This window comes from Vipera berus (genome assembly GCF_964194415.1).
Source record: "Vipera berus genome assembly, chromosome: 7".
NCBI lineage: Eukaryota > Metazoa > Chordata > Lepidosauria > Squamata > Viperidae > Vipera > Vipera berus.
In genome coordinates this window covers 61,849,738-61,993,916 of record NC_138209.1, presented here as the reverse complement: position 1 = coordinate 61,993,916, position 144,179 = coordinate 61,849,738, and the positions used below count along the sequence as shown (strand labels likewise).

The window sequence follows — 144,179 nt, the reverse complement described above, 5'->3', positions numbered from 1 at the left end:
GGATATAAATGGGATTTAAAAAAAAGATACCAAACATTTTATTTTGTATTATTTTACATTTCCAAATGTTTCAAATGCTATGCATTGCCCATTATAGACTAGCTCTGTGCTGCTTTAAAATCCCTCTAGTATTACATCTAAACATTTGTTAGGAAATTAAAAGTCACAAGAGCACTAAAAATATAAAAGCAGGAGGAAGGCTAGAGTTCCTATCTATTGTGTGCTAATGCTCTATTTTAATATCAGTACTACAAGACTCAGCAGAAGCCAATTGTTCTCTATGGCACCTCTGGTCCTGGAGCAGGAAAGATAATCTCTTGAGTGTAAATGTACGCTGTTTATTCTGTTTTTATTGCTATCTCAGACCATAAAAGCCTAAATAATGCTGATCAATAAAGCCCAAATGAATCCTTCCATCTTTCTGGGTCATCCTGCTCAATGATTCTGCAAGTTCAGTTTGTTACTTAGGTGTTAAACTGTCCATGTTATTATTTATTAAACAAATGAGTGTGGATGTAATTACAAATATGGTTTGCATTACGTAATGGAATGTATTTTTAATTCAAAATCCAAATATTCTCAAGTTCGTGCACATGTCTATTAATGTATTCCAATAGTATACACCTTTCCTAATGCACACATTGTACAAGAATTGTTTATTTAGTAAGTATATATTGCTGACTAATCCCAAGATTCTAAACAGCTTTGAAATACTATATAATATAAACAATAATATAACTTATCAATTCAAATTTCACAATTTTAAATGGCATTGATAAAAGGATATTTTACATTCAGTCCTAGACTATATAAAACCCAGACTACTAATTCTAGTATCAGTTCATGTAATATTAATAATATAGACCTATCATATAAAAAGTAAAATGTGATAATTAAGTTCATTAGCTTAACATGCAGTTAATGAAGTTTTCTTCTCAGTGCCCTGGTATACTCCTTCCAATATTTCACAAATGGAATTAGAATTTGGCATGGTTGGAGGGTAGAGTTAAAGAAACATGACCTGGCAGACATAATATAGCAAGACACACCAAGGAAGAAATAAAGGACTTGAGAGCACAGGTTCAACATGGCAGAAACAAGTGAGGCATGGGATACAAGACACAAGATACATGTTCTTTTATCTTAAAATTATTTATAGGATGGCTGGCAGCTTCAGGGACCCTCGATTTAGAGCTAGATAAAAATTATTACACAACCTTAGTAAACCAAAAAGTCTGGGACTTTAGGGTCAGAATTCACGATCTCATCTTTCAAAACAAAAAGAAGTGACTGGTACATGGATTAAAATAGCTAATTAACTGACTTAATTTTGGATCCGGTTAGGTTTGCTATTCCTAGAACTATTGCTGTCCCAGGAAAAGTTCAAAAACTGCAGGGCTAGATTAAAACCAGTCTAAAAGGACAGAACCTGAATGGTTAAAGTGCTGAATTAGGATTGGGGAGGCCTACAATAAACTCACTCTTAGCCACAAAAGCACGCAGGGTGATTTTGGAGATTTCTCTCTCTGATGTTATGGAGAAACATACCCCACACTCCTAGACCTACTGTGGAAAAGTGGTATATAAATGGAATATATAAATCAGATATAACAAATGAAATAATAATACAATGCCAAAGGCTGAAGAAGTTATCTTGCCAGCTAAAGCAGAAAAGAACCCCCCCCCCAACAAGTATTGCTTTTCCTCTCTGACAGGAAAGACACAATAATAATAAATGACATAAGATAATAACAAATTACTATCCTGCCTAAGGCAAACACCTTATTTCGCCTCATGCTTCAGTTGATCTAATCCTGAGTACAATGCCACTGTCAAGCAACAGCTTTATATTTTGTTTCCAGATAACACAGAAGAAATGAAGAGTACTGGTGGAGTTGCCTAGCAACAAACTACAGCTCTTCATTTCTCTCTCTGTTTTCTCCTCAAAGAAATCATTATTTGATGAAATTCCAGTGAGAAGCATCTGCTCGGAATATGCAATAGCTCAGTTTAGCATATTTCTCAAAGCATTGGCTTGATCTGTGTTGCTACTAATTATACATATCATGCATTAATATATTTCAGTTTAAATTTCTTTTCTATTTATATACATGTACATCATATATGTTATTTTCTATTGATACATATTTATATGAGTGAATATGATGAGGTAGTGTGTATCTATAGCTATATATAAAATCAAATGTTTCAATAATATAAATTTACATACATGAAACTGAAATATTATTTTTGCAAATTATTAACTATACCCAAGGACAAACAATACTATTTATTTCTCTAACATTTAATACACTGATTATAAATCTTAATGAGATTATGATGACACATGATGGGATTTTTTATGGAGTGGTATTTAGTAAATATGAAATAGCTAGCATAACAATTGGGTTATTTTAATATTTGATCTTGATTGTAATATTTGCCTTCAAAAACAACTGAGGAAGGAAAAGTTATGTAAATCTTCAGTATGTTTTCCCCTATAAGGTAACATTCATGGTGAATTTTAATGCAAAATCTTTTAATGTTTCCCTGTTTCCTATTAACAGATTTGTCAACTTCTATTTTTCATTTATAAATGGATTTTCATTCATTTATAGCAAACTGAATGGTTGAAAATTGATCAATAATTGTCACTTGGATTTTGAGATTTGTGATCCTGTATACACCATATATGATAAGTGATTGTTCGATTTAAGTTTACTGCATCTAAATACAATTATAGAGTAGTCTTTCTTAAATTATTTAGTGTGGGACAATAATGTTCCTCAACAACATGTAAGTATTTACAAAGTGGTCCCCAGTGCAGTCCATTATCTAATTATTATTTCTACATTCAGAAATAAAGAAAGGTTGGCTTCAATAACAATCCAGACATTTGCTGTGGCCGCAAGAGGTTAAGCAATGCCTTCCTTTAGCAGTAGAAGGAGAAAAAGAGAGAAACAGGGAGGGAGGAGCAGGGATTTCTGAAGTTAGAAAAACTTGTCTTGTGTTATATAGAAAAAGAATCATTTGAATCATTGCCACTTTCTCAGCAAACTTACAACTATTTTGATAGCTTATTGGAGAAAGAAATTAATAGCAAAGAAACATCATGATGTAATTCTTCTACCATCTTCTTATGGAAATTGGTACAGATGGTGGTGTTCCAATCTGTGTGTTGGAAACAAAGCACTTCTCCATAAAATATTGGTATTTTGTTACGGGTGGTAATGATATATCTGCATGTAAACTGGAATAAAAAGGGTAACATCTTTATTAATTTAGAAAGTATTTCTGGTATTAATTTTAAAAATATGAACAGATAAACTCAAATTAAAATAGAAATATGTCCACTTTGGGAGTCTGTTGAAAGTAAGAAATAATCCAAGGAACTTTATTGCAGATGTTCAAGTAGTAATGTACACATTTCTCCTATTGTTTCCCTTCTGTGTAAGCACAGCATAGATTTCATGTGATATTGTTTACTCCTACAGATGTAGTTATTATGTAAAATCAGTGATATTTAAATTAATGGTTTCTATTATGCATAGTGAAATGACAAAGGATGGAGTCAATAAGTTGCTTTGATGCATATAGGAAAGTTTCACATCAAACATGGATATTGCAAATAAGAATAACAATAATAGTAGTTATATTATTTGGCAATCAATTCTATTTTCACAGGCAGCTATTGTGTAACAGATTTACTATCCCGCTTAGTTAATCGCATCAGTAACTGCATTTGCTCATTATGATATTTTTTTTCTGGACCCATCTGATTTATTGAAGAATACATAGTTAAGTAGGCATTCACCAAAGCGCCAGAGGGCAGGACAAGAAACAATGGTTGGAAGCTGATCAAAAAGAGAAGCAACCTGGAATTAAGGAGAAACTTCCTGACAGTAAGGACAATAAACCAGTGGAACAGCTTGAGTTCAGAAATCGTGGGCTCTCTATCACTGGAGATTTTTAAGAAGAGGCTAGACATTCACTTGTCTGAGAGATGGTACAGGTTCTCCTGTGTGAGCAGGGGGCTGGACTAGAAGACCTTCAAGGTCCTTCCAGCTCTATTCTATTCTCAAATGTATGGATTTAGCCTTTGTTTGAAGTTGGAAATTTAACCATTAAATGTTAAAACATTTTGCATTGTCTCTTGATTATTATTTTTAAACCAGTGCCTTACCAATTTTGTTACTTCTTCTAATGAAACCTATGTCCGAAGAAATAAAACAATATTTTTTTTCCCTTTGTACTGCTGTGTTTCAAAGGCTTCATCATTTTTATTTAGATGTGTCTTTGCATTATGGTAGATTTTGTATTTGGTAGATACTATCAAATAGTATTTGTTTTTGAATTATAACTATGTTTTATATTTATTACTTATAAGTAAATATCTGGCTAAATATAAGCAATAAGAAAACAACAAAATGCTAATTTTAATTGAATTTGAATTAGTTTTAGATTGCTAATATAAGAAACATAACATTTCAGCCTAATCAGCATCAAGTTTTGAGACAAGCCAGCTGAAATACAAAACCCCTTGTCACTTATGCACTGGTAGAAGTGTAAAACAAGCAGAGCCGGCAATTAAGTGGACAAACTCCAGAACAGGTGTGCTTCTCTCCTTGGTTAGTTTCCATTCATTATATCTTATCTTGCCTTTTGGTGGTTTAGAAAATAGTTTGACCTCCTCATCTTTGTAGGATCCCCTTAAATATTGGAACACTGCTATAATGTCTCCACTACTCCTTCTTTTCATTAGACTAGACATATTCAATTCCTGTAAATGTTCTTCATATATTTTATCCTCCAACTCCCTAACGATTCTTGTTGCTCTTTTCTGCACTCTTTCCAGAGTCTCAACATCTTTTTTATATTGCACTGGTTGCAGTGTGATATTACTAAAGCTTTGAAACAACAACACTGTCAAAAACTTACGGTAATATATAACACACCAATGCAAAATTATTTCCTTTGAAAAGTTGAATGATTCATAATGAAATAAATATTGGGAAATAATCAAGTCTTTGTTAGGAAAGATACAAGATAAAATAATAGATATTGCACTCAAAACAGATACAAACAGAGCCAGAAATTTAGTGAAAAGGCTAGATATACCTAATTAATAATATTGGCAGTTGTTTTTTGGCAATTGACAGCACAGAAATTAGCGCTTAATAAGAACACATTCTGAGAAAAATGAAATACTGCAAGAAGAAACTATTTTCTTGACAAAGTTTTCGGTGAAATTAAGCAATTTCCAATGCTATCAACCCATCATATCATGGTGATGATAGTGCTATGCTATGGATCATAATAAATTCTAAAATACTGCAACCTCTAAAAATAAAATAAAAAATATTCAATAACGTGATCACATTACCATAGTGACCTGTGACAATTGTAAAATAAAGTAATTTTAAAGTGTTAATTCACCTCAATATTGCAGAAAATATAAGGGGTAATTAAAAACTATCCAAACAAATTGTATTCTGTAAGAATAAAAGATGTTAGCTAGCCAGTTTGATTTACTTTGGATGAACTGTTGTTAATGTTTTTCTAAGGACTAATGGAGGAGGCCAATGATCTGCAGGCTTTTATAGGAGAAAGAAGCTGCATCTACATTAGACACATTGCAAAAGACAAGATTACTTCATCCCTCAGCCTTCACAGATCATACTAAGCAGCATGCTCAGATGGATAAAGCAGCACAGACCTGCCAAGGTGTCTGAGATTAGCCAGAAGTGCCAGGAGCCAAGTATAAGCACTGCCCTACCACCTCCTAGGTCTTCGGTGTCAAACTCAATCGCATCACATGATGTATTGTGACTATCATGATGTTTTTTGCCTTTGTGGAGCCAGGGTAGGCATGGCCTGTGTGTGATGCATCTGGCCTATGGGCCACCAGTTTGACACTCCTGTCTAGCTACTAGACAAACAAACAAGAAAAGGAATTTTTTAGGAAATTGTTTCTGACCACACAGACCCTATTGCACTCATCTCCCACTCCTTAGCTTATCTTAACCAGGAAATAAAGCAGTCTGGGTAATATCCAGAGCCTTTTTTCTCATAGAACGCTCAGAATGGAGTTCCGGCACCTTTTTGGGATGGAACCTTGTAGGGTAGGCAAGGCAGGTTGTGTGACATGTGGGAGTTCCGGCACCTTTTTCTTTTACAAAAAAAGCACTGGTAATATCTGTGGGAAGTTTTAATCCCCCTTTCACATTTTATACAGAACCATGCTAGTTCTCGGTTGTTTATGCATTTATTTGGTAATATATTCTTTTTGTTCATTTCTTAATATTGTTGTCACATTCCAAACTACTTGTCTGCAGTCTTCTCCATCAGTTCATGATAAATTGATTCCTGATTGTTTCTATATAATTCCTGAAAGTTAATACTCAGGCTTTAAAAAAAGCTGAGTTATGTTGCTTAATTTGAGAAAGGCACAGGGAGTATTTCAGGGGAAAAAATGCTAGCTAGACTCCTAAATAAAGGACTGACAGCTCATCCCTGACAAAGCTCAGAAATAATCATCCTTAGTACTATGTTGCTATCAGGTGATATAACAATTCAATAAAAATAGTTCAGGACCCAGCTGAGAATAATTTACCGGTCCACTGATAAAACTATAATGTTCAACTTACCAGATCACAGATTATTACAACTTCCTATGACAGTGCAGTACTCCTGTAATACTGCTTAATGTTGCATATTCCCTGTATATTTAATTTGGTAACACAGCAAAGGAAGAGGCTTATTTATTCTAATTGAATGGAATGGATTACAAAATAGTAGAAGTTATAAAAGTTATAAAAATTCCTTGTATATTTAATTAGGTAACACAGCAAAGGAAGAGGCTGATTAATTCTTACTGAGTGGAATGGATTATAAAATACTAGAAGTTATAAAAGTTATAAAAAATTAAAAACTAATGTATATATAAAAACAAGAATCTAAAAGAAGAGATAGGAGTATTGGATGAGTGTAGGGTACATAAAAAGTTAGTAACTGAAAGACTATATCAAGTTACAAAGTACTCTAATACATCAAACTCATTTTAGAATTTTGATTGCTATTCCACAGAATCTAACACCATTCTATGTTGCAACAGGGTTGGTATGTGAAAGCAATAGTGTAGCATAAAATTTTTCTATGCACCCTGTTATTTATGTAATAATTGTGAAATGTAAATACATTTGCAGTACAGGCACTAGACAACAACATGCTCCTTTGTTCTGTATCTCCAAAGCTACAAGGCCATTGTCTCTTTGAGTAAAGAATCTTCTTGTATTAACCTTAAAGGACAGCTAAGGACAGGATATGACACTGTGCCAGTGTACAAGTTCTACTGTGTTTAAGTACTTTTAGTTATTTTTTAAAAAAATATGTTTTATTTGGGGTTTTTTACATATCATCATCAATATTTGGTAAACAGTGAGTTGTCTAGGTTTGTATTTACAAATAATCAATAACAGTTAGTTTCTATAATTCCATACTCCACCTAGTAGCCTTCCATGATTTTCTCTTCTTCCAATAATATTCTCTTTTATCAATCTTAAATTAGTACATTTCTTGATAGTTTTAGAACAGGGCTTTTCAACCTTTTCACCCATTGTACCACTTTTAGGATATGGCAACATCCGAGTACCACCAGTCGCCTAGTGTCAAAAATGTGATGACCAAAAAAAAAAAGGAAAAAAATGATGAAGTACAGGTAGTCCTCGACTTACAACAGTTCGCTTAGTGACTGTTTGAAGTTACAATGGCACTGAAAAAAGTGCCCCCCCAAGTCACAGCCGAGCAAGACACCTGCCTGCCCACCCAGTGGCGCTCTTCTTGTCCAAGGTTTTCATTGTTGTGAGCATTTCTGTTGAGGATTGGCAGCGGGGGTGGGGTGGGGTGGTGTTTGATTTTTATTTCCCCCATCTGCTGGGTGGTTGCAGCAGGTTTTGGTCACTTCACATGACCCTAGGACACTGTGACCGTCATAAATATGAATCAGTTGCCAAGCATCTGAATGTAAATCACAAGAACCTGGGGATGCTGCAATATTCCAGCTGATCGGCACTTCTTCTGGGCTCAGCAGAAGCACCAGGATCAGCGCTGAGCTCCAGCTGGAGCCTGGCGCTGATCCTGGCGCTTCCACTGAGCCCTGACAGCCCTGCAGCTCCAGCTGTCTCTCGCTCAGGCTTGTGCGGTGCTGCCACCAGTTCAGCTCATTCCCCTCCCCCGCTACCACTTCTCTAGGATGGTCACGTACCACCTGCCAGGTGCCAATGTACCACAGGTGGTACCCATGCCACTGGTTGAAAAGCCCTGTTTTAGAAGATAACAAATAAATATCCACAAATATCCTCCACCTCATTATTAAGCTTCTTTTCTAATCACCTCATCATAGATCCTGTTTTTAGAGTCCTCATTTAAATTTATTTTCCCCTCAATATTCAGAAGAAAACATTTTTACCTGTTAAAATTTTCTTAAAGTTAATTACACTTATATATTGAAGTCTTTTTCCTCATTTGAACCATCCCAACACTTACATTTTTCGTATCTTGAAACAGAAAGAACAAAGGACAGAAATAATATATTGTCTAAAAAAACCCATATCCCTCTTAAACTAGGATACGTTAATAAACAATGTTTCATTTTTAAAGCATATTCAAGTCCTCAAAATCCATTATATTTATATTTAGTACATTTCCCTCATATAAATCATCCCAAACATTTTTGTATTTTTCATATCATAACCAAAAAACACTGTATTGCTTAAGGAGCCTATCCCTCCTAAGCTAAGATTCATTTGTATTCAGAATTTTATTTCTTTAACTGTATTCAAACAAGTGCTTAGTCTTTACGTATTCCATCAAACAAGTCCTGTCATCTAATTTCTTAATAATGGCTTTAGCCCTTTTTTTTTTGCCAAACATTTTTCCTAATCAGTATGTTCCATTGAACCCCGAGATCTTCCCATAGTTTTGTACATGTTGTTGTCAGCACAAAAGATAAGTCAATTAGAGTGTTTTTGTGGGAATATTCCTCAGAGATCTTTTTTTTCTTTCTTAGTTTCTCCCATCACCTATCTTGACATATAGGTTATCTTCTCCATGTCCAGTATTTCTGGACATTTTTCTCCATCTGGATTACATCACAGTTCCTTCCAATATTAAATTCCACCTCTAAGCTTCTTTCCACTAGTTTATGTTCAATTATCTGCTTTATTTGATCTCTCTCTCTCTTTTTGTTTTCTGATCATTTATTTGTTGTGACGTTAAATTGAGAATGTATTTATTTAAGTTTTCAAATTATTTTTAATTTCTTCATGGTTTGAAATTAATGTCATTTGTATTTGTTGTAACATAACATACATTTCCTCCTGGGAACTATTTATTTTTTCTTGATATGTTCTTTCTGCAGACCTCTGATGCTCCATAATGAGCAAAAATCAAAGTTTTTCTTTCTCTGCCAACCACTTTAAAGTCACAGTTTCAAAAGTATTTATAATCCAGGAAGGTCAATTTTTTTCTAAATTTTATAGTTCTTGTTTTGTAGATAGTCCACAATGTTTTCTTTTCTTTTATTGCAGCTGTTCTTTGTTTAATTAAAGCTTTGAAGATCACAATAAGTTTTTTCTGGGCTGTATATTTAGAGCAGTATTTTCATCTACCACTAGATGTCAGCATCAGCTCATTTTTTCAGTTTTCAAAACAAATAATTACCATTTATTTCCATCAATAATCTTTTGCCAGGAGAACCATAACATAATCCATCAATTTCACACTTTCCAAGTTTAAGTCTTATATTGATTTCATTTCTGTATAATTCTATTCCCCATAAATTTAATTTGTCGCTTCCATTTAGAGGAGGGTGAAGCAGAAATCCCCCCCCCACTTTCAGAGGATTTTTACTTCTGGGTTGTTGTTTTTTTCAGGAAATCAATCAGGTAGAAGAGAGAGAATCAATATTCTTATCCAGTTCAATCATGCTGTTTACGATCACACTTAATTTAGTATTTTTTGGCTTTGGCTGCATGCAGCTTGGGCTAGAGTCATGAATGACACTAGCCTTTCTTCTGCTGGTTTCTGGAGAACTTTTCCTGGATGTCCGGATTGACCACCATCTTTCCACAACCAGAGGGCTTCTCTCCTTTGCCACCTCTTCAGGGTGGCTTTTGGCCCATTTAGGGTCCTCAAATAGAGAGAAATCAGCCATAGGGTGCAGAGCTCCTCGATCCCTCGGCTGTTGCACTAACTGTGCAAAACTGGAAGCCTCTGTGTTTAGGTACTTTTAATTTAGTAAGATATGGAATGAGAAAGACTGTTGGATTAATCAGCAAAAACATTTGGTGTCCTGGCTAGATTCAGCTGACACTCTGTGTCTGCTACATATCATTTGGCATGATCATACTCCATGCTGAGCAAAAGACCAGGAGAGAAGCCTAAGGATGAGATTTCAAGTGCCCCTACCTGTTTCTCGATAGTTAGTTCTCGTTTTACAATTATAATTGAGCCCAAATTATGATCATAAATCATTGCAGCAACAGGTGGCTCATCATGTGACTGTGCTTGATTTTATGACCTTTTATTGTGGTGATTGTTAAGTAAATGTGGCAGTAATTAAGTGACCTCTGTGGTGCTTAAATAAATCTGTTTTATACAATGGATGTTTATTTGCCAAAAATCAGAAATTCAGGCCAAAAGCCATTTAAAAAAACATTAAAAATCAGAGTCAAGTAACCTTGGGAAACTACAAATAGCCATAAAGCTTAGGCAGTTGCCAAGCTCCCAAAATGCAATAATGTAACCGAAGGGGGCTTGCAAGACCATTATATGTTTTAAATTGGGCTGTAAATACCTTTTGGAAAGTCCATCATAACTTTGATTGGTTGCTAAGCAACAATTTATAAGTCAAGAACTACCTGTAGTTACTAGTGCGATGTCAAGGGGAAAGAAAGATAATCTAAGCCATTAGTTGGTTATGACAATTCACAAAGCCTATTTCTTAACAGAATAACATAGTGGGAAGGGACCTTGGAGGACTTCTAACCAAGGCTCAAGCAAAAAACCCTATACCATTTCAGAGAAATGGCTGCCCAATCCCTTCTTAAAAGCCTCCTGTAATGGAGCACCCACAACCTCTGAAGGTAAACCATTCTACTGGTTAATTGTTCTCACTTTCAGGAAATTTCTCCTTAGTTTAGGTTGCTTTTCTCTTTGATTAGTTTCCATCCACTGCTTTTGTCTTGCTTTCTGGTGCTTTGTAAAATAGGTTGACCCCCCCTTTCTTTGCGACAGCTCCTCAAATATTGGAACGTTGCTATCATGTCACCCCTAGTCCTTCTTTTCACTAGACTAGAGATATCCAATTGCTGCAACCATTCTTCATATATTTTAGCTTCCAGCCCCCTAAGGATCTTTGTTGCTCTTCTCTGTACTCTTTTCCGAAGTCTCAACATCTTTTTTATATTGTGGTGACCAAGACTGGATGCAGTATTCCAAGTGTGGTCATACCAAGGCATTATAAAGTGGTACTGACACTTCATGTGATCTTGATTCTATCCCTCTGTTAATGCAGCCTAGGATAGCATTGGCTTTTTTTTGAGGCTGCAGCACACTGTGCCTCATATTTAAATGATTGTCTACTAGGGTTCCAATATCCTCTTGCAGTTAATGTTATTGAGTCAGGTTTCATCAATATGTACCTGTATATTTGTTTTTTCTTAACTGAGTGTAAAAATCTTACTTTTCTTTCCATTAAATTTCATTTTGGTAGAAAGGACCCAGTGTTCAAGTCTGTCAAGATCCATATGGATCTTGAGCATTGCTTCTGGGGTGTTGGCTATTTCTGCCAGCTTGGTGTTGTTTGCAAATTTGATGAGTTCTCCTTCTATTCCCTCAACTAAATCATTTTATGAAGATGCTGAAGAGTACTGAGCCTAAGATAGAACCTGGGATATCCCATTCTTTACTTCCCTCCATGTAAATATATTTCCATTAAGCACTGTACCTTGAATGCAGTTTGTCAGCCAGTTACAAATCCATATGTTGGTGATGCTGTCTATCCCACATTTTTTCTAGCTTACCAAGAAGTAGGTTGTGGTCTACTTTGTCAAATCCAAGTATACTTGTCAACAGCATTCACTGGTCCATTAATTTAGTCACTTTGTTAAAGAATGAAATAAGATTTGTTTGGCATGATCTGTTTTGACAACCCATATTGGCTTCTGTTATAGCTTGGCTTCCTACTAGGTGTTCACAGATCTGTTGTTTGATTATCTTTTCCAGGATGTTCCCAGGTATTGATGTCAGACTGATTGGTCTGTAGCTTCCTGGATCTATTTTCTCTCTTTTTTGAAGCTGGAAACCACATCAGCTCTTTTCCAGCTTTATGAGAGTTCCCAGTGCTCTATCTAAGATATGGTTCAATGGTTACGAGATCATATCTGCCAGCTCCTTCAGAACTCTGGTATGTAATCCAACAGGTTCTAGTGATCTGAACTTGTTTAGTTGCAAGGTGGCATTAGAAACACAGGGATTTGAAGACCTCTTAAAAATTTGATTGTACAGGCTCTAATGGTGCAGAATTGGAAAAGAGGTCCAGCTGAGTACCACAGAGAAATTATATTATTGGCTTGGCTTCAAGTAATTTGAAAGCTGCAGTGATATAATGTTCGCCTATTATGACTGAAAGTGGTTCAGTGATATCACCTTGATTATTGCTATTCTTGTAATGAGTATAGTTATCATGATTATACAGTCATGAAAAGTAAGAAAACTTCATAATCTATGGTAAATAAATTAGCCATTATTTAATCATCAACATCATCAGGTTTGCTGGTAGTTTATACCAGCTAAATCTTTGAAGAACAGTCTAATGAGCACAATTTTACCGTATTTATCGAAAGGAAAGTTGGTTCTGAATTAACATGATTAAAAGAAAGAACAGACAGAAAACAATGATACAAACAGTCAGAAATTAAGTGCAATTCCCAACTTCTCCATCTAAACCATCTAAATTGCTAATTCCAACAGTCTCCAATTCCAAACTTACTTCTCTTTTTCAAGAAACCATATTTCAAAAAAAGTCTGTGATAGCTCAAAGTAAATGTATAACAATTGAATTAAGAACTATTGGTTAAAATTGCATTTAAAAATCTGATTTATCTCTTTCTCCCTATCCTAATTTCTCTATATTTATTACAACACTTACTTACTCATACACAGAAACACATGTGCTCCTTCCAGAAAAAACAATAAAAAGAAAAATGAATATGGAGACTGAGTAAGAAGGAAGTGGAATTACACTTGAAAGAGAAACATGAGGGGTATTAAACTGAATGAAAAAAAGAAAAAGTGAAGGGGTAATTCAATGCTATCAGACCTGGGCAGAAAAAACAGGATGACCAAAAATAGTAGCAATTACATTTTTCCACATCTCTACTAATACATGCATACACTGAATGTGATGCTGCTAATATGATCCCTCATATTTTACTAAGCATGGCAGGGCTTTTTCCCAGATTGCAACCAAAATAATCACATATTGAATCTTCATTTCTTATTTTTTAACCATGTATACATGGTCTCATGTGGTCATGAAGCCTGCCCTTCTTATTTCACAAGAATATTTTTATATATTATAATAGTTTTTTATGTTTCTGCAAACTGACAGTATCATTTTTTCCTTTTATATCATGCATTTGAATTACCATCTCTTATCCAAAACTAGAACCTGCAGTACATTTTACAGCAACCAGCTTTACATTTGCTACAGTTTCTGTTCTTTGTTTCAACAGAATGGATCATTCTGAATGTAGGGTCACCAAATTTGAATGGCAAAGATCAGATGGCCATTAGATGACACCAATGCTTTCTCATTCTTTTTGTTGCATTGGGTGATAATCCAAATTAATCCCAGTGATGATCTGGGATAATGATAATGAAAATCCCAGTGAATGTCTAAAGTGACATAAAAACCAGCCAATTATGCAACTGAAGTTTTCAAGACTTAAACTGAGAATTACAATTTAATCTGCCAAGAGAACCAGCTCATTCTCATCAAACTATCGATCAAGCACACTTTTTTAGCCAAGAAAAGCTATAGTTGATGATTCAACTAGAGCAGGGGTCCCCAACCCCGGGTCTGTGGACTGGTACCGGGATGTAGCATACCAGCAACTGGTCCGCACAAACAAGCAAAGCCCCATCCGTGGGATGCAATCAGCACATAAAACCACATACCCTCCGGTCTGTGGAAAAACCTTTCTCCATGGAACTGGTCCCTGGTGCCCAAAGAGTTGGGGACCTCTGAACTAGAGGACCATGTTTTTTAAGGAAGACATATGGTCCTTTATCTAAGCAGTTCAGCACTTCTCTAGAGCTCCATAAAGAAAGAGAAACTTCTGCTTAGTCCATCAAAGAAGCAAGTCTCATGCTGGGTTCCTCAAATCCTCCAACATGTTTGGAGCCATACACAGATTCAATTATATTGGTAAATATTTCTAAATAATTATCTATGTTCGAGATTCTATAATAAATTATTCATACAGTATTATGCTTCATAAGATAATGGATGCTACTGAACCTAGATATTGCACCAGAGCCTTATCCATGCATACCACAAAATGCTGCAACCTGCTGTAGAAAATTGGAAGCAAGAAAAAGAAAAGTGTGAAGGTATACTGGATCTAGGCTTGTTTACTCAAAAGTAGAAAAGTGCCTAACATAGTCTAGCTCTACAAATCAGTGCAAGCTTGCCCAGACACAGGATAGATGTTTATTTATTTAAGAACTCTCCTGATTGTTTTATACTTCATTACTAACTCTCTGTGACAACCCAACCATATATACTGCATATCTTGCTTCAAGCTAAAGAAGAGAATTTGACCCTGTTTGTCATGTTTATTGTTTTATACTATTTTTTGTAGGTTGCCCAAGGTCATTTATTCTGAGACAGGCGGTCCTATGAATTTGACAAACAAACCAGTCTCTTTGGAAATCTTAACCGTCCCCTGGATTTAGCAACATAAATTATCTTGTCCTTGAATCTGGATTGCCAGTAAGGGTTTTGTATAAATGCAAATCTGTATTCCTAAAGTCTATGGCTTAATATGATGAGTTCACTACTATTTCTAATTGTCAGCCTTGAATTCGTGCTATTTGATTTGAGTACCATTAGCCAAGACATGCAACTTTGAACATCACCACCGAAGATGAACAATTCAAACTAACTAAGGTTTATTTATTTATTCAAAGTAAATAAGGTTTTACCTTTACAGTTCTATCTTATATTTCAGTTCTTCACCATGGGAAAATAATACTTAAATATTGCTACATAGACAAAATACTCTTGCCCATCCTACAAAAGAGCTCATTAATAGGTCACAAAGATTGGCCAGTCATTTGTGACTTCCATTGTATTATATTGCTTATATTTTCTCTGGAATCGTGCATTGGTTGGTTTCATTTTAATCCTTTTGTCCTGCCCAGTCTTTTTTTTTTTTGAGTATGCTCTTTAGCATACCACACAATTGCCCATCCTCGGTTTATGGGATAACAAAGATCTTTTAATCAGACTATTCTATTTAACATTTACAATAACCTATATGAAGGTGGAATCTAGGATAAGAGCCTGGAGGTTTGCAAATATTTTTCTTTTATTTCATTCCAAACGAGCTGTAAAGAAAGAACAAAGCAATCCAGGTTTCTCAATGACTTTTAAATATAATAACAAGCAATGAGTGGATAAAAAGGCAAAGAAATATAAAAGATAGCTAATATACAAAAAACCTGATACAGGAATAGATCTATGGCTTGTTCTGGGTGGGCTATATTCTTTCCGCACTTCCGTTATGTGCAGCTGTTTCAACTGAAACAACAGTTCTTCCTCCTGGAGAAGTCAGATGTGCTCATTATTATTCAGGTCTTTAATAATGGCTGTATCTTTTGATATAGATATAAATATGAAGCTGCCCTTAAAGGGTGAGGAACTACAGGTACTAATAAATGTGACTGCTAGGCTGCTTTCTGGAGTTCAGTATTTGAACTGAACACTGATTCTATTTTGGCTTTATTTCCACACTAACTTGAGATGGTTATTATCTATAAAGCTCTAAATAGCTTGGGACCAGAATATTTGAAGAACTTTTCTGTAGACTTACTAGCAAAGCTAGTAAGCTCCGTGGGAAGACTAGAAACATTACTTCAAAGCAAGGAGCTAATGAGAATTATATCACAGATGCCATACCAAAAATTTGAAACTAGATCACAGTACTGGAAATACTATAGAAATATGTAAATGAACTACTGGTTAAAGCAGTGCTTCTCAATCTCAGGAACTTTAAATGTGTGGACTTCAACTCCCAGAATTCTTCAGCCAGTGTGTTGCTGAGGTTGAGAACATTGTGTTAGATAATATCAAGAAATATATTAGAGAAAAAATAGAGAAAAACATAAGTCTGAACAGCATTATTGCTGTTTTTCTCAGAATCTTTTAGAATAGTTGGTGTTGTACAGTTAAACAAGATTTTAGTATGAGGTATAGCCTTACATGCCCCATTTTCGGAAATTTCCAGTTTTATAAGTTTGAGAAAGAACCAGCTGGTGAAGGGACAAATTGTAATTGGAAGCATTACATGTTACTGGCAGATCTAAAGAGTCCAAATACATGTAATTAAATGCCAGAAAAACATACGTAAAACAATATTTTAAAAAGTTTCAGCACATAACTTGTTCATTCCTTTCATGAGTTTGTTGCTTCCAAGGTTAAATTTGTAATAAAACATATTGCAATTCAGTGTCTAGCTCACAAGCTAACTTTATGTTGAATAATAGGATACATACCAAAGATAAGATACATACTAAAGCAATAAACTTTCTTGAAAGTAGATTAAAAAAATTTAAAATCTTCATTTGAAATAGAAATGACAACAAAAATATTTTTGGAAGGAATCAGTAATATATTGTAACATGTATATATGTATATATGTATGTATTTACATTTGAAATGCATGTGAGCATGACACTGAATTAACTATATGGATTATTTTTCAAACAGCAGCATTTCTTTCTGACTGACTTAGAATATTTGTCTAAAACATGGAATGAATTCTGTAACAAGTGGATTCAAAAGAATCTCATCACTGCCATTTTTATTGTGAAAAAAATGTAAAAATTCCTGGGAGAGGGGACTATGTATTATTCATTATGCCTCATTTAAAATGTCTGTATAATAATCAATGTGGATTTCTTGATGAAATAACATCATATAGCAATAGCAATAGGACTTAAACTTATATACCACTTCATTGTGCTTTGCAGCTCTCTCTAAGCGGTTTGTAGTCAGCGTAATGCCCCCCCTCCCAATATGGCTCCTCATTTTACCGACCTCAGAAGGATGGAAGGCTGAGTCAACCTTGAGCCGGTCAGAATCGAACTGCTGGCAGTTGGCAGAATTAGCCTGCAATACTGCATTCTAACCATTGGTATTACCATGGCTCTTATATGCATATATTTTGTTTTTTCTTCCTCTTATACAGTACAAAGTCATTATAATCCATACCTTCTGAACTACCATCAGCACTAAATTGGCAAAAACAAAGTTAACATGTCTGAGAACCAAAGCTTATGGGATTTTTTATTCTTGAATTTAAAAGCTGCTCTTTTTGCCTGGTGTCTACAATCATGCTCACATCAAATCAACACAAACTATTCTTATCAGGTATTTTCTGGTAGGCCTATTTATTAATGTTGGGAACAGCCAAATCTTGGGTCAAATCATAACTGCTTTGAAAACAGCCTTTCGTCTTTCAAATAACTGTTACATTTCCATATCTGTATATATTCAATGAAAACAACATTCAGTTGACTTGATTTCACAATATTTATTTTATTGGTCTTCTATTCTTATTAATAAGTGAATTAATAAATAAATAGAAGAAAACTTTGTTAAAAACAATAGAGGTAAATAAACACAATTTCTTTTGGAATCCACAGCACCAGGTTTTTAGAAGGTCTTGATTTTGATTATTGGATTATTGAATGTGTCATTAATCAGACCTAAGTGTTTGGGATTTGCAGATATTCTCAGAAGAAGGTTCAGGAAGTTTTTACACTGAAATGTGTGTGGTGGATTGTCAGCAGTGGAGCTAGTAACATTCCTGCCCCTCAATCTCTCTTGTGGTAACTCATTAACTAAGAAAGCCAAGATAATTTGGTTAAAATTAGAAGGGTCCACAAGGGGATTTGTACATTACATTTCCTTCTTCTCTTAATATGAAAACTAATAATACAAATCTTTTAAAGTTGAAAGACTAGCCAGTAAATTTCTGCTTGTAATATAGCCATTTTATAGTATTCATGACATTTGGAAATGTGATTTGTTTCTTCTTATAGAATTTATTTGCCAAATCATCAGAATGGGAAAAGACACCCTTAGAATATGCTTAACTGAATATCATACATTGAATTAAACTTGATTAGAAGCATTCAGGCCCATATTTCATCTTTCCTGAAGGCATGGAAATGTTCTTCTTGACATGGGCATGGCTTCAGATTGAATGTCAAAAAGCTACTTTGGAGTACAGATCAGAACAAATGTAGATTCTTTTTCAAATTGAATTTAAGTTTTGTATCATCCTAAAACATAATCCTGGAGACATACATTTAAGCATGTTGAAAGCAAAAGTGATTAGAAGCTACATTAGAAGCTACATATTGTATGTTCCAGGAGCACATCAAAATAACGAGAGCAGATAAAAGTACTTTTTGAAGGAAATTTTAGTTAGCACTCATGAACTAATAAGATAATCTGCTATTTTCATCACAAATAGAACAACTGCTAATGAGCTGTCTGATGGGATGCACTCTACCCTTTTTTAACATCTCAGATGCTACATTCAAATTTGCTTACAAAAAAGCTGTATTCCTGATTATACTAAGCATTCTCCTGAAATACCATTTTAATACAGTTCAATAAAATGAATGAGTGACAATAAAATAACATAATTGTCAAATGCTACCTGAGACATCTCTCGTGGTGATGGACACTGTACATTCAGCACAGGCTTGCATTTTAAGGAAAGTGTAAGATATGTGAATCAGCAGTTGACACTTAGGAACTCCTTTTTCCAATGGTTAGCCACACAGACAGATATTTAGACTGGATTTGGCATTTTTGTTCACTGATAGTCTCCCTCCCAAGGACCTAGGGTAGGCAGATATTCTTTAATAATATTAAAAGTATCACCGCAGGATAAGTTATTACTAGTAACGCTGCCTTTTGCGATTGACTGCTGGTGATTTCACCCCTGCCATGGTGTTTAGGTAGTGCTCCACATGATTTGGAATTGCATCCAAGGTGCCTATTACTATTGGTATTATATTTGCTTTCTTTTGTCACAGTCTTTCTATTTCTATTTGCAGGTTGTATTTTGCAGTTCTTTCTCTTCTATCCTGCTTTCTCCAGGTAGTGGCACATAAATTACCTGGAGAAGTTTCTTTTGTCTTTTGTGGTGGTTTTTTGTCTTTTTTATCAACAATCATTAACTCTGAGCGGTTGTGTGGCAGATGCTGTACAGATGCAGTTCTGTACAGTATGTATTTAGTCTGAAGTTTGGCCTTGTGAAGCTAGAATTAGCCCCTCTGTCTCTTTCTTCAATTTTCCTGCTTCTAGCTATTGCCAGGTCTGCTTTGCCTGCTATTTTTTTAAAATGCAATACTTTGCCTAGCCACGTCTCTTTTCTATTTTTCATTTGGTCTGTCTTATAGGCCAGTTCAGTCTCTTTGCTATTTAGTAAATCTTCATAATGTACTAGCTTCAGTGCATCTATTTTACCCTCCTGCAGCTATTCTTCTAATGCCTCTTTTTCTTCTTCAGCTGTGCGGTGTATTTGCAACATTTCAGAACCATTTTATTTTCTTTGGTAAATAGAGTCTGTCAACATCATTGTGTGGATGAAGGGCATGATTCATTCTCATTATTTTTCTGAACTTTCTAACCAGGGCTTCTACTTCAGCTTGAGTCCTGCTCACCATTACAGCTGCATAATTAACAAAACTATTTTTCCCCTGTTGATCGTAAAGGTGACACATTTGTCCAGTTCAAACTCCATTGCAATATCTTGGTTGTATAAACGGAGAGTTGAGAAACAATTTTGTTTCAGATGGTGTTTTTCTATACAACTTCAGATTGTCCATATAAAAGAGGTGCAATAGTTGGCAGATGTTTTTCATGTTGGATAGCCATGGCCTGAACTTGTTCAATATTATTGACAGGAATCAGTGCAAACACAAACAGTAGTGGTGATAGTGAATCTCATTAGAACAGGGGTGTCAAACTTGTCATCCGGAATCCACGCCCACCCCATTGCCGGCAATGGCAAAACTGTCTCGATACGTTGCGCGACATCATATGATATCGCGAGTTAGACATGTCTGCCTTAGAAGATTCCTGTCTTGATATTAACGTCTCCTAATCTATCACCATTGACCAGCAACCATGTCTTCCATTGTGCCACCAGTTTTTGTACAACACGTGTGTTGTTTCTACTGACTCCTGTTATTTCTGGCACTTATCCAATCATGACAGGGAATCAATGCCTTCTTGTAATCAATCCAATCTACATTCAAGCTGGTTTTATTTGTTTGTTTATTAGATTTATTGGCTGCCCCCTTTGCCTCAAGATAACTCTATACGTTCTTGCAGTTTTTCAAAATCATCTTATAAATTAGGGGCTGATATTTGTTTCTCGTCTGTTTGGGCAATTTCCCTTTTGGTCAGGGGGAAAAAATTTGTTTACAACTAGATGCTGTTGGACTGCATCAGTTATTACATCAATAAGCAATTTAAAATTTATTCATAATCAGGTAATTGGCCTGTAGTTGCCCGGTGCTTTCTTTCTTTCTTTCAAAGCTGAGATGACATTTAAAAAGATGTCAGCTGATGTCCAAACCAATTCCAGCTGAATGATAGGAAAAACCTCCTAAAAGTAACAGCAGTTTACAGGAGGTGGCTAGCTCCTTCCTGTTTGCAGGAATATGAGTGGCTGCCAGCTTTGGTTGGACTCTTCCAACTTCATTATTCTAACACACATTTTTATAATTAAAATGCTAAGAATTTATCATGCAAGTATCATTTCCAAGTAGTTTAATCCTTACACTGAAAATACAGCCACAAATCTCCTTTAAAAGGACCTTATTCTTCTAAGGTTCTGTTCTGTTGTTTGTTTTGTATCCATGATGGAAGAAGTGAAACACATTCCGGACCATGATTGATGAGATTTATTCCATGAAAATGTGTTGCTTAAATGAAATGGAATAAATTAAATAATTGATCATTTTAATGGGAAAACAAAGCAGAATATACAGAAATGTGCTTTTAAAATATCATCTAGAAGTGATATGGAAGCCTTTAAAAGTTCAGTTATCAGCAAAATGCAAAGTTTCAATTAGGAATACACTTTTATTAATATTACACTTTATTGGTATCTTAATAAAATATTATCACTTGCTCAGGAAATGGTTTTACTGATATTTTTGTAGTATTCAAAAAACATCTGGATACAATATGGCACATTTATAAATGTTTTGTCAGCACTACTTGACAAACCATTCTTAACTTACAACATCAAGGGAAACTCAAGGTCTTAGTCAAACAAGTACACCATTATGCAAGTGAAATTTGATCAGCTATTAAAATGAAACATAAATGACCATCACTTAAAATATAATTGTAATTTTATTTTTTAATTACATGTATACTGTATGTATTGAATCCAAAGATATATAGCAGCCTAATGAGAATTAATTTAGTGAATATAGCAAAGATTCATTAGTCCTATTCACACATATTGAGTAGGTTGTCACCAATATAGTTAAATTTATTTGCTACGGAAAAATGAATTTCAAATAGTTTCTACGTGAAGAAGCCTAATGGTTTCTTTTACAATAAATCATTTGATATAGTATAATATCACACTGAAAGTCAAATAAATATGAGGAATGAAACAATGGAGAATGTACAGTATTTGCTATTTGTAGAGAAACATTGAAAAAGTTGTGTTTATCAAGTAAGAATATTGGTTTATATTATATTTTATTCTGATTATAGAAGATAATAAAATAACATAGGTTTCTCATATGCATCAAAGTCACTGTCTCATAAGTGATCATAGCACTTTTTATCCAATACTCATGGTGAATTACACATTCAATGCCTGTTCAAGCCACTAGCATCTGGATACATCACCGCTGCATTTTTTCCCCTTTTTATTAATGATCATATGGATGTTGCTTTTTTCAAACAAAAACAATGAACAATGACAAAACTATGGAATGGTTTGTGGAAACAGCTCTAGAGAAAAAACTTAAATACCGGCTGTAATAAAAATTGGAAATAATCTGGATTGAAATGTATACAGCATGGAAGAAGAAAGTGAACCAAATAAGGACTAGACTAAATGTGTAGTTATGCTTATAATGAGCTTTGCTTGGTATTATGGGAGTAGAACTTTAGGACTTGATATCATTATTTTCCTATACAACTCAGAGAATGTCTCCCTTGCTTAATTTTTGCAACGACAGGACAATAGCATTCAAAACGGGTTCTTATATATTTTTTATTTTACAAACTACTATGGCCCATAAATTAGGAGTCTGATAGAATTGTATCTGAGTAACAAATCTTATCAAAAGACATAAGCTTTCACAATCTGCAGCCCACTTAGTCAGCTCCATGGAGTGGCTAATCTGAAGCAGGATTTAAATCTGGATGGTGGGCGTGGGGGAAAGGGGAGACAGGGTGGCTATGAAGATACAGTTAAATGTGACTACAGGTAGTCCTCGACTTACAACAATTGAGCCCAAATTTTATTGTTAAGTGAAACATTTAAGTGAGTTTTGCCCCATTTTACGACCTTTCCTGTCCCCATTATGTGAATCACTGCAGTTGTTAAGTTAGTAACACAGGTTGTTAAATGAATCTGGCTTCCCCATTGACTTTGCTTGTCAGAAGGTCACAAAAGGGGATGGGGTGATCCCAGAACACTGCAATGGTCATAAATATGAGTAATGAAAACATCTGAATTTTGATCACGTGACCATGGGGATGCTGCAATGGTCATAAGTGTGAAAAATGGTCATAAGGCACTTTTCCAATGTTGTTGTAACTTTGAACAGTCACTACATGAACTGTTGTAAGTCAAAGACTACCTGTATATGTAAGACATATACAAGTATCATAATAATTAACATTTGTAATATGTTGAAAAAACAAACATTATATTTGTTGAGGCCTTCAGAGGTAGTTTGAAACCTATGCATGTAAGTTTAGCAATCTCTAGCAAAATTGTGGTGGTAACGATTCTTTTTTCCAGAAGGACTACTCTTTGAGATCGGTAGAAATATTTTAACCTATGAAGTGGAAATGATTACTTTATCCTTAATCCCTCTCCTTATTTCTTACCCTGATGTGTCCTGGGAGTAAAGTTACAGTATCCTCGGAATGGTGTTTCTTTAAAAGAGAGAGATAAAAATATTTTGCTCCCTTTATGTCTGCCCCAGTGGACACCAGAACACCCTGCAGAACACAGACCTCTTTACTCACATAAAAGTAGCAAAGGAATCAAGCACGGAGAGCTGCAAATAGCTGCTCTTGCCAGCCCAACGCACTCCGGATGCCTAGTGTTAATGAAGCTGATAATACAGCTTCCATATGCAATTGGCTGGATCAGAAATGGTTGTAGATGAATTCTGGGAACGATAATGCCACACATTTGAAGTGCACCAGATGGGGAAAGTTTGCTACACAGGCTTGCTTGGGAATGGTTTCCATTTAATTCACAATGGAGATGTATGTATGCAGTTACAGCACAATAGTCTGAAAGAACATATTCTGTAATGGAAAATGAAGGCAGTAATATCGCTGTTTGTCTGCGGTAATTTCTGAAAAGTGTCCCTTTGTGCTCTCTACTCTCCCAATTCTTGCTAATGTAGATATCTAAAAAAGGTCCACAGAGTCAAAATTTAGAATTAGGTAAGTATGTAGCAAAGTGATCCCTAATTAATATTTTGATCCCAACATAAGAAGAGACTAGACGTTCATCTGTCTGAGATGGTATAGATTCTCCTGCTTGAGCAGGGGGCTGGACTAGAAGACCTCTAAGGTCCCTTCCAATTCTATTCTATTCTATTCTATTCTATTCTATTCTATTCTATTCTATTCTATTCTATTCTATTCTATTCTATTCTATTTTTGCAGTATAAGCAAATTCAGCAAGTCTGCAGAATTGTCAGAAGTTGGTTGCAAGGAGTGGGGCTGAGGCCAGGGGGAGGCAAAAGCAATTTAGGAAGTTCCAGTAAAAGACAATCTGCTTTTATTAATTTATTTCTCAGAATGACACATGGAACAATAGTTCCTGAGGGACTCTGGAGGTAAGAAATTTGAATTTTAAAGGCCACATCACATAAACATGGCACATATAATTCATAAATGTCAAGCAAAAATGAATATATTTCAAAACATTCTGTTCCCTTAAAATTATAACTGCAGAAAGCATGGAACACATTCATGAGAAGAATACAAGTTTTCTGGCTGATTTCTTGACACCATTTGAATACTGGCATTTACATTTTCAATACGCTGTTAGGACATGTCTTAAAATATATCATCAAGCATATTTCAGATATATTATCTCTGTGTCTTTCTCTCCAGACGTGCACATACACATTTTGGGGAGGAGGGGAATTTGCATCTCTGCATCTGTTTCCATTGCTGAGGATGAGAGAGTGGGTGAACAAATTGCTGCTGCCCTTTTGTTGCTAGGTCCATACTGCCATCTGGTGGACATCTTCCTACAAGCACTCTTACAAAAGAGTTCTACCTATCACAATCCCCTGCACGTCTCTTTTGAAGTGAGGCCCACTAAGTTAAGTGGATCTGTCTAATATTGATATCTTTTGTAAAAGGTAACATTTAATACGATATGTATTTCTTAACTGCAGTATCAGATCAAATCAATTTTTATTAGTCAAAGACTAGAATAAATTACACTCTCTTATCATGAATTAAATTGTTAATAATGCATACTTCTACATAATCACATTAAATTATTTACTTTTCTCTTTTATCATTTACTTCTTAGTATGTAGTAATGACACGTATAAGCCAAAGAGAAAAATGTAAGTTTGTCAACTATCAGATCACTATTGTGTCACATTCACTGTTTTTTTAAAAATTATTTTATTTAAAATGTGTGCTTTAATTCTTTTGGCAATTTTTAACTGCATTAGCAGGCATAACATGAATTAAAGCAAGCGTTCATTTATATTGGAATAGTTTATATACTCAAATAATTATGCAATAATACTCCCTGGCTTTCTTTTCTAGAATATTTATTAACATCTATTACCATTTCTCACTTATCAAGGTATTTGTTGGATTAGGTCCATTACTCAAACAACATGTGAAAGACAAAGAACAATAGCAATTGGAAACCAATCTACTGGAGTACACCAGGTGAGGATAACCGATATATTTATAGCTTCAAGTCTGTCTCTTCTTCTTCTTGCTGCATTCCATATAACCTTCACTTTTCTTCCTTAATCACTGGTCACAGCTACATCCAGAACTAATGTATTTACCAGAAAGGATGAAAATCGTAAATTATTACCACCACTATTCCTGCCAAAAAACGTTAGACTGAAAAATCTTATATTCTCCCTGTGTATTTTTTGCATTTTAAAATTATGGGCGGAACATTGTAGCCTTCCTTTAAGGTGTATACACTCAGAAAAATATATGACATTTTGATTTCTCTATATTTTGTTTTTATTTGATGATTTTACTTGTTCACTTGTTTTCTGTTGCTTTAATTTGGACTATGAAAGGATACTACTAGCATAAGTTACTCGGTTATGAAACTGAGTTTCTTAGCAACTTTAGAAAACAGTTGTGGTTTATTTTGGCATATGTACTGTTTCATGCCTATCAATAATGGATTGCTACATATTTGAGACTGTTGCATATTTGAGCCAAAAATCAAATGTACATTTTATCTGATGCTTTTCAGTAATGGCACTGGCAGTTAAAAGTGCCGTGTAAGCAAGTTTTGCATGATCCAATGATCTGTCTTCAATAGAAAATTAAGTGGACACAGTGGTTAAGATGCCACTTCTCAGATTTGACTTGGGCAATTTTTGAGAGTGCTTTAGTAGTTGAAATGAATCAATCTCCCTTCTTATATGGTATATGATATGCTTGCGTGGAAAGCTCCAGTGGGCACTAATTAGGTACAGTACTATGCAAATGTATTCAGCCCCCACCCAAGTTTTCAACAATTTCTTTCTTGGGCTTACCTTGCTCATAACATTTAAGAATCTAAGGAAGGTGTTATTGTAATTATTTATTTTCTTTTGAAAGAAATTGTTAGATATATGCATTTATCTATCAACTACATATCTAGTTCAAGTGATTAATTGCTCCTATTTTTGTCATTATGCTACAGTGAATACCTAGAAAAATATTTTTTCATTCCTCTGTTGCCACACTGAGATATAAAAATTATAGTGAAGAGGCTGAGAATAAATTAATATACAAGAATCTTACTTTGCCTGAACTTTACCTCAGCATTTCAGTTATAGAGATTATTTAAATTAGCCAAATGATTTTACAAAGTTGAAGGAAATCACTAATTTGTACTAATTAATTTATATACAATTCTTTTTTAAAAAAATCCACATTAGTATACTAATGTTGTAACATATTTATAACATATCGTGTCATATGCATATTAGTAGCTTAGAAAGCAACTATACAATAAAAAACTGTTTTTTATAAAGAGAGGCTTCACAATGGTCTTCAGCAAGATATTAAAAGATAAATAAGCCATTTGACCCTATGATGTTAATATTAAAATATTACACACTTCACTTTGTGTTTCCTAACAAATCCAACTGGCCTGATCACTGACTAATATTAGTTATATTATGAAAATTCCAGAGAGTTATCAGTTAACTACATTTCAAATGTTAAAGGAATTTGAAGTACAGCCAACAAATGAGAAACCTGTTAAGGATGAAGGAACAAATCCATAATCTCATGACCTAGAGCAGCCCAAGCTGAAGATGGTAGTCCATGTAATATGCTTTAGTTTAATCAAGGAGTAATCATGTAGAACTGCACATTTTTTCCTATACTATTTGAAAGACAGCGATGGCAGAGGATGAAGCCATACATTGGGGACAGAACTGATTTTTCTTACAGTGGTTCAACTGAATCATATGCAAGCCTGTATCTCACTCCAAGTGTCCCACCTAAGCATTATTTGCCAATATATTTTATGTTACCATTTAGATTTATATCTTATTCCAGACTGGGGTATAAATGTATGAAGGAAACTCTCATTCAAATGAATTTGCACTCATTATGTGATATACTTGAAAGGAAGATCTTTGGATAGGTTCTGCCTATCAAGAGGTTAGGGAAGTGGGGGTTTGGGGCCAGTCCTCTTTGGTGGCTACCATTACCATGTAACAACTTCTTCCTGAGGCCTGGTCAGACCCCATTCTGGGCCTCTTTAAAAAACTTCTAAAAGCAACTCTTCCCCTGAGCACTCAAGGCTTAATTTTGATCACTGTGGTGTATTTTTTTTTCTTACAAAGTATGAATTGTTGAGCATGTTATAAAAGTTCTATGGAGTTTTTTTCAAAATGTTGTTGATTTTTTTAGTATGAAGATTTTTAAAAAATATGGGATAATATACAAATGATAATAATTTCTTCCAAGCCAAACTTATTTATTAAATGTATAGCTGTCCATTTTATACTTGTGGCTCTCATGTTAATTCACCATTTATCTAATATTTTCTCTTCCTTCTATCTCATTCACCATTTCCTCCCTTTCTTCATTATCAAATTTCAGTTGTTTGCATCTATATGACATGAAATGTCTTTTTCTTCTTATGTCTTTTTCTGGTTCAGTCATATAAAAGTGGTAAATTTTAAACTAATACATTTCTGTATAAAACATTTGATTATATAGTTAAATGTTTTAATTCTAATATTACAAAACTTAGACGTTAAAGAGATTCATCACCTCCATATAAAATATATTGTTTAATTGTGACTTTCTTATTTATCTTAAGTGTATAGTAATGTCTTATTTATAAGTATAGTAAATGAGTTAATTAGTATTCAGTTGTAGTGCTAGTTCATTATAATTTTGGTTTCAAAATACTGTGGTAGGTTAATTTAATTTGAATTGTTTTTTCACTCTCTGACTAGTTGTATTTTGTTTCTTTAAAAGTATTGTGTTTATTTTTATTTTAAAACTTTTATATTTCTCCATTTCCTGATCTTTCAAAGTATATACTTAATCATCCCTACTGATTCTAGTGGATTTATTAATTCTTTTGATCTTGACTGTGCCATACTTCCAAAAAGAGGTGGGTAAGGATCATTCCTTCCTAGAAACCATTTTTCTGCCTAAAAAGAGAGGAAAATAGATCAAGAAAATGTAGTCTGCATGTACCCAAAAGCCTTTGAGTTAAGTTCTATGCTTTTGAGGGCTATGCTTCTGAAATAAAGATAGATTTGAGACTTGAATCCTACCTGTAATAATGGGGTATTGCCAGTGGTGGGATTCAGCTGGTTCGCACCAGTTCAGCAGAACCATTAGCTAATTTTTTGTTGTCCAAACCCAGAATGGACTTCCGGAAGCGGCATCCACATAGAGAACTGATTGTTCACATGTTTGTTCACCATTTTGTCCAAGTGTTTTCTGGAAGACTAACATTCTCTCCTTCCCCCTTGATCTCACTCCTTTCTCATAAAGAATTCAGCGAAACCTTTAACATTATCAATTTTGAAATGTTGTGAAATTTCAATGGTAATATATTATGTAATAATTAATACAAGGAATGAAGATTGGTATTGCCTACATAAGCCTACTCCACAATAAAATAGGTTTAAGAGTAACTTGGGGATGTTTCTACTATGACAGCTATTACATTCAATATATTAATTTTCAATGCAGACAGCTTCATTTAACTATAATCTTTAACCTATGAATGTGTAGAATATGCTTTTTAATCCACGGAGCAGATTATGGTTTTAGTTAGCATTACAGTGTTAATGAATTTGAGCAATTAGCTTCCTGAGAAGGGACAAAATAACAAAGTATATTTCTAATAATTCTAGCTGGAAGTTATTTTTCTACTCAGGCCATCACGTGAAGAGTCAGTCTAGCCATCATTCTCTTACTATATAACTTTTAAGGTGTTGTACTGATATTCTACAAATCTGTAATGTGGGCTTTGTAGTCATTCAATTCCAGCCCAAAATTACTCTGTAAGATCAGGAATCAACACTTTCTTGACCATTGTATTCCACTGTATTATTCCAATAAACCTACGCTAAGTTTAACAATGTCCAATTCAGTGATGAACATCTTAAGAGATATTGTTAAACAATAAAGTGAAATAAAGGACACATTTTTTGTATGTAAATAATTAAGTGGAAAGAAAATGAAATAATTATAATGGTTTTTAGTTTGGTAGTAGCAGCCATAATTATTTGTTGTTCCATCATCCATCCCTTAAATAAATGTGTTTTTCAGTTAAGGATAAAAAAACCTGAAAGATGATGATGATGATGATGATGATGATGATAATAATAATAATAATAATAATAATAATAATAATAATAATAATAATAATAATAATAATAACAACAACAACAACAACAACAAAACAAAAACCTAAGCAATTTCAGGTTTGATTTTGCTCAGTATTATTTTTGTTATATGATCTTTCAATATCTACACTGTTTCCTTTGCTGAAACAACCTGGAAACGTATTATACATATAGGTGTGTGTGTGTGTGTGTGTGTGTGTGCCTGTGTGTATCCTTCTCTAGCTCAAAGTGGCATATACATCACTCTTCCCTACCATTTTTTACTCCCAACAAATCTGCAAGGTACACTGGAATAAAAGGGAGTGACCTGCTCAGTTATCCAGTGACCTTATGTGGAAGCCAATGAATTTGGACTACCTTGTACAAGAAGAGTATCAAGTTAAGGCCAAGCTGCAGAAGGAAGGCTTTGTCATATGTTTACTTTGGACATGCTAAAAATTCATTGAAGATATGCCAAACAAGACTGTGCTATTCTCCAGTTATCTTCATTCTAGCAGCATTACTATACAGGAAGAGACATTTCTATCCCAAATTCAGAACCTTAGTGCCTTCTATTCATTTCTTTCCTCCTCGAATCAAAAGACAGCTCCTTAAAGTGATGTGATTTATTGAAAAGAGACAGAGGCAGTATAATTCTAAAATGGAAAAATTGCAAAAAGGAAAATGGCTGTTCAGTATTTCTGCAGCTATTGCTTTTCAGAGCAATAATCCAGCTGCAGCTTTTTGGTTGCTTCCTCTAGCACTCCCTTGCCATGTATCTTTTTTTCCAAACCAAACAAACAAGATGTCAAAGGTTTGAAAGAATCATAGGAATAATTGTGTCTTTTAGCATACATACTACATGGAATCTTGCTCCTGATGCAGCCATCTCAAGGTATAGAGCAAGCTTGATATAAGTGATCTTCTGCCATGTGCAACCAGCCAGCCATCGATATATGATCCAGAAGGAATATCTCACAATTACTCTCATTTTATCCACTTCAACTTATACTGTATATGTCCCAATCATATGGCAAAATATATTTTTTCTCGACATCCACTTCTATACTCTATTCTACAGAACCAAGAACCAAGCATTTTGCCTGCTAAGGAAAGGTTGAGAGATGAAAATATGTTTATCCTTTTCTGTAGAAGGATAAAATGAATTGTGATAAACGAAGGTAAAAAAAAGTAATCAGATTTAAAGCTTCTACACATTCTATAAGAAAAAAATAAAACAAAACAAATAAATAAAAATCCAACCCCAAATAATCCCTTATGACAAGAGAAAAAGAGAAGAATTAATTTCAAGAGGCAAATATACCAGCATAGGTGGGGTGAATTTTAGAAACAAATAGAGAAAATCACAGTCCCCTCTCAGACAGGTGAGCCTCTGATGTTGAGAAGGGTGGGGTCCTTCCTAAACTGAAGCCAATATATATAAAACAGAAATAGAACCTGTAATATGTTTGGAAATCAACTGCCAGCATAAGCGGTACAATCCAGTTTGAAAGGTAAGGAATGGAGGATGGAGGGATCATAGTGAGAGGCAATCATAGCTGGAGGGATACTCCACAGTTTAGGCTCCTCAGCCCTCCGCCAAGTTTTCCCAAGATTATTTTGGGAGAGATAAATGCCAAAATCATTACCCTCATTCTTTGCATCATTCACCTAATCCACACAAAGGCTGTTGCTGCCCCCAATCCTACCAATCTAGGGAACGCAGAGTTTCACAAGAAGAGCTTGATTACTCACATGCATTGGTGACAGCAAAACTGTTGGCCACCTCCAGATTGTCAATGTGCGGTGACAGTCGGAATTCTGAAGTGGAAAACTGAACCATTCCTACACGAAATGCACTGTATTCCTGGTCTGCTCCCCTGGGGAAGAGACCTCCTGTTGGATGACAGACAAACATAAAAACAGAACAAGAGACACAGAGAGAGGGAACATCAGTGCTGCAGGCTGAGCTGTCAGAGTATCAGCCCTGTTGGGGGAAATAGCCTTGGAACCTGCCTCAGACTAGAATGGCTTCCAAGCTCACTAATTTTAAGGACAATCTGTCCTAACCTATTGGTCATACCATCCTGCTTTTTAGCAATTGTAAACCTTGACTAAGTTTGGTTGACAGGCTGGGGGTGGGGGGATGGGGAGGCAGGGGCCACTCTGAATATCCTTCACCATGTTAATGTCACTGATCCAGATTCTTTTTTTTTTTTGATCCACCCAAAGGATCTGGTTTCATGATTTCAGGGGGGAAATTATCTGTACAACTGGTTAGCAAAAGGCATTCCCTTTTAAAAGCCATTTGTGGAAATGAACAGTTTTTTAGTGGGAAAAGAGTACAGCTGGAAAGCAGTCATTTGAGTTGTGAAATAGGCTACTGGGAACTGGTCTCTAATGAAGGCACTCTTAGCATCCATTTCTTTCAGCAGAGAGGCTCAATCTAAGTTTACATGCTATGAACTGGGGTAGAATCAAATCTCCTTTAGAGGAAAAATAAAACAAAAAACAACCCCCCCCCACAAAACAACAACAGACTTTGGGGGATGAAGACAAAAGGTTTGCTCTCCAGATGAGACTCACCTATTTGTATGCCGTTTGAGAAGACCCCCCAGATGAATCCCCAAACCAAAAGAGCCAGGAAAAGAGAAATCTGCTGAATTTTTTGCATTGCCATGAAAAGTAGAGCATCCACCAAGCCAGAAATATTCCTCTGCTGCTGTTGCTGCCTCCTCCTCCTCCTCCTTTTCGTCCTCCTATTCCGCTACTACCGCCTCCTTCTTCCCTGACCGTTTCTCGCTCAGCAAATTAAGATCCTCTGCATATTGAGCAAGCAGCTGAATGAAGGACTGGAGCTGGAGAGGATCTCCCAGCAGAAGCAAAAGAATCTGGGTGGGAGCTTTGGCCCGCTGCTGCAGTGCTCTAGGGGCTAGCCCAAGGAAGAAAGAGGCGGCTTGAATGCAGTTTTTCAATGCTGCTGTTGTGGTCCCGATGCTTCGGTACATCCAGCTCCTTCGCAGGCTACCACACACATTCACCCCTTTCTGTCTCTCACACACACACACTCACGCGCGTACACACACATACACAGACACACACACACAGGCACGAACAGAGTCCGGGTAAGGCAAAGGAAGGAAAAGAAGCTAGGCGTGCGCGTACCCGCGAACGCGCCTCCGCCCCCTCTTGGCTCGCCCCGCGCAGGCCTGGAAGCGCGAGTCCAGGGCGCCTTTTCAAGAGGGGAGGGGTGGTTTCCTCTGCCGCACGGCTCTCCTTGATGAGGGGCTCGCCGTTTTCAGCACCGGGGACAGCGCCAACGAAGCCTCTGTTCGAGACCAACCCACTCCTCAGCCCGCCCCCTTATGCTGCAGTAAAGCACCCCCCCACACACACACACACACGGCAATTGTGATTACTTTGCCTCCCTCCCTGTCCATCTTATTACGAGAAGCATAACCTTTTGGTGTAAGAAAACATGATGTGGGCTGCACAAGCTGCAACTTAAGAAATTGCCTGGCTTTCGAAGCTCCTTCTTCCCCTCCCGTCCCCTACTCAAGGAGCATCTTGGAGGAGCAGCGGTCTTGCTACTTGCTTTGTACATGCTAATGCCCTTTTTAAAAATCCTGTGCGTTGGTGTGCTGGAGGAAGCGGGTTTTGAGGAGAAATGGAAAGGAGTAGCTCCCACCTACTGGGTTCTGCTTTCATGAAATTCTAACTAAGCCATCTTTCTGAAATGGCACACACCCACATCCGCAAATAGGAGATGCAGTTAAATATGGTTCTGAACCAGATCTTTGGAGTCTGCATTAATGTGAATGAAAATGCTGATAGGTTCACAAAGCATGCCACCATGTAGGATTGCACATATAAGAAATTAATTCCGTACCTTGACAGTACGTAATAGGGCACATTACCAGTTGCTATTTATGTGTCAAAAAGTTCATCAAAGTCCATAATAGAAAAAAGGTTATATTCCAGTCCAGAATTACTTATCATTATAATAATTGAGACCACTCATTCTTAAAGTGGAGTTAATTACCCCTAAAGGCATAATTTGAGCCTGTCTTGGAGGTAATGGAACAATTTGTAATTGCTTGTTTGAGAATTGAGGATCCAGTTTGGGACTGCTCGGCTTGTGTGAAACAACAGAGCAGGAGGGTGCATATGGGGGGGTATTTGTTTATTTATTATTAAATTATTTACTGATAAATTTGGGTTATGACATTATTTGAGACCAGAGAAAAAGATAATTGAATCAAACAGTGTAAGCAGCTCTGTTTTAGGGCAAGGAGAAGAATGCCTTTAACAGTAGCAATGTAATTTTAGCGTGTTTGAATTTTTTAGGGCAAATCCACAAACTGTATACTATTCCTGTTAAAAAGACTGGACAATAGTTTCGTATTCCTAAATACCAAATAAGATATCTTTGAATACCAATTTATTTATAGTCCCTTACTCTGTACCCTCTGAACTATGAATAATGAAGGATATCCTTTGAACTATGATAATGAAGGATATCCTTTGTTTTCCTTATTTTACAACATTTAGCTTCACTTTCCATTTTTTAAAATTAAAAATATAAGAAGTCCAACTTTTTGTTTCTCCTAATGTATTTGCTTCACCTCCTAATCTGACATTTTTATTTCAGATATTAATGGGGATTGGGAAGAATATCCACAATTTATTCTCAGATTTGAAGAAGAAGAATATGTGATTGTAAGAGTCACAGCATAGACATTTAACCCAGCAATCTTCCCACCTTCTCTTCAGGCTGTGGAGAGAGACCCTAATGGCTGTTCTTATGCTCAGTGTAGCCATCACAGTTATGAGTAAATTGTCCACTGTGCACTCATGTTATCTATGTGCAAGCAAGGTTCAATTTCAACGAAGCAAAAAAATAAAAAATAAACTTAGACTGCCTACAGTTGGCAAGAAGCCTGAATAAGTTTTTTTTCTGTCCCTGACCACCAAATGGAAGGATATAAACAAGACATAAACAAGCTTTTTATACTGTGAATCAGCCAGTTTTTGTCAACTACTATTATGTTAAAAGTATACAGATCAAAGACAAAGTACAATTGTTTTCTTATGTTTGGTTATTTCCATTTTCCTAATTATATCAAGATTAAGAAAAGAATTCCGTGTTAATGAAATCTCACACAGAATAGTAAATCTCACACACACATAGTATATATAAATCTGATGTACCGAACAACTGTTGCATATTGAATTTGGGTTCATGTAATAATGTAAATTAGATTATTGATTGGAATAATCAGGTTTAATTTCATAGACCATTTTTCAGCTTCTGGATACAATGGGCAAATGGACTTCCTTTTCATTGTAGTACACCTTCTAGATAACAAGGGTATATCTTAGAGATCTTTAATTATAAAGAATATTACAGAAGACATTTTTCAGTTATCTGTCATTTTACTGTCTCCTTCTCACAATTATAGCACTCTGAATTGAAGTTTTATGCCCAGCCATCCTTTTAACTATTTGATAAACAGATAATCAAGGCCAAAATAAATAGAAGCATCCATATTTATTCACAGATAAAAGCAAACCCAAGGTGACCGGTTTTAGCAGCAAAAGTGTTGTAAGTAAGGAGAACTAAATGTCTCAACTACACACAATCCTCATTTGCCCCAGTTTGGATCAAAAATGAAAAAGTTTATATTTTGAATGTAGACCTACTATAGATTTGCAGGCTCAAATCACATGAACTCTAGTTTTACTGTCCCAAATATAGGTATCCTTGACTTAAAACAGTTTATCTAGTGACCGTTCAAAGTTACAACAGCATTGAAAAAAGTGACTTATGACCATTTTCACAGTTACATCCTTTGTAGCATCCCCATGATCATACGATCAAAATTCAGATGTGTGGCAACTAGTTCATAGTTATGACCATTATTGTGTCCCAGGGTCTTGTGATCCCTTTTGTAACATTTTGACAAGCAAAGTCAATGGGGAAGCCAGATTCACTTAACAACTGAGTTAGTAACTTATCAACTGCAGTGATTCACTTAACAAATTTGGCAAGAGAGGTCATAAATGGGACAAAACCTTTTGGGGAAGAATAGATTCAATCAGAATAGACAACACTTTATTATATTCTCAAATGGTTTAATTTAGTTTAATTTTGATATAAGAATTAAAATGTTGTGAAGCAAGAATAAGTTTTTCTGCATCTTCTGCTGCATATCTTTTGTTCCAAACAATTTTTCCTTGGTCTATATATAAATACGAAAGACATATGTGAACATGGCGCCTTCATGATGTTTGTATTGACATGTTAGATAAATAGATGTATCACCTCCTGACAGTACTTGATTAATTAACATAGACAATCTCTGAAAAAGGATAGGAAAGGTGTGCCAATACACTTCAGAAGTATTTGCAAGCCAATTCTAACAACATGTGCTTTATTAAATCCATATTTCAACCAGCATGGTTACCCAGTTTTCTATGGTGGTATAATAATATGGATGTATTATCTTTCAAGTAATGTAACATCTTTTCTTTTTGCTAAGCTTAGTTTCAGATTCTTTGAAAGAGTTTAGGAAAAATATTCTAGGCAAAATTATGAAATTTTACTTACTATTTTTAAAATACCTCTCATCTGAAAGCTTTTAGGGCCTAAAAATCAAGGCAAACATTAGAAGCTTAAAAATAATATTGGTAGCCTTCTTTATAGCAGTGCCATTTTCTGGAATTATATTTGCCCATGAAACAAACACATTATAACTCTGTTGAAATTTAGGCACATGATAGCGTTCGTGTGAGAATTTATCCAGGTATTGCATTAATTAAAGGCCACTGATTGTGTTGTAGACATTGTAGGAAGAGAGCTATATTCATCTATGATGGCAAAAAATAAAGAATCTGGTAGCATCTTCCCAAAGAAAAGATTTTATTAAAAGGCACAAACTTTCATGAGCTCCAGTAATTTTCATCAGATACATGGAGTGGCCAAGCTCAGGTTTTAAGCTGGGATGAGGGAGGGGGGAAAGATGAAAGGGAAAGATAAATTAGTTATCCAGATCAGATTACATGTGAGATCCATTGCTGTGCAAGTACCTGATCAATTAACAATTGTAATGTGTTAAAAATCATTGTATGTGTTGATGCCTTCTGAGATTGACTTAAACTTTTTGCTGTATATGAGTTCAATAATTACTCACTTAATGGTGCTGTTAAAGTCCCACTTTTCTATTACAGTTACTTTGAGGTCTGCTGTGGAATGTCCTGGGATACTGAAATGTTCAGATGTTACTTGGTTGTTGCTTTGAGTCCTGATGTCAAAGTTGTATACATTAATTCTTTCGTACAACATTTTCCTGTTTTGTCCTATATTGAAACTACTGAAATATTGCTGACAGATCAAGCCATGTATAATATTAAAGGAAAGTCACATAAACAATGTGACTTCCCCTGGCTATCCCAGTTTAAATCCTACATCAGTTTATATGCACTTGATGAAATCAGCTGTAGCTACCATATTTCCCTGAAAATGACCTAACTGGAAAATAAGCCCTAGCATGGTTTTTCAGGATGCTCGTAATATAAGCCCCACCCAAAAAGAAGTCCCAGTTAAGATTGTCAGCCAGACAGATGCATTTAGTATGTCCATTGTAACACACAACAGACGTATTGAATATAAAGTAATAATATTAATATATAATTAAATATAAATAAATATTATTGACATTATTTGAATAAATGTAGATTGTTGTACATGAAAAAAATAAGGCATCAGCTGAAAATAAGCCCTTATGCGACTTTTGGAGCAAAAATTAATATAAGACCCAGGGTTATTTTCAGGGAAATACAGTAACTGAAGCTTATCGTTTTAATAATGTTTTTGATAATACTAGACTCCTGAATTAAGTTGAGAGTTATGTTGTATATTAAAAGTAAAGTTAATGATAAGGAATTTCTAAATGTATTTTAAGGACTTTTTTTATTATTTGTTATTTCTTTACCTACTGATATTGCCTGGATATATGGTACATGTTAGATAGCGTATGCAGAGTTTAATTAAATAAAACCATTAAAATATTTAAAATACAATGAAATGTAAGCAGAAGGAACAGTCTTGTCTACAGTGGGAATGCTGAACTTAAAGTCTTCCAATATATTCTTCTACTGCCAATTAAAGGAGAAGAGAAACAGTTATGCTTTCTCCCAATTTCAATCAAAAACAAGTTGTATAACATTGATAATACTGATTGCCAGATCACTTCCAAATACAATTTCATGTGCTGTTGTTAGCTAAAAAGGCCCCACGTGACTTGGTCCATGCAGAACTTAGATTCATCCTGTCCTTGAGATTCTGTAGGCCAAGGTTTGTGTTTCTTCCAAATTTCTGTCATATGAAAGCTCTACTTCTCTGGTTGTTCACTGCAATCACAGTGGCTTCTGTCTTGGTTGTTTTAGGAAGTTATTAAAAATAGGACTTTTTTTGCAGAGCTTATCAGCATCAGTGCCGACACCTCTTCTCTCCTATTTGGGCTTTCTTTGGCTTTGGATTTAATGGTCTCTTTTTATTTTTTATTTTTTTTAAAAAATGTGGTTTTTATTATCATACTGGGATGACCAAGAGGCAGAAAATTATGGCAGAATAAATAAATGAAAAGATCATGCTGTGAAAGCCCTGTTTTTGGTAGTTTCTGAAAAACGAAAATAACCCAGGGGTGACTGTTAACAAATGAACACTTAAACTATTTCTGCAGGCCTGTTAGGAGGCCCTCAGGAAAAAAATCAGGAATGTAGTCCAAATGTCCTTCGAAGTAGTTTTGAATTGTGTTGGATTATTTTAACTGTAATCATAGATAAAGTCTTTTGTTTTCTTTAAAGGTAAATAGCTTCATAATAGCATACTAAATAAAAGCAACAACATAAATAATAACATACAAACAACAAAGTGTTAGTCATAAGGAGCTAAGGAAATAGGTAATAGGAAAGATGAAAAGGATAATAGTAATGCAGCCTATTAGGTGGCTTGACATAAGACAGTAATGTGGGAATTAGTTGTTTAGCAGAGTGATGGCATGGGGGGGAGAAACTGTCCTTTTGTCTAGTTGTTTTGGCATGCAATGCTCTATAGCATTATCGTGAGGGAAGAACTTGAAACAGTTTATCTCTAGGATGTGAGTGAGGGCTCTGTAAATATTTTCACAGCCCTCTTTCTGGCTCATGTAGTATACAGGTCTTCAATGGAAGGCAGGCTGATTGCAATTGCTTTTTCTGCAGTCCTAACTATTTGTTTAAGTTTGTCTCTGTCTTGTTTGGTTGCTAAGCCAAACCAGACAGTTATAGAGATGCAAATGATAGACTCAATAATTCCTTTGTAAAACTATATCAGTAGCTCCTTGGGTAGTCTGAGCTTTCTGAGTTGGCGTAGGAAGAACATTCGTTGTTGTGTTTTTTTAATGATGTTTTTGATATTTGGTGTCCATTTTAAGTCCTGAGATATTATAGAATCTAGAAACTGGAAGGTCTCCACTGTTGATACTGTGTTGTCTAGTATTTTAAGAGGAATGTTAGGCTTCTCCTAAAATCTACTATATACAATTTTGTGTGTGTTCAGTTTTGAGTGTGTTTCTCTTTAAACAGAGTGAGAGGGAAGGAGAGAGGTGTGTGTGTGTGTGTGTGTGTGAGAGAGAGATGCATATTTTACATAAACTGAATGTTGGAAATGACATAATACAGTATTTGGTGATTCAATGAATAAAGCTTCACAGTCAAGTCTATCCCGACTTAGGAACTTAGGAAAGAAAGACCCTCGACTCCTTTGCTTTGAAGAGAAAGGTTCTTTTACTAAAGTCAAGTGGCTATAGCTAAAGTAAGTATTCTCAGTGTTATGTATTGGGCTTGTGGTACCACACCACGTGCGTTGCTGGAGAGCTAACGGTCCTGCAATTGGTCAGCCCAGGTGACAAGCGCGGGTTCAATCCTATTGGCTGCTTCCATAGGGCTAGGCTATATATTGTGGCTGGGTGCGGCCCAAGCTCAAGTACAGTTCCAGCGAGAATAAAGAATGAGTTTCTCTATACTCAGCCTTGTGTCTTCATTCCTGCTCACCAGAGCCCACGACTTAACACTCAGTATGCCTGCACAAAGGTTACAATTTTCCCTTTCCCCTGGCCTTCCCCCCTTGACCAGTCCATCAGTGTCCAATCATATTTGTTTCTGATGTTTTGAAAACAGCTTTGGGGTTTGGCACCTCTCAATATAGTTTCGCATTCCATTCTCAGGCTGTGTGTCCTTGGTGGCTGGTTTATGCAGGCCATCATTATGTTATATGTAGTTTCTGGGTGACTAGTTTATAGCCCAGTTAATAATCTCACTGGATAGCATTATAGTATTACATAGGATAGTCTAGGTTTGGATTGTTATTAGAACTATGATAACGTATGATAGTGATACAGTACATTGTGTTGATCTAATTGTAAACTGCAGTGTACACACACTAATTCAGTTCATTTAATTATAATAACATATTTCCAAAGTTTTTCTCAGTGGCATGACATCATAAATGTAGCACTTCAAACAATGTTTTGTTGTTGGTTTGTTGACTGTCTGCTCCCAGATTGCTGGAGAAAAATGTACATGGTTAAAAAATGTCAATGGTATGCTGATGGAAAGAGGTTAATTACAGATATTGGAACCACAAAGGAGCTAAAAATCTGTGTACTTGCAATTGTCAGTGTTAAGTAGTGGGCTCTTTGGTGCAGGAAGGAAGACACGAGGCTGAGTACAGGAAAACACATACTTTATTCTTGCTAGAACTGTACTGAAACTTGGCTGCAACCAGCCACAATACTGTATATAGTTTAGCCCCTAGGCGGCAGCCAATAGGTTGGAACCCACTCTTGCTGCCTGGGGCTAGCCAATTGCAGGACAGGAGACAGCTAATTTCAGTTGATTTCCCCTTTTCCCAAAGTATCTTTCTTTGCAAACATTAGATTAAAACCATTCTCATTATTTTGATAAACAATTAAGTATATAGTTTTTCCAATATTCCTATTTGTCATTTTAATTGCCTTATTGTAAATCCTGTTACCGTGCTTATTTCAGCTTATTTCTCCCCCCAAATTCTAAATATTCTTACTAGTGACAATTTTCTCAACAATTAACTACATTTACATTGGTGGATTTAATTCTATTTTTTCCATATAAACCCAGGAGAGGACTAATTTTAATTGTGATTAATCTTATTCCATATAGAGGAAGTTATCACAAAGAAGGTCCTTTTTATTGTCCCTACTAGATCAAGGGTGTCAAATTCAATTTATTGAGGGCAGCTGTCAATGGTCCAGTTGGCATTTCCAGAAAAAGAAACTCCTGGGACAAGATTTTACCAAGAGTATAATACTTTACTGAAAATTTACATTGGCACAGAAGAAGCAAAACCAGCTCTGATTTTGCCGCTCAAAAGCTTACTTAATTAAACAATAGATTCCCTCAACCCCACCCACAAGTTGTTCACATATCCAATAGTAATACTTCTTCTTGTTATGGGAAAAGTCCACTTCTCCATTGAGCACCTGCATTAGTGACCTTGGCATTCTTGCAAGCTCTCAAAGATGCCTCATTTGCCTAGTTACCACCTCTCCCATCTTTACTTTCCATTCCACAATCTTGTCAAGCTATAAACAAGGGAAAAAATGTAGGTGAAAGGGCAAATCAGTTTTGACAGCCACATCAGCATTATGGTTGCCTTCAAACGGCCACTTGCTGTCCTCTTCTCTCCCTCAGGCTTGCCCCATTGACATTTCTCCTATCTTCCTTATTACCTTCTCTCTCCCCTCACTCCTCCTTCCCACCAAAACCCCTCCTTTTATATCCTCTCCTCCCCTCCCCCCATGTGTTCACTCACTGCCTGGTTGGCATTTTCATGCAGCGCTCATTAGCTGGAGCTATGTGCACTGATGCTGGGGTCCCTGCCAAGCCCCTCCATTCCTGCAATTCCAGCTAATTCTTCCCCAGAAAACTGCATGTGGCTGCTGGCCACCCCCAAGGCCACCGGAAGCCCTGATAAACTGGAGCCATGTGCACTGATCCTGGGACCTCAGCAGAGCCCCAGCAACACTGCAGTTGCAGCTGACTCTCCCCCAGGCATCTCTGGTGCTGCTGCCACTTCAGCTCACATCCTCCCCCCCACTACATACTCAATTGTCTTCTCCTACTAGTCTTCTTGCAGGCCAGATCTAAACACATCATGGGCCAAATCTGGCCCATGGGCCTTAGTGTTTGACATGTCTGTACTAGATGTACTTTTCTGATGGAGCCTCCAATATACTCTGCCTTCCTGCTCTAGTGGACTGGGTAGGTATAACTGGAGAGAGGCAATTCTTCAAACAACCTGGCCCCAAGGCATGTAGGGCTTTAAAGTTAGTAAATTGGAATTGAATGGAAAAGAGGTAACATATGTGCAAACCTAGACTAAATATATTACATTGTTTATGTTGAGTGCTTGTGAAGATCTATTAGATTTGGCACAAATACTATTTATTTATGGCTGACAGATCTGGGCTGCAAACATATCTGTAACTATTAGATGGCAGCAAATAATTATTTTTTCCCCCATATTTATTTGATGCTATCCAGTAGTCATCCAGATTTTTGTGGTCCAAACCTGGATTATTAATATTCTACATATCCGTTTCTATGCCAAGAATCAATCAGCACTGCACTGTTCATAGCTGAACAAATAAGTAACTGAATTTTAAGACCTAGCAATTTTTAAACCAAATTTAGATTAAGTGCAGGGAAAGTTCCACAATATTGTAAATGTGAAGTAAGCACAATCAAGCCAGAACAAAGCCAAAGGTACAAGCAAACCCCAAAACCAGCGGTACAAGTACAGATTAGGCGAAACCTGGCTCAAAAACAGTATCTGTGAGAGGGACCTTGGAGTCCCAGTGGACGATCATTTAAACATGAGTTAGCAGTGTGCAGCAGCAGCCAAAAAAGCTAATACAATCCTTGATTGTATAAATAGAGGCATAGAAACAAAATCACATGAAGTATCAGTACCGCTTTATAAAGCCTTAGTACACCTTTTTTCATTTAGTATATAAAATATAAAATACAAATAAAAATAAAATACGGGATTAAGGGAGGGAAAAGGAAAGGGGAAGAGTACAAGGGAAAAGAAAAACAAGGTGTTGACTTCTGACTCTTTTTAGCACAGTACAAAGTAAAAACACTCTAGCCTCAACTTTTTATTTTTAGACATTATTATATAACTAGCCATTTCTATACCAGCAAATCTATCTAATCGACAAAACCAAATTCAAAAATACATATTTTTTTTCATCACAAGCACAAAATCCAGAAGTGGTATCCAAATGAAAAACATACCAAAGTATATTCTCCTCTTTAAATGGGATGATCAATTTAACCATTCCTGCTTTACCTTGCTGTGGAAATAGTATATGTTTCTATTTGCCCCTACTAATTGCAGTGTATGCCTCCCAGCATACACAAAGGACAGCACAGCAGGAGGCTGATGGTGCAGATCAGCAGAGGGGTTGGACAGCTCCGGGCGATGACTGCTCACTCAGGATAAGCCTATGACTTAAGCTGTTGACAGCCCCAGGCATGGTCAGCCTGGTGGGAAGCCAGGATCTACACCCATTGTCACCTGCACTGGCAGGAAGCCCAGGTTTAAACTGATTGGATGCCATCCACCTGGGCAGGTACAAATAGACGCCAGGCTTCCCTGTTTCCCCAGTTCGTTCTGTTCAGAATAAACTCATCTTTACCCCAGCTCTGTGTCCGTCTCTATGTGAAGCACGCGACCTTACACTGGCGACGAAGGTGGGATCCTGCTCCGGAAAATGCTAGCCGCGGACGAAACCCCATCGGCAGCTCAGGACCCGACGCAGGACGACCCCGACCGAGGTAATGGCACAACTGGGACAATACCCCATATTCAACAGCAACCGCCCTGAGGAGTGGGAGGCGTTCGTAGGTCAGCTCGAGTGCTACCTACGGGCGAATGGGGTCAAGAACGACCGACAGAGAGCGGCGGCGCTACTCTGCAGCTGTGGCACGGAGACGTATCAGCTGGCGGTCGGTCTGTGCGCGCCCGATGACATTCACGCCGTCGGGTACAGCGAGCTGATATCCAAGCTAACGGAACACTTTAAGCCTGAAACATCAGAGATAGCTTGGCGGTACCATTTTGAGAAACGGGACCAGCGTCCAGGCGAGACCGCGAAGCAGTACATGGCTGCCCTGCGACAAGCGGCAAGACTCTGCAACTTCGACAACCTCGAAGTCCGTCTGCGGGGTCGGATCGTCTGCGGGCTAAGGGACCGGAAGCTGTGGCAAAAGATGTTTGCCAAGCAGAAGCTGACCCTTTGGGACGTCCAGGAGGAGTTCTTAGCCTGGGACATAGCAGAGGAGTCCGACGCAAGGGAGAACGGGGCCATCCATCAGCTGTCCAGCCACGACGATGCAGAAGGGTGAGACTTCAAGGTAGACGCCATCCACCGCCAACAGCGATCGACCACCTACTTGCGGGACCGCGTGAAGGAGCAACGCCCAGCGACAGCCGAGCAGCGGTATCAGGAGTGCGGATGCGGGATGAGTGGCCCCTGGTCTACCCTGCCTTCCGGCGGCAGCACTCATCGCTTCCGGTCTACCCAGCAGTGCGGCAGCGGCCCCAGGTCTACCCAGCCCGGCTCGTTTGGTCAACACCGGTCTACCCCGTGCATCGGCTGCGGGTCTGGAACCTCCAACCGATCTACCCGTTGCGCCAGCTGCGAAGGACAGCACCCCCAGTCTACCTGCCAGTTCAAGTCGGCGAAGTGCAGAGCGTGCGGGAAGACCGGCCGAGGGACAGTCTGCACGAGGTGGAGGCAGACTTCCAGCTGGCCACAGGTACAGGGGGGCGGCCGCCGAGGTTTATCTCTGCGCGGACTTTCAGCGAGATCTGCAAGCGGAGTGGCCAGCGGGTTCCCCTGAGGCCATCCAAACTGACCCTCTCAGACTTCCAGAACTCTCCGATTAAAGTCAGGGGGGAGGCGTCGGTGACGGTCCACTACAAAGGGTTTAAGGGGAAGTTGAGCGTGCTGGTCGTCGACGGGCAATGGACCAGCCTTGTGGGGCTAGGATGGTTCAGGGCGTTGGGCATTGGGATCACCGGGATCCACCAAACGCAGAGCCACACCTCCCTGGAGGGCATCTGCAGGGAGTTCGCGGATGTCTTCGACGAACGGTTGGGGAAGTACACCGGGCCCCCGATTTCTTTTAAATTAAACCCCCTAGTCCCACCGGTCAGGATGAAGGTGAGGAGAGTTCCCTTTGCGCTCAAGCATAAGATTGAGCAGGATTTGGATAAGTTAGTGGAACAGGGGGTGCTGACGCCGGTAGATGGGGCGGACTGGGAGACCCCCATAGTTACCCTGTTAAAGGCAAATGGGGACATTAGAATCTGCGCATTAACCGGGCGTTAAGTGCGCATTCGTACCCGGTTCCCGCCGTAAGCAGCATCCTGGCATCCCTGCAAGGTGGGGCGGTATTCGCGAAATTAGATCTTGCCCAGGCTTATCAGCAGCTGCCGGTGGACCCCGAGGCAGCAAGGGCCCAGACCATCATCACCCACAAAGGGGCGTTCCGGGTAAACCGACTGCAATTCAGGGTGAGCGTAGCTCTGGGGATTTTCCAGGAAGTCATGGAAAAAAATGCTAAAGGGGATCCCCGGGGTTTGCCCATATTTTGACGACGTCCTTATAGCGGCCAGCTCGGAGGACGTCCTGGCATCACGGCTAAGAGCGGTACTCAGTTGTTTTAGGGATGTGGGTCTAAGACTGAAAAGGGACAAGTGTAAAATTGGGGTTACGGAGATGGAGTTTCTGGGATTCAGGATAGATGCGCAGGGCATCCACCCGTCAGCCTCCAAGGTGAGGGCTATCAAGGAAGCCCCAATTCCCAAAAACAAAGCGGAGCTGCAAGCATTCCTTGGTCTCTTAAATTTTTATCATACATTCCTGCCTCACAAGGCGACCATCGCGGAGCCCTTGCACAGGCTCCTGGACAAACAAACACCCTGGGACTGGACTGCCACACACACAAGCGCGTTCAGGACCCTTAAGAACATGCTAGCCGGGGACGCAACGGTCACTCACTTCAGGGAGGACCAGCCCATCTGCCTAGCGTGCGATGCATCCCCTTATGGGATAGGGGCAGTCCTCAGCCACTTAAGGGAGGACGGCTTGCAGGCTCCCATAGCATACTATTCCCAGACCCTGTCAGCGGCGGAGAGAAACTACGCGCAGATAGATAAGGAGGCACTGGCAGTGGTCGCGGGGGTAAAAAAGTTCCACGACTACCTGTACGGGAGGGAGTTCCTCATTTACACGGATCACAGGCCCCTGCTGGGATTATTCACCATGGAGAAGCAAACGCCACAGATCCTTTCACCAAGGATGCTCCGTTGGTCCATTTTTCTTTCAGTATACTCCTGTAAGCTAATCCATAGACCAGGAAAGGAAATGGGACACGCTGACGGACTCAGTAGACTTCCCCTAAGGGAGGCTGGACCGGATCCCGCTCCTGCTAATCAGATATTAGCAATACAGGAGCTGGCTGAGTGCCCATTAGACGCTAGCGACATAGCAGCCGAAACTCCCAGGGATAAGATTCTTAGCAGAATTCAGTCCTGGGTTAGCAGCGGGTGGCAGGACAAGTCACCGGGACCTGAGTTCACAGCATTTTTTACGCGGTGGCACGAGCTCCCAACCCATAAAGGCTGCCTGCTGTGGGGGAGCAGGGTCATCATCCCCACAAAACCTAGGGAGAAAGTCCTTCAGTCCCTTCACGAGGGTCACCCGGGAGTGGTAAGGATGAAGGCTCTGGCCAGGAGTTACCTGTGGTGGCCTGGGTTAGATAAAGAGATAGAGGGGTTGGTAGCAGGATGTTACACATGCCAAAGGTCTCACCCAGAGCAGGAACATGCTCCAGTCCACAAGTGGGAACAAACTCACACCCCCTGGTCCAGGGTCCATATAGATTATGCGGGGCCATTTCAGGGACACACCTTCTTAGTCATCGTGGATAGTCACTCCAAGTGGTTAGAGGTGGTACCTGTGTCCAACATGACATCAGCGGGCACAATACAGGCACTAAGGGGAGTGTTTGCCACACATGGGCTACCAGATGTAGTAGTATCTGATAACGGAGCGCAATTTACCTCCTCGGATTTCCAAGTGTTCCTGAGGACCTTGGGGATTAGGCATGCCACTTCAGCACCCTTTCACCCTGCCAGTAACGGGTTGGCAGAGAGGTTCGTGCGGACTACCAAGGATGCACTCAAACGAATAGTACAAGGGTACTGGAAACAGAGACTGGCCACATTCCTCCTCCATCAACACGCAACACCCTGCACAGCCACAGGAAAGAGCCCAGCAGAGCTCAGGTGGGGCAGACGCCTCATAACTACGTTAGACAGACTCCACCCAGACAGGGTATCAGCAGACACAGAACCCCCAACCCTCAAAACCAATTTCAACATCCATGGGTGCCAGGTGAAGTGGTGGAATGGACAGACCCCCTCTCCTACAGAGTAAGGGTGGAGGGGGGACTCCTGTGGAGGAGACACTTAGATCAACTAAGGAAGAGAGCCCCTGAGAGGACGGGTGGAGAATCAATGGAAACAGCAAGGGAGGAGGCAGAGCAAACACAAACACACACACGGCCACAGTCACAGTCACCCAGAAGAACAGCAGGAAGGGTTTTGGGGCATCCATCTGCCTGGCAGGGAGCTGACAAGGAAAGTAGGCAAGAGCCTGAGGGCAGCAGGTCACAAAGAGCCAACACAGAAACACATGCACACACACAAATCAGACCAACTCAACCAGACCAAGGAACAGGAAGCAGAACCGAAACCACTACAGAGCCAAGCCTGAGAAGATCAAACAGGGCACACAGAGCCCCCAGCTACCTCAGTGATTATGTTCGCTCTTAAGCCTGGGGGGGAGGAGGAATCTGGAGGGTTAAATGTAAAAATTGTAAATAAGCTGTATATAGTTAAGAAGGAACGACAGAGGATCATCCTCACTATGGGGGAAGGGGTGCAGTGTATGCCTCCCAGCATACACAAAGGACAGCACAGCAGGAGGCTGATGGTGCAGATCAGCAGAGGGGTTGGACAGCTCCGGGCGATGACTGCTCACTCAGGATAAGCCTAATGACTTAAGCTGTTGACAGCCCCAGGCATGGTCAGCCTGGTGGGAAGCCAGGATCTACACCCATTGTCACCTGCGCTGGCAGGAAGCCCAGGTTTAAACTGATTGGATGCCATCCACCTGGGCAGGTACAAATAGACGCCAGGCTTCCCTGTTTCCCCAGTTCGTTCTGTTCAGAATAAACTCATCTTTACCCCAGCTCTGTGTCCGTCTCTATGTGAAGCACGCGACCTTACACTAATCTTAGTAAACTATCACCATTTCTATTAACAAAGTTAACTGTATACTTTCTCAAATTCTTGACCTTACTAGGAAAAGTATTTTTCCCACCCACCCACCCTTTTTTAAAAAAGAAAAATGCTAAACTTTCTTTAAATACTTTTCTAAAATCAAAACTTTCAAATACTTGTTTTCCCTTAGCTTCTTAACATACAGGCTTTGAATTTCAACATTGAATTTAGCTCCCACCCTTCAAAGTATCCTTAAAAAATGATATCTTTTTTCCCCTTCCTTTTATAAACATCCTTTTTAGAACACAAAGTTTTCTTTAAACTAGTACATCATTTTATTTACCTTTCTCTTAACACAAGTACTCTCAAATACCTTTTCAAAAACATTTTACCAACTTTAAAAGTTACTTAAGCATTATATGTGTGTGTGTGTGTGTGTGTGTGTGTGTGTGTATAAAAGATTACATTTCCAAATTTTAATCCTTAAAGAGAAAATCCCAAATTTGTCTTTTTTCTCTATGCTCTTCTTTCAGTTGTATTGCAAATTTTATATTAACACCATAGTAGTAAAAGTTAATATCAGATTCTTCCAAAACTGTAATGCGCTGCTCTGCATTTTCTGCATTTTCAACTACTTGTGAAGTTACAGCTGTTTGTTACAGCTTTGATAGTATCATAGCATTCTCCATATGCATCTCAGCAATTTGAGAGGATTTTTTAAAATCATCCTTAGAGCACAGCTGGTCAACAAATTGGAGAATTTTGTTAAAAGACCTTTCAAGAATATCTCTAATACTCCGTTTGCCCATCTTGGCTTCTACTTTTAGTCAGGATCATAAAAATTTTGCCACCCACAGCAGAGAAAACTAAGCTACAAGTTAGTGCAATATTAAACTAAAATCACAGCCTTCATTCTTTATATGTCTCTCTTTTTCTTTCTTTTTTTCTTCACCACACTTCCTTATTTGGCTTGCCTTAACAGCCCTAATAGCCGCTTGTTGTTTGAGACAAAAAGAAATCCCTAAAATGTCATGGGTCTTCAAAAAAAGGCACAGCAGACTGTAACTAAAAAGATCCTCTTTTTAACTTGGCTTGAAAAGAATAATAGTCTTTGAAGGTGATTAAGAAGGGAAAGGCACAATTTACTGTCGGTTTGAAAGATGGATTTCAAATGTCGGCTTCTTCAAACTCCAACACATTACAGCCCACCCCCACCCACCCCAGCTTTTGGCATGCAGATTGAGTCAGATGAACTCCAGAAGCCGTCTGCCAGCTTGCAGCTGTTTTGGAGGGCTCTGAGGAAAAGTTCTTCTTCTTTTTCTTCTTCTTCAAATTTTATTAATTTTCTGATATTACATTCACATATTTGAAAAGCAACGTGGTGGCTGGGTAGTAGTAATTCAATTACATACAGATATCATTAGTACAGATTTCAAATTGCTTCCATAAACATTTCTTCTCTTTTCCCCTTCATATATACTGTCTATTTGTAGATTTAAAGACAAGTTTCATCCTATCAATCACATAGAAAATACCTTTCTTACATATATCCATAGTTTTTAGTTTACACATATTCTAATTGTTTTAACATACAAATTTTTAGACAATCAATGACCTAATAGAGTTTTCAATTTTAACCTTTCAACAATAGGTTTTTAGCTTGTCTACATTATTCACCTTTACATGACTTTTATGCACAAATCAATAATCAAATTAGCTATTAATATTTATCAGTGCTTTTTTTGTAAAAGAAAAAGGTGCCAGAACTCACACATGTCATACAACCCGCCTTGCCTACCCTACAAGGTTCCATCCAAAAAAGGTGCTGGAACTCCATTCTGAGCGTTCTATGAGAAAAAAAGCCCTAATATTTATACTGCTAACAATTTTTTTTTGTATTTCATTTTTTTATTAGTTTTCCAATATTACAATATTATCTTTAAAAATCAACGCGGTGTCCGGGTTACAATAGTTCCATTTCAGACAAATACATATTATTACAAATCTCCAAATTGTTGTAACCAATACTTTGTGTCTCTTTTTTCCTTTAATACATACTATCTCTTATCTAAATTAACATACTTCTCATTGCTATCCATCAGTCATTTAATAGTTTTCTTATATTTATCAATACTTTAGTATATTTTAACATTTCATCTTTAAAACATCATATATTTTTCTAGCTTTAATTTTACATTGATATTAAAATTAAATGTTTAAAATTTCTCATTTTCATATTGCTAAATAACCTCCTTTCCCTTTACACAATTTTCTCCAATACCTAATAATGTAATACACTTCTAATTTATCTCATTTCCATATCAATATTAGTAGTACAATATTAGAATAGTAGTCATTAGAATACCAATTGCAAGGAGGAGAAAGAGGGGGAGGACAATATAATATTCTTGTTTCTCATACATAGTTTCCACATATTAAAAATTAACCAAAATTTCTTCCGTTTCAACATTTAATACATCCTCTCATGTCACTAGATCCATGTATATTAGTTACATTCTATCATTTTTAACATATATACATCTTAATTCATATCATTTAAAGAACTCAATATTTCAATGTTAATATTCATACATCTGTATTTTATTTTTATTTTTTATTTTTTAATTGGTCAGTATTTTTATCTACTCATCAACACAATCTCTCGTAATCCAAATACAATCCTGTCTATTTTGGTATTATCTATTTCAGGCCTCTTAAAAATGTCTATATTTCTTCAGTCTTATTCTTGCTTTCTTCCTTTGCCATGTCATTTTTCGCTTCTTTGCCTCAAGGTCATCAAAGCTTTCTTGTGTTGTTATAGCATATTGAAGTGGCCCTCCAGTCACCACTTTTGAGGAATTGAGGAGTCTGTTAAGAGCTCCAAATCTTCTCATTATTTTCACCTCTTGATATAATTGTCCTGGTCTGAATAAATTTTCTTTCACCTGTTTTCCATAATAATCTTCAACAGTCTGTATTTGTTGAATATTGAAATCTTCTGCCAATGTATTTGATTGTTCAATTTCATCTGTTAAATTCTGTCCCAATAAAATATTAGTTGTAGTCACAGTTTCAGTTTGTTTCCTCGAGATGCTTTCTAATTCTTTTCCAAAAGCTCTTATTTCATCACCAGCTGTAGAAAGGAACAGATAGGTTTGGTAAGATATTTCCCACATAGCATGGATTTGTTTTTGAAACTCTTCCATAGTGAAGTTTCACATCTGGTGTTCAAGGTTAATCTTATCTTGTTTTTCTTGAATATTTTCTTGATTTTTTTTTAAAAGAGAAAGTTAGATTGCAATTTCAGGTTTAGCCACTGGGTGTCCCCCAAGTACTTTGAAAATTCTTTTCTTTTAGTCCGTTTCTTTTTTCAACATTTTTTTAAAAAACACCCTTGGGCTTGCTCGCCACTTATTTGAAGGGAGGGTTGAATTTCCCCCTCCCTCTCCACAGGGGGGAAAGGTACTTAGCAGCTTATTTAGGTGAAAAGAAGAAGATTAAGGTATAAGAGAGGAATCTTACCCCCAGCTCTTCCATGCTGCTTTAATGTTGCCTGATGGTAAGTTTGACTTCGGCTGTCTGCAGCCTAGTAACTGGCCATATTCCTATGGCCTGTCTTTCATCTGCCAGTACAAAGGGAATGCAGGCACTAACGGTGGGGTTGCAGCTCTCCCACGTTTCTGCAAAAGCTCCTTCTGTCTGGTCGCCCCTCCAAGGCGGCTCTTCAGCCCTTTTAGGACCCCCCCAGCAATGCAAAACTGGACGTGGAAGACAGGAGCCATCCTCCAGACGTCCATGTCAACTGACATTGGCTAAATTTTAATGACCAATTTTTTCTTTATCTCAGTTCATAACAATGTCTTGTATTCAACATACACATCTTATCTATTTAAGTACATTCTGTTTCAGATTTCAATAAGATGGTCGAAACTCCATTCTTCTTGAATCTTATTCTGGCTTTTTTCCTTTGCCAAATCATCTTCCATGTCCTTGTTTTTGGGTTATTGAACCAATCTCCTTGTAATATCACATATATTAATTGATGTTGGCAAAACCATCCAATCACCATTTTTTTTGAGAGGACTTGTAGGTCTAGTGGGTTGTCTCTTTATTTTTCCATATCGATGTAGTTGTTCTCAATTGTTTGTCTTCTCATCCAACTGTTCTTTTTCTAGATCCTCTAGTTCCTTCTGAGTTGTATAAGAAACCTTTTCCTTTTTCCAAGTTGTCAATATCTTTTCTGGATTTTCAAATATCAATATTTGTTTAATAGTAGATTCTTCTGTCATCGTACTTGAAAGTTTCATTTTTTTCTATTGTATTTTGTATAGATGATTCTTTAGTTGTAGTCAAAGTTTGGGCTTTCATATCTGGGCTGTCTTTTTGTTCCTTCCCATAGCCTCTTAGTATTTCATTGGTTGTGGTAAGAATTTGGATTAGTGTTTTTAACATAGCGAGAGTTTGTTGATCTTCATCCATAAATAAATATTGTTCCTGGTCTTCTTCCATATTGGTATTTTAAGCTAAAGGCTTTACACTTAGAAAATCCAAAAGAGAGATTTTGTTTTTTCTAGGTAGGAAACACAAAGCCTTTCACAGCTGTTGTTTCAAAGTTCTCAAGGTTATGTATCTTATCTATTTCCCTGGGCAGTCAGCCAGGCCCCTTTTAAAGTTTCCCTTTGAGTCCCAAAGTTGTCTTAATCTTTTCAGTGTTTCTTTTTTTTTCATAAGAAAGAATCCAGATTTCCAACAGAAGTAGACAATGAAAAATAGAAAATAAGAGATTTTTCAATCCACATGCTTTGAGAAATAAAGTTCCAATTGGGATTCAGTTACTTTTTCAACGTTTAAAACACCCCTGGGTATTTAGTCGCCACTCTTTCTGGAGGGAGGGCAAAAGTTCCCCTTGCCTCACCACAGGGGGGAAAATGCTTAGCAGCTTAAGGAGGTACAGAAAGTAATTAGGGTGTAAAAGAGGTAAATCTCACCCAGTCTCTTCCGTGCTGCTTTAAGAGTTGCCTGGTGGAAAATGTGACTTCAGCTGTTCACAGCCGAGGAACAAGCCATAATGGTCGGTCCTTTTGTCCGCCAGTTTGGAGGGATTGCCAGGCCTAACAGGGCTGAAAGTCCTGCTGCAACTCCCCCATGATCCAATGAGTGCCCCTCCTTGCTGGTCACCTCTTTGGGGCAAATTTCAGCCCTTTTCAGGAACCCCCCCAGCAATGGGAAACTGAACGGGGGAAAGAGAGCAAGTCTCCCAGCCATCCATAGCGGCTACGTGACAAACCGGAAGTCTCTGAGGAAACGTTCTTTGACCCACACTGACCAGGTGGGTGTTAAAAACCAAAGGAATGCCAGTCCCTTCAGTTAAAAGGTTGAAGAGCTGCATTCCAGGAAGAAATCCTTCAGAGATCTCTCCCCAGGCATGCCACCTGTTGGCCCTCTTCCTGGAAATCATAAAGCCTTAGTAAGGCCACATCTTCATCCAGTTTTAGTCACCACATTACAAAAAAGACTTTGAAAAAGCGCAAAGAAGAGCAACTAAGATGATTAAAGGCTGGAGACTAAAACATATGAAGAATGGCTTCAGGATTTGGGAATGGCCAGTCTAGAGAAAAGAAGGACTAGGGGGGAACATGATGGCAATATTCCAGTATTTGAGAGGCTGCCACAAAGAAGAGGGGGTCAAATCTCCAAAGCACCAGAAAGCAGGACAAGAAACAATTATTGGAAACTGATTAAAGAAAGAAGTGGAGAGGAAAGAGCCCCTCCATTGGGGATTCTTCCAGCTAGGACACAACGATCAGCGCTTTGGAATTGAATTGAAGCCGAGCTGCCAGAAAGAAGTCTTTTAATGGCAAGAAACTAGGATGAGTGACATTCAGCAAGGTTTCTTGGCTAGCTAGAAAGAGTGGTCTCCAAACACTTTCCAGGGTTTTCAAAATGGTCAATTTTGATTCATTGAATTTCTGAGTTTTCAAACTGTCATTCCTGATTCGTGGAGCAGTGTCTATTGATGGGCTAGTTTCTTTATCCGATCTTGTTTAGGAAAAAAGGTTAAAAGTTAATCTCTGTCTCAGGAAAGAATCTGATGTGTTTCATTAATTTTATGTATTTTTCTGTGTTTCTGTTCTAATCCTGTCAGTCTTAATTGCCGGTAGCCGGTCCTGCATTCCTGTGGTTAAGCTTATCTTCAATGTTTGTTCAAGTTGATACTTTGTAGCTGTTTGTTTGCACTTGGGTTCGTCTGAGGCTGTGGGTTCTGAAAATGAGCTAGACAGGGTGTTTGTTTTAATTTAAAAAGGACTCGTGATTTAATTAATTCTTTTTCGGGGGGGGGGAGGGCTTATGTGTACTTTGGAAAGATTTAAACTGCTGTGATTAAATTTTCTTTCTGCCTCCAAATTTCTTCTTCTATCTGAGGGGCGGGGTCTTCCTTCAGAAGCAACCTGGAATTAAGGAGAAACTTCCTAACAGTGAGGGCAGTTAACCAGTGGAACAGCTTGCCTTCAGACACTGTGGATGCTTCATCACTTGAGGTTTTTAAGAAGAGAATGGACAGCCACTTGTCTGAAATTGTATAGGGTCTCCTGCTTGAGCAAAGGGCTGGACTAGAAGGCCTCCAAGGTCCCTTCCAGCTCTATGCTGCTTGAAAGCCCTTCCGAAGAAGGAGAGATCTGGCAGAGGGTTGGCAAATAGGCTATCAAGCAGAAAGGGAAGGAAGGAAGGAAGGAAGGAAGGAAGGAAGGAAGGAAGGAAGGAAGGAAGGAAGGAAGGAAAGAAAGAAAGAAAGAAAGAAAGAAAGAAAGAAAGAAAGAAAGAAAGAAAGAAAGAAAGAAAGAAAGAAAGAAAGTTAGTTTATTTAACAATCGGGTGGATCAAAGGAAGTTTATGCTGAATTTGTGCATGTTGTTTTCAGGCATATTTCTTCTTGCTGGATGAGACAACTTACAGATTTTAATGCTTTTGTTGCTTTAAATATATTGAGATTGTTTTATTTCTAAAAGCAATTTTGCAAAGTTTTTAAGTTACTCTATTAATTCTGCAAGAAGATAACTAGAGTCATCTTACTGCTAAATGTCCAGACAACTGTATTTTATTTGTGGGATAGCTGAAATTGCAGATCTTGAAAAAGCTGTAGGATTCAAAGCTTTCTTTCAAAAACTATTTTGAAAGAAAGCTTTGAATCCTACAGATTTTTCAAGATCTGCAATTCCTTCCTAATGAGAAGGAAGGACTCATTGGAGAAGACCCTAATGCTGGGAAAGGTTGAGGGCAAGAGAAGAAGGGGACAACAGAGAATGAGGTGGCTGGATAGAGTCACTGAAGCAGTAGGTGTGAGCCTAAATGGACTCCAGAAGATGGTAGAGGACAGGAAGGCCTGGAGGAACGTTGTTCATGGGGTTGCGATGGGTCGGGCATGACTTCGCAACTAACAACAACAACAACATTAATTCTGCTTATTTAGATATTACATAAGGTCTAATACATACGTTTACTTTAAGGTAAAAGGTAAAGGTAAAGGTTCCCCTGCGCATGCATGCTAGTCGTTTCTGACTCTAGGGGCCGGTGCTCATCTCCGTTTCAAAGCTGAAGAGCCAGCGCTTGGCCGAGGACGTCTCCGTGGTCATGTGGCCGGCATGACTGGATGCCAAAGGCGCACAGAACGCTGTTGCCTTCCCACCGTAGTGGTCCCTATTTTTCTACTTGCATTTTTTATGTGCTTTCGAACTGCTAGGTTGGCAGAAGCTGGGACGAGTAACAGGTGCTCACTCTGTTACGCGGCACTTGGGATTCGACCCGCCAAACTGCCAACCTTCTGATTGACAGGCTCAGCGTCCTAACCCAGTGAGCCACCGCATCCCTCTAATGTTTACTTTATTCAAGTGTTATTAAGAACTATATTAAATAATCAAAGTTTACACCAGCTGTGATTTACCCTACTAGTTCCAGGTGTACTGGAATTCTATTGCCTGTTTATTGGAGGGTTATAGAACCTTAAATTCAGCCTCTCTGAATGATTCTGGAAAACACTGCTGCTTCTCATTTTCTTGATGGCTAGGAGTCGAAGCTGTGCTAAAGTAACAGGCAGTCTTGTTATTTTACGATAAAACAATCATAGGGCTAGTTGAAGAATTCCTTAGCATGTGTCCTCTTGATCTTTCCATTGATGTTACAGGAAAATTGTATGAAAGCCCATATACTTTGTTAACACATAATATTTTTAAATACATGGAATTAAGATGAGTAAAATAATGTATTCATACTCTCAGTCACTTAAGGACAAATTGAAAAAATAGCATCTGCATAATTTTGGAAAGAAAAATGGCCAGAATGGGAGGGAGATTTGTAACCTAACAAAAAGGTTTTCAAAGAAGGAATCCATTTTCAAGTTGCTCCATAACTGGCCATTTCTATGTCCACCTCATTACAAAAACTTCTCTTAACCCCTAGGCCAGGGGTAGGCAACCTCGGCTCTTTTATGACTCATGGACTTCAACTCCCAGAATTCCTGAGCCAGCTATGCTCAGCTATGCTGGCTCAGGAATTCTGGGAATTGAAGTCCATGAGTCATAAAAGAGCCGAGGTTGCCTACCCCTGCCCTAGGCCCTCACTAGCAAATGTATTAAGCTATGGACCTTGCACCATTATTTGAGCAGCATGGCTTTACTAAGGTGAAAGATCCCACAAATATGTATTCAAGGAGATAACTAGAGTCATCTTACTGCTAAATGTCCAGACAACTGTATTTTATTTGTGGGATAGCTGAAATTGCAGATCTTGAAAAATCTGTAGGATTCAAAGCTTTCTTTCAAAAACTGTTTTGCCTGTGGTTTTTTTTACTGTGCAATTTCAATTGTTAAGGCCTATTTTTATGGCTCTGGAAAACATGGAGTTCTTCTGTTTCAGATTATATGGTTGGTCTCTAAATAGAGACATTAAAATTGCATATTATATTTTGAGATTATAGACTGCACATTGCTACAGATAACAATCCTATACTGAAGATAGGCTAGCAGAAAAGCTATACCAACTTTCTTTAACTATGCGCCCACTGTAATGCTTATCATTTACAAAGGAAATGAATGATGGGACTTGTTGTACAATCCATCTTGAAAGTTCTAAATCATGAACTATCCTATAAAGATATATGTAATGTCTTTAGTGGAATTTTTTCAGTTGAATTTTAATGTTGATATTATTAGCTAGCAATTGTGAATATTATACATAAAATAAAAAATAAAAACAAATAATTTTGAGGGAGAAGATGGGACTTTATTAAAACTGTATGGGGCAGATAAATCCAAACTAGGATCCATATTAGCACATAAGAAAGTGAATTCCCATCTCTGCTGATTGTGAAAAGGGATTACAAGTATGGTTGATATAAGTGCTGTATGAAGTACCGTATTTTTCGGACCATAAGAAGCACCTGACCATAAGACGCACCCAGTGTTTAGAGCAGGAAAACAAGAAAAAAAATATTCTGAACCAAATAGTATCAGTATACTAAAACAGGGCTTTTCAACCTTTTCATCCATTGTACCACTTTTAGGACAAGGCAATGTCCGAGTACCACCAGTTGCTCAGCAAGGTGTCAAAAACTTGACACCACCCCCCAAAAAGGAAAAAAAAATGATAAAGTACAGGTAGTCCTCGACTTACAACAATTTACTTAGTGACTGTTCAAAGTTACGATGGCACTGAAAAAAGCGACTTATGACCATTTTTCACACTTATGACCATTGCAGCATCCCCAGGGTCATGTGATTTACATTCGGATGCTTGGCAATCAATTCATATTTATGATGGTCACATTGTTCCAGGGTCATGTGATCGCCTTTTGCAACCTTCTGACAAGCAAAGTTAGTGGGGAAACCAGATTCACTTAACAATCATGTTACTAGGAGGGAGGGAGCCAGGCTGTTCTCCAGAGCACCTGAGAGCAGGACAAGAAGCAATGGATGGAAACTAGTCAAGGAGAGAAGCAACCTAGAACTAAGGAGAAATTTCCTGACAGTTAGAACAATTAATCAGTGGAACAAGTTGCCTCCAGAAGTGGTGAATGCTCCAACACTGGAAGTTTTTAAAAAGAGACTGGACAGCCATTTGTCTGAAATGGTATAGGGTTTCCTGCCTTAGCAGGGGGTTGGACTAGATGACCTCCAAGGTCCCTTCCAACTTATTATTATTATTATTATTATTATTATTATTATTATTATTATTATTATTATTATTATTATTATTATTATTATTATTAAATTTCTCTCTCTCCTTCTCTTTCTCTCCCTCTCTCCCCCTCCCTCTTTCTTTCTCTCTCCCTTTCTCTCCCTCTCCTTCTTTCTCTATTTTTCTCTTTCCCTCTATTTCTCCCTTTCTCTCCCTCTATTTCCCTCCCTTTCTTTCTCCTTCTTTCTCTCCCTCTCTATTTTTCTCTTTCCCTCTATTTCTCCCTCTCTCTCCCTCTCTCTCCCTCTCCCTCTTTCTCTCTCCCTCTATTTCTCTCCCTTTCTTTCTCCTTCTCTCTCTCTCCCTTTCTCTCCCTCCCTATTTCTTTTTCCTTCTCTCTCTCCCTATCTTTCTCTCTCTCTTTCTCTCTTTCTCTCTCTCCCTCTCTCCCATTGTTCCTTCCTTCCTTCCTTCCTTCCTTCCTTCCTTCCTTCCTTCCTTCCTTCCTTCCTTCCTTCCTTCCTTCCTTCCTTCCTTCCTTCCTTCCTTCTCTCCCTCTTTGTCCTTCCCTCTCTGTGTTAGAGCAGTACCCACGGAGGCGGCCCTGCAGCCTGGCTTTCTCTTGCAGAAAGCAAGCTGAAATGGAGCGAGCGAGATTGCCAGGAACGCGATCTCGCGCGGTTTCAGTTTCCCTTGCTACAAGAGAAAGCAGGCTGAAACAGAGCGAGGGAGATTGCAGCAGACACTGTGGCAATCTCCCTCGCTCCGTTTCAGCCTGCTTTCTCTTGTAGCAAGGGAAGCTGAAACCAAGCGAGGGAGATTGCAGAAGTGCGAGATCAGCGTTTCTCAGCACGTGCCGATTTGTGCTCCTGGCAATCTCCCTTGCTTTCCACTTGTGGAGGTTGGGGCTGGCCATACGGATCACCTTCCGACCATAAAACGCACCATCGTTTTCCCCCTCACTTTTTGGGGGAAAAAGTGTGTCTTATGGTCCGAAAAATACGGTAGCTAAGTTGGAGTAAAGGATCCTGGATAATAAGGACAAATGAGAATAGGTAATTAATTCTGCCCAATCAGGTAGCATCCTTCCAGGTCTATTAAGGCAACTGGAAGGATGATTTAATTATCTAAGACAGGGGTCTTCAAACGTGGCCCTTTTATGACTTGTGGACTTCAACTCCCAGAATTCTTCAGCCACTGTGCCTGGCTGAGGAATTCTGGGAGTTGAAGTCCACAAGTCATAAAAGGGCCAAGTTTGAAGACCCCTGATCTAAGAAAACAATGGGCGAATAGAGGGATTGACTCATATAGAATTCAGTAGTCCCAATTGGTCATATCATGAATTACTGGGCAGTGTGTCACTACAATCTAACACAGGCTTTCCCAAACTGTGACGTGTACTTCTCTTGAGGAGGTGCAGGTAGAGTCCAGGGGAGCTGTGAAGAACCTTTTAGTTATATTTTTACAATAATCCACGTTTCCCAAAGTTTCAGTGTGTTGTTTTCATTGTTCATTGGTGTTCACATTGTTTGGATTTTTAAGTGTGTGTGTTTAAATTACATTAAAGATAGGCCTGATGGCAAAACCTTTGGGAACTCTTGCTCTAACATATACTTGCCTTGAGATCATCCTAGGGGGATTAAGCAGATAAAATGTTCCATTTTCTATCTAGGCTAGAACTTATATTTCAAATTCTGTACTCTTTTATGTTTAGATATTAATTAGATGCCCCAAAAGAAGCTTGCTATTTCTTTGGCCCTGTACCTGAATTATTATGTTTTCACCTTTTATTTTATCAAGTCTTAGGAGTTCCCTTTTCTACCACAGTTTTTAACAGAAGTGCAAACATGATGCTTGAAATCCCAATCTTGTTTTAGTCCATAGCCTAGTGCAATGATCCATTGAATATTAGATTAACTGTGTGCATCTGTAGTTGTCTTGTTGTATCTCCTAGGTCCTTTCTTTAACTGCTTTTTCCTCTGTACAAATCTACAGTTCGTATCTTTAGAAGGTTTTGCATGTTCATGGAAGCCACCCTGTCCATGTGGAATGCAGGGTTATGCTTCTTCTCTTTCCACATTTTGAGGGTATTATGCTGTAAAAGTGGCTATGACAAGAAAAAAAGAGGCCTTATTATGTCTATGAATAGATATAAATCTTTGAATTTAATTTCTCAAAGTCTTGCTGGACTGTTGTGCTATGATATCGTCTATGCTATTTGTGTGAAATTCAAGTAATATATTGAGGATATGCCTTTGTAGATAGCTATCATTAAAGTACCAGTATTACTATGAATATATTCTATGGAAGTATTAATAAAAACATTTTAATGTTTTTCAGATTGCTTTCCTTTCCCTTGTCCTACTTAGCACACAGACTGGCCTTAACAGCCTTTCTGCTGTTAAGTACTAGTGTATCTTCGGTTTGGGGGTTATTTGACTAGATTTACTGGATATACTCATAGGAAGAAAGTTTTCAGACCCAAATATCTTCAAAGAACATGAAGATAAGCCAAAACTTCAATTTGCTGTGTTCAGCAGCATTTTTTTTCTGTTATTATGATGGAACAGTGTGATTTTGATAAATGACATGATTTTGCAAAATGCGTAATTCTCTGATCTTTATTTTTCACATAGACAGATCAGCATAATATATACTTTGGTCACTTACAAAGTTTACATATTTTGAATTACAATATCAGCTTGTTCTTTCAAAGTGCCATTTAACTTTATACAAGAAAAAATAGGTACTGTCCTTGAAAGTCATAAGATTTTTTTTTAATACTACATATACTAGAATATTGATCTTACTAATACTCAGCGTGCATTTCAATTTCATTGTCAGAAACACTTGGATTCTTGATTATGTCACAAGGGAGTGTTGTCCAGCTCCAGTATGTAGTATGCATTGTCTTTCAGATATTCCTAAAGCAAGATGTGTATGCTGTACATTTATATACAACATTTGGTCAAGCACAGACATTGCAGTGTCATGCTTTCATTCAAAATCATGATACTACTCTTTTCCCTTACACATTACAGTCACATTTGGCTTCTAATACTCAGTATATTGTTTTTCAAATGCAAATAGTTGTTTGCAAGGTGGCCTTCATGATGTAATGAAATGGAGTATATTGCACATACTTTTTTTTTTTAAAAAAAGGGATTATCATTATCATAAATAGACAGACCAGTATATGACATTGAAGAAGAGGAAGCAAAATGGAAATAGTGCTCTTGCATAAAGATCAATTCGCTTTGCTGCTGATGGGATGACAGGTTTGGGAGGAGGAGGCTTCTTGTTGTTCTTTGTCTGAGACTTCCCAAGTCCATTGTTGACCTCAATGGGTTTTCCATAACAGTCATAATTTGACAATTCAAAATCTCTTGGCAAGCTTCCGACAATGCTGAAATCATTGGATCTCAGGTCAGATTTGGAGGTACAAACTTTTTTGCATCGGGTCTCCCCAACCTATAAAAACAGCGTAGTAGAAGTTGTGAGTTCACTACATATTTAGGACATATGAACATAAATTAAAATTCATTCAATATGTGCCAGGTGTCAGATTTATGACTAATTTTAATTGAACTGGTATCTACTGTTACTAAGACTCTGTAATTATTTCAGTTATTGTTTTATTCTAAAGCAATAACTTCCATGTTTTCATTTTGTTTCAGTAAATTATTGTAACTGAATTTTATAGTGATTATAAAAATTTATATTTACCATAATAAAATAGATTATAACATAATAAAATGAAAACATTTAAGATATTACTATAAAACTGAAGTAATTCAATAACAACAATATCAACCCCAGACATAGCTGTAGATACAACAAAATAAGAACTCTTAAAGTCTCTAAGTCCTATTGAATAATAACATTTGTATCGCTTAGCAGAAAGAATCTGGGCCTGTCTAGCTTCAAGTGCTGGGTGGGGAAGGTTATTCTATATGTAAAAGGTAAAGGTAAAGGTTCCCCCGCACATGCGTGCTAGTCATTTCCAACTCTAGGGGCTGGTGCTCATCTCCGTTTCAAAGCCGAAGAGCCAGCGCTTGTCCGAGGATGTCTCCGTGGTCATGTGGCCGGCATGACTAGACGCCAAAGGCGCACGGAACGCTGTTACCTTCCCACTGTAGTGGTCCCTATTTTTCTACTTGCATTTTTACGTGCTTTTGAACTGCTAGGTTGGCAGAAGCTGGGACGAGTAACAGGCACTCACTCTGCTACGCAGCACTTGGGATTTGACCCGCCAAACTGCCAACCTTCTGATCGACAAGCTCAGCATCCTAACCCACTGCCAGGAGAGTTCAAAATGCAGCTGCCTGCATGGTGGCAAGTGAGAACCACCTTGGTTATATTACACTTACATTGTGAGCACTGCATTGGTTAATATCACATTTCCAGGAACCATTTGAAGTGTCATTTTTTTGAGTTTTAAAACCCTACTTGATTTCACCTCTAGCTACGTTTAGGACTGCCTTCTCCATATAGAAGCAGCCCAGCTTGTAGAAAGTTAATTTGCTTGGGCATGGTCCATAAATTGAAAATGTTGGTCCATGCCCAAGCAAATTAACTTTCTACAAGCTGGGCTGCTTCCATATGGAGAAGGCAGTCCTAAACGTAGCTAGAGGTGAAATCAAGTAGGGTTTTAAAGCTCAAAAAAATGACACTTCAAATGGTTCCTGGAAATGTGATACTAACCAATGCAGTGCTCACAATGTAAGTGTAATATAACCAAGGTGGTTCTCACTTGCCACCATGCAGGCAGCTGCATTTTGAACTCTCCTGGCTACAGCCTCAGTCGTCTTTAAATCAACAGATATAAGTCACAGTTACATCATTGTAAATTATAACTAGAGCAGTGTTCTTGCATAAAGACTAATAGCCACATCATCTTCTTAAAGTTTAATTTGTTTTGTCCCTTTTAGACTTCCACATCTTCCAAACATTGTGTCAAGACTTCCATGATATGGCTTGGCCCAGGTGTTAGTGTATAGCTGATTACTAATGGTTACTTCATCCTGAAAAAAAGTATAAGCTCTCCCAATGCAATCACGAAGATATTAAAAAGGTATGTAGTTGCTTGGATGAGTGAGAAATTGAATCTTTCACTAATTTGAATAGCCTATTAGTAAGAAAGGGAATCAAGCCAAGCAGTATATTCAACCTTTGTATGGGATTCAAAAGGATATAATCCTAGTGTATTCACAGTTGGTTAGCATATTCTAGTTTAAGCTTGTTAGAGGCAATACCCTGCTTTCAGCTCTGGGAAGTTGGGGGGGAGGGGGGGATGTGGGGGGAGGGAGGGGGAGGGATGGAGTATACTTAAAATGTACTGTAAAACTTTTCAATAAAAAAAGGATATACTATAATACTAAATGCCAGTAAGAGGTCAAAAAAGACTAGAAAACATACACTCCCCCATCTAGGTCATGACATAGTTAATCTATGAGAGCAGCCAATGCCGTTTTAATTTTCACCAGAGCTGAATATTGTGTTTGAAAGGGGTTCCTCTTAGGGGACAGTGAAGCCACCCTATCTCATCAATTTTTCCTAAAAAGGTAAAGTTATGATAGGTTGGTAGTTGTCTAAAGGTCTCTTTAACAGCTAGTGTACCAATGCCTCTTTAAAGGCACAACTCCTTTCCCCACAAAAGTATTGACTACTACAAATCCAGCTATGTCTCACTCTTAAAGAATACAAAGGAAGAATAGGGGCATACACCTGACCCACAAGTAGCAAGCTCATGCTAGAGACTGCTTTACCCACTTCATTAGAATCAATAGACTGAAAAGAATCCAGCTGACACTATCCTGTAGATAACCAGTTCTTGAACTGTGTTGGACTTTAAACATGACAACTATCATCTTGAAGTCAACTGGTAACCAGTATGGCTCTTGCAGTAGTGGTGTTTCTCAGGCAAAATGGGAACTACTTGAACTGCTACATTCTAGATTAGCGCCCCCCAACATTTTGGGCATCTAGGACTGGTTCCATAGAGACAGGTTTTTCTGCAGACTGGAAGGGGCGTAGTTTCCCATGGCCTGTTTTCTGGCATGCCACGGCCCAGTGCCGGTCTGTGGACCAGGGGTTGGAGAACCCTGTTCTAGACCATCTGTAACTTTTGGGTAGTTACCAAGAATGGTGCCATCTAGAATGAGTTGCAAAAGTCGATTTGGGAGATGAGCAATGCCTGAGTGATTGTAAATGACTCTTCTTGTTCTAGCAATAGTTATAAATGGCACATAAGATAGTATTATGCAGAGGGTCTCCTAATCAAAACTGCCACCTGCTCTTCAAATGAGTCTTGAGTCTTGGAAGATATCTCTCACTTATTTGTATGCATTACTATAGTAATACTGCATAAACCAAATTAGTGGTAATACAGATTAATAGAAAGCAGCCAGAACAGAAACTTTAATATTGCCTAAATGTTCATGGACAATAATCTACATCAACTGATACACGTAGTGTTCTAAAAAAAGTATAACTTATATACACACATAGAAACACAAACACAGAGTTATCAGAGACAAGACAAAGAATAAATACTGAAAGGAAATGTGAGAGACTGAGTTACTTATAAATACTAACATTAACACAGCAATAATTACATGTGATACAGACATTTTGCATTAATGACCTAGTTAATATATGTAGTGTTACAAGAAATTCAAGTCTTTCTTTATACTGTGAGAAATGAGACACATTATAAAGATTTTCATTTCAACCCTTACCATACATTTCATTATTCTATCCCACCATCACCTTTTATCCACCATCATCTCATTCTGTCTTTTATTTATCACTTCCAAATCCATCTCCAATATCTAATTTTGGGGGGGTGGGGGGTGGAATCTGAATTAGAATTTAGTATAGGGGGATAGTGTTCCTGACATTAATTTATTTATATTATCTCATTTTAATAAATATAAAAAGCATTACTAGCTATAGCTAACCTGAAAGTAAATCTTGAATTCATGAGGAGGAGGTTAGTAAAAATGGAAACTCAGTATGTTAAAAAAAATTCAAAGATGAAATATTAGATACCGTACATATATTGGGGATAGACTACCCAGAGCTCTTCTGCATAGTGGCTCCATTCTTTGAAATACTATACCTCGGAGATACAGATAGGAGAAAATTAAAACAATAATGAATTATATAAAGCAAAAATATTTTGAGTTTGCAAATAATTTGGGGAAATGGCTAACAAACAGATTACAAAAATAAAAAAAGAAAATATTGAAATTTACAAGAGAAAGATACTGTATTACTGGACCATACAAAAAGCATTTTATTGATATTATTCTAACTTGTGTAAAGGAAGTGACATCCCTTTAGAGAAAACAGATTGGTATTTCATTAAATAAAATTTACAAGTATTACAGAAGGGCAGAAAAGATTACGAATAACCTATAACAATAAGGGAACTTTCTGAGGCTAAAGAAAGGCTAAACTAGGAAATGTTCCTGGACCAGATGGATGATCAGGTTCTTACTATAAATGTTTTGAGGATGAACTTTTATAACCTTTGAAAAACATTATAAACTCTATCCTACGGGGAGGAAAGTTCCAGAGAGTTGGAAAGAGCCCAATATAGTATTAATATCAAAGAGGAACAAGATTTGACTTTACAATAAATGATCTATCTATCTATCTATCTATCATCTATCTATCTATCTATCTATCTATCTATCTATCTATCTATCTATCTATCTATCTATCTATTTTTGTATTTCTTAACTTCCCATTTCCCTCAGAGGCTGATATAATTATTAAATAATGACTATGCCTACAAATTGTTCATAATGATTGCAGCAGATAGAATGAAAATAAATTTGCAAGAATTATTCTTGAGGATCCATGTGGGCTTTTACCTAAAATATAGTTAAAGGACAATGTTAGAAATATCCTTTAAATGTTGGACATTTTGAAATGCAGTATATGAAGCAATATGTACGAAAAACCAGCCTCATTAATTTTCATAGATGTGAAGAATGCCTTTGACAATTTGAACTGGGCTTTTCTGTTCAAGATTTTGAAAGATCTGAATTATGGAGAGAATGTTATAAAATGGGTAACATCAATTTGCATTTCACAGAAAACACAAATAATTGATAATGGAGATCTAGCAAAACTGTGAGGTACAAAAATGAAACATGACAGGAATGCTGTCTATCTCCTTTTTTATTTATTTTGGTTCTTGAAATACTGAAAAGAGATATAAGACAACATGAAAAGATTGTGGGAATAAGGATTTTTAAAAAAAAGAAACATAAATTAAGGGCTGTTACAGATTACTTGATGTTGATTCTGGAAGATCCTTTATACAGGAATTGAAATATTAAGGAAGAATTTCAAAGAATTTGATGCATTAGCAGGTTTCAAGATTAGAAAACAGAAAAAAAAGAAGTTAGCAAAAATATGAAAATAAAAGATCAATCAAAACTGATGAATAAAACAAGGTTTAAGATTGAGAAGACTGTAAAATATCTGGGTATCACTATGATAAAAATATGAATTGTATCCTATTTCAAAATAACTGCTAAGACTGGAATGAAGTTAAACAAGATATGTTAAAATGGGAGAAACCGCAACTTCATTATTGGAAGAATCTCTGTGATCAAAAAGAATGACTTGTCTAGTGATGTTTTTGTTTCAGACAATAAAGGTAGTCCTCGATGTACAACCACAATTGATCCCAAAATTTCCATTGCTAAACAAGATAATTGGTAAGTAAGTTTTGGCCCATTTTACAACTTTTCTTGCCACCATTAAGTGAATCATTGCAGTTGTTAAGTTAGTAATACAGTTGTTTAGTGAGTCTAGCTTCCCCATTGACTTTGCTTGTCAGAAGGTTGCAAAAGGTGAGCATGTGACCCCAGGACACTGCAACTGTCATAAACACATGCCAAGTGCCAAGCATCTGAATTTTAATCATGTGACCATGGGGATGCTGCAATTGTTGTAAGTGTGAAAAACGGTCATAACTCACTTTTTTCAGCTTTATTGTAACTTCAAATACTCACTATGGTTGTATGGCTGTTTAAACATTTAAACAGTGGCAGTAATTTATTATAACTCCTACCAGGTCTTCTAGCCATATTAGGAGAAGCTGATATAAACTGGAATATAAAATATCTGGAGAGCCTACACTGAAGAAGACTGCTCTAGAACAGGGCTTTTCAAACTTTTTACAGATTGTACCACTTTTAGGATATGGCAATATTCAAGCACCACCAGTTGCCTAGCAAGGTGTCAAAAACTTGATGGAAAAATTGATAAAGTATAGGTAGTCCTCAATTTATAGCAGTTCACTTAGTGACTGATCAAAGCTACAATGGCACTGAAAAAAGTGACTTATGGCCATTTTTCACATTTATGACTGTTGCAGCATCCCCAGGGTCATGTGATTTACATTCAGATGCTTGGCAACTGATTCATATTTATGATGTCCCAGGGTCATCTGATCCCCTTTTGCAACTTTCTGACAAGCAAAGTCAATGGAGAAACCAGATTCACTTAACAACCATGTTACTAATTTAACAACTGCAGTAATTAACAAATGTGGCAAGAAAAGTTTGTAAAATGGGACAAAACTCATTTAACAAATTTCTCACCTAGCAACATAAATTTTGGGCTCAAGTGTGGTTGTAGGTTGAGGACTATCCGTACACCCACTTACCACACTTTTACTGGGAAACCTGTGCCTGTTTCTCTAACATTAATCTTTGTGCTGTTCCATCCTTTTCTCTCCATCTGCTTGTCTCAAAGAAGCCTCTCCTCCATCTCTCTTTCTCCATCCCCTTCTCTTTCCCTGTTGTCTTTTTTCTCTCTACCATTCCCACCAAAACCTCCTCCTTTTATATCTTCTCCTCTCTCCACCCTCCTCCTCCTCTTCCAGGTGCAACGAGCAGCATGTAACTGCGTGCGCCGATCCTGGGGCCTCTGTCTCACCCCTGCAGCCTGCAGAAGTGCCGATCAGCAGGTAGTTGTGCGCACCGATCCTGGGGCTTCTGCCGAGTCCTGACAGTCTTGCAGCACCAGCTGACTCCCTCAGGCTTGTGCGGTTCTGTCGCTGCTTCAGCTCATTCCCCTGCCCCGCTACACTTGTCTAGCAGGTCACGTACCACCTGCCAAGTGCCAAAGTACCACCAGTGGTACACATACCACCAGTTGAAAAGCCCTGCTCTAGAAGATGGTTATAAAAATTTGTGACAACCATTTATCTGGAAAGCTTTTAAACAAAATAAATATTTCAAATTCTTGGAGGAGAGGTATTCAAAGTTTAAATAAGAGCATAATTGAACTCCAGACAGAAAGATCCTCCAGACTGAAGGGCAGTGTATCTTTATGAATCAACATTCGTCAGTGTTAAAGAATTATAACCTTCTTGCAGATGGACTAGACTGAACTTCTTTGCAAGCAGATTGCTCTTTTGATTCTTTCCTTAAAAGTTCCTTTAAGGATAGTTCTAATAGTTAGCTATAAGAGAGATATCAAGAGAGGCATTAATAACAAAGATTTTGTAGAGAATATAATTAAACAATGTGGATTCAGCCAGAGAAATGCAGATTCAACTCTATTCAGACATTGTTTGCAGATAAGATAACATAACTGTTTGCTTTCTGATAAACATAAATTTCTTATCCAAGAAGGTAAGAATAGAAACAGATTCAGTTGACCTGAAAAATGGGAATAATTTCAAGCTTCAGTTTCAAAGGCAAATAACCTGATCATATGGACACTTACAGTACATGCAGAAACCTCATACTTTTTATATGTTAGGAAACACTATTTGAACTACAAAAATCCAGACAATGGAAAAATGGTAGCAAAGACAATTTTCTGTATTTCAGAAGTAAAGTACATTTATATTTTTAAATTAAAATGCAACATTAAATATGGATCTATCAGTTCAATTCAGAAAAGCATCTTACATATACTGTATATTTTGTAGGAGAAATATAATCCATTATGGGTGCTGATGATCCCATAAAGCATCACTAGAGAATGATAGATAATTAAATCTTTTCCCATCTTTTTCTATGCATGCAACAGGTTATTTTTCTAAAAATTCTAATAATATCTCAACTATATATTTTCCTGATTGTCAGCCAAAATTAAGCAATTGTAATTTTTGTTCCTAAATATTTTCTTAATATTACAACTAATTTTACTTAACAATAATTAGCAATAGTGTATAATTTAATTTACTATTAGAAAGCCAGTTGGATGACTATGGACCAGACTCTCTCAGCCCAACCCATCTCACAGGGTTGTTGTTGTGAGGAAAATGTTGTATATGTTCACCACCTTGGGATGTTTGTAAAAATAATAAATGCAGGATAAAAATAATAAAACAAAACAAAACAAAACAACACATTCTGTTAATGAAGGTACATAATTTCCATTTCTGAAATGCATCATTATTCTGAATATCATAACTTTCCCATCCTTCAATTAATAGCAAATTTAAAAAGACAGACTGTTGACGACCACAATTATAGAGACTCACAAAATCTGGTTTTACTCCAAGGTAATTTTATTTAGCCAAGTGCCTCTACTTACATACTGGACTACTGTAAATTATATCATCCTCAGGTAGCAGATCCATTAGTGATCACAGTATAGCTGATCTCGAAGGGTAGGAATACTGGTTAGATAAAATCTTCAGGCTAGCACATATTTGACATCAACCATTACAGGATCAGGAACTGAAATTGGATGATTTAATAACATACCAAGTATGTTAGGTAGTACTCTTACCTGTAAAGTACTGATGTGCACTGGGGTGCCTGTGCCATTCACAGTATTCTTTTTGGCAACATTTCCACCCTTCCCTTCTGCTTGCTCTGCCTTAGCAATCTTTGCTTTTTCAGCTTCAATTCGTTTTGGATTGTTCAGCATGACTTGGACCACTGCATACTCAACCAATGAAGCAAATCCAAATAGAAGGCATGCAATCAGCCATACATCTAAGGCCTTCACGTAAGACACTTTGGGGAGTTCAGCAGCAAGGGTAGTACATTCTGATGCCAAGTTGAGCACTGAAAAAATGCCTAAGAGAAATAAAAATCCAACAATATACTATGTAATTGCAATGTTGTTGCACTGCTAACCATTTTCCACTTTGCTAACCTTAAAACATTTTACAGCACTTTCTAAATGATGATATTTCCTCAAAGGAAATAGAAGTTGTTGATGTACCACATGTGTCACAGAGATGAATATGAATGTAGAAGGTGAGTTATGGAACTAATTAAATAAATTGATACATAATCATTCTGAGTACATATATAACACTAACAGCTGGAAAGGGTTTCTCTTGTTTATTAGCAACTCTATTTATCATGACACATATTGTTTTGCTGATATAATCTTTTCTTACCATAAATTTGCAGATTGTCAATCAAATGGAATGCTAGATACCATAAAAATATGGAGTAACCTGGCAACTGAACATCAGACAGACATACAGATTTGCATGCAGGCAATGTAGCAATCAGTTTGGACTACTGATTTTGTCCATCATAGAAAAATCTAAAAAGGTTTATTTAAATAGATCATTATCTTTGAAATTATGTATTCTATTGAAGAAATGCCCCTCTTTCACAGTAAACTGCTAATAATATTGTGTTTTTAAAATCTGCTTAATATTGTATCTTTCCCTGTTCTAGTAGCATCATTTCTTGGGACATACTAGCTAGCATTTCTGCAAACAGCAGTCCAACATACCTGAAGAACATGAGAATGCATCTGGTTTCTATTTATCTACAATTTAGAGTGAAAATATCAATCTCACAATGATGGAAAGAATCAGATCACACAATATATTTCAAATGAGATGTAACTTTCTACTTACCATCTCTCTCTCTCTCTCTCTCTCTCTCTCTCTCTCTCTCTCTCTCTCTCTCTCTCTCTCTCTCTCTCTCTCTCTCTCTCTCTCTCTCCATCCGTCTATCTACCTACCTGTCTGCCTGTCTATCTAATCTCCTAAATAGTTGAAATAGTAGCAGCTTTGCTCTGAGATAAAAATTTAGTAGTATCAAAAAAATCTAAAACATCTATGATCAGACTAGATTTTATTTTCTTCTGAAGGAAGAATTAGCTAAATTGAAAATAGACTGCAAAGAGGGTCAATGTAAAAATAGGATTAGTTCTGGTTCTCATATATGAAAACTAAGCCCACTAAAACTTATTTCTTTGGAATACTGTTTCAAGACTACAAACTGATCAAGAAATGTTAAAGCTTGTTTTCAACAGAAGATCCATTCTGTAAGGTTTTGGGGTTTTTTTTGAGGGCCATTTATCTTACATTGCTACAGGAAGGTTCATAGCTGCCATGAGAAATCTACTACCTAGATTTTATATTAAGTACCATTGCCAGCCATATTATAAGGTAGCTGCCAGTGATTTAAAGTCATAACATAATCCATTAAGGATACTGGTCTTGTATAAATATTTGCTCACTCTCGTGAAATAAAATAATGAGAGCTGAGAAGGAGATGGTCATTATTTTCATGTCCTCCTGCATGCCTTCTGTCCTACTATGTCAGCAGTGCTATTATTTATCTCCAGCTAACTGATAATTAGAATTTGTTGTTTGGAAGAACTCAAAAGACAACTTGCTTTTTCCAAGATTACCTTTAGCTAGGGTTAGGTCTGTTTTCTAACACATAATTTGAGAAAATAAAAATGAGGAAAAATTCTCTGTGAGATTCATGAAACATTCTATTTGTATATCACTCTATTCAGTAGTTAACATTATAGCCTTTAGAAAGCCCATAATTATATAGAACCACATCTTGTAGAAACAAACTATTTTTCTAGTTCTTTAGATATCAATAATCCATTATTCCATTCCCAGACAAAACTTACACCCCTTTCAGTTTTCTACTCACTGTTGCACTCATATACGTAGATACAGGAACAATTTGCTTAAAGGCTAGAGTTCTTGTCTTTTAAAAAGTGGAAGCAACAAATATGGAACTGAAAAAGAGAAGATTGGGATGACAGTGAAGAACATGCTATGAGAACACAGTTGCTTTCAGTATCCATGATGTCTTGTTACTGAGGCAACTGCAAATGGATATGCAACATTAAGTGGTGCTGACAATATCAGAAACATAGATTACCCAATGGTACTCTTGCGGCACTTGCATCAGGATTTATCCAGAATGATAACCATGAAAGCACAACAATTAGCAGTGTAGGAGCATAGACACCCATCATGTAAAAGCCAACTTGTCGTCTCAGAGTGAAGATCACTTCTACACATGTGTAATAGCCTTTGGAGAAAATAACAACACAAAGTTCTAAATGCTTTAGCAAGTTCCACAAAGTCACTTGGGTTTATTGATGCATGTCATTTTAACTAACTTTTTATGTTAATTTACCTGAAGCTTTAACCAATTCTGAGCCTATCCTAATTGCCTATTTTTGGAAAAAGAAGTACTGGCAGCTCAAACTGCAGCTAAATAGCATTTAACTGAAAGTGTGAATAACAATGTGACCTCAATTCATCAGGCATCATTTTGGGATTACACTGCAAGTAAGAGCAACATAAAGTCATTCAATTTACCCTTCTGATATGCCGGTGGATGCTTTAGTTCAGGGGTGTCAAACTCAATTTCATTGAGGGCCGCATCAGCATTGCGGTTGCCCTCAAGGGGCCGGGTGGGTGTGACCTGGGTGGGCGTGGCCTACTGGGTGGGCATGGCTAGAGTGCGTATGGCCTACTGGGTGGGCATGGCCAGCTCTACATCATTCGCATCAAGGGTGCCAATATAATGTTTTGCATTGTGCACAGCAATAAAAGGCTTGCCAGCTAGTAAATTTTCTAAGAAAAAAAAAAGAATGCTTATACTACTATAAAAGTAAAATTAAAAGAGAAAGGATAATTGCAGCAAGGAGTGAGTGAATGAATTTTTTTGATTCTCCAACAACAATCAAAAACAAACAGGAGGAATGAAACATAGCAGTTGAGCCAATATTTCTTAAAATACGTTTTCTGGAAAAAATACCAATATAAAATATATCGTTTTTTTCTCAACCCACTACAAATTAATTGCAGTAGGTGACCCTTATGTACTAGATGTGTTTATGTATTGTGCATGTGTGTGCGTGTCTTCCCACTATTCACTCCAATAATTGACTGAAATAACAAAGATACAAAATGGAGGCTAGTTGTGGAGGACAGAGATATGGAAAGGTGTCAGCTCTGCCTGGGTTGGCTTGGGGCCTTACAAAGGCCATCAAAAGAAGAAGGGGAGAAGGATGAAAGGGCAATAAATTTTTGTGATAGTAAACAGGGAGGGGGGAATGGCATGTGATAAGAACCAGAGCAGTAAGTTCCTGATTATACCAGCATCACATGGCCAAGCACCCTGAGAAATATGTGGATTACCACCAAACATCTCAGAGTTCCCAAAACATCTGTGATGACCCAGGGCACAGCACAGAGACAATGCAGTCAGCTGGCAATTCAAACAGTCCTTTAATTGCTCCAAATTTTCCCCAAATGCTCCCACGTTTCTGGCAAGCCTCCAACAAAAGAAAACACACACACCTTCAGCTGGCTCTGGCTGCAAGTAGTTTCACATACAATCTGATTAGAAGAGGAATGTACTCAAGGCCACAGAGATAACAAGGAATAACACATACATCATAAACCTAGAGTCTGTGTGAATACAAGCTTGCCTGAGCAGTTTCAAAAGAGAATCCAAAATACAGTCCAAGGTCTTTAAACATTCAAGCAATGTTGTCAGTCAGTCCAATAGTCCGTTTCCAGGTTTCCAAGCAGAAATCACAGAACAAGAGATCAGCAACAACACACAAAATTCCAGGGAATCAGCGTTTGTTCCCGACAAATGCCCCTCCTCACAGCGTCTCCTTAAATCTTAGTCTCCAGGTGTGCCTTGTGGAGAGAGGCGGGACGCTCTCCTCCTGAGTAGTTGAGTGTGCCTGCGTTGTTCCCTCCTTCTCTCTGTGCTCTAGGATCAGTTGGGGGTGGCTCTTGCTCATCGCCTGAACTCTGTCTTTCCTGTTCATCCTGTCCCCATCCTGAAGGGCCCCGGCCTGCCTCGGCCTGCTCTTCCCCACATTCCTCTGAAGCCACAGAAACCTCTCCCTCACCCTCCATAGGGTCCCGTTTCAGCTCATTTTCCTCTGCAGATTCAGGCTCCAATGGAGGCATGACAACATCTTGGCATGAACTCTGGTTGGCTGAAAACAGGGGAAAGATGAGCTGGGGGCAAATCTATACCTATTTTTGCATCTAGAAAGCATGGTAGATACTTTCTGTTGATCACGGAAAGATGGGGTTTGATCTGTTTGATCCGGGGGGAAGTCCTCCAAACCGACAGGAGAAAGGCTAGCTACACCTTGGTGATTAGCCCAAGCTATCGGCAGCCTAAGTCCAAAGATTTAGGCAGGACTATACAAATATAGTCTGACATATATTCAGTTGGGCATTAGGTTAACATCTACAACTCTTATTTTCATCACGTTGTACATCTGAAGGCTTTATACATACCAGCAGGGCTTTTTTTCTCATAGAACGCTCAGAACGGCATTCCGGCAGCTTTTTTTGCAAAAAACAAAAACAAAACAGCTCCCTTATTGGCTTTCCTAAGCCTATTGCAGGGCTAGGCAATCTTGGCTCTTTTTTATGACTCATGGACTTCAACTCCCAGAAATCCTGAGCCAGCCATGCTGAGGGGAAAGGGAGAGATTTCCAAGCTGAGCCATGCTGGCTGAGGAATTCTGGGAGTTGAAGTCCTCGAGTCATAAAAGAGCCAAGGTTGCCTACCCTGCACTAGAGGAGGACATTAAAATTATTTACAAGGTTACTTCTTTAGGAACTAAACTTTTAGAATATAAAACAGCTAATTCAAAAAAGCCAACAGGAAAGAACCTCACATTTTTCATCTGCTTCTGTCTTTTGGAAGCTAAAATTAGATAACAAAATAATCTATTTCCTATGTTAACAACTCTGCAATGAAATCAATAAAGGTAACAGGAAAGAAATAAGAAACATTTTTCTCAATGTAATATGTCTAATTTAGCTGATGCTAGAAAAAAATAGTATCTTTTGTACATACTCTTGAAAACTATTTTGAATCTATAACCATCTATTACAACTAAACCACTTTAAATTAAACAATTCTTAAGAATGAAATATTCTTAATTTGGACTTTACTTTTACTGTTTGGACTGTTGTGTGTTTTCAAAAATAGATTATTTAAAATCTAGTTATGTTGCACTTCAGTCTTTAAATAATTAACCTAGTATATACATAACAATATATGATGTTTTCCATGGTGAGCTTAACATCAATAACAACATTTATTAAAAAGGCTAAAATAATTTCTGGTGGTATTATCTGTACATTAAAATTTTGTTTAGTCACAATCTTTCACTTTTCACATTCTGGACAAGCAGTGGTCATGTATCCTAGCAAAAGATGCTACTTATGTGCATAAGCGTAGTCAGTAGCATATGCCTTTTTAAAAATATCAAACATGCAAAGAAACAAAAATAAGTCCAAAATATCTGTATTACATCCAGAAATGCCAACTTTGCAACCAATATTTCGCATCCATAACTATGGCACCCTAAGGATACCTGCATACATGCAAATGCTTCTCTGGGATCAGTAACGCAGCAGGGATTGTTTTTTTCCTTCCAGTAACAGATTGCTGGGAAATACCAAACATGGCCTTGAGAATTCCAATGTTTGTTACAAATTTTTCTGAATGTTGTTGGAAAGAGGCCTAGAAATGCCAGCACAAATACATCACACTTGCTGAACGTGCACACACAACTAATTACAATCTTCAATTATATGTGATATATCTAAAATGAGATGGCTGTCTCAACCGCAACTTGCAAACTGTTCCGTTTTGCAGCAAAACAATCCAGGACAAGCTGATCAGCAGAGCTTAGAGAGGACACATTAACAAAATTTTTGGGAAGGAAAGAAACAGAAGTTTAACATCTTACAGTTGATGTTATGTTATGTAACATCTTATGGGAGTTGAAGTCCACGAGTCATAAAAGAGCCAAGGTTGCCTACCCCGGGCCTATTGGCTTTCGAAAGCCAATAGGAATTGCTGCTGAGCGCGCCAAAAGACCCGGCTGGCAAACGTTGCACAGGCAAGTTGTCTGCAGTGAAGGCAGGAACTTTGCACCCCTCCCTGCTGCCCAACTACACCATCTCAACTAGGTTAGTAAGATATTATTTGCAAATAGGATGGCAATAAACAATTTAGGCTGCATTTACATCAGGGCTTTTCAACCTTTTCAGAAATTGTACCACTTTTAGAACATGACAATATTCAAGCACCACCAGTGCTTAACAAGGTGTCAAAAACTTGATGACTAAAAAAGGGGGGGTATTTTGGGTTTCATTGGTTAGATTCATTTATTGTGATAGAAATGGCTAGTTTATAATATTATAGAAAAGCAAAAAGTTGAGGTTTAATGTTAATGCTTCCTTCTCCTCCTGTAACAGAGGAAGTCAGAAGTCAGTGCCTTTTCTTTTTCCCTTCTCCCCCTCACTTTTCCCTTTTTCTCTCACCCTTCGCTCGCAAAAGCCCCCCCCACTCACACTTTGCTCACAAAAACCTCCCGTCGCTCTCACTCACTCCTCCGTCTCTTTCAAAGGCACCTCATTCAGTCTGTCCCCTACTCACTCCGTCTCTTTCAAAGGCCTCTTGCTTGCTCGCTCACTTACTGCCCCATCGCTTCCAAATGCCATTTGCTCATTCACACACTCAGTTACTGCCCTGACGCTTCCAAACGCCATTTGCTCATTCACTCACTTACTTACTGCCCCATCGCTTCCAAACGCTTCCAAATGCCACTTGCTTGCTCACTCACTTACTGCATTTGGAAGCGACGGGGCAGTAAGTGAATGAGTGCCGGTGCTGGAGGCCATCAGCTGTTTGGCGCCGGAGACCACTGCCACGAGGAACACAGCTCTGGGTTGGGGTTTGGAGCAGCTCCGGGTGGGGGCTCAGCATGGGCCGCGGCGTGGCAACTGCGGGGAGGGGAATCCCCACGGCGGCTGTGGGGACGGGAATCCCCATGGCAAGTGGCTCCGAGCCGCAGGGGCGGGGGTGCAAAGGATGGGCGGCGACGCTGTAGCAAGACACCGGCATCGCTCCCACTGATAGCACCTCTGAGTTCCGGCACTTTTTTTTTTATTAGAAAAAAAGCACTGGCAAAAGGGAAATATTATTGGAAGAAGAGAAGATCAAGGAAATGTATCATTAGCTAGTATGTTGATTATGGAATCATAGAAATTAACTATTATTGATTGTTGTTAAATGTATGAACCCAGACACCATGTTGTTTACCAAGTACTAAAGACTGTTATTGTAAAAAATTAATAAAATATATTAAAAAAATTATAAGATAGATAAATAAAAGATCTATATTTTATGTTTACAAAGAACTGGTTTTACTTCCATTATGTGCTCTTATAAATCTGTATGGCCAAAAATATTTTCCCATTAAAAATAACAATTTAATAAATTCTTCATTTTGGTGCTCTGCCCTAGACAGGCTGAAGCTGTTAACTGAATTATAGTGATTATTGAATCATGTGAATCAGTACATTTCTGTTACTAACATATCTGTCCATATTGACTAGGATGGCAATTTATATGTCTCATGAATCTGGAATAGTATTATCAAGACTTATTAGTAAAGAACACAACAAAGCATTATCTATAACTGTGTAACAATTTTTTTATTTAAAACAGATATTGCAAATCAGGTTTCCTGAATCAAGCTTTACTGCAGAAGCAACAAGACAAAAACAGTTCATTCACTTAATAACCACTTACTTCCTTTCATGTTAGGATAAATGAATAAATTATCATTTAATTTAATGATTGGAAAAATAAATTGATTAATATATATACCGGTCCCTTTGTAGTATTTGGTACAGTTGCCATATTCAATATCTTCTTTTTTAATATCAAACTGGGGCAAAGCAATTTTCTCCAGTTGAACAGGATCACCAGATTGCCAGATAAATCGTAAATCATCAGTAGTGTAACCAACTACATGTTTTGGACAGAAAAAAAAGAAGATGATGTTAATGTGGTAAAAAGTAATAAATGCAATAATTATAAACAAGCATGCTTTTCTTCCACATGTCTAAGAATCTGGCAGGTTAATTATTAAAGAGTGTTTATTATACTGATCATCTCTCATTAGTACTGAGGTGCATTTACAGATTTTCATTGTTTCCACATAAACCGAGTGTTAACTTAAAGAACCTGGAAGTAGATCGTCTGAAGCAGGGTAGGCTTACAGTCCACATGCCAAAGTAATATATTTCTAATTTTAAAAGTGTTTCTGAACCTTCCTTTAGATATTATTTCTTTACTGGAAACACTTTTTCCACTATGGCATATTAACTTTGTAATTTTTTGTCACAACTAGGACTGGAATTCACATGGGTTGGTGTGGTGCCACAAATAGTATTTTTAATTACAGGTTTCCCTGCCAGCATCATTGCCCATCAGATCCCATCCTCATTGAAACATAATTGCATTTGTGTCTTGGATAAACTAAAATTATGGCTGCCCATCCATTCTTCCCAAGTTATGATTAGTAGCTTTTCTACTGATATTAAACACTTTAACTGAGGTGAATTCAAGAAAGAAAGAAGGAAAAGAAGTGATGACTGAAAACCAGAAGTAGCAAATGACTCTTCAGTTGTGGCTTTGATAACCTTGAGTCTGGGACAGATGACTAAGGAATAAATGGATATACAGTGCTTTTTTTGTAAAAAAAAAAAAGTGCCAGAACTCATGCACAGCTCCGGCTCCAATTGAAAGCCCTTTATGGAGGGGGGGGGGGGGAACCGCTTTAGGGAGTTTCCGAGGCACAGATCACGTGAGCAGCATCAGCTGACGGATGCCATTGCTGGGGCTTTTGAGTGGGCGCTTGTTCAGAGCCGGGATGTCTTCAGAGCCGGGATGTCTACTTTTTAACTGGTTTTAACTTTTGTATGTTTTGATTTTTAATTCCCTGTAAACCGCCCTGAGTCCTCAGGGAAAGGGCGGTATACAAATGCAACTAAATAAAATAAATCTTCTGCCACCTCGTCCTCCTCCGCCTCTGATGACAAAGAGGCTTCCTTCGGAACCAGAGCAACCAAGGTGGCGGTGGTGCTGCTGCTTTGGGAGTGTGCCTGGTCCTCAAAGAGATTTGCTCCAGGAGCCAGTCCTGGTCCCTGGAGGCCAACACGGGAGCAAGGATAGGCAGCGGTGGTGGGGGGAGCCCCATAAACCAAGGCAGAGAAGAGGGTCTGCTTTCAGGGCTGTGGAAGTGTTTCCAGGTCAACCTTTAATGCCCCCAATTTCCCCAGGCAGCTTCCTTTCACCAAGCCAGAGCTTCATTCGCGCTGGCAGCTCAGAAGGAGCTGGTTCTTCCCTTCAGAAAAAAGGTGCCGGAATGCCATTCCGTGCATTCTATGACAAAAAAGCACTGTGGATATGTATATATACCTCCACTCAGGAAATCTCTAATTAAGATAGCCTTTGATACTGATATTGCATCTTCCTCAAATTATCCATTAAATATTGTTGTCGGTTATAAACATTTTATTTAGCATTTTTTAAAAATTTTGTTCTAATAATCTGCATTTTCTTATTATTTAGTTATTTCCAGGCAATTGCTTTATTTAAGTGTTTTCAGTGTTTAAAAGAAAAATGTATATTCCAAGGAAATAATAGTGTCTATGAAAAATTCAAGATTCAGAACAGCATTATTAAAATACATCACATGCCCTGTGTACAATTTACATTACTATTATATGGAGGTTTTTATTCAAAGATAAACCAAACATAAATCTTACAGAATTTAATGTAGATTTACACCCAAGTCTATATATACAGAAATGCAGGCTTACCAAATACTGTATATTTGTTTGTGTGTGTGCCTATTTAGACACACACACATGCATACACAAACACAAACATAAAATTTTAATAGGAAGATTTCATGGCAATAATTGGGATATTCTGCTAAAATTGACTAGAATTTATACTAATAGAAGAGATTTTTTTTAACTTGGTTAACAAGCACATATGAATATAATACATATTTTGTATACATTATTCAGTATGTATATAGAGAGGATACAAGATATGGATAGCAGGGGTCCCAAACCTTCAGGCCACAGACCAGTACCGGTCTGAAGCCTATTAGGAACCAGGCTGGGAAAGTGGCAGGCGAGTGAGTGAAACTTCATTTGCACATGCACAGGATCTAGGTTGCATGTTAAACCATCCCCTTCTCCCCCTGGTTTCTGGAAGACAACAGGAAGTTGCCTCATGGATTGTAGAAATTGGTTAATGATGGCAATTGTGATTGCAGGGATTGCTGTTGTTAAATGATGTGGTCATGTTTTACAACTGTATTATTTAGCACAGAAATTCTATGAGGGTGTGTAGTTGTGAAGATGTGGCAAGAGTACGAGAAGGTGAAGGAGGGGATGACATAGGTTGGGGAGGGTGCACAAAGTTGTGAGAGGGTGAGCAAGAGCATAACAAACTATAGGGAGAGTCCACTAGGATGCTGGTTGGGAAGAACGTATGGGATATGTGAATGCCTGGCATGTGTGAGTGCATAGGGACTAGGTAAGGTTGCATGGATGGGACAGAGGGTGGGAGAGAGTTATCCCGACAACTTTTGATCTTCCCTGCTGGCTTTCCCATTGGCTTTCTGGAGAAGCCAGTAAGGAGGGTTGCAAATTATGATCACATGATCACAGGCACTGCAACATTGTAAATGTTAATCATTTGCCAAGTGCACAGACTGCAATCACATGACTGTGGAGGTCTTGAAAGAACCAAATGTAACTACCATTCGTTCAGCACCACTGTAACTTCAGTCCCTGAACGAATGGTTGTAGGTCAAGTATTGCCTGTACAGACATATGGAAAGCAACAGAAAAAGAATCAGTAAAGGCTCTAACCAAGCTATGCCATTGGATCTGGAGAATGTCATAGTGGACAACATAATGGTAAAGGTTAATCTACTGTGCATATTAATATCAAAGAACAGGCTGTGCAAATTATTGCACAATATTCTTAATATAACATGCTAAGAAATAATGCTTAGGATCATGGAAAAGGAGATGTCACTTATTCAAGCTTAGAAAAGGCCAAGGAATATGAAACATTACTGCTAACGCACATATATAGTGTGACATACAAAGAATACCAAAGGGAAGTGGGTGTGTTTTCATTGATTATAGAAGTGCATTTGATTATGTTCATCATGTCAAGCTTTGGAATGTGCTTAGAAAAAATGGTAATGTCATTGTGCTGTCAACATTGAAGTAACCAACAGTTAAGGAATATGCCACAAACTGGTATTTGATATATAGCCATGAAACCTTCAAATGCTATGATGTGCCACAGGTAATGGTTTCCCTCTGACACATTTTGAAAGTGAAGTTTGGGCTTTGAAGAAGCAAGATAGAAACAGATTTGATACTTTTGTGAAGTCCTGAGAATACATGACTAGCCAAGGAAACAAAGGGATGATCAAATGAATCAACCCAGAATTCTCATTCAAGGCATAAGTTATTATATTTCAGACATATTGTACAAATATTTACTCTCTAGAGAATTATATAATTATGGGAAAGGTCAAAGGAAAGAGAAGAGGCACCAAGGTGGAGTTGAGTCAATTACAAGAGTGATGAGTGCACTGTTGGAAGATCTGAAGGTCTATCATCGTTCTGAACATGCATATTCAATTATTAAGCATAAGAGATAGACAGACAGACAGACAGATATAAATATGTAAAATGTAATTTACATACAGCTCTCCAATTGCATTTTGCAACGCTGTGTATCCATAGGAAACAAAGTTAAATCCAACGGGCATGAAAGAGTAACAGATAATCTGGAAATATAAAGTGAAATTTAAAAGCAATTCAAATATGCCATAAGTTAGAAAGACAAATGTTCAAATTTAAATACTTGTACTGTATATCAGCACAAGAAGTCTTATACTGTATTTAATATTCATATCTGCACTTCTCTTTTTTGCATTTTTGATTTTTTCCCCTACTTTGTTCTGTTTTATTAAATACATAAATAACAAAAAAATACTTCCCTAGGAAATAAAGTAGTCACACTGTGTATGTGTATTAAATGTACATGCGCTTAAGCTAGCAATTATATTGCATTTGATTTTGTGGCTTGCAAGAGGCATGATGATTATTCAGCCTTTTTGAATAATCACTCTATTTTTGAATAATCACTATTTGAATAAGCACTCTAACTTGACTTTATTAAAACAGTCCAATTTTCTGGTTTATAACACCTTGTTTACTTATGATAATATTATTTAAAACAAAAAGCCTATAACTATGGAGTTTCCTTAAAACTATTCATAATCAGTGGAATATATAAAGCACCTCATGCTGACTAGGACATCTCCATCACGGAATATAAATAGGAGAATATTTTCTTGAGTGACATCATGGAAGTTAGCATTCTTTTCATTTGCAAAGAACAGATCAGGCTTCCACAGACATTTAAACATGGTAGGATCCACTGTTAGTGAATCAGATCCTTTCCAATCAGTGGGCAACTTAAGCCGAGGATCGTTCCATTTCTGTCTTAAGAAGATGTTAACTCGGTAATCCTGTTTGAAATATATTAAACATATTAACTGTTACATTTATTGAATCAATCAATCAATCAATCAATCAATCAATCAATTTATTACAGCCAAAGGCCACACATAAATCAAACATCCAAATAAAACAAAACTGAACAGAACCATCACAAGAGGACAAAGCAATATATTACAATCAATGAAGCAATCAATGGGTGACCAATGTCTGCCTAGTTTTACAGGCAGTATATCAAAAACAAGCTAGCTTCAGAAAAACTGAATCATACTGGCCTGACAATAAAAATACACTGAGTATAGACTAAAACTGGATAAAACACGTAATAAAATCAATTATAAAAGATTATTAAAGGTAAAGGTAAAGGTTCCCCCGCACATGCGTGCTAGTCGTTTCCGACTCTAGGGGCCGGTGCTCATCTCCATTTCAAAGCCGAAGAGCCAGCGCTTGTCCGAGGACGTCTCCGTGGTCATGTGGCCGGCATGACTGGACGCCAAAGGCGCACGGAACGCTGTTACCTTCCCACCGTAGTGGTCCCTATTTTTCTACTTGCATTTTTACATGCTTTCGAACTGCTAGGTTGGCAGAAGCTGGGACGAGTAGCAGGCGCTCACTCTGCTACGCGGCACTCGGGATTCGACCCGCCAAACTGCCGACCTTCTGATCGACAAGCTCAGCGTCTTAACCCACTGAGCCACTGCGTCCCTCATAAAAGATTATTAAAAAGATCTAAAATGATTATTTATGTTTCTGGCGAATCCCCAATGCTGCTGCACAAAATCTAGCCACCTGCACCGTGATTACTGCCTGCTCATCCTTAAGCAGCCACTGGAGATAAATACTTTCTGAACGATCAGGATACCTATCAATTATGGGGAGGATATGGTTTTTCCAAATGGCTCTGTAGAAGGAACATCGAAGGAGTATGTGTCCAATGGTCTCCACCTCTCCTGAGCCACAGGAACAGTCTTTCAGACAGTGGTGTCTTTTTATACTTGCTGAACAGGACGGCTGATGGAAATGCATGGCACTGTGCAAGCGAGAATGCTTTCTGGTGGTTTACTGACTACAACTGACTAGGATACCTGGCAGGTGTAACCACGTATCTAATAGAGTCTGGAGCCAGAAACAGTGGAGCTATACCTAAGTCCACTTGCCTCTCGATGTCCTCTACCCTTTGACACATGGTTTGTTTTGCTTGATCGTAGTCCAATTTGAGAATTGAGGCTGACGAGAAGCTTAGTTTGGCAAGGTTGGACTTGACTGCCTAGATCCATGAAGAGGAGAATTTATCTTGAAGAATTAATGGAGCAAGGCCTTGCGGAAAGCAATTAAGCCTTAGCCAGATGTTTAAGGAAGCTATACAGATTCTTGCTAAGACTTTTATCAATCCTGTCTCCAGGCGCAGAAGTGCATTTGGGACACAGGGCGGCATCTGGAGAATTGTTCTGATAAATTTGGATTGAACTCATTCCAGTGATGTAAAACACGAAGCTGAGGGTCCGAGCAAGGTCCCGTGGAGAAGCTATTCTAGCGACTTGGCCAGAAAGAGCTTGATTGCAGCTTGAACATAGTGTCCTCCCTTTGTGCGGAAAAATTTAAGAATGGCATTTGCTGATCGTTGACCAGAGGCAGCTTCATATTCTTCATGGACTTTTTGTGAGCCAGTGGCATGGGTGACCAGCCCTAGGTACTTAAAGGTGGTTACCTGCTCTATTTTGTGGCTATTTAAATATCATTTTGGCCTTTTTGCAAAAGCCATAACCTTTGTTTTCTCATAATTTTGTCCAGTTTATTATATTTGCAATACTGGACAAGGGCTCACAAGCCTCTTTTAAGGCCAACTGGAGTCCTGGAGAGAATCACAGCATCATCTGCATAGAGCAGCAGAGCAATTCTTCGGTCACCTATTTTTTGGGGGTGGTAATTTGGATTATTTAACCATTTTACCATATCATTTATGTAAAAATTGAAGAGCAAGGGGGCCAAAAAGCACCCCTGTTTAACCCCCTTTTGAGTTTCAACTGACCTCGAGAGAGACTCTTGCGTATTACACCTCACCTTGAGGGATGTTTTGGTATGTAAGGCATGTAACAGATGGAGGAGTCTGTGATCAATTGAGGCAGCTTCCAGCTTCTCCCATAGCTTAGTCCTTGTAACCATGTCAAAAGCTGCCTTAAGATCTATAAAGGCAGCGTATAATGATGCAGGTCCATCTGATGCATATTTTTCAATCAAATGATGAAGAACTAAGCACTGATCTATGGTGCCTCTCCCCTCTCTACACCCGGCTTGTTCTTCAGCAATCAGGTTCCTAAGTTCCAGCCACTCCTTTAATTTATCTTGAAGGTGTTTGGTATAGAGCACAGGTCTGCAACCCGCGGCTCCGGAGCTGCATGCGGCTCTTTCAGCCATGTCCTGCGGCTCCCAGTCCTGTGCCATGTGCAGTCCAAAAAAAAAAAAGTGGGACTAAAAAAGTTCAACCAATCAATTCAAATATGCAGGGTAGGTGCATATCTCGCCTTGGCTCCACTCTTCAGTCAAACCCTGTTCTGCGCATGTGCACATGTACGCGCATGTGCAAACATTTTTTTGCGGCTCCCAGTTTTTCCTTTTGTGAGGGAACCGGTTCCGAGTGGCTCTTTCACTGTTTCAGGTTCCTGACCCCTGGTATAGAGTTTGCTGATTATATTTAGCAGACTTATTGGTCTGTAGTTGGCAGGGTTTAATCTCTTTCCCTTTTTATAAATTGGGACCACAATCCTCTGGGATATGGCCGGTGGAGTCAATATAGGTGAATAGTGTTGCCAGGATGGGTATCCACCACTCCATATTATTCTTTAGTAATTCAGCTGAAATGAAGTCAGTTCCTGGCGCCTTCCCGATCCTGAGTTGGCCAATGAGGGATTTAATTTCAGACTCTGAAACTGGAGGCCACTCAGGTAAATCCTTCATTACAGACCTTGTACTCTCGCTGGAGGGGTCTTCATACATTCTCCGAAAATGGAGTTCCCAGGTTACAGGAGATATATGACAGTCTAATGGGGTATAGATTCTTTCAAAGTGGCAAGCTATTAGACACCAAAATAAAGAAGAGTTTATTTATTTATTTTATTTATTTTATTTTAATTCCATTTATATCCCGCCCTTCTCCGAAGACTCAGGGCGGCTTACAAACTTAGCAGTAGCCTTCATTCTATGTATATGCCTGCTTATTAGGGCTTTCGCCCCCCCCCCAAGCGGCATTATTACAAAGTCAGCTTAATTGCCCCCAACAATCTGGGTCCTCATTTTACCTACCTCGGAAGGATGGAAGGCTGAGTCAACCTTGAGCCTGGTGGGATGCGAACCTGCACTAATTGCAGGCAGCTGGTATTACTTAAGGAGGCATTAGCCCACTGCTCCACCAAGGCTCTTTCACTTTGCTGCCCCGATGAGCTGTTCCCAGGATAATGAATTAATACGTTAACACCTAAAGCAGATATTCGGTATATTCAGTTGACAGAAATGTTAGCAAAACTCACAAAGCTTAAATCAAGAAACCATTTTCATACTCCATATATGGATTCGCCTCATGGTGAGATGGGCAGCAAGCAAATTTAATAAATAATAATAATCAATAATACATGTCTATTTCATTAAATCAGTCAGTCAGTCACTGAAAAGATTTGTATAGCTAAATTTTATGCACCATCACTCTTGGACTCAAGCCTCACACTGCCCCATACATAAGGCTCCAATAATAGATCATAATTTGATATGAGGGCCTGGGAATATGCTGTCTCTATTTAATATGACAGGGCACAAAGAGACAATGGGAGGTAAGTGGTCCTGCAAATAGCCTGGCCCTTTGCACCAAGAACTCTGTCTACTTTATCTTGGGTGACAGGTTTGAACTCTTACTAGATAACTGGGCCAGACCCTTCCTCAGGCAATAATAAAGGATCTCTATAGCTGAATTTGACCTCCAAGCAAATTTGATCAACTTTATTGGACAGTTTACTAGAATATTCCTCAAGGTGGGCCTGCAGGTATTTTTGCAACCCCTCCTTAGTCAGAACAGACCATGATACCCCAAACAGGGCTATGAAGCAAGGAAACTTTCTTTTCACAAGCCACTTTCTTTTCTGATCCCTGCAGCCCTAATTCACAAACAAGACTTCACATCTGGCAATCTGCAAAACAGTTTTGAAAACCACTAGAGTTTCTTAAATATTAATTGCAATTACCACAGCATTCTTCCAGCCATGGCTCAATGGATGATGCCATATATAAAGCTGTTTGGACACATCTCCAAGAGAGGAACTGCCCCTCAGATCTCAGATTTCAGTAATACAAACAAGAGAAAACACACACACACACACAGACACATCTATATGCCGTTTTTATCTTAAAAAACAATTAAAAGCTAATGTCAGAATAGTATTAGATGTTACAGAATACTTGGAACACCATAATAAAAAACAAGGTGCATTAATTTTTTTAGATGTGGAGAAAGCTATTGATAATTTAAATTGACCTTTTTTATTCAAAGTTTTGAAAGATATTAACTTTGAAGAGGATTTATAAAATGGGTAAATTCATTTGTACCTCACAGAAACCACACATTATTGTTAATGGAGATTTAACAATGTGAGATACTCTTTTATTTTGCTTCTTGAAATTTTGAATAGAGATGTAAGGCAAGATGAAAGAATAAAGGGTATAAAAACTTAAAAAGTATTGGGAGCTTTTACAGATAATTTGGTGTTGCTATTGGAAGATCCATTAAATGAGAAAATTAAAAGAATTAGCATTTAGCTGGCTTTAATATTAATAAACTGAAAAGACAAATATATGAAATACAAGATCAAACAAAATTGATGAACAAAACTGGTTTGAAGATTCAAGAAAAGGGGAAATATTGGGGTGTTAAATTGACAACTATTAATTGTATACTTTTTCAAAATAATTAGGTTAAGACATGCAATGAAGTTAAAAAATATGTTAAGATGGAAAAATATACAATTGTCATTTTGGGGTAGAATCTCTGATTTAAGATGAATGTTTTACCTAAAATATTATTTTTGTTCCAGACAATACCTGTTTTGACAACTGATGAACCATTTAACATATTAAACTTTTGCAGCAGGATAAAAAGCCATAAGCTAAGTATAAGTTCAAGTTCAAGTTTTCAAGTTTTATTTAATTTGTATACCGCCCTTCTCCTTGGTAGGGACTCAGGGCGGTTCACAGGGCATATATAAAAAAGACAATACAAAAATTAAAAAAGATTAAACCCATGCCCAGTTAAAAACAGTAATACAAATCTAAAACGACAAATTAAAACCCATAATCCCCCATCAGGCCAGACCAGCCATTTCAAATAGGTGGGTCTTCAGGCCACGACGGAAAGTTCGGAGGTCTGATGCCGTCCGGAGCTCCACCAGCAGTTGGTTCCATAATACCGGAGCGCCCACAGAGAAGGCCCTCCCCCTGGGGGCCACCAGTCGGCATTCCTTGACTGGCGGCACCCTGAGGAGGCCCTCTCTGTGGGAACGCACAGGGCGGAGGGGAGTTGATGCCGGCAGCAGGTGGTCCCTGAGGTATCCCGGACCCATGCCATGTAGGGACTTAAAGATCGTAACCAAAACCTTGAACCTCACCCGAAAGACAACTGGTAACCAATGCAATAAGATGTTATAATGTCAAAAAAAGAACAAACTTGGTTTCATCTGATTTGAAATTATACTTTGTTGCCTGCTTTTTAGCTTGGATAAAAGAGTGGCTGTTGTAAGAAATAGAAGATATTGGAGTTACCTGTATAAGGACATGCTTTGAGGTTTGGGTGGCATGGTTATTTATGGTTAATGTTAATGATAATGTACATTTTAAAAATCATTTTGTTAGGCATGCCATATTCAGAATATGGAATAGATATATAGTAAACCCAAATTGTGTACTTTTGTGGCTGTCATGACAAAAAACATATTATGCAAGAGAAATGATAGCTAAACATAGGTGATTAACCTAGGATGATATACTGGAATTTTCCAAGGGAGATTTCAAAATAAAATCAAGGGAAGATTTGACATCAGAAAGATATGTATGTCATTGGTTATTGCAAATTCATTAAATATCTCCCTTGCTTCATTTTAGAACCATTACTCTTGACAAAGACAAACTAGGAATGAAACGTAAAAGCATTTTGGTAAAAATTCAACTAGTGATTAAATTTAAAAGCCTTTGTTTAAATAACACAGTTCTCATGACTCTGTTCTAATGTCATAGGGAACCACTGATCAATTGAATGTTGGTAGGGACTAAGTTAACTGTTGTGGGAATGAGTTAGCTGGTGCCTTAGAGCATCAGTTAGAAAGACATCTATCACATCCACTCAGTATAGCTATAGATCAATCCATAACGCTATGTCAGCCTTGGGAAGAAATTTTTTAAAGATAATAAACATTTAGAAGAAAGGAAAATTTTTAATCTCTTATGCAGATACTGTATAGTAAATATACAGTAGAGGATTCAAAGGTGAAGATCATTCCTTTCTTAGGACTGTTTTTTCCTTAACATTTGCCCCTGAGTAATGTTCATCCCCCCTTCATGGATTACTGCCTTGTCGTGGCGAAGGGGCTTGCGTAATTCAATGAAGCTATGAGCTATGCCGTGCAGGGCCACCCAAGACGGACAGGTCATAGCAGAGAGTTCTGACAAAACGTGATCCACTGGAGAAGGAAATGGCAACCCACTCCAGTATCTTTGCCATGAAAACCCTATGGACAGTACCAAAAGGCAAAACGATATGACGCTGGAAGATGAGCCCCTCAGGTCGGAAGGCGTCCAATATGCTACTGGGGAAGAGCAGAGGGCTAGTACTAGTAGCGCCAGAAAGAATGAAGCGACTGGGCCAAAGCCGAAAGGACGCTCAGCTGTGGATGTGTCTGGTGGTGAAAGGAAAGTCCAATGCTGTAAAGATTTTTTCTCCATAGGAACCTGGAATGTAAGATCCATGAATCAAGGAAAGCTGGACGTGGTCAAACAAGAGATGACAAGACTGAACATTGACATCTTAGGTATCAGCGAACTAAAATGGACAGGAATGGGTGAATTTAATTCAGATTACCATCAGGTATACTACTGTGGGCAAGAATCCTTCAGAAGAAATGGAGTAGCCTTCATAGTCAATAAAAGAGTAGGAAAAGCAATACTGGGATACAATCCTCAAAATGACAGAATGATCTCAGTTCGAATCCAAGGCAAACCATTCAATATCACAGTAGTCCAAGTCTATGCCCCAACCACCAGTGCTGAAGAGGATGAAATTGACCAGTTCTATGAAGCACTACAGCACCTTATAGAACTAACACCAAAAAATGATGTTCTTATCATCATGGGGGATTGGAATGCTAAAGTAGGAAGCCAAAAGATAACTGGAATAACAGGCAAGTTTGGCCTTGGAGTGCAAAATGAAGCAGGGCACAGGCTGATATAATTCTGTCAAGAGAATGCGATGGTCATAGCAAACACTCTTTTCCAACAACCCAAGAGACGGCTCTACACATGGACATCACCAGATGGTCAACACAGAAATCAGATTGACTATATGCTCTGCAGCCAAAGATGGAGAAGCTCTATACAGTCAGTAAAAACAAGACCAGGAGCTGACTGTGGCTCAGACCATGAGCTTCTCCTTGCAAAGTTTAGGCTTAAACTGAAGAAAGTAGGGAAAAGCACTAGGCCACTCAGGTATGAATTAAATCATATCCCTGTTGAATATACAGTAGAGGTGACAAATAGATTTAAGGAATTAGATCTGATAGACAGAGTGCCTGAAGAACTATGGACAGAGGTTCGCGACATTGTACAAGAGGTAGCAACCAAAGAAAAATAAATGCAAGAAAGCAAAATGGCTGTCTGAGGAAGCTTTGCAAATAGCTGAGGAAAGGAGGGAAGCGAAAGGCAAGGGAGAAAAAGAAAGATACGCCCAATTGAATGCAGAATTCCAGAGAATAGCTAGAAGAGATAAGAATGCCTTCTTAAATGAACAGTGCAAAGAAATAGAAGAAAACAACAGAATAGGGAGGACCAGAGATCTTTTCAAGAAAATTGGAGAAATGAAGGGCACGTTTAATGCAAAAATGGGCATGATAAAGGACCAAAATGGCAGGGACCTAACAGAGGCAGAAGAGATTAAGAAGAGGTGGCAAAATTACACAGAAGAACTATACAAGAATGAGCTTAACGTCCCTGATAATCACAATGAGGTGGTCACTGACCTCGAGCCAGACATCCTAGAATGTGAAGTGAAGTGGGCCTTAGAAAAACTGAGCAACAACAAAGCTAGTGGAAGTGACAGTATTCCAGCTGAGCTATTCAAAATCTTAAAAGACAATGCAGTAAAAGTGCTACACTCAATTTGCCAGCAAATTTGGAAAACTCAACAGTGGCCACAGGATTGGAAAAGATCAGTTTACATTCCAATTCCAAAGAAAGGCAGTGCCAAAGAATGTTCAAACTATCGCACCATTGCACTCATTTCTCATGCTAGTAAAGTCATGCTTAAAATCCTACAAGCTAGACTTCAGCAGTATGTGGACCGAGAACTACCAGAAGTACAGGCAGGATTTCGAAGAGGCAGAGGAACTAGAGATCAAATTGCCAATATACGCTGGATCATGGAGAAAGCTAGGGAGTTCCAGAAAAACATCTACTTCTGCTTCATTGACTATGCTAAAGCCTTTGATTGTGTGGATCACAACAAACTGTGGCAAGTTCTTAAAGAGATGGGAGTACCAGACCATCTTATTTGTCTCTTGAGAAACCTATATGCGGGTCAAGAAGCAACAGTGAGAACTGGACACGGAACCACTGATTGGTTCAAAATTGGGAAAGGAGTCCGGCAAGGCTGTATACTGTCGCCCTGCCTATTTAACTTATATGCAGAGCACATCATGAGAAAGGCAGGGCTAGATGAATCAAAAGTTGGAATTAAGATTGCCGGAAGAAATATCAACAACCTAAGATACGCAGATGATACCACTCTAATGGCAGAAAGTGAAGAAGAACTAAAGAGCCTCTTGTTGCAGGTGAAGAAGGAGAGTGCAAAACTTGGGTTGAAACTTAACATTAAGAAAACCAAGATCATGGCATCTGGCCCTCTCAATTCCTGGCAAATAGATGGGGAAGAAATGGAGGTAGTGACAGATTTTATTTTCCTGGGCTCCAAGATCACTGCAGACGGGGACTGTAGCCAAGAAATTAAAAGACGCTTGCTCCTGGGGAGGAAAGCCATGGCAAATCTAGACAGCACACTAAAAAGCAGAGACATCACCCTGTCAACAAAAGTGCGTATAGTCAAGGCTATGGTCTTCCCAGTTGCAATGTATGGCAGTGAAAGTTGGACCATAAGAAAGGCTGAGCGCCAAAGAATTGAGGCCTTTGAACTGTGGTGCTGGAGAAGACTCCTGCGAGTCCCTTGGACTGCAAGGCGATCAAACCGGTCAGTCCTAGAGGAGATCAATCCTGACTGCTCTTTAGAAGGCCAGATTCTGAAGCTAAAACTCAAGTACTTTGGCCACCTAATGAGAAGGAAGGACTCACTGGAGAAGAGCCTAATGCTGGGAAAGATCGAGGGCAATAGAAGAAGGGGACGACAGAGAATGAGGTGGCTGGATGGAGTCACTGAAGCAGTAGGCGCGAGCTTAAATGGACTCCAGAAGATGGTAGAGGACAGGAAGGCCTGGAGGAATGTTGTCCATAGGGTCGCGATGGGTCGGACACGACTTCGCAGCTAACAACAACAACAAATGTTCATCCAAACTTTTTAAAATGCTGATAAAGTCATTTGACTCTAAACTGTCATTTTGAGTGTTGACTATTTCTGACTGCCTTAATTTTAACTATTCTGAGATTCTTTCTTCTAACATTATTGCCCATCACAATGACTATGTTTAATGAAGAAAAACATTGATTATCCAAATAAATAAATAAACCTCAATCTCACCATAGTTGTTTCTTGTATTGATCCAAAACTGTTAATGAAAATATTCACTGCTACATCCACTGGAATTCCTAAAACATATGCATAAGAATTTTTATTCTGTTTTCTCTCTTTCATCTTTCATCCTTTTATTTTTGTTTCTGACTCTTAAATAAAAGATTTATAAATACACAGCAAGTAAAAAGTAATTCTAATTCTATATTCTTTAATGAATATATACCCAGTTCTAGTTTATGAAGAAAATTTCAGAAAAACAGCCATACAAATTATAAACAATTTATTACTTAGTATGACCAAATATTAGATGGGCAGATGAAAAAAGTAATAATTACTAAAATGTGGTTAGCTCAGCTTATAATTCAGATAAATTTTTGCATATAATGGTATATTAATTTATAGTGATTGACAGCTATGTTAGTTTGTTTACAGCAAATTCAATGTTCTAACTTACATTTAAAATACATAATCTGACATTTAATTTATATCCTGTTTTATAGTTAGAACTCTAATCAATTCTCACCTACCAATGTCTAGCTAATTTACAGAAATAAATAATTAAAATGCAAATTATTGATGCAACAAACATTTAGAATAGCAAATAAATTAAAATAAATCTACTTTGTTATACATTACCCAACCTTTGAAATTTGGTCTTATCCTGGGATCATAAGTAAGCAGAAGTCTATTTAAGATGTTACTTGTAGAATTAGCAGGTACTCTTGCAAGGTCTTCAGCTGATTGCTGTCTGTTAAAAACAAAAAAAAGCTTTACTTATTCTTTTTCTGCACCTTTATAGCAATAGCATTGGCACTTAAGACATATATCACTTCATAATGTTTTACAGCACTCTCTAAGTGGTTTACAGAATCAGCTTATTGCCCCCAACAATCTGGGTCCTCATTTTACCGACCTTGGAAGGATGGAAGGCTGAGTCAACCTTAAGCCAGTCAGGATCAAACTCCTAACTATCAATAGTTGTTCAATTAATCAAAAGACTCAAAAAGATCTTAATTTCTAAATGTACTAATAACTACATGAATTTGAAGCATGATACATGAAAGCACATACAATTGTAAATGAAACATGAAATTTTAATGCATGAACTAGGATACATGAAACTGTATACAATAATACAAAGCAAACCTAAATCATTAAGATTCGTCATTACCATTTGTTTCTTTTATTACAAAAGAATAGCATAACTTGCCCTTCTAGAAGGGTTAACTGGATTTGAGATTGTTAAAAGGGTTAAATATTTGGGGGTGTATTTGTCACCCTCAAATGCAAAGTTATATAAAAATAATTATGAAAAGTTATGGGGAAAAATTCAAAAAGAATTGGAGAGTTGGGAAAAATTGCAGTTGTCTCTACTGGGAAGAATTGCAGCAGTGAAAATGAATGTTTTGCCTAAATTTCTATTTTTATTTCAAATGATACCTATTCTTAAAAAAGACTCAAATTTGGAGGAATGGCAAAAGGGTATCAATAAATTTGTATGGGCAGGGAAAAGGCCACGAGTTAAATTTAAGATTATGCAGGATACGCGTGAAAGAGGTGGTCTTAAAATGCCCAACTTTAAATTATATTATGAAGCTGCTGCATTGTCAGTGATAAGTGATTGAATTAATTTAACACAAGGGAGATTATTAAATCTTGAGGGCCACGACTTGTTATTTGGCTGGCATGCATATTTATTGTATGATAAGAAGGTAGATAATGTGTTTAAAGTGCATATTTTAAGACAGGCATTGCTGAGAGTTTGGAAAAAGTATAGACATAAGCTAAACTACAAGATACCTTTATGGGCAATTCCGAAACATGCAATAGAAAACATAAATGTTGGCTTCAAACATGATGTGACTACATATAAGGAGATCTTAAGTTTGGAGAGGAACGTATGGTGTTTGAAGCCATACAATTTTTTACGAGATGAGAAGATTGTTCAAACTTGGTTTCAATATGGTCAATTACAGGCCAGGTGGAAAGAAGACCAGAAAATTGGCTTCTCAATGACTGATGAAAATTTGGTAAAGCAAATTAGAAATCAGGGTCCAGCACATATCAAACGGATATATCTTGCATTGATAGAAATTGACTCAGAAACAGAACTTGTTAAAGATTGCATGATAAAGTGGGCTCAGAATATTCAAGAAGTTATCACAATGGACACTTGGGAAAAGATTTGGGTGAGGAACGTAAAATTTACACAAGCTCAAAACTTAAGAGAGAACTTTTACAAAATGTTTTATAGGTGGCATTTAGATCCTAAAAAGCTTGCAAGTATGTATCCGAACTACCAACCTAAATGTTGGAGATGTGGTGGCGAAGATGCAACGTATTTTCATATATGGTGGACCTGTAAAAAGGTTAAAGCTTTTTGGATTAAAATCTGGTGGAATATGCAGAAGATATTTAAGCAAAGGATAAAGTTTTGTCCGCAATTGTTCTTATTGGGCATAATTACAGATACTACTGTTGTGGACACCAAGTTGATGCTGAACTTAATTACGGCAGCAAGACATTTAGTAGGTCAATATTGGAAGAAGGAGGAACTGCCGACTATAGAAGAATGGACTCTAAAAGTTTCTGACCTGGCGGAAATGGCAAAGATTTCGGCTTATTTGAAAGACCATTCGCAACAACGTTATATTATGGAGTGGAAAAAGTGGATTGATTATATCCAGAACAAATATGGGACCAAAAAGTTTCATTTAGCATTTGTATAAGTTTTTTTATGTGATATTAGTATTGCTTGTAGTCATTTCATATGAGCTAGAGTGCGATAGACTTAATAGTTTATTGTTGTTAACATATGGTTGTTTATGATTGTTTTTACTTTTATACCTTGTATTTAGCTCTGGGAAGTCGGGGAGGGGGGAGGGGGGAAGGGGGGAGGGTTAGGGAGGGTTAGGAGGGGTTGGGTGGAGGGAGGGGGGAGGGATTGTTAAAGATAAAATGTATTGTAAAACTTTTCAATAAAAAAAAAGAATAGCATAACTTGATTTCTGGAAATCTATGCATGAAGTAAATGAAGCATCTGAGCCCATAACATAAGTGTTAGAGTTTTTACCATATTAGGCAATATTAGTATCCAAATTTTAAAGTTAAAAATCATATTTAGTGCATTAGTGCAGGTTCGCATCCCACCAGGCTCAAGGTTGACTCAGCCTTCCATCCTTCCGAGGTAGGTAAAATGAGGACCCAGATTGTTGGGGGCAATTAAGCTGACTTTGTAATAATGCCGCTTGGGATGTGTGTGAAAGCCCTAACAAGCAGGCATATACATAGAATGAAGGCTACTGCTAAGCTTGTAAGCCGCCCTGAGTCTTCGGAGAAGGGCGGGATATAAATGGAATTAAAAATAAAAATAAAAAAAATATTTTAAAAAATCATACCATGATTCTGTCACAGCTGAATAATTGTGAGAGGCAGCTCTCATAAAATCAGAAGTAAAAAAGACTGACACCACTTTAGTCCAGATTAGTCCATTACCAAAGCAAGAAACAAGTAAAAGTGTTTCTTAACCAGAAAAGAGATGCTTCAAGCCTGTTAATCCACGCAAATCGGGTAAAAAAGTACAAAAAAATTAAACCTCATTTTAATTAAATAGGCTTTGCATTTGATACACCACAGCACTGGCATTTTAAACAACCATTTCATTAGCTTTCCTACAAAATATGTACTTATCAGAGGTTTAATATACTGTATGTTATTAACCCTGATAACCTTTTACAAAGGCCAACTTCAGCTGAATACCATGCATTGTAGTTTATAGACTAGAAAAAAAATGTCAAGATAGCCAGGATATATAACTACCATTGCAATTTTAGTCCTGGACAAGTACTCAGATATAAAGCTGCATAGTCAAAAGTTCATAAATCAAAGTTACAAACATTTGCAATACTATGGAGTGGTCACATGCAGCACAGCTACAAGAAAATATGAACGGGGAATGTTCAAACTGGAAATAAATATACTAGTAACATTAAATATTCCTTTGAAGCATTTTTCCATGTATTAGCTGTTTAACCAATATATTTATGCATAAACTGAAGAACTGAATATAGATTATATAAGTATTTTATTTATGGCAGAAATTATGAAGCTCAAATTATTATAGTTTGGACATATTATAGAAGCAATTAGCACTCTTGATTTTGAAGACATTAAAACAAAATAAAAACAAAATTGAAAAAAAAGAATTTTGGTTAAAATTGTGCTATAACTGAATGGGTATTGCAATTCTCTGATATCTCCCACAGTGTTTATATTATTATAAACACTTAATAGTCACTTAAATTAGAACTACAAAATGCCCTGTCCATTTATAGGAGAGATATTGTGGTTTGCCTGGATGGTTCTGAAATAAATTCAGCAATGTGTTCCATTAGAGCAATAGTGTCAGGGCCCACTTCAAAACCTCATCCCAAGAAAGCAGTACCCTTGGAATTGTTTCATCTCAAAAGGAACTTTTATTAGGAGAAACTGATAGCAGGCATAGAAAGCAGGATCTGAGAGTTTCCCACTCAGATCAATAGGTTAAAAGAGTCCCACCCTGACAGTTCATCTGGTTTAAATGAGCCAATTCCTAGGTGTTAAGTCCACTGTGGGAATGGAGCTGATAACGGGTCCGTTCCCATGCTTGTTGGGTCTTCACACCTTCCCTTCCACAGCGAGAGACAAGCCAGATGCCCTGAGGCACATTCCTTTCTCACCCCAGGTTGACAACAAGGGAGAAACAGTTCAAAGAGTAAGTATATAGAAACAGCAGAAAGGATACACTGTAACAAAGTAGAAAACATATCACAGAGCCTTCCCCCCTCCCCCTCATGAGAATGGCAGAACCCACAGAAAGAAATGGGAAGAATTGAAGGAGAACCACACCCCAGGGAATGAATGGGTTCTGACTATAGTTCAGGAAGCAAATGAGAAAAATGCAAAGGCTGTTCATTTGCAGGTGAGGAATAGAAAGATCATAAAATGTCTGCTAAATTAATAATTCAGATTAAATTATATTTTATAATTTACAACTGATCCATTCAGGATAAAATTATATTCTTGGATTCTCTCTTTTGTTCAGCTAAAGTATACATGAAGAAAAAGCAAAAAAAAATAATCAGGGATTTTTTTCTTTCTTTCTAGGAAGCTATAATGTTAAAGGTGGCTTCCACTTTGCTGCCGCGGTTGCTTGGAAGGTGAGCTCCATCTTCCACATCCAATTTCCCTTCACTGGGGACCCTGGAAAGGGTTGAAAGTCGCCCTGTAGCAACGATGAGCAAGGAGGGGATCCCCACTTGATTGCAGGAGGGCAGTAGCCCTTCCGCTCAATCCGGGGCAGCCTTCCAAACTGGCAGAGGAAAGATTGGCCATAGCAATATGGCCTGTCATTAGGCTGCAGACAGCCAAAGTCAAACTCACCATTAAGCACTTCGAAAGCAATGCAGATGAAACTGGGTGAGATCTGATCTTCTCTTTACCCTAAGTACCTTCTCTTCCTCTAAGAGCTGCTCAAAATATCTATCCCCCTGTGAGGAGAGAGGGAATTTTTATCCCTCTAAGAATAGCGGCAACTGACTACCCAGGGGAATCAAAGTATTAAAAGAACAATTTTAATCTAATTGGATTTATTTGGTCCTGAAACTTGGGGACCAAAAATTTTCCTATTTTTACTGGAGACTCGTTTTTATCTATAAAAAAGAAATAAAATTAGAAAAAGGATTAGAAAATTTTGGACTTAAAAAACCTTAAATGGCATTGGTGACATCTTGTGGTGAAATTTGGTATTACAATTTGTTATTTCCTAAAAGAGACTTGGCTCGAAACCCAGACCTTAGATAAGACTTTTCTGACCTTGGCACCATCTGTGAGAGACTTAGTTATAAGAGAACAGCTGGGCGGCTGGCCTACTTGAACTGTGAATGAAAACCTTTAGTGACTTTCAGAGTTATATGTGGGAAATTGCTTTCCCATCTCTTTACTTGAGGAATATTGGTCACTATATGAGATGTTGAAATGCCTTGGTTTATAAAATTTTGTTTGACAAACAACTTTTACTAGAAAGACTATTTATAAACATGTGAAAGAGATGGATGAAGACCAGGAAAAGATTCTTTCCATGTTGAAAGCAATACATGAAACCATTCTTTCAGCTTGTGATAAAATAAGACCTAACATAAAAGATCAAGATGCTAGCTTAGAGACACAAACCTAAACTTTGACTACAACCAAAGAACCAACGATGCAGAAGATAACAGAAGAAGTGGGACAATGAAATATTAAGACAGAGGACTCAACTGACCAACAAATACAGCTGATGGAAAATCCAGAAAAGGAAGCGACAACACTGAAAATGGAAATAACTTTCTATATAAATCAGAAGAAATTTGAAAAAGAACAGATTGAATGGACGACAAATATATCAGAGCAAGCATGGGGAACTGGAATAACAGGGAGACAATGTGGAACTGGAATAACAGAGAGACAATTTAATGAATACAAATGGGCTAGTCCTTCAGGAAAACAGGCAATTAAATGGTTTCCTTTATTTCAAATAATATATATAATAATAGAGGGAGATCTATTTGACGATCTAAAAGCACTGATATGGAAGCCTAGTTGGCAAAGGAAGAAAGCCAGAATAAGGTTGAAGAAAACTGGGGTTTTTACTTATTAAGAGGGAATTTCATATTATTAATTATAGTGTTAAAGGGAGATGTTGAGATAAGGGGAATTTTGGTCATTAGATTTAAAATACTTGGAAATTAGTTGAAAATAAGGATTTTATCTGTTTAATATTTAAAAATTACACCTAAAAGGGAAAATAAAATTAATTATTATGAATATGTTTGATTTATTGATTAACCCAGGTAATATACATAATGATTTTGATTTATTAAAGGGGTATTGTATTATTAAGTAGATGATTTTATATGGTAGATAGATAGCTTTTAGGAAATACAACAAGATTACATTCATATAGATAAAATGTGTATTTTGGATATTATATTTTGTTATGAATTGAGACAAGGGAAATAAATGTTGGTTACCCAAAGCCTGAAAATTATAAATATCAAAGGTTAAATTGGAATATTAATGAGAAACTAAAAATTGGGTAAAAATAACAGGATATGGATTGTTTATGAAGACTGAATGTAATTAAGATATGTATAAGCTAAAAAAATATTGATAAATGTAATAAGGATGTTTTTATTGAGTTGATATAACTGTACTAGCTTAAATATGAGACAGTAAATGTTAAGGGAAAAAGAGAACAAATATCTGATGTTGTAACCTGAGATTTGCACTAAAGATTTTGTTATCGAAATATTGATTAACCCAGTCACCACATTGCTTTTTAAATACTTAAATGTAAAATGGGAAAATTAATAATTTTTTAAAAATGTTAAAGAACTGATTTTCACAAAGGTAAGGATCGCCACATTCCAGTTTCTTCTTTTCATATTCTATTAAAGCTCAGCCATTTACTGTGAGATTTCTTAGATTACCTGTACAAAATGAAATACAGCAAAAGGCCAATTCATTTTTGTGATTAAATGGGAAAAATAGTATATCCTATGTTTCTCTGATATTACACTCAGGAAATTGAACAACATAGAATGATGTTTAGTATGAAGAGAAATATTGTATAAGTATTTTAGAAGAATTCTGTATTCCTTTGTTCTGGCATAATCAAATGACACTTTTGATTTTATATCATGGGGAAGCAGAAAAATGTCTTAGCTCCTTAGAGCTGAATTCCTTTTGAAGGGGGATTAAATGTTATTTTATTTGTTGCTTATTTGTCTTCAGGCACTTTATCTCCACATTTCCTAGTTAAGCTAGCTTTTTTTATCTATATGACCTTGGCTATAAAGAACAATTAAAAAACATAAATCCTATAGAAGCTCTGCTTGCTTTTTCACTTGCAACACTACTATGTGTTTTTCCTTTTTTCTCCCCCCTTCCTCTCTCTCTCTCTCTCTGTCTCTTTTATATTTAACTTTGTTGATGTCAATATATTTCAGTAGGTTTAGCAGCAGAACTCCCCCAACTGCTTCATGGAATATTCAGCATTGTCGTCATCTCCCTCATCATCCTCATCAGTTTTTAATGCAAGGGGCATTTTGTTCTTTGTTATTGCTTCTAATATTAATTAGAAACTATTTAATATTAAACAATTTAATATTAGAAAATATTAATATATTTCATGGTGCGCCTTTCTAAAATGTGGAATCCAAGGTTTATTGTCTTTAGACTAGTATGGTTAGGTCAAATTTTTTGTGGAAGACTTGTTTGTGCCTTCAATATATTTGATGGAAAAAGTCATTTCTCAATGTCTATGGTAAAACTGAATGATATGAAATTAACACTGTTTTAAGCAAATTTATAGCAAGTTGAATAATTCCCTGTGAAGATTTTAAGGTATAAATTACAATTACTATCAGTAAACTAAGTTTTAATATTTTAACTTTTGTCATATATGTTAACTTTATTATTGACTTAAGTATAGAATTTCAATCCCTCCATCCTAGGAAGCAGAAAATGGAAGTGAAATCTGGGGTAGTATTGGAATCCTTTTTATGTGGGCATTTATTTCAACATCTCTACTTAGTAAGATGTATATAGAATATATTAGATCAGCTATGGAGCTAGTTTGGTGAAGTGTTAGGGCACCAGCTAGAAACTAGAAGACTGTGAGTTCTAGTCCTGCCTTAGGTAGGAAACCAGCTAGGTGAGTTTGGACCAGGCAATGGAGAAGCCAGATTCACTTAACAACCATATTACTGATTTAATATCTGCAGTGATTCGCTTAACAACTGTGGCAAGGAAGGTTGTAAAATGGGGTAAAGCTCATTTAACAACAGTTTTGTTTTGGGCTGAATTGTTGTTGTAAGTCAAAGACTGTAGTAGGTTTAGCCATGAAATGGTGATTGCAGAAAGGCATAGGGAGTATTATTACAATAATAAATCATAAAGACAGAAATGTGTTTCCTTCGATAGATCTAGATTTCCTCATCATTATTCAAAGTATAGGAATAGGATACTGCATTAACAAAATGTACAAGATGTTTTCTAAGGTTAACTGCTGCTGTCATAAAAATCAGATGCCAAGAAAAGCTTTCCTTTCCTTTAATCAGATCTCTTGATCTCTCTGATTAAGCCACCGATACTAGAATCTATGTTTATGTGTAAATAGCAGAACACTTCCTGCAATTTTTATTTATTATACGTTTATGGTCAAAAACAATATTGAAGTAATAAACAAAATATATGTTTATGATGATAATAAAGCAAGTTATGAAAATGAATGCATGTGATAGACAAAAATGGTTAAAATCAAATCAAATGAAGTATATTTATAAGAATATACAAATGAATAATAATAGGCAATAAGTTGATGTCACCAGATGACATCTAATGACATCTAATTGCAATTGGAACAGAACAAAATTAAGCCACTTTCTTAGAAATTTCAGAGGTGGTATCTGCTAATAAAAAGTGCTAATAAGATTCTGTCAGATTCAGCCCAGCTCGTATGCTGGGCCAAAAGAAAATATAACTAAACTGATTGCCAATGCTAAGGTAATGGCAATGCAACAGGATATGAGCAATTAATAAAGTGCCTACTGTAGTATCTGCAGTGGTGAACTGCAATGGCAATCTAAATAGAGCATATTATTAAATCACCTTCTACAAGCATAAATGGTATGGCACTGAATCTCAGGAACAGCAAAAGGGCTGGGGCAAAAATAATTCCTAAAAGATAATTAGGAGGCAGGTCTCTGAATTTACAAATCAACATTAGAATACATTGCTTTGCCTCCAAAATGCCTGCTCCAAACTAATTACTACTAATGCTTTATGGATAGACCATTCAGAGAAAAATAATTTACTATGACTTTCCTCAAGGAAGTGTTGAATTCCTCGATATGATAAGATGAAATAATGATTTTTTTCCTCAAAAGTTTAATTTCTCAGATGGCAAATTCACATGCAAATAATGATAGACGTAGAATTTAGTTCAATACTCAGGGAAGCCTTACGGATAATTCAGGGGCATGGAGAATGATTCAATATAGAATAAATATATTATGATTCTAGAATCATAATACGCTTATATTTCATAAAGACTGAACTGGATACCGTAAAGCAAAAGCAAGAGTACTGTAGTTCTAAATAGTTAACTGCCATTCAGATCTGCCTTCAGATTAGAAAACTGAGGTGAAGCTTTGACAATTTGTTGTTTCCATGTGGAAGATGAATGAAAGAGGATACAGTAGCTAATATTTAAGGACTTGATTCGTTCTATGTGAGTGCCAGTTTGCCATTTATTATCGCAGTTAAATGTCTTGCAGAAAACTGGATCACCTTTATTTTAAATTAAATTATAATTAAATATGTTCCACAGAATAGCAGCTAGTTAATGCTTGGAGGCACTTCCAAAAGGCTATGACAGTGGTTCAGCTCTTTTTCTTAATAGTTCAGACAAGCTAGAATCCTATATAGTTGCATAATACTGATGAAAAATGTATGTGCGGTAATAAATCTGCTCTAATATCCTTTTCTTCTATTTGCAGATTTAATATTAAAAAAATGTTTATGCTACTACAGGCATAAATACAAATTTACTTGTCCAATGTTATTGGTGTACACTACAGTCCTTTCTCTACAATTTACCCCAGGACTAAAAGCAAACAGATTAGATATGACATGAGAACAACAGTTTTGCTCCACTCCAAATTCTACTGTTATTACACACAAGAAAACCCATAAAAAATTATTCTAGTATTTTCCTTTACTTTCTGCCTGTTTTGCTTTGTGATATTCCAGTAAGGATTTCGTTTCACAAATTAGCAAGAGATAAATTAAAAGACTTTATGAAGAAAAAGCAGAGACCAGTAGAATTTCTGTTGTAGTCAAATTAATGGGAATGCTAAATACCTATTTCTGATTAATCACTTCATAATTTCACTTAATAATTGAAAAATTAGTCACCTCAAATACCAGTTAATCTATTAATACCTTCACATTATCTTCACTTTCATAACTTGCATTTCAAGGGAAAAATAATACAATTTTTCCTTATCCAACTTGATATTCTTTGTGGCTAGTACAGCCCCAAAACATACGAAGGTGGGAATTCTGTCATACGTCTAATTTAATTATATCTATAGAATTAAGTAGAGGAAGGCCAAATTAAAAAAATGAGATAAAGTACTGAAAGTTGACTCAGCCATATGACTCTGATAAAAGCTGAATACCAACAGCATCTGTTGACGTTTCAGCATTAAGTCAAAAAGTTAGTTTATTATGAATTTGTCCCAATCCTTATATCCGATAAAAGCAATATAATTAAATGGATTTGTAGCAGCATTTTTACTATAAGGAACACAAAGAGATCACATATTTAAATAATTAGATAATGTTATAATAACACTTTGAAAACAAAATGTAAACAACAAAAATGACTTTTCAAGGTTTTGTTAATATTTCTTTTAATAATCAGTATTGCAATCAGTTGATTAAGATCTAAACAGACATAAAAAAGTTATTCAATCACTCAATACTGTAATTATATCATTAAAATTAAACAAAAGAATATGGTAAGAACTCTCCTATTTTGGAAACAGAAAAGTATTTTAAATAAATATTTCAATATAACATAAAAATTAAGACTATGCAGTTTCCAAAAATGCTTCAGCATGCACAGAACAGCACATGTAGCTGCTGCCTATACATCTTAAAACAGTGACATATTTGCCCCCAAGATCATAGACCTGCCTTAAAGATGTAGCTTCTCTGGGTTGTTGCAAAGGAGTTAGATTTGTGTTACCACATGAGATTAAATCCAATGCACTATACAGCTGATTCATGCAACATCATATTGCTTTAGACAAATAGTAAGATAATATTTATTTAAATATTTAGTTCAAATTAGAAATTAGAAAAATATTTTTTATTCAAAACAATTACTTGATCTCCAAGACTAAAAACTTTATTAAAAACTAAGCTTTTGTCAGCAGCTGCTGACGTTGTCAAAGTATAAGCCAGTATCTGGGGACGCTCATCCTTATAGTCTTTGGGAAGCTAAAGATTTTGACAATGAGCGTATCATAGGTCTGTCCATCACTCGCCCACCTACAACTGGCTGCATCAATCCTGTTTCTGTTGTGCTAACTGACATCCATTTGAATTTTACCGGCCAATCAGGGCAGGTAGACCGGTAAAACAACCGGTCTTATAAGCAAGCTTACTCTGATGACGTTGGCAGTTAGCCGACGAAAGCTAAGTTCATTAAACAGTTGGTTTATATTTATCCCGGTAGTCAGAGCACTTGTCATAATGTCTTACAAGGTTTGAAATTCTTAGTAGTAGTCACTCGGCGCCAAATCTGGGCTATGGGGGGGTGATCAAAAATATCCCAACAGAACTGCTTCAAAAGTTCTTGGGTGCGTCTAGCAGTGTGTGGGCGAGCATTATTGTGAACCAACACCACACTGGAAGTGGTGCCATAGAAAATCCTGCCAAATATGAAGATACGAAAGGAGTACTGCTAATGAACTTCATGGAGTGTGGTTCAACCATCAGTTCAGAAGTCTACTGTGAAACATTACGAAAACTCAGATGAGCCATCCATAACAAGAATCAGGGCATGCTGACTTCCAGTGTGGTGTTGGTTCATGATAATGCTCACCCATACACCGCTAGCCCACCCAAGAAGTTTTGAGGCAGTTCCGTTGGGATGTTTTTGATCACCTCCCCCACATTGCCCAGATCTGGTACTGAGTGACCACTACTAAGGAATTTCAAACCTTGCAAGACAAGTAATATAATGTTGTAGTTTTGTAATGTGTATAATAAAAATTCTGTATCTGCAAGTGTCTGTCATTGATAACCAAATGGAGGTTTATTTTCAAATTGCCAACAAATATGAATTAGAAGTTTTAAATATTTAATAATTTATAATTAATAGCCAATTTTTCTTTGAATAGAATAGTTTGTACTTAAGGCTTATAAATATAAGGAAATTAAAATTTGTATGTGGTTATATATTTGAACTACAATGCAAGTAAAAATGCAAAAGGACTACTATTGGACTGAGTATGCAGAATAATAGATTTTGAAATAATTGGATTTAATGAAATTGTTAATAGAGGATTTTTAAAACATTCATATACTGTACATATAGTAATACATTTGTACTCTATTTTCTTACAAACAGTATTTTAACGTAATACTATTGATTTTGCTGCAGTATCTGGAAATCCTGATAAATGAAGCAAATTAAAGTTGAGTAAAGATCATTTAAACTATATGAGAATTAAGAAATTGATAGCCATGTATATTTTATATTCATAAAATAGTTTGGGACATATACATACAGTATTTTGCAAAAGAGGTTTATACTAGATATTATTGTAAATTTAGCACATAACAGCATATATATTAGGAGGATATAATCACTTTGGATATATATTACTGAGGTTATAATCTGAATTTGCACCGTTCAATAAGCAATTCCTTTAAACTCTTTGAATAAGGCAAAATTCAAACTCAATATATCCTTTGTTCTGTTTTTTAAACTTTTCCAATACCTTTACCCTTGAAAAAAAACAAAAGAACCACGACTGCACAAAATAAAATTGTATTGTCCAAACCTCAAAGCAAAATTCATACCACCTTTGACTATCACATGGACCCTATGTTAAATTTTTAGAATAGCAGATCCTGTTCACTTAGAGGTCACTGATGTCAATTACTAAAAAGTCATTGCAGGACTTCTGGTTTTGCGCGGTAGCGACCGATCACGGGCTTGTGGATTCTCCGCACCCCCGTGGCTAATTTCAACCTGTCTGGGGACTCTAAATGGGTCTAAGTCACCCCGGAGAGGCGACAAAGAAAAAAGGGTGCTCCAGCGATTCTGGAATGGCGGAAGCCATTCTGTTCAACTTGGGGAAAGCCTTCTAACCCAACAGGAGAAAGGCTGGCCATATTGCATCGACCAGCCCAAGCTACTAGCAACCGAAGTCCAGAAGCACTAACCAGCACTATTGTGAACAGCGTGCTTGAAACTGGGTGAAAAATTCGATCTTCTCTTTTCTATTCTACATTTAATTTCCTGGAAAAGATCACCAAGGAGCAAAATACCTCCAAAGGGAAGGAGGGGGATTTCCGCCCCACCCTTATACTAACAGAAGCGGCAAATTAATCTTTTTATGGAGGATCAAAATATATGGAAGTGAAATAAATATAAAACCTGAAATTTAAAACTTAAATCTGGATAAATCTAAAATTGTTTGAATGGTTAAGACTCTCATTTTAAATATAATTGTTCATTTTGGAAATTGAAAAACAAATAATTGCTGCTAATCTGTGTTTGTGACCTTCAAAGTTTTAACAACAAAGAATAGCTGTGACCAAAAAAGACAATAATCTGTGCTGTAGACAAAGAGAGAATTATAAATTTCAGAAAAAATATTTTTTTAACTATTTGGATTACAAATATCTATTTAATTGGGACTCTAAAGCTATTTGCAGATAAAAGAAAGGAAAAGAAAAACTCAAATTCTTGGCCATCATGGATCAGAGACACATAGAAAGAAGATATCAAGAAAAGATAAATACTTCACAGGAGGAGATATATAGTATACTGCAACTAATTCAAACAACAATGACTTTAAACCACAAAGAAATCCAAAATAACTTTGAAAATATAAATCAATCTATTTCTAAGTTAACTTTACAACAAAAAAAATCCCAGAAAACAACAACAGAGAAGGAGCAGATAAAACAGATAAATGGATATAGAATTGAGAATAGGGACTTAAAGATGGAACTTAACAAAACAAGGAAACATAATTTAATCCTAGTGGAAAAAAATTCAAAAGATTTGGAAAGAACAATTTATCCCTTAAGACTACAAAATAAATCTGAGGACAAGAAAATAGATTGGATAAAATGAACTGTAGAGATGTCAGGAACATTGGAGAGAAAGGAAATGATAAGAGAATTGGAGAGAAAGAAAAAGATTTTCAACAAACATGGAACATGGAAAGTCAGAAGCCCCGTACAAAGACACTTCTCCTGATTTACTTTTTATATCTACAGCAACATTTACGAACATACGGAAATACATTGCTTTTTCCATTGGGCAAAAGAAAAAGACTAAAGTGGAAACCAAGAAAATAGATGATGAGACTTACCAGAGAGAATACTTAAAAAAGAAACATTTGTTTGAATATGGTTAAAGAAATAGAAAAGTTTTGGAATATATATGTCATTCTAAGAGGGATGAATTCTCTAAATATAACATAGTATGCTTTTTTCCCTTTTTTGTTCTCTTTCTTGATATGAGTAATATAAAAAAGTTGAAATGACTTAGATAAATGAAATGTTTTAGATACTTAAATGTGATTGAATTTAAGAAAATTATAATGGATAAAAATGTTTTGAATAAGAGTTAAAGGACTAGATGACTAGATGTATTAAATGGAATGTTTAAAGATTAAACATATTTTTATTATGGTTAAAAAGAATAAGAAATGTAGGAAATAAATATATATTAGCTTAGGAGGGATATATATTTTAAGTAGTATGTTATTTTTTATGTTTTTTTACTCTTGCTCTCCTTTCTTTTTTTTTCCTTCATTTTTTTATCTATTCCTTAAGATGGTTCATATGAAAAAATAGAGTTAAATTTTTAAATGTAATTAATTTTTGAAAAAATCTTAATCAGTAAGAATACCTAGAATTTGGTGGGAGAAACAAACTGAAATAAGGACTGTAACAGGATCTAAGATAAGGGAACCAGAATGATTGGATAGAAAAGAAATATTATATTGATGTGATTATTATTTTTAGGAATATTGGGAAAAATATATATTTAATTGTTATCTATCAAAACAATAAGAATTGTATTAACTCAGTGTTTGCAAAAGAGGATATTTTGGGAAAAGAGGAAATCAACTAAAACAATTATGTGGATTATGGATTATAGAAATCAATTGTTAATGATTGTTTTACAAATGTAACCCAGACAACACACTGTTCACCAATTATTAAGTGATTTATGTTTTTTTTAAAAAAAATCAATAAAATATATTACAAAAAAAATAAAAAGTTATGGCAAAATATAGGTAGTCCTCAACTTGTGACCACAATTGAGCCCAAAATTTCTGTTACTAAATGAGACTGTTAAGTGAATTTTTACCCCTTTTATGACTGTTCTTGCCACAGTTATTAAGTGAATCACTGCAGTTGTTAAGTTAGTACCATGGTTGTTAAGCGAATCTGGCTTCCCCATTGACTTTGCTTGTCAGAAGGTCACAAAAGGTGACCACATGACTCTGGGACATTGCAAGTGTCATAAATATGAGTCAGTAGATCACGTGTCCATAGGGATATTGCAGGAACCATTGTAAGTGTGAAAAACGGTCATAAGTCATTTTTAATGCCATTGCAATTTTGAACAGTCACTAAATGAACTGTTGTAAGTCAAGGACTACCTGTACTATATCTTTGTGCATTAATAAACAAAAAACAGGAAATAATTTTGTACTATACAAGCTCAAAATTACTGGCGAGATAATTGCACAGAAGCTGGCTGCTAATGTCAACAGAACTAACAATTTATCTCTGACCATGGCATGCTAAGGTTGGTTACGCCTTCCGTACTTTCAAGTATATAAAAATATGAATAAGAATTAATTTCTCTCATGTCAATTTGCCTAAAAAGTCACACTCTGGCTTTATCCATTCCTGGGCAACATAAGAGAATAATTTCTCTGCACATGCAAAATCAAGCTACCTGCACAAGGACTTAAGAGGCATATTATAGTATAATGATTAATATGCTTTTCAACACTCACACATTTTAAAAATTGACTTAAAATTCTGATCATTATTTTGTGTCTGTATTGACGAAGTCTTATTTAATCACAGCTTCATGGCAGTATACATGGTTACAATACTGCTTATATGAATTAACTTGTTTTATGAAAAGCCTACATTTAATTATAGGCATTTCTTAATGTGCAACTATACAGTATTTCAGACATTGTATAAAAATGTAATGAACATACGAAGGACAGAGATATTGCTTCTTTTTCCCTTTTCCTTTCTTTGAAGATTTCTCTTTGGAACAGACTTCCTCAACATATAAGAAAAAAGCAACCACAACCATTGCCAAGAAAAACTTCATCGTGGGGACTTGAAGCCCAGGATGAAAGTTGACCTATGACAGATAAGAAAGAACAAAAATGCAATTTGATGAGGTTCAATGAAAAACTAGGATATACTTCACACTGGAAGCAAACACTTTTAAATATCCTAGATAGAAATAATTATTCTCTAATGATCAGCTACTAGAGCTTATTAATTTGGCTCTTATACGAGGAATACACACACACACAGACACACACACACCTGCAATTATCCTAAAAAATCGAGTCCCAGGTATATCCATTTAAAAAGGCTACTACTGTTGACGAAAGCTTAGTATTGAATAAAGTTTTTTTCGTCTGTATGGTTGTTAAAGCATCTGACTAGGAACTGGCAGACTGAGAGTTCTAGTCCTGCCTGAGCAAAGTCATTTAGGTGACTTTGGAGCAGTCACTCCGCCCCAGTCTTGCAAGCAGGCAATTGCAAACCACTTCCAAAATGCCTTACCACGAAAATACCTTACCGTGATCAGGCCAGGCAATTGCCAGGAGTTGAAAACTGACTTAAAGGCACCTAATAAATAAATTAAAAATAGACATATATTTTAAAGCTCATTTAAATTGTTTTAGATTGGGGTGACTATATTTTAACTGTCACTATAAACTTTGCAACATATGGTAATCCTTTTATTAATAAAACCTTGAGTTATTTTACAAACCAGTCTTCTAAAAGAATGTTACAAACAAATCTTCCAAAAGAAGCTAGAGGCATGAAAATCCACCTGCATAAATTCCTAAATATAAACACTGTAATCAGTCATTGAGTTTCTGATAAGTATTTCATATTATGCTACCTATAAGATAAAACAGATTAGTTATGGGCCCTGTTTAGAATTTTATTCTCCTAGTAGTTCAATTAATATTATCAAAACATTTTATTAATTACAGTATATTCATTCCCACTGGAATGTTCAGCTTTTTATTACAATGAATATACTTACACGAATTGTCAATAATCTGTTTAACATTCTAATTTCAAATAGAAATAATGAGAGATATTCATTGAAGCTGTTTTATTATTACATGCTCTTTACATGACACTTACTGAATATTCTGTATCAACCTAGCTAAACATAATTGTTTACACTTAATACAAACACTGCTTGCTGGTTCCCAGCTGCACTGACAGGGGAAAAAAAACCTTTTGCATTTATGATCTTCAACCAGCTTTAGCTCTAGAGCAAGTGACTGAGCATTATGAGCTGCGTATATTTCTTTCTCCATCCTTCTTTTTCCTTCTTACTCTGAATGCAGGGGTTGGATATTTATACCCCTTCAACAGAATTTATATCTACAGCAACAGAATTGGTGTCTTCCTTCCAACAGAAGAAGCATCTTCTTCTGCCCACAGTGCTGGACTGCAGTCAGATTACGAGACATGGGTTCTCTGTACTCCCCATAAGCACATCCAGGCTTTGACCAAGGACATGCTCCAGTGCTGCAGTACTGGTAGGGTAGAAATGGTGACGGTGCCTTCTCACTTGTCCAATGACAAGGTCTCCCTAACATCTTCTCCTGCATTCATTAGTGTGAGATCTTTGTGGCCTTTTCTGAAGTTATCAAATATTACTGAGACAAACACACACACACACACACACACACACACACACACACACACACACACACTTTATAGGATCTGCAGAACACATTTCAACGTGCAGAAACAGCACCTTTCATTGGAGGACACATTTCTAAGAAAACACACTTGACTTGAGTGATTCCCTGTGTCACTTTAGCAACAGATGTCACTTTACCCCCACCCCCCACCCCACCCCCGCTTCCACCAAGCAACCATACCTAAGGTTTATCACTTGCCCCTTCCAGCACCTCGTCGAACCAACAAGGCCTCTGAACACCAATTGTCTCCCTCCAAATCCTCGGTCGGAACCGAGCAGTGGAGCCCGACTTGTCAGACTCAGAGCCTCGCTCTTGCGCCCTACAGCTTTTCCTACATTTCGAGAGCTGCCCGCCTTCCCCTCTCCCGGATGAAAATATCTCCCACCCCGCAGTTTCCTCCCTCTCCCCGCTTCGCGTCTGGGCGACAGCAGCAGCGCCCGGGGATTCCGCGGTCCCCAGATTCCTTCCCAACCTCGCTAAGAGCCGGCTCCGCAGCTTGCCAGCAAGGAAGGGCGGCATTCCGCCAGAAGCTGGCCGAGGTACTGAACTCAGGTGCCGATGGAGCAGAGAGAGGCCGATCGCCCACCTCTGCAGAGCGGGATGCTACATCAGCCCGGGACCTCACGGGAAGGGCTCACCATCTGGGGCATTTCCCAAGACCCGTCTGCGTGGGTTCCCGAAGCCTTCCCTTCCCTTCCTAAACGGACGCGCAGGCACAAACTCCTGGCTGAGCTCTACGGCCCTGCGAGCCACGGGACGAGGACTTACCGCTAGCAGCCTCCCTTGCCTCTCCGGGATTATAGCCAGAGGTGATTGGCCAAAGGTGACATGACCAAAGCGAAATTCACCAGCACGTCCGGGAAGAGAAAGGAAGCAACGCCGGAGATCCGCCGCTGAATTATGAAAACGAGCCCCGCATCAAAAAAGCGCCCATTTTGCTACTGAGCATGTGCACGCGCCTTGAGAGGCTGTGAGGGAGCATGTGCGGGCCTGTTGCGCATGTGCGGTGGCGATGTGGCGTCTGCCCTTGCTCGTTTCTGCGCCCGTCCCTTTTCTACCTTTAAGCTGTTTGCCTCGACGGCTTTGCGAGGTTTCGTTCCCTTTCCTTCTGCGAGCACCTGGCCTTTTTCGGTTGTTGAGGTTTTTATCCCGAATCCATAAAAACACCTGTAATATTGTACTACACAAAACTTCTGCCAGGAGGACTTAGTCCTACAATTGTTAACCGGCTGTCACCAAGGATTTTTCGCTATTGTAAAGTGTTCCAAGAAAATTAAGACGTTTGTAGCCATTTATTGCATGATAGGATGGTGGCAGGGGAGATACGAGTAGTCCTCGACTAATGACCACAATTGAGCCCCAAATTTCTGTTGCTAAGTGAAACATTTATTAAGTGAACTTTTGCCTCATTTTGTAACCTTTCTTGCCACAGATGTAAAGTGAATCACTGCAGTTAAATTAGTAACACGGTTGTTAAGTGAATCTGGTTTCACCATTGACTTTGTCTGAAGGTCGCAAAGGGTGATCACGAGCCTGGGACACTGCAACCGTCATAAATATGAGTCAGTTGCCAAGTGTCTGAATTTTGATCATGAGAAGCTGCAGCAACAGTCAGAATTCACTTTTTCCAGTGGTGATGTAACTTTGTATGCTCAATAACTGAACTTTTCTAAATCAACCTGTATTTGGATTGGAATTGGTACTGCACTTATTTGCCTACTGGGATTCTTTCTCTGTTCTGATTGAAAGATGGGTTTATTTATTTATTTATTTTTTATTTTAATTCCATTTATATCCCGCCCTTCTCCGAAGACTCAGGGTGGCTTACAAGCTTAGCAGTAGCCTTCATTCTATGTATATGCCTGCTTATTAGGGCTTTTGGGCCCCCCCAAAATTCAGTGCATTAATTTGTAATGAGATTTCTTGAATTTGATTGGAAGAAAGATGCTGGATCCATGTAGAGCCTCATTCTTCTTAATTGTTTTTACATGGGATCAGTCTCCATAGAATCATACCCATCTTCATAGTCATGGATCTGATATTTTCCTGCTATCACAGTTAAAAAAAAGAGAGCCAGTATGGTATAGATTAAGATACATAAGCAGGAGCAGAAATACCCAGGATCTTGTCCAACTTCGGCCACAGAAAGTGAGTGATGTTAGCCCAGTCACTCTCTAATGCCAGATTGACTCACAGGTTCATTGTAAGAAATAAAATAAATGGGTCAGTTTATAAACCACCATGAATGTCTGTACCAAAGATGGGACATAAATCTATAAATAAATGAAATGTGGATCCAAAGAGCATCCAATCTTCATGAATTCCCTGGACTTTTTTTTACTATGCATCTGCCTGAAATCAGTATCACAACACAGATTACATCAGTTTGCACAAAAATGACCATAAGAAGCACAGATCTGACAATTTTAACTTGAGGGGAAAAAAAACTGTATAAAAAGGGACTCAAAGTACAAACTCTTACAAATTGTTATGTTTTTGGTTGAAAGTGCCATTAAAATAAAGCATTATTTCTACCTTTATAGACTGTAAGTCAATTAACCAATTCTGTACCGTCAAATAATTTCATCCAAAATATGAGGATCCATGCCTTGTATTTCTATTTTTGTACCATGATGATTCATAATTATTAGACCTTGATAACAGATGTTATCTATAATTAGATGATAGTTTCAGGTGGATTCATGTAAAAATAATGAGAACCTGTACTTTGAATTCACATTTTTGCACCATGAAAGCACCAAAGCATGGTTTGCAGTATGTTATACAGTCAGGTGTGAGCTTGTCAGCAGTTCCAAGTGGATTCCATGTAACAATACAATTAATTTATTACTTTCTTGGTTTAATGTTTCTGTATTGTGTTTTGGATCAAAGTTTCTTAGTTGTATCGAAAATGCTTGGATCCATATTTGTAAAGATCCGGTAAAGGAATAACCCTTTATTTGGTTTCAATTTTGGGATTATTATCAAAATCATAACAGCATATTTCAGGGCTGACTTGCTTCTTTCCTAAGATATACAGGAATGAAGTAACTTTAGCACCTGGATTCTAATCTTGTCCTGTTAATAGACTCATCATAGCTGAAAATATAGGAGGAAAGTTGTATTAATTTATGGTGACAAAATAACAGGGTACACCAGTTTCTGACAAATTTTGCTAAACAGCATATGTTTCCATGAGTTATAGCTCATGCAGATACACACAGTGGTTAGACTGGTATACGATACAAATCATAGCTACATGATCTATCCATCAGAGGGAAAAAAAATCTTAAATCCACTGGCAAGAGCCAAAGTAATATCATCTAACGTTTTGTTTTCAAAATGAATATGAGCCATTTTTTAAAATTATTTTGAATCTTGACAATACCCAACACCCAGCTGCACCTATAGTTAACAAATGCATTCAGGGCTGATCCACACAATTAGTTTGTTTCAGCATGAGTAAGGAGTACTCAGGCAGGAAAATAAAGCATCATGCTCTAACTACTCCAGCCTTCCAAGAAGGCAACCTGCAAACAACATTTTGTGCTTTACATCAGCAATTCCTGACTTGTGCCGGTGCAAAGGGTGCCGTCCAGTTTCTGTGCTGCACTTAATTTTATTGTAAGCAAACTCTCATTATAGATTGGTGGCCCCCAGGGGGAGGTCTTTCTCTGTGGGCGCCCCGGAGCTATGGAACCAGTTACCGGTTGAGCTCCGGACGGCGCCCGATCTTCGCTCCTTTCGCCGCGATCTGAAAACATACCTGTTCGAACAAGCCGGCCTGGCCTGAGGGGGGATTGGTGGGGTTTTTACTATCATTTTATTGGGGTTTTATTAATGTATTTATTGTTTTTTATGGGCATGTATTTAATTACTTTTTAATTTTTGTAGCTTTGTGTTTTATTCTTGCCCTGTACACCGCCCTGAGTCCTTCGGGAGAAGGGCGGTATAGAAATATTAATAAATTAAATTAAATTAAATTAAATTATGCATTATGACAGAAATACTTTTTTTAATTTTCACAGTCATATTTTTTTACAAGTTTACAAGTGAAATGTAGAAATGTAGGGGTTTTTTTGTTTTTTGAAGTCTACTGTTGTGATTCCATGCCAGCCTGTGATCCCAACAGCTGAGTCCGGGGAATCTGAGGAGGAGGAGGAGGGGCCTGGGGAGCCATCGAAGTCGGAGGAAGACTCTGATGAGCTCCAAGACTTACATTCCAGTGAGGAGCCTGGCCCTTCCGCTCATGCTCAGGATGAGAGGCAGCTGGGTGGGGAGGCTGGGTCAGACTCGGAGGACGCACAGCTGGAGGACCTGAGACACACCCACAAATGAAGACAGGCCAGGAGAGCAGGTCAGAGAAAGGCAATGGAGCAACTCTGGAGAAGGCATTGAGAAGCCACACCTTGAGGCCTGAATTGAAAAAGGGGAATGTGTGGGCGGTGCTGGTTGCTGAAGGCAACCGTTGCAAAGTACTTCATGGGATCATGTTCTGTTGGTTTTGCCGGTGAATAATTCTCTGTTTTGCATTGTGTTTCATGTGGACAATTTTCTCCATTTGGATTCTGTTTTGTTGCCTTTGTTTTTGGACCATTTGGCAGGTTTGTTACCAATATTAAAAGGGGGTTGTTTTCTTCTGAGTCTCCAGCCTACTTGTCAAAAGGGGTTTTGTCCTTGTGCATTTAACAAGGATGTACATAGGCTGGGACAGAACATCTACTAACAAAGTAGTGGAACAATGGAGATACCTAGATTACATCAGCATATTTTTAAACTGCTCTAGTATATGTCCTTAAAAACATGCCCTATAGCAGTGTCAAGGAAGGAAAAATTAACAAACTTACCTTTGGGAAGAAAAAACAAAGGTTGAATTAACTTGTTGCAAAAATGGACTTGGGCTGTTGTGTGATCTCTTATAAAAAGAATTGGTAGTAAGGAACTCATGATGAAATATCAAAAATGCCATATATTTTCTGCTGACTTACAAAATAATTTTTCAACCATTGCCTTACCTTGTGGAACAATCTTCAGTGTATGTTCCCCCTAAGGTGGGATGGCCCCTGGGTTTTATCAGTTTGACCTTGATATATGTCTGTGTGTGTGTGTTCAGTTTTTACATACACACATAGATACATAGATACATAAACATATGTCTATGCATGTAAAAACTAAAATATTATAAAATATATATATTGACCTCCAGTGACCTCCTTCCAAAGAAAATTGATTTTTTTGCCAATATGGCAATAATTATGCAACAATGGCAATAATTAAGAAAATAAGAGGAAAGAACAATTCATTCTTCTGTTCTTTGTCCTGGCATAAAGATCTCAGTTCACACAGATAAAAAGATCTTTAATTCCTGAATGTCACATATTTGTTCCTAAAGATTTTTAATGAATTTCAAGTTGAGTAGTATAATCATACATGGGATGTAAAATATTATGGAATGAGAACATATTTCAATTTCATATCACTTTTATCTGGTTTCTACAGAAAGAAAACATATCTTCTGGTTCAGAAACATATGATTTATCATGATGACATCTGCCACATGAAATGTATTATTTCGGGCACATTCTACTTTCAGAAGAAAAACCATACAACCCTCACTGACTCATAAAGAAATTACAGAGCTATGCATGCTGCTAAGAAAAAGGCCTATGGAGTGGAAGCTGAACGTTTCCACTTACTCACCACAAAGTATGTCTACTCTCTTATTAGACTACTGATGTTTTTGAGCTTTCTCCTTAAGTCCTTGATTTATATGCAGGCAACATAGTCTACAACCTGTTTTACAACAGCTACCCAAAGTAAATATGATTGTTTTTAAATCAGGATCCTTGGATTTCTTGGCTAGTGCCCTTTCTGTGTAGTGACATTATAGCTTAATATAAATAATACCCATCTGCCTCAATAATAATGTACAGGTAATCCTCAAGTTATGACCACAGTTGCTAAGTGTTGCTAAGTGAAACATTTGTTAAGTGAGTTTGCCCCATTTTAAAACTTTTCTTGCCACAGTTGTTAAGTGAACTATTGCATTTGTTAAGTTAGTAGCATGGTAGTTAAGTGAATCCAGATTTCTTGTTGATTTTGCTTGTCAGAAGGTTGCAAAAACTGATCTCATGACCCTAGGACACTGCAGCTGTCATAAATATCAATTAGTTGCCAAGCATCTGAATTTTAATCATGTGATCATGGAGATGCTGCAATGGTCGTAAGTGTAAAAAACTCATGTCGCTTTTTTAGTATTGTAACTTTGAACATCACTAAATGAACTATTGCAAGTCAAGGATTACTTGTATAAAAGCAGAAAATTTATATATTCACAGTGCTTTTCACAAAGGATCTATTGGAAACCATTTGGTTTTCCAATAAATTTTTTCCTATTGCACTTGAAATACTCTCTTCTTTGGTAAAGGTTTATTTGCACTATATATACTTGAAAGATTTTATCTCTCTCTCTTTCCCTCTCATCTATATTTAAGTAAATCTGGTAGTGTGGTAAAACAGACTTCTCACCAACATTAGAAAGCAATGAAAAACCTCTAAAATCTCAGGCAAGAAAATCCAAATTGGAAATGTTCAGTCAATAAAAATTTCAAATCTATTTACCAGTTACTGAATAGTAATTCAAAATATATACAGTATTCAGTGGTATTTTTCGTTTGTCACATTTGGATGCATATCAATAGAAATCCTTGTATTTAATCTTCCTGAGTACTTTATGAGATCATAATTCCACAAGTTCATCTCATGCATTAGTTGCAGCTATTTCTGGAATGCGAAGCCCTGCTCCTACTCACTCATGCCTTATGACCTCCAGATTGGACTATGTGCTCTACAACTCAGCTGGCACAGAATTCAGCAGTGTAGCAGTTAATGGTACTGGTTACTTGGTGCATGTTACACTACAGCTCCATCGACTGCACTGGCTTCCAGTGTGCTCCTGGATGCAATTTAAGGTGTGAGTTATCACCTTTAAAGACCTTCATGTCTTGAAGCCAGGTTATTTATGGGACCATATCTCACCAACTGTCCCCACCCATCCTACCTGATTTCCAGGTATTGTTGGCAAAGGAATGTTAGTAGGTGGGGCCAAAAGGAGAGCATTGTCTGTGGGGCTCCTGCACTTTGGAACATCATACCTTCTGAGATTAGCTAGGCCTTGATCATCCTTGCATGCCTTCTGAAAGGCGTTGAAAATTTGGCTTTGGGCTCAAGGCTGGAACTTGAGGTGTGCGTCAAAGCACATGTCCTGGCTGTGTTGATAATTGTTGGGCTGATGTTCTAATGCTACGTGTTTTATTTTAGAATAGGATAGAGCTGTAAGGGACCATGGAGCTTCTAGTCCAGCCCACCACTCAAGCAGGAGAACCTATAACATCTCAGACAAGTGATTCTCCAGTCTCTTCTTAAAAACCTCCAGTGATGGAGTGCCTACAATTTCTGAAGGCAAGCTGTTCCACTGGTTAATTGTCCTCACTTTTATGAACTTTCTCCTTACTTCCAGGTTGCTTCTCTCTTTGATCAGTTTCCAACCATTGTTTCTTGTCCTGCTCTCTGGTGCTTCGGAGAATAATTTGACAACCTTTTCTTTGTGGCAGCCTCTCAAATACTGGAACACTGCTATCATGTCACCTCCATTTCTTCTTTTCTTTAGAATAGCCAAACCCAAGTCCTGCACCTATCATGGTTCCAACAGATGAAACTTTTCAAAAGAACTTTGAGGCATTGTTTACCTTAAAGAATCTTTTGTTTGAGAAACAAAGTATCGGCACTACATAGTTAAAGCCAAAAACTGAATTCCCCTCCCCTGGGCACAAAGTAGCAAAGCACAATTCCTTCCTCCAATTAATGGTCATAAATCACATTCCCCAATTAGCTTGAAGCCCAGGCTTTCTCCCCAGCTCTCCAGCCTGCCAAATCTTTATCAACTCTGGGCACAATAACCTTGATTCCCACGGCTGAGTTATTATTGTTATGACTAATGGCTGAGATATTATTGTTATGACTAACTGGACATGCCCCCTCCCAGCATCAACTAACTCTAAAAGTGAAAGAGAAAAGAAAGAAAAGACTACATTTCCATTTGTTGTCAAAGCAAAAACATCCAATATTAGCAGTGTTGACATCCTCCCCCCCCCTTATAAAAAGGACAAATCCAGTAATGTAACACAGGTTAGAGGCTGCCTCTTGGTTTATTAGGGTGTTTCTTATAGAACCTGTTAATGACTCTGTCAGCTTTTACATCACTAGACTTCACTCAGGTGCCTCAGACAACAAATATCCCTTCCATTGCACTCAGTATTGTAATTTCCCCTTAAAAATTTTAGAATCAAGAATATGCTTTACTTCATAGTGAGTCTGTCCTGCCACCATGAAAGGTCCAAGTGCCTTCTTATGGGGAGGTCTTAAGGTGAAACCCTGAAAAGGTTTCAACAGGCTACAATGGAAAACAGGGTGAACTTTTCCTAAGAGCCTAGAAAGTTTTAATTCTACTGTGACCGGGTTAATGATCTTTACAATGGGGAAAAGTCCTAAGTACTTCGGTCATAACTTCTTACTAGGTAAGTTAAGTCGTAAATATTTAGTTGACAGATAAACCTTTTCCCCAATTTGGAATGTTCTTTGAGGAGCCCTTTTTTATCTGCCTGTTTTTTGTATGTCTTGGAAGCCTTTTTCAAAGCAGCTTTCGTGGTTTTCCAAACTTCTTCCCACCCCTTCACTCATTGATCAAGAGTTTGGAAGCAGAGGGTGCTTGGGGGTATTTGAGCATTGGGCTGAACTCTTTTCCTGTGGCCACTTTAAAAGGCATGAAGCCGGTGCTGCTGTGAACAGAGTTATTGTAAGCCACCTCTGCGAAAGGGAGGGGGGTCAGTTCAGTTTGTTTGTTGATAATCCACATAGCATCAGAGATACTGCTCCACCATTGAGTTCGCGGATTCAGCCACCTCATTAGTAGATGGGTGAAAAGCAGACGATAGTCCTCAAGATGAGCCAATTAGTTTAAGAAAACTCCTCCAAAATGTAGCTGTGAACTGCACCCTTGTCAGAGATTATTCATTTAGGTGCACTGTGCAGTCTGTAGATCTGGTTCAGGAACATTTCGGTTAGTCATTGGGCAGACGGGAGCCCTTTGCAGGCAATGAAGTGAGTCTGCCTTGAGAACAGATCTGTCACAGTCCAGATGACCGTATTTCCCCTACTTTCAGGTAGATCTACTATAAAATGCATAGCAATTTCTTCCCATGGTTGGGAAGGGTCTGCCACTAGTTGCAATAACCCAGGAGGTTTCCCCAGAATTATTTTCATGGTGACACATACAGCACAACTCCAAACATAGTTTCTCACATCCTGTTTTAATCCCAGCCGCCAGAACTGGCGGCAGATAGGTGTAGTGTTTTTAAATATCCAAAGTGCCCAGCCTGTTTTATGTCATGGCTGTGTTGGAGCACATTAAGGTGGAGGGTCTCTGGCAAATATAGTTTTCCACCTTTTTAAGCCAAACCATCCCTGCATGTTTGGGAGGTTTGATTGTCCTTGAACCATTGGTTGGTGAGGAGCTCTTGTTTTATTTTCTTTGCCCCAGGGTCATTGGGTTTAGGGGCTCTTGAAGGTGGGACTCTGTGCAGCATAAGTTGAGAAGCAGTTTGTGGATTGGAGATAATTGCCTTATTAACCTCTTCACACTGGCTTTTGTACTGGGGGAGTCTGGATAGAGCATCAGCTAAGAAGTTTTTTCCTCCCAGTATGTACTTTAGGGTGAAGTTAAAATGGTTAAAGTACTGCACCCATCGTACTTGTTTTGGGGACAATTTGTGGGGAGTCTTTAGTGTTTCTAGGTTTTTGTGATCAGTTCATACCTCGAAAGGCACCTTACTCCCCTTTAGATAGTGTTGCCAGTTTAATAGAGCCTAGCAGATTGCGAAAGCTTCCTTTTCCCACACAGTCACCACCTCTTGCAGTCAATGAATTTTTTTGAGGTGTAGGTGCAGCTTTGTAGGATCCCACTCTGGTTCTTTTGCAGCAGCACAGCTCTGATGGCCACAATGCTGGAATCAGCTTGAATCACAAAGGGCTTCCCTGTGCAAGGATGTTTTAAGTCTGGTTTGAGCGCAAATAATCTTTTTAAATTTTCAAAAGTGGTTTGATGGTTCATAGTCCATGCTAGTGGTTGGCCCGGATGCAGCTTTCCTCCCCCTTTGCCTGTTTTTAATAATTCCGTAAGGGGCAGGGCAATTTCAGCAAAGGAGGGGATGAATTGACGTTAGAAGTTGGCGAATCCCAGAAAGCTGTGGAGATGTTTGCAAGTCTTTGGGGACTGCCATTCAATTATAGCTTTCACTTTGGTTGGGTCCATTTCAATGCCCTCACTGGAAATTCTGTAGCCAAGATAATCCAGTTGGGTCTGGTGAAACTCACACTTTGATAGTTTAACGTAAAGTTTGGCATTCAACAATTTCTTTAGCACTTCTCTCACTAGTTTTATGTGGTCAGCTATATTTGTGCTGTATATCAGGATGTCATCAAGGTACACCAAAACCCCTTTGTATAAATGGTCATGTAGTACCTGATTAATCAGCTGCATGAAGACAGCTGGAGCCCCTTGCAGTCCAAAAGGCATGACTTTAAATTGGTAGCTCCCTATGGGACAGTTAAAAGTAGTCTTCCACTCATCTCCCTCCTTTATCCTCACCTGATAATAAGCCTCTCTCAAGTCCAACGTAGTGAAGAGCCTCTTCTTTGCCAGGTGGGTCAGTAAGTCCTTCAGGAGGGGGAGGGGGTATTTGTTTTCCATGCTCACCACATTCAGACCTTTATAATCTATGCAGAGATGAATCAACCCATCTTTTTTTCTTTAAATAACACCGGGGCTCCCACGGCAGGCTTGGCCTGTTTGATAAATCCCCTCGCTAAGTTTTTGTCCACATACCTCTGCATCTCCTCCATTTCAAGGGAGGACATAGCATACATTCTCGGTCATGGGAGTTTGACTCACAGTAACAGTTCGATAGAGCAATCATTGGGTTGGTGGGGAGGCAGGGTGTCACAGTCCTTCTCATTAAATGCCTCTGCTAGGTCCCCGTATTCAGTGGGGATGAGTGGCTTGCCTGGCTGAGACAAGGCGGCCATGTGCACTAGCTCATTGGATGGGCTAACATCTCCTGTAACATCTGTTAAATTAAGGGGGGGCTTGGGTCCTATAGGTAACCTCACAGACCTCATTCCCTTCTCCCACCAGAAAAATGGCTTCCATTTGTTCAACCAGGCTAGCCCTAGGATCACAGCCTTAGTCATTTTCAGAGCCATCATGAAATGAATGAACTCCCAGTGGCTGTCATTTGGGCTGATTTGGCTTTGACTTGGCTTCTTGTGTGGGTAGCTTCTTATAGCGAGTGAGCTGAACGTTTAGCCTTACTGCTGCCTGGTACCACTCTTGCAGCTGATCAGGGACTGCTCATTAGATACAAGCCTGGGAGAGGTGGTCATCTAGTCCCCAATGGAAGAGATGGACTAGGGATTGCTCGGGCCACCTCTCTATTTGGCCGTCTATCTTGCAAAACTCTCATACATATTCGAGTGCAGGCCTGCTAGCTTGTTTTATTTTATGGACTTGCTCCTCCACTTTGAGAGCAATGGATGGGTCCTTGAACCTTGTTCTCAGTCCTAGGAGGAAGAGATGGGGGGTTCTCTAACTCAGGTGCTTGCTCATTATATAAATTGTTCAGCCACTTGGATGCTTCCCCTTCCAAGATGGATGCAAGCACGTCGACCATAGTGGCTGGGTTCACATAGAAATAGGCATAGCAGTTCAAGTGAGAGTGTGCCTGATTGAGGAAAAAGATCAGCTTCTCCGGGTCCCCATTGAAGTGAATGATGGCTAGCCATTAGAACCCCAATGAAACACATTAGACATCAGAATTAGTCCAAACCCTGAAACAGGTGGGCAATTTCCTTTGGAAAAAGAAATCTTACAATTACATATATTCAATAGAAATTATTACAAAGGAAACCCAGATCCATAAACCAGCCATCACAGATGCAGATGAACCCAGGAAGGATGGGGAACACCTGAAGAAAAGGACCACGTAAGAGATAAGCCAAACCAAATTTAAAAGACCAAAGAAAAAGTTTTCCTCCCTCTTCTCATTTTCCTTCCCCCTGCCCTGAACAATTCTGGGCAAACTGTTTAGCTAAAAGAAACATCCTGAGGACAGGAAACCACAGACACACGCCTTAGACAAACAATCAAACCCATCGATCCCACTAGATAGAAACATTGTAACACTAACAAAACAGACATAAACCACATAGAGAAACCCATTTGCATGAACAAAGAAACATGTCCTGGGGACAATATTGATTGCTCCCAGTTCAAACAAACACAAACTAAATGAAATTAAGTGAACAAATACCTTTAGAAGACCTAAATCATAATCTCAGTAACTCAAGGGGTATAAGAGCAGGACTCCTCACCTTGGGAAAGCACTTGCTCCATGGTGGCGAACCTATGGTGAACCTATGGTGAGCTCTCTCTATGGGCATGCGCGCTGTTGCCCCAGTCCTAGGCCTTCAGCTGACTTTCATAAAACCTTTTCATTTTAGTACTCCACCATGTGCAAAAAAAAGGTTCAATCAATCAATCAATTCAACTTCTCATGGTAAAAAAAAGATCTCACAAAGTTGGAATTGACTGATAGAAATTTTTAGTCCCACCCAGTCTACCATTACCACCGCAGCCACGCCCACCCAATGGGCCATGCCCACCCAGCACCCGAGGATACATAAGTGGGTTTTGTTTTGCAGTTTGGGCACTAAAAGGTTCACCATCACTGCACTAGCTAGTCCAGAAACCATCACTGTATCACTACTCCGTCCGGTTTCTGCAATAAAACCTAGTTTCTGGCAGCTTGCTTCATTTTGTGTCAATTCTTCCATCGGAGCTGAAGGTCTGCTTCCCAGCAGGAAACCCAAATAACAGAAAATCTTCCCACAGAAGGTTGCTTTGAGAGGTGGTGCCATCAATTGTTGCTGGCCTCCCCACTGTGGCTGTTGCACACCCAGCTGTTGCTGCCCCCCCATGGCAGCTGCCACATACCCAGTGGCTGCAAACCTTCCAATGGTTGCTGCACGCTCAGGGGCTGTTGCCACCCCCACGGCTGTTGCTGCATTGCCGGTGGCTGTGGTACCCCCAATTGCTGTGTGACCCCCACCAGTCTTAGCGGCTGCTGTAATGGCACCACCAACTGCTGCTAGCCTCCCAGAAGTTGTTGCATGAGTGGGGGCTGCTGCCATCCCCACTGCTGCTGGCCTGCAGGGGGTTGTGGTGCCCCAGTGGCTGCAGCCCCCCTGTGGCCCCAGAGGCAGTTGTTGCTGGATCCCCATTGGTTGCAGGCCCCTCAGCGGTTGCTGCACATTCAGAGGTGGCAGCCCATCCCACTTCTGCTGCAGTACTCCCAGTGGTTGCTGACCCCTGGGTGGCTGCATCACCCCTGATTGTTGCAAGGTCCCCATCTGCTGCTGCACATTCAGGGGCTGTGGCCACCCCCAATTTGGCTGCTGCACTGCCAGCAACTGCTGGCTTCCCACCTGGGGAGGCTGTGACATTCCCCATTTTGTGCAGGGCCCAGGCTGGGTGGCCGGTAAACACATCAATATGGGGTTTGGCTGTCCCAGTGACAGCTTGGGCTCTTATCCCATCGGTGGTGATCTGGGCTTTTGGAGGGGCGACAACTGTAGCTGTCTCTCCCTGCAGGGCTGGAGGGCATGGTCAGTGGCTTCGAGGACAGGGAGGCTGCCTGATCTGCACAGGGGGGACTGGGGGTTCCCCTTGGTAGGAGTTGGTGGCTGCCTCGCCGATCATCATGATTGCTTGCGTATGGGGAGCAGGAAGGATGTTCTCCACTCTTCATCTCTAGCTCCTCAAATCTTTCCACCAACGTTTCCACTGATTGACTACGGGTTGCGGACAGGTACTTCCACTCACCTGAGTCCTCAGCAGTAGATGATTTTGTGGTTCTTCACTGATCTGGGGAATGCAATGTGTGGGAATCCCCTCTTTGCAGCTCAACCTCATCTGCCTTCGAAGAACTTGATGCTGGCAAGGCCATCTCAAGGTGTCTGGAGCCTCTACTGGGTAGGGTCCATTCTGATGACCAGATCAGCTGTCCTCGCAGCTTGGCCTTTGCCCCCAACTGGGAGGCCTGAAAAAGTTCCTTCTCCACCGGGGTGCTGGCTTGCACTCCCCCCTCTGGGGTAGCAGCCACCACCAGGGTCTGGTTTCAGGCGCTCTTTCTTTCTCAATGTTGAGATCTTCTCTGAATCTTTGTCAGTCTATCCCTCAAGTCTAGGGACAGCGACTAGGGCTCAGGACTCCAAAATAGGTAAAAATTGGAGATTTTGGCTTAATGTGATGGTTCCGACAGATGAAACTCTTCAAAAGAACTTCGAGGCATTGTTTACCTTAAAGAATCTTTTATTCAAGAAACAAAGTATCAGCAGTACATAGTTAAACCAAAAACTGAATTCCCCTTCCCTGGGCACAAAGTAGTAAAGCACAATTCCCTCCTCCAATTAACAGTCATAAATCACATTCCCCAATTAGCTTGAAGCACAGGCTTTCTCCCCAGCTCTCCAGCCTGCCAAATCTTTATCAACTCTGGGCACAATAACCTTGATTCCCATGGCTGAGTTATTATTATTATGACTAACTGGACTCTCATCCACATCCCCCCTCCCAGCATCAACTAACTCTAAAAGCGAAAGGGAAAAGATCACTACATTTCCATTTGTTATCAAAGCAAGAAAATATTCTGCATATATTTTAGTCTCCGGGCCTTGAATCATCTTAGTTGCTCTTCTCTGATCTTTTTCCTGCCAGTTTACTGTCATCTGCAAATTTGATGAGTTCCCCTTCTATTTCCTCATCTAAATCATTGATGAAGATATTGGAGAGTACTGGGCCTAAGACAGAGCCTTGTGGTACCCCACTGCTTACTTCTCTCCATGTGGATGTAAATTGAGGACTACTCATTGAGTACAGTTTGTCAGCCAGCTACAAATCCATCTGGTGTTGTTGTTGTCTATTCCACTTTTTTCTAGCTTACCAAGCAGTAGATTGTGGTCTACTTTGTCAAATGCATTACTGAAATCTAAGTATACTATGTCCACAGCGTTTTGCTGGTCTACTAATTTAGTCACTTTATCAAATAATGAAATAAGATTGGTTTGGCATGATTTGTTTTTAACAAACCTGAGCTGGCTACCGGTTATAACTTTGTTTGCTTCTAGTTGTTCACAGATCTTTTTTCTGATTATCTTTTCCAGGATATTCCCAGGTATTGATGTTAGACTGATTGCTTTGTAGTTTCCTGGGCCTGTTTTTTCCCCCCCTTTCTTGAGGATGGGAACCACATCAGCCCTTTTCCAATCCTCAGGTACTTCCCTGATGTTCCATGATTTTTGAGAGATATGGTACAATGGTTGTGAGATAACATCTGCTAGCGCCTTCAGAACTCTGGGATGTAATCTGTCGGGTCCTGGTGATTTATACTCATCAAGGCCGGATAGGTATTCTCTTACCATTCTCTTGCTTATTTTAATTTTTTTTGTTTCTAGTTTGTCTTTTGCAGTATTTTTTGGTATGTTTTTGGTATGTTTTTGTGTGAAGACTGATGAAAAGAATGAGTTAAGTAGCTCTGCTTTCTCCCTATTGCTTGCTACTTCCTTGCCATCTTCTCTCTTTAGTGGACCTACAGTTTCCTTGACTTTTTTCTTGTTATTAGTATGTTGAAAGAAACTTTTTTTTATTATCCTTAATTTCTGTTGCAAGTCTTTGTTCATTCTGAGCCTTTGCTTTCCTGACTTCATCCTTGCATGTTCTGTCTGTCTGCTGATAATCAGTCTGAGTTATGTGTCCCTCTTTCCATTTTTTGTACTTGTCCTTTTTGTCTTTCAGTGTGTCTGAGAGATCTTTGTGCAGACATGCTGATTTCTTCTTGACTTTCTTGTTTTTCTTTTTCAGTGGTATTGTGCTGGTCTGGGCTTTTATGACTGCATTTTTCAGAGTTTCCCATGCTTGTTGAATTCTTTCCCCTTTTAGGATTTTCATCCATGGAACCTTTCCTAGGTTCTCTCTGAGTTTGTTAAAATCAGCTCTTTTGAAATTTAAGACATTGGTTTGATTATTTTCTATTGTTTGTGTTTGCATTATATTGAATTACAGTACAACATGGTCACTTTTGCCCAAGGTTCTGGCAATTTCAACTCCCTCTATCACTTCTTTTCTATTAGTAAGAATTAGGTCCAGTATAGCTTTACTTCTAGTTCCCTCCTCTACCTTTTGGATGGCAGAGTTGTCGGCTAGGTTGGTTAGGAATCTGTTTGATCTCCTGCTAGCTACAGAGTTTGATATCTGGGTAGTTGAAGTCTCCCATTACTACTGTGGTATGCTTCCTACATACATTTGTTAACTGGTTGGCAAAGAGTTAATCGATTTCTTCTGATTGCTTGGGTGGCCTTTATATTGACCCATATAGATTCTGGAGGGCTTTTATCTTTGATCATGTGCATTTCTGTAGATATGTAGTATTCTCTTACATTTATTTATTTATTTATTTATTTATTTATTTATTTATTTATTTATTTTAATTCCATTTATATCCCGCCCTTCTCCGAAGACTCAGGGCGGCTTACAAGCTTAGCAGTAGCCTTCATTCTATGTATATGCCTGCTTATTAGGGCTTTCATACACCCCCCAAGCAGCATTATTACAAAGTCAGCTTAATTGCCCCCAACAACTCCCTCTCCTCTTTTTGTAGTTCTATTTCTTTTGAACAATTTGTATTCATCCATCAGTCCATTCCAGTCATGGGTTTCATCCCACCAGGTTTCTGTAATGCCAACTATGTCATACCCACCCTTGTGTACTATTGCTTCTAGTTCATCCTGCCCCCAAGCTTTGAGCATTAGTATATAAACATTTAAGACTTTTATGTCTGCCCATGGATACTGCTAAGTTTGTAAGCCGCCCTGAGTCTTCGGAGAAGGGCGGGATATAAATGGAATTAAAATAAAATAAAATAAATAAAAAATATGTTTCCTGGATCTCCTGATTGTCGTTTGATTTTTTTTCTTTTTTCTCATCACTCCCTACCTCTTTGTTTGATTTGTTTTCTTGGGATTTATGATTGGTTTTGTGTTCTAGAGATTCTAATGTTTGGTCACCCTTCCCCCTCATTTTTTTTTAATATTCTGTATTTAATGTATTTTATTGTAAGCCACCTACAGTCATACTATATATGAGATAAATGTCTGATGCCAGGAAGGCATTAGATCTGCATGATGCCTGGAGGAAGTAGAATGAAAATTGGGTGGGAAGAACACTTTTGTTCTGCTGTGTCTTGCATATTGGACATGGATTTTTCCCAATTAGGCTCCATGGGACACTTTGTCTGAATGAAATAATGCTGTGATTCACAACTTAAAACCAAAATTAGTCAGCTGTATGAAATTCAATCAACCTTTTTGTTTAAAAAAAACACTGAGAGAGCATGAATGAGCACAAAAAAATAATTATGTAATGAAGAATTTGTCATTTCTTTTGAGAAATTGGAAGCTTTAATAACTTTTACCAAATAGATCCTTAAATATAAATTGCATTCCTATTTCACATCCAAAATTTTAACATTTGCAAAACAATTAAGTAATTTTTATTCATTGTTACTTTATCGTACTTAGCCAAAAGCCTTACAAAATTAAGTTAGTTAATTAAGTCAAATGAGATCTTCTGTAGGGTTACATGGTTATTGTTATGCACTCCACATTTAAACATTACATCAAATGTCTCTTATAGCATCTTACAAATTGCTTCATTCTGAGATACTGTAGATGGAATTGGCTTTGTTAATTGCCTTTCCAGTTTAAATTAATAAATTTTATATACAAAGGCAGAATTGGTGAAATTCATATAGTACTTTTATAATTCCATCAAGTGGTGTTAGGAAGAAGGATTTAGCCAGAAGATAAATTCTGATTTGCCAAAACCTCAAAGGTAGTGCATTGTCATTGATTGGACAAAGCAACAGTCTTTTCTCAGAGACTGTTTTTCTCGTTCCTGTATTCTATAGGAATGGGAATAATTTTTCAGGAGAAAAATGTTGAGAAGAAAAGAAGATAAGGAAGATAAATATTCAATTATGAGGTTCAAAAGATCTCTGTAATCATCTTGTCTGCCATGAAACTATACTGAAGACTAGACCTTGTTCATAAAGTCTAAGTAAGCAATTTTGCTAGGCTCCCTCTACTGATTTTATTTGGAATTCTATTTCAAATAAACAGGGTGTTTATCCAGAATTGATCTTTTTGTTTTTCTTTTTTTCCTTTCCTCATAAACTCTTTTTCATATCTATTGATTTAGGTTGATTGGTTTTATAAGGATGGTTCTCATATTTCAAAAATAAAAATACAGGTAGATAACAATAAAATTGCTTTAATTGAGGCATGTGGAAAAGAGGGTCAACAAAAACAATATATTAAAAATATAAAATATAAAAAAATATATTAAAATAAAAATATACCGTAAACCCAACTCTAAAAATACTGTAACTAGAGTACAATCAAAATAAAGCTCTATCTGCTCCTCCCCCCCAAAAAAAATATAATTTGACAATATGTATGTGTACCGTACATGCCAGTTGCCAAGTGTCCGACACAAGCCCGATTCAGATTCAGCCCCGTCTGATGCAAATGGTGCAAAGCCACGTGCTCTTCCAGGCCAGACTCTGCAAACAGTACGCCAGAAGCCGCAACCACCGTGGGAACTCTGAGTCCCCGCCTTTCGGCAGCCTGCACGGCCAAGCATATTTTGGCTTTGAGATAGCATTTGCAGACGGAGCAGCCGCCGCGTCTGGAGCCAAGCCCCGCCCAGGAGATGGTTGGCCAGGCGGGCCCGGAAGACGCGCTACAGAGCCGGGCTTGGGGCGGCCATGCCGAGGCCGGCTGGCGAGGGCCGCTGCATGGTCTGCGGGCAAGAGGGGCGCCAAGTACCACTGTTCCGCACTCCGTGACCAGGCAAGCGATTCTTCCGGTCGGCGCGGGTCAGGCGGTGCCTCGGCAGGAGCAAAGGTGCTCCCTTCCTACTGTCTGTCGCGGCCTATGGGCGCGACATTCAGCGGGGCCCCTCTTCGCAGCATGCCACACGGGCCTCACCCATCTCCCCATGGACGCACCTCCCTCGCTACGGGAGCCACCCCTGCCATCCCTGCACACCACAGACGCAGGCCCACCTCGACTCGTCGTGAGCCTTCCTTCCGTGCGTCGGCTGCTTCTTCCGACCGTCCGACGCCGCGTCCGTCCCTCCAGCGATCGCCGGCCTGGCTCGGAGGCAGGGGAGGCTCGCGAAGAGGAGGCTTCTCCCTCCCGTCCGAACCCCGGTGGCGACGGCGACAGTGGCGGCTCAGCTCCAAGCCGTTCCGTCCCCTCCCCCGATCCGATGAGTGATTGACACACCGACGCCCAGCAGCTGGCCAGCGCACGCGTGCACAGGACAACTCTGCCGGGTCTTGCCCGGTGCCAGCGAGCTCCGCGGCGTCCTTGACCAGGACCGGACCCATCCAGGCTGCAGTGCCTAGACGCGGTGTGGGCTGGGAAGTTTGGCGGCGACATGCTGGCTGGGAGGCGGCTTCGGAGCGCATTGCCGGGGACCGCAGATCAGAGAGGTGAATAATATTTTCCGGCGTATAAGACGACCCCCCAACTTTTGAGACGATTTTCATGGGTTGAAAAGTCGTCTTATACGCCGGAAAATACGGTAAGTTCTTTTTTTTTTGTTCACTGGAGTATAAGCCGAAGTGGATTTTTCAGCCCAAAAACTGGGCTGAAAAATTCGGCTTATACTCAAGTATATACGGTAATTTACACCTTTTAACCCTTTACTTCATCTTTCTGGCTTGCAAGCCCTCCTTGCTTTCATCACACCTTTTTTTTCTTTTAAATACTCACACCTGTCTTTTTCAATCAACTCTACTTAGCTACACCCATTAATTTCCCCCCTTTTCTTCCCTATTCAATCTTCTTTCATTTATTTGTTCTATAAATCAATCCTAGTTCATTCCATCACCAACCTACTCAAAGCACATATTTCATAATGATAATTCGCATTTATACATTAGCCTACTGCTGAAGGCTCTTTGTTTAGTTCTTTCACTGACTTCCTAAAAAGTTTTTCAACTAAAATCACTTTGCATTTTCTTCACCTTTTATCATTTTTATGGTACCTTACATTATTTGCAATTATCTTTTTTTATCTCTAACACTGGAAACAGGCATTTTACTTCATCTTTTGCAGCAATAATTTATATGCATTTTAACTCATCCAGTCTTTTTCATTTTAACATTCTACCAAATATCTAATTATGCCATGAGTGTAACTCCACACAGTTTCATGGTACTCGATTACAAAACTGCTTCTAGTCTGTTCCAAGCAATTTCCATATCCTCTTTTTCTATGTCTACTTGCCATTTATTCAGATGGAAAATGAATTCTAATACTTTTCATATAATAGTTATACTCCCTATTCTGCAGTTATTCTGATTTTGCTCTATTTTTTCATTTTACTCCATGTTCATTTTCTTCCATAAAACTATTTTTCCATAACAAATAATAGATTGTACCATATTTGGAATTTCTCTTCCCATTATCATTCATTTCTTACAATTTTCATCTTAAGTTCAATTACTCCATTTTAGATTTATATTAATTCCTTTTTGAAGTGTGCCTATAAATGCTTAAACCACATATTCCAAATGAGGAGGTCTTTTATTAAGAGCACAAAATAGCCACCATTCTGATTCATTCTTGAAATGCTGAATGTCTTAATTACTTTTTCTATACTCATATTTAAGGCAACAAAAACAATTATTTTTCTTGGATCACATTTATTCAGAAAGTTGCACATTTTTCTTTAAATTTAATTCCTGGTCATCTATTATTTCCATTATTGGACAGTGTCATGCAATTGTCACTAATCTATGGCAGGGCTTTTCAACCTTTTTACCCATTGTACCACTTTTAAGATATGGCAACATCCAAGTACCACCAGTCGCCTAGTAAGGTGTCAAAAACCTGACCCAAAAAAAGGAAAAAAAGTGAAGTATAGGTAGTCCTCGACTTACAACAGTTCACTTAGTGACTGTTCGAAGTTACAATGGCACTGAAAAAAGTGCCCCCCAGGCCACAGCCAAGCAACACACCTGCCTGCCCGCCTACCAGCACTCTTCCTCCTGTCCGAGGTTTTCATTGTTGTGAGCATTTCTGTTGAGGATTGGCAGTGGGGGGGGGGTGTTTGATTTTTATTCCCCCTGTCTGCTGGGTGATTGCAGCAGGTTTTGGTCACTTCACATGACCCTGGGACACTGTGATCATCATAAATATGAATCAGTTGCCAAGCATCTGAATGTAAATCAAAAGACCCTGGAGATGCTGCAACAACAGAGAGGGCCTCCTCAGGGTGCCACCGCTCAAGGAATGTCGGCTGGTGGCCCCCAGGGGGAGGGCATTCTCAGTGGGTGCGCCAGCCCTCTGGAACTGCTTACCAACTGAAATCCGGATGGCCCCCGACCTCCGCACCTTCCGGCGCGACTTAAAGACTTATCTGTTCCAGCAGTCTGGCCTGGCCTGATAGCTCTAATTGGGGTCCCAGTTTGTTTTGATTATTGTTTTTCAGTACTGTTTCATTATGTTTGCCTACCTTACTCTGTACACCGCCCCGAGTCCCTCGGGAGAAGGGCGGTTTATAAAAACAAATAAATAAATAAATAAATAAATAAACATTCCAGCTGATTGGTGCTTCTTCTGGGCTCAGAAGTGCCAGGATCAGCACCGAGCTCCAGCTGGAGCCTGACACTGATCCTGGCACTTCCGCTGAGCCCTGACAGCCCCGAAGAAGCACTGATCCTGGCACTTCCACTGAGCCCTGACAGCCCCGAAGAAGCACTGATTCTGGTGCTTCTGCTGAGCCCTGACAGCCCTGCAGCTCCAGCCATCTCTCGCTCAGGCTTGTGCAGTGCTGCCACCGGTAAAATTCCCCTCCCCCCGCTACCACTTTTCTAGGATGGTTGTGTACCACCTGCCAGGTGCCAATGTACCACAGGTGGTAGCCGTACCACTGGTTGAAAAGCCCTGATCTATGGAACCAAACTTTCATAAGAACCCATAACAAACTGGATCACGATAGTTTCTTTTAATTTATTTTTATCTATTTTCAATATCTAATGTAATTTATGCTCCTTATGTTCCAAATGCAGTCTTCCATGTGCCAGAATCCTTAACACATGGTGGTGTAGACATTGAGTTCCACTATCCAATGAAGGTTTTCACACACTGCTTTTCACATATAAAGAGTTCGTCAAACTAGGCTTTCATATAATTTTTTTAGTAGGAATCAGAAACTATAGAATAAATTATATACTTTATTGATATCCTTGCTGAGAATACAATACTTGAGGGGAAACAAGTTTCTTCATGTGCCAGTACCAGATGCTGGTCAATAACTACCACATTTTATATTTGTGCTGGAATTAGTCGTAAGAGAATGACATCAGAAAGGAAAAAGTGACATATGGGAAAACATGAAGTCTAAATTGAAAGCCTCATGGAACAATGCTCATAAATGTGACCATGTGTACATTATCTTAGCTGAATAAACTTGAGCATTCAAGCATAAAAATGTTGAGGTAATATATTTTGCTTTTCACAGAATTCTACACTTCTTGACATGCCTTTGCAGCTCAGTATACCTCTTGGCTACTTTGAAGCCAATAATAATTAGAATACCAGGAGCAAACATAATTCTTGCTCAAACAGTATATGTGCTTATCATCAATTCATTTAGACAGTATAAAAAAAACTATGTCAAGCAAATTGCATTGCTATCTTTTGTTAACAAGAAAGGCATGCCAACAATACCAGTTTGGTTTCATTGTTTACCAATCATTATGTTGGCCTGTAACATTACTTTAGAAAGTAATGACTTTACCTGTTGCTAAGCTACATGGGAGTACCCTGAGAAAAATTTTACACACAGATTGAATAGGAATAGCATCTTATTGGGGGGCCCTGAATCACAATGTAAGTAGCAGACTTCATTTTAATTTTACAGATGAAAAGTATGCAAAATAATGAACTTCATCAGATTGAGCAAAGGTGTCCTAAAATATGTCAGTAAACTAAGACAGAAAAATTGTTTGAAAATCAATAAAACTTCCTTTTAAAAAAGTGTTATATGCCCTTACTTATGAATTGTATTCTACTGATGTTGTATGAAAAGAAATTATTTTATTAGGTAGTAACGTATACTTGAATAAATTTTTAAGTATCAATTAGCACATCTTTATTAATTTAGTTTCAAGCATACTTCTGTGTTTAGCCTTCACCGTGCTAGAAGCTGGACTACTGCCCAACTCAATGTGGGGCACAGGAATTCATTTTTTTAATGATTATAATTAAGTGTAGTGTAGAGGCCCCCCTTCATGGATTACTGCCTTGTCGTGGCGAAGGGGCTTGCGTAATTCAATGAAGCTATGAGCTATGCCGTGCAGGGCCACCCAAGACGGACAGGTCATAGCCGAGAGTTCTGACAAAACGTGATCCACTGGAGAAGGAAATGGCAACCCACTCCAGTATCTTTGCCATGAAAACCCTATGGACAGTACCAAAAGGCAAAATGATATGACGCTGGAAGATGAGCCCCTCAGGTCGGAAGGCGTCCAATATGCTACTGGGGAAGAGCAGAGGGCTAGTACTAGTAGCGCCAGAAAGAATGAAGCGACTGGGCCAAAGCCGAAAGGACGCTCAGCTGTGGATGTGTCTGGTGGTGAAAGGAAAGTCCGATGCTGTAAAGATTTTTTCTCCATAGGAACCTGGAATGTAAGATCCATGAATCAAGGAAAGCTGGACGTGGTCAAACAAGAGATGACAAGACTAAACATCGACATCTTAGGTATCAGTGAACTAAAATGGACAGGAATGGGTGAATTTAATTCAGATGACCATCAGGTATACTACTGCGGGCAAGAATCCCTCAGAAGAAATGGAGTAGCCTTCATAGTCAATAAAAGAGTAGGAAAAGCAATACTGGGATACAATCCTCAAAATGACAGAATGATCTCAGTTCGAATCCAAGGCAAACCATTCAATATCACAGTAGTCCAAGTCTATGCCCCAACCACCAGTGCTGAAGAGGATGAAATTGACCGGTTCTATGAAGCCCTACAGCACCTTATAGAACTAACACCAAAAAATGATGTCCTTATCATCATGGGGGATTGGAATGCTAAAGTAGGAAGCCAAAAGATAACCGGAATAACAGGCAAGTTTGGCCTTGGAGTACAAAATGAAGCAGGGCACAGGCTGATAGAATTTTGTCAAGAGAATACGATGGTCATAGCAAACACTCTTTTCCAACAACCCAAGAGACGGCTCTACACATGGACATCACCAGACGGTCATCACAGAAATCAGATTGACTATATGCTCTGCAGCCAAAGATGGAGAAGTTCTATACAGTCAGTAAAAACAAGACCAGGAGCTGACTGTGGCTCAGACCATGAGCTTCTCCTTGCAAAGTTTAAGCTTAAACTGAAGAAAGTAGGGAAAAGCACTAGGCCACTCAGGTATGAATTAAATCATATCCCTGTTCAATATACAGTAGAGGTGACAAATAGATTTAAGGAATTAGATCTGATAGACAGAGTGCCTGAAGAACTATGGACAGAGGTTCGCGACATTGTACAACAGGTAGCAACCAAAACCATCCCAAAGAAAAAGAAATGCAAGAAAGCAAAATGGCTGTCTGAGGAAGCTTTGCAAATAGCTAAGGAAAGGAGGGAAGCGAAAGGCAAGGGAGAAAAACATAGATGTGCCCAATTGAATGCAGAATTCCAGAGAATAGCTAGAAGAGATAAGAATGCCTTCTTAAATGAACAGTGCAAAGAAATAGAAGAAAACAATAGAATAGGGAGGACCAGAGATCTTTTCAAGAAAATTGGAGAGATGAAGGGAACGTTTAATGCAAAAATGGGCATGATAAAGGACCAAAATGGCAGGGACCTAACAGAGGCAGAAGAGATTAAGAAGAGGTGGCAAAATTACACAGAAGAACTATACAAGAATGAGCTTAATGTCCCTGATAATCACAATGAGGTGGTCACTGACCTCGAGCCAGACATCCTAGAATGTGAAGTGAAGTGGGCCTTAGAAAAGCTGAGCAACAACAAAGCTAGTGGAGGTGACAGTATTCCAGCTGAGCTATTCAAAATCTTAAAAGACAGTGCAGTAAAAGTGCTACACTCAATTTGCCAGCAAATTTGGAAAACTCAACAGTGGCCACAGGATTGGAAAAGATCAGTTTACATTCCAATTCCAAAGAAAGGCAGTGCCAAAGAATGTTCAAACTATCGCACCATTGCACTCATTTCTCATGCTAGTAAAGTCATGCTTAAAATCCTACAAGCTAGACTCCAGCAGTATGTGGATCGAGAACTACCAGAAGTACAGGCAGGATTTCGAAGAGGCAGAGGAACTAGAGATCAAATTGCCAACATACGCTGGATCATGGAGAAAGCTAGGGAGTTCCAGAAAAACATCTACTTCTGTTTCATTGACTATGCTAAAGCCTTTGATTGTGTGGATCATAACAAACTGTGGCAAGTTCTTAAAGAGATGGGAGTACCAGACCATCTTATTTGTCTCTTGAGAAACCTATATGCGGGTCAAGAAGCAACAGTGAGAACTGGACACGGAACCACTGATTGGTTCAAAATTGGGAAAGGAGTCCGGCAAGGCTGTATACTGTCGCCCTGCCTATTTAACTTATATGCAGAGCACATCATGAGAAAGGCAGGGCTAGATGAATCAAAAGTTGGAATTAAGATTGCCGGAAGAAATATCAACAACCTAAGATACGCAGATGATACCACTCTAATGGCAGAAAGTGAAGAAGAACTAAAGAGCCTCTTGTTGCGGGTGAAGAAGGAGAGTGCAAAACTTGGGTTGAAACTTAACATTAAGAAAACAAAGATCATGGCATCTGGCCCTCTCAATTCCTGGCAAATAGATGGGGAAGAAATGGAGGTAGTGACAGATTTTATTTTCCTGGGCTCCAAGATCACTGCAGATGGGGACTGTAGCCAAGAAATTAAAAGACGCTTGCTCCTGGGGAGGAAAGCCATGACAAATCTAGACAGCACACTAAAAAGCAGAGACATCACCCTGTCAACAAAAGTGCGTATAGTCAAGGCTATGGTCTTCCCAGTTGCAATGTATGGCAGTGAAAGTTGGACCATAAGAAAGGCTGAGCGCCAAAGAATTGAGGCCTTTGAACTATGGTGCTGGAGAAGACTCCTGCGAGTCCCTTGGACTGCAAGGCGATCAAACCGGTCAGTCCTAGAGGAGATCAATCCTGACTGCTCTTTAGAAGGCCAGATCCTGAAGCTAAATCTCAAATACTTTGGCCACCTAATGAGAAGGAAGGACTCACTGGAGAAAAGCCTAATGCTGGGAAAGATCGAGGGCAATAGAAGAAGGGGACGACAGAGAATGAGGTGGCTGGATGGAGTCACTGAAGCAGTAGGAGTGAGCTTAAATGGACTCCAGAAGATGGTAGAGGACAGAAAGGCCTGGAGGAATGTTGTCCATAGGGTCGCGATGGGTCGGACACGACTTCACAGCTAACAACAACAACAACAACAGTGTAGAGGCCAAATAGGAAGTAAGATGACACAGAGCTCAATAAATCCTTCACCCATTCTTCAGGAGTGATTGCATATCTGCAAGTACATGAAAAGTAAACTTGACAATTTGTGCTAATTAAAATTTCCAAACACTTTTAAAAGGTAGTATACAATGATTAACAAGCTATGTTAATCTAATCTGGATGTGATCGGGGCATTTATGCTAGTAGTTAGATCTGCTTTATCCAGAAGAGAAAGTACTTGATCCATCAAATAAAGATGCAGAAAAATACTCCTAACCATGGCCACCACCAAAACACCTATATAGACTTGGTCCTTATTTCATTTAATGTCTCATGTTAATACTACTCATATTAAGACTCACTGTCTTATTATGTTTGACTGAAGGCAAAAGGAGAAGAGAACAGTAGAGGATGACATGTTTAGATATTGTCATTGATGCAGTGGGCATGAATTTGGGTGGAATCCAGGAAACAGTGGAGGATGGGGGAGGCGGGGCTGGCATGCTGTGGTCCATGGGGTCATGAAAAATTGGATGTAACTTAGAGACTGAACAACAAAAAAACTTGTTATGTTCATCCACTGCAGGAGTTGAGCCTAAGAGTCAATGCCTTCAAAAAGCTAATGAAAAATGGATAGCAAAACTATATTTTTACTATTTGGTGCCAAAATATCTCCCATTATTAAACTAAATAATTTAGAAATACACAATTTATGAATATTCCACCTTTATTTATACTTATTTCAACTACTCCAGCAGAAGAAATGCTAGGAATTTAGTGGAAATTATTCTTCCCTTCTTCTTTATTCCAGAATCATAGGCATATATGGGGTAGTACTCCATTCTCAGTGCTTAATTGCAAGCCTATTTGCAGACAAATTTGAAAACATGATTTAAAAAATTGAAAATAAAATTTAATATTAATAAATATTAATAAACATATATTGTTAAATGCAATTATATTAAATAAATAATGTAATAAATTATTTGAACTGGCAAAATAGAGAACCTTTTGATCTTGGTCAAATGGCTGGTTAGTGGCTGGGGAAAGACAGAAATATCTCTCCCAGGCCCTACACTTCTCTTGAAGTGGAGTTGGCATAGTCCAGCAAGGGGAGTTTTGCCAGAAAGGCAATTAGACATCACCAATTACCCATTTAGGAACTAATGACGTGTCATATATTAACTACTGTGGATATAGGATCCTTGCCTTGGTTGGCAAGAGACACATAGCTAGATAACCATTGTGAATACAATGGTTGGCACAGTTGCCTGAAAGGAATCAGTCCATCATGTCACTTTAATCTGTATCATGCAGATTGTTCAAAGCAAAAATTCTGGGCCCAGTCAACAGATGGCTTTTTCCTTTCTTTCATATGAAAACTATGTTGCCCCAAGAATAGGTTAGCAAACTTTGCCATGCTGTAAAAAATCCAAGAACTAATACTTGTTTCTTTTTTTACATATATTTTTTATTTTATTCAAGACAAAATTAAAATACAAAATACCAAACTCCCCCTAAAAAAATTCCAAAAAGACAAAAAAGAAAAAAAACCACAAAAATCAAAATATTAAAAGGTGCATCAAAAAATATCAACATGTATATACATATTACCACCCTAGTTGAATACTGAGTAATACATTACTATGACATTAGTTCCCACCCTTGCAAAACAGCCTCTCCCAAATTTTTTAAACTACTAAATCTATTTGCAAATTATTGATCTATCTTCTATATGTTATATTAATGACAAAGTAGTTAACAACAAGAAGAGTACTAAAACAAAACAAAATTAAAGTTTCAAAACTCTCCGTTAACAAACTGTTTGTCATGGTTCCGACAGACAGACACGAATAAAGCAGAACTCTGAGGCTTGCAAATTCCTCAAAGAACATGTTTATTAGTTACAAAGTATCAGCACGTCAAAAATGAAACCAAGTCTGGAGACACACATAACAATTCTCCAATACAAAGTTAAAAAATCCCACCCCTAAAACTATGCAAGCAACTACACCTTCTTGGTGGGCTTTTTACACTATGCCCAGCCTGCAGTCTCAGGAGCAGCCAATGACCTTGGTTCCCATGGGACAAAAGATTATTTACACTAGCAAAGCACCTGGGCAAATCCCCTCCCTTCACGCTATGTGGCAATCAAAACTGAGTAAGAAAAATGGGACTTCCGGTTTGCCGCTGCGGCCACTGTGGACATTTGGAAGGCGAGTTCCATCTTCCATGTCTGATTCGGCATCGCTGGGGGACCCTGGAAAGGGTTGAAAGGCGCCCTGTAGGGGCAACCAGCAAGGAGGGGATCCCCGCTTGATTGTGGAAGGGCAGTAGCCCTTTCGCTCGATCCAGGGCAGCCTCCAAACTGGCAGACAGAGCACTGGCCATAGAAATATGGCCCGTCAACTAGGCTGCTGACAGCCGAAGTTAAATTTAACACCAGGCATCTACAAAGCAGCACGGATGAGACTGGGTGAGATCTACCTCTCTTCAATCCTACTTATTTTTTCTACCTGTATAAGCTGCCCAAAATATCTTCTCCCCTTGTAAGAGAGGGAAGGGAGATTCTATCCTGCCCTCTAAAAACAGTGGCGACTGACTCTCCAGGGGAGTTTAAAATGTTGCAAAAATAACCTGATTCTAACTGCAGCTTTATTCTTCTAAAATCTATGGACTAAAAGACTTTTTATTCTTATTGAAGATTTGGGTTTCTACTTCCAAAAAAGAAGTAAAATTGGAAAAAAGATTATAAAAATTTCAGACTTAAAAAAACTCTAAATGGTATGGGTAACATCTTGTGGCTAAACCTGATATTACAATTTCTTATTGTCTAAAAAAGACTTGGTTTGATGCCCAGACTATAAATAAGACTTTTGCAACCTTGACAGATATCAGCTGAGAGAAGCACAGCTGTGTTCTATACTCAGTGACAAAATTATTTTCATTCTCTGATTGTAAAGCTTTTAACTTAACACTCTACTAAGAGAACATGGATGAAGGAACAGATTCTCTTTATGTCGAAAGCAATTTATGAAACTATTCTTACAGCTACTGATGCAATAAGAAGCTACAGAAAAGAACAAGATGTCAGCCCAGATATACAAACTCAAACTTTGATTACAACTAAAGAATCATCTACACAGAACATAATAGAAGATGTGGAACAATTAAATACTATGATAGAAGATTCAATTAATCAACAAACACAGTTAAGGGAAAACCCAGAAAAGAGACTGACAACATGGAAAAAGGAAAAGATTTTCTATATAAACTAGAGGAAACCTGAAGATCAAGAAGAATAACAGACTGAAGGGAAGATAAACATTTCAGGACAACTACGTTGAGATGAAAAAATAGAGAGACAATTTGTTAGTCCTTCCAAAAAAATGGTGACCAGATGGCCTTTTCTATTTCAAACAATATATATAATAACACAGGGAGATCTATTGGATGACTTAAAAGCACAGACATGGAAGGCAAGTTGGCAAAGAAAAAAGGCTGAAGAAAATAGGGGTTTTGATGTATTAGTGAGAATTAAAACAGAACATACGCAAATAGATGAGTACTTTGAATACTAGATTTTGTTATGAACTGAGATAAAGAAAACTTTGGTCATTTAAAACTTGGAAGTATAAATATTAAAAGTTAAACTTGAATATTGATTTGCTTATAAAGGTTGAATGTAAAAGTAATTAAGATATATATAAGCTAAAAATCAATTGGTAAATGTAATAAACATGTTTTTACTTAGCTGATATAATAAGAACTACTAGCTTAAAAATGAGATAGTAGACATTAAGAGAAAAAGAGAGGAAGTATTTGATGTTGAAACGAGAAACTTTGGTTACTAAATTTAAGACATTTGGAAATTAGTAGAAAATAAAAATGTTATACTGTATTATTAATTAGTTGATGTAAGGTGGTGAGAAATAGAATATATTTAACTAGATAAGACGAGTATTCTGAATATTAGATTTTGTGATGAATTGTGATAAAGGGAATTGTGGTTATTTAAAACTTGGAAATCATAAATATTAAATGCTAAACTTAAATATTAATGGGAAACTAAAAATTGGGAAAAACTAATTAGGACATTGATTGTCTATAAAGATTGAATGTTAAAATAACCAGGATATGTATAAACTAAAAATTATTGATAAATGTAAGTAAGTTATTTTTATTTAATTGATATAACAAGAATTATATTAGTTTAAACATGAGGCAGTAAATACTAAGGGGAAAAGAGAGGAAATACTTAATGTAGTAGTTTGAGATTTGTATTAAAGATATTTGTATGTAATTGAATTATCGATCAACCCAGCCGCCACATTGCTTTTTAAATATTTAAATGTAAAACTAGAAAATCAATAAAACTTTTTTTAAAAAAATGAGTAGGAAAAATGGCTGCAGCCACGCTTATTTGTAGAGTTGACACTGTTATTGTAATCCACTCATAGAAGGTTTATCATGGCATGTTATCTATCGCAAGTCATTCCAAAAGTTATAAATAGTTTGTCCTGGATCAAATACAGTATATACATTTGTTTGTTAAACAACAATTGATAAGAGATGGCATTAATTAAATATAATAGATTCAGTCTCCAGAATAAGTCTATCTTCCAATCAAAGTTTAAGTAGAAGTTTGGAGTGTATACCAGTTAACTGTAAAAAATCCATCTATTCTCCCTCAATCTTTGTAGGAAAAGAATTTGTTACTTCCCCTTTCAGTCAGAGTCCTAATATTGTAGGAATACGCAGACTTAAACTTCAGATCAACAGATGAAATCTCTCTTAGTTCTCTAGCTGTGAGAATATTTCTTTAGTCAGGAACTGGATCAAAGTCCTTTTGTGTATCTTTATTCAAAGTTCCATGTCCCAGCATATTTTGCAGGATCATTATAGTCTCATCTAGTTTTTAAAGAGAAATTCGGCTAGGAGCTGCATACTTCCTCACACTCCTTTCTTAGGTTTCAGACACTGTTCTGCCATTTCTTAGTCTGTGAAACTTGATCAGGGAACAAAAACAAAGAAGGAATTTTTTCTATATGTTTCTCTATATTTTGATCCAAGGTTAAAAGAAAAATTCAATAGAAATAAACTCCAGATATTTTGCAAATTGAAAAAGTACAGAAATCCTGTGGTGGGAGTCTAAAAACTCTTCACCTCTTCATGTTTCTGAAAGTGGTCAAAGATCAGCTGAATTGTCACTGCACGTTTTTTTTGTTCGTCAGAAAAGTTCATTTCTAACTGTACATTTCCCCTGTTCTCTGCACCTGTTGTGATAACTTATCTGGTAACCATAGTGAATCCCATATGACTAGCTATGTTATGGTTTCAGTCTGTTTACTGCGCATGTCTAGAGAAAGTTCTGAGTTGTTATCTGTATTGTTTTCTTCTCTTTGCTGTTACTGACTGTTACGTTAGGATGTAGCCCAGCTAGCTCTGTATAATATATATTTAGTTTTTATATTTTTGTAAGTAAAAGGTATTTAGTAAGATTATGCGTCGTGTTTTTCTTGCCTTCCTGCATGCACATCATGCATTCTCTGAAGCACGGTCCGTCGCCCTCTACAAAGGTGATTTTTACCTTGACATTTTGGTATCGAGGATGGTTTGATTTATGTTTTTG

General features: G+C 38.0%; 2 protein-coding genes across 3 annotated transcripts in view; both read right to left on the bottom strand.

Moving 5' to 3' along the window:
* The window catches only part of GRIA2 (glutamate ionotropic receptor AMPA type subunit 2), a gene marked incomplete at its 3' end in the record, with an annotated part of 119,611 nt that extends 87,204 nt beyond the window's left edge, over positions 1-32,407 (bottom strand). For both annotated transcript variants that reach the window (XM_081332755.1, XM_081332756.1), the window contains exons 1-2: positions 32,254-32,407; positions 31,423-31,563 (exon numbers count right to left, since the gene is read on the bottom strand). In XM_081332755.1, the coding sequence (XP_081188881.1) occupies positions 31,423-31,563; positions 32,254-32,347 (235 nt within the window). In that variant the 5' untranslated portion in view covers positions 32,348-32,407. The remainder of the gene's footprint in view (positions 1-31,422; positions 31,564-32,253) is intronic.
* A 29,046-nt stretch (positions 32,408-61,453) lies between these two features.
* GLRB (glycine receptor beta) lies at positions 61,454-111,689 on the bottom strand (the record flags this gene model as incomplete). The annotated part of the gene is given in 11 exon segments (XM_081333036.1): positions 61,454-61,750; positions 70,055-70,347; positions 72,424-72,576; positions 78,220-78,360; positions 82,143-82,225; positions 82,743-82,972; positions 92,953-93,020; positions 93,588-93,694; positions 110,031-110,182; positions 111,562-111,623; positions 111,626-111,689. Coding segments are annotated over 11 exon segments (1,650 nt in total).
* Positions 111,690-144,179: the final 32,490 nt, after the last annotated feature.